At 49.1% G+C, this 144,179-nt stretch overlaps 1 protein-coding gene across 1 annotated transcript; it reads left to right on the forward strand.

Annotated features, from left to right (window-relative positions):
* The first annotated feature begins 29,057 nt into the window (after positions 1-29,057).
* Positions 29,058-88,159, forward strand: LOC144821382 (uncharacterized). The gene is made up of 4 exons (XM_078678403.1): positions 29,058-29,091; positions 32,017-32,167; positions 56,039-57,762; positions 85,008-88,159. Exons 2-4 carry the CDS (start codon positions 32,079-32,081, stop codon positions 86,453-86,455), a joined length of 3,261 nt encoding a protein of 1,086 aa, XP_078534529.1. The 5' UTR covers positions 29,058-29,091; positions 32,017-32,078; the 3' UTR covers positions 86,456-88,159.
* Positions 88,160-144,179: the final 56,020 nt, after the last annotated feature.

Raw genomic sequence — 144,179 nt, forward strand, 5'->3', positions numbered from 1 at the left:
GCCTACTCTAACCACAAAACTCAAGACCGTGGGGACGATTCAATAGACGACAGAACCTTGTAGGTTTCTCTGATACTTCAGCTGACTCCTCTGACGCATCAGACGCCAGTGAGGGCCCTAGTACCTCTAACAGAGGTAGAAATAATACTGGAAATTTTTTAGCCCGGGGCTAACAAGATACACCACGGGCGGGAGAGTCAAAAGGGCACAGCGATGGTACAACCAGCCAGGAGAACGACAAACACACCACAAGTTCTATCAGTGGTAGATACCAGAGTAGTGAATACCATATCCCCAGAGATTATCCCTATCTTCAACTTATCAAAACACCAACTCCTTGACCCTGAACTATCACTGCTCAAAAAAGGCCTATCCTTTGTACCCACCATTCCCCCAACTTTCTGGAACTGCAGACTGAGTTACTCCGGTTCTTCAGACTTATTCGGCTGCAAGCTTTCTTTCAACTCAATCCAACCCCCACACATTCATTTAACACCCCATTCCAACCTCCCTCTAAATTCTCACCAACTGCTGGAATGATCCCCACTGACGTTTTGACTTTTGAAAAGTTAATATTGAAAGACTTAGGCAATCTAGCCCAATCAAAACGCTTCATCTCTTACAATCTATCTCTTTAAGAGAAAAAGGCCATTGAGTCACTAAAAAGTAACTCCTCACTCGTCATCAAAAGTGCAGACAAGGGTGGCGGGATAGTGCTACAAGAGAGAGACACATAAAGAGGAAATCATACGACAACTATCTAATAGGGAACACTACCAAAGACTCCCCTCCAATCCCAGCAGAGAACTGCAGGGGCTAATATCTAAAATCACCACTGAAGAACTTAATGAAGGTTTCTTAAGTAAAAAAGAATTTGAATTCCTTAATGTAAAATATCCCCACACACCTGTTATATACACTCTCCCTAAAGTGCATAAAAATCCTGAAAATCCCCCAGGACGCCCTATAGTTTCTGCTTGCGGCTCTATCTTAGAACCTCTAGGGTCATACGTTGACTTCTTCATCAAGGAGTTTGTCCCCAAAACAACATGCTATATCCGTGACGCATGGGTATGATAAATCTTGTCAAACATCACCCCTTCAATCCTGCCATAGACACACTCTGCACCATGGACATTGAGTCCTTATACACAAACATTCCCCCAAACTGCTGCCTTATTGGTGATTCTAAGGATACGTGATTCCCACATACGCCCCCATGCCATCCCGACACTTTTTAAGCCTACTACTTAAAAATCAGTGCAATCAAGTCAACAGAATCTTACCAAAGACCTCCAGACGGAAGTCCTAAGACTTAAAACTCAAATATCCAATTATCTAATGAAAAGAAAAGAAAAGAAACCAACAACAGCACATTGTCAGCGACATGCTGTCCCACTTTAAATTAAATTATCAAACATCTATAGCATTTAGACAGCGTAAATCACTAAAGAATCCGCACTCACAGATGAAGTCAAGGTATCTACACCTAAATCGTCCTGAACATCGGAATCAGACTGCCACCCATACACAGGAGCTTTACACGTTACCTGTTAAATCAAAAACCTCACATTAGTGCCCAGCACAACTCGCTCTATGAAAGTACACTCATTAGACCCCAAACCATCGTTATAAAACTTGAGGTTAAGGACCGGCAATGTCACTTAGTTCGACTTCCGCGCCCAAGAAATGAATGCCGCCACTTCCCTGTATAAACGCTGAAGGCGTATGGCGTCATGCGTGTGTAAATAAAGCGCCATCTTAGTAAAGCTAGTAAAGTAAATTAAAGTCCTCTACGAGTGAAAAAACTTCACTCAAACCACCGGTCATGACCGATACTCTTAGCGTGCCAGAGATGAACACTACAGCACAGGACAAGGTAGTCAAAAAATGTCATAAAAAAATGTCAAAAAATGAATTGAATACTAACTTCATCATTTAGGCGGCCATCTTGGAACGGGTCCCCGTTCCCATAGATCTACATTCAAGCCACTGACTCAGACCTCAATGACTACAATTTTCTCTCGGAAAATATTGTATTATAGCCACGCTCTATAATTTATGACAGACAATCACAAGAACAGCCGAAAATCTAAAAGTTACCAAATCATAAGGTGGTTTTAAAACCACGGCAATGAGCGGCAAACGGGCGAGTGAAAGAATGTTTGTATAGGAATAGAACAAAAGGAGGCAATTTAGCATTGGCCAGGGCGGATAAAGAAAAAGAAAAAGAAAAAGAAAAAGCCAGCCGGGCATAGTGGGAAAGGCAGGAAAGCCGTGTTATAGGCCGTGATTGACAGGGGAGTGAGGCCGGTGCATAAGACCGTGAATTGAGTGGAAAAAATGAAGGCGCGCATACCTCTATGGGCACAATTGTTCAAGGCAAGGTTTGATGGAGTGACGATTCACTACAATTGGGAAGGAAACCGTGTTGCGTATTAGTGACAAAAAATTTCCAAAGAAATTAATTCATACAGGAAAAGAAATGCTAGGAAGGTCCACTCCCTACTTACAGAAAGACTTTTACAACAACAGAGCCTACTCTAACCACAAAACTCAAGACCGTGGGGACGATTCAATAGACGACAGAACCTTGTAGGTTTCTCTGATACTTCAGCTGACTCCTCTGACGCATCAGACGCCAGTGAGGGCCCTAGTACCTCTAACAGAGGTAGAAATAATACTGGACATTTTTTAGCCCGGGGCCAACAAGATACACCACGGGCGGGAGAGTCAAAAGGGCACAACGATGGTACAACCAGCCAGGAGAACGACAAACACGCCACAAGTTCTATCAGTGGTAGATACCAGAGTAGTGAATACCATATCCCCAGAGATTATCCCTATCTTCAACTTATCAAAACACCAACTCCTTGACCCTGAACTATCACTGCTCAAAAAAGGCCTATCCTTTGTACCCACCATTCCCCCAACTTTCTGGAACTGCAGACTGAGTTACTCCGGTTCTTCAGACTTATTCGGCTGCAAGCTTTCTTTCAACTCAATCCAAGCCCCACACATTCATTTAACACCCCATTCCAACCTCCCTCTAAATTCTCACCAACTGCTGGAATGATCCCCACTGACGTTTTGACTTTTGAAAAGTTAATATTGAAAGACTTAGGCAATCTAGCCCAATCAAAACGCTTCATCTCTTACAATCTATCTCTTTAAGAGAAAAAGGCCATTGAGTCACTAAAAAGTAACTCCTCACTCGTCATCAAAAGTGCAGACAAGGGTGGCGGGATAGTGCTACAAGAGAGAGACACATAAAGAGGAAATCATACGACAACTATCTAATAGGGAACACTACCAAAGACTCCCCTCCAATCCCAGCAGAGAACTGCAGGGGCTAATATCTAAAATCACCACTGAAGCACTTAATGAAGGTTTCTTAAGTAAAAAAGAATTTGAATTCCTTAATGTAAAATCTCCCCACACACCTGTTATATACACTCTCCCTAAAGTGCATAAAAATCCTGAAAATCCCCCAGGACGCCCTATAGTTTCTGCTTGCGGCTCTATCTTAGAACCTCTAGGGTCATACGTTGACTTCTTCATCAAGGAGTTTGTCCCCAAAACAACATGCTATATCCGTGACGCATGGGTATGATAAATCTTGTCAAACATCACCCCTTCAATCCTGCCATAGACAGACTCTGCACCATGGACATTGAGTCCTTATACACAAACATTCCCCAAACTGCTGCCTTATTGGTGATTCTAAGGATACGGGATTCCCACATATGCCCCCATGCCATCCCGACACTTTTTATTCTCCAGCTACTAGAACTGTTTTCCACAAGAAATTTCTTTGCATTCGAGGGTGACTATTACCAACAAATCCGGGGGACATCAATGGGAGCTATTTTTGCCCCAAACTTGGCTATCCTGTTTATGGACTCCCTAGAAATATCCTCTATTCTCACACAGATCAACCCATTCTTCTCAGGGATTGTCCTCTGGCGCCGATACATAGATGATATTTTTTTCATCTGGCGGGAGAGCATTGATTGCTTGTCACAGTTCCTCCACTGGCTGAACAATAATTGTGCCGGATTGACCTTTACCATTACCACTGACAACTCTGCTATTGCCTTTCTGGATCTCACTATTTTTCACTTACAGGGGGAACTGATCACCCGCCTTTATAGGAAACAAACCGAGCGCAATACTCTGCTGAGTTACACAAGCAATCACCCCAGGGCACTAAGAGACTCCCTTCCATACTCACAATTTTTAAGAATACGCCGCAACTGTTCTAATAAGGAAGATTACTTTAGGGAGGCAAACAACTTGTCCACCAAAACGAAAAAAAGCTACCCAAAACGAATTGTTAGGAATGCTTCAAAAAGAGCCTGGTACTGCCCTCGCGATATTCTTCTTAGCCCCAGCACCAAAAAAGAAACAGGAAGGATAACCTGTGTAACCACATTCTCACCTGTCTCAAACATTTTGCGCAAAACCATACTCCACCACTGGCCTACACTAAATGTTGGTAGCCTAAACATCGAGCGGCCGCTGTTTGCTTTCCGAAAAAGCCGTGACCTCAAGGATCATTTGGTCAGGGCCGCACTCCCAGCTCCCTCTGCTCCGTCCACATTAGACTCATTGTGGGGCTTAGCCCCCTTCACCGGACATACCAAATGTGGCAATTGCAATTTGTATGAATTTACTTTGGAAGGCAAATCCTTCACTTTTAACAATGTTACTGTAAATTTCCGTTCATTCTCTAATTGCAATACAGAAAATGTAATTTACTTGATTTACTGCCCATTTTTGAAAATATACATTGGACAGACCACCCAAAAAATCAAGACCCGGATCTGTCAGCACAGAAGCAGGGTACGCTGCAAGACATTGAATGCCCCACTGGTGGAAGACTTCACGCTGAAAAATCATAATGAAGATGACATAAAATGGACAATATTGAAAGTCTTGAAACTCCCCCACAGAGGTGGAAACACGAGCCAACTCTTGAACAGAGAAGAACTGAAATCTATAATTACCTTTGACTCTATTAGAAATGGGCTCAATAGAACTGTAGACTGGGCCACACTATTGTAAAAATGTCCAATGCAAGCCTCTGCATGTTCTGCTCAGTACTCCATTTCCTGCTCTTAAAGTATGAATCAAATTTCCTTTTGATAAGCCAACTTAATGGAAATTACATGCAGTTACTGTGCCCCATTGTTTTAACTGTTTTGAAATGTCGCTATAACAATCCTCCATAAGACTCTCCAAGGACTGTATAATTGTTGTGGTTTTACCATGTTTTACCATATTCTATGACCCTTAATCTCTCTTTCACACAAATCCTTATTTTTCCTATTTGCCTCCAACCCTTGCGCAATCAGCGTCACTAACTCTCGGCCTCGATTTAGTTTTTATAACCACCATTCGCGTTAATTCACTTTAGTCTTTCTATAGTGTTCATCCTCACACCCAAGATAGCGGCCCACCTCCTAAATACACCTGGGTGAAACACCACTTTAGTTCCTGCCATCGTGCACTCGAACTATACACAACTCCGTGCTACCGGCCATTGAGGTAAGCCACCACCCCTCCCAGCTTGTTACGCATTCCCTTAAGGGTCACTCGCCTCCCCATGCTTACACGCCTCTCCATCCCATTGTTTTCCCAGCCCCAACGAGCACCTGATGGAACTCCATTAGCTCGACAAACGCCTCCACAACCACGGAACAGACATTAGAGGCTCTGTGTCTTGGACCTATTCTGAAACTAATCACTTGGTTGACAGGTATTTTGCTGCACCACACCACAATTTCATTTTAGCATTTCACCATTGTTCCGGTTAAATTGCGGCTCACTAATACGCAACACGGTTTCCTTCCCAATTGTAGTGAATCGTCACTCCATCAAACCTTGCCTCGAACAATTGTGCCCATAGAGGTATGCGCGCCTTCATTTTTTCCGCTCAATTCACAGCCTTATGCACCGGCCTCACTCCCCTGTCAATCGCTGCCTATAACACGGCTTTCCTGCCTCTCCCGCTACGCCCGGCTGGCTTTTTCTTTTTCTTTTTCTTTATCCACCCTGGCCAATGCTAAATGGCCTCCTTTTGTTCTATTCCTATACAAACATTCTTTCACTCGTCCGTTTGCCGCTCATTGCCGTGGTTTTAAAACAGTCACTCCTTTACAACATTAGCTTGAACTTTCATAGTCTATACCAACGAGAATCTTCACAGAGAGTTTATTGATGTCATTTAAGCACATGATGCATGTTTTTGCTCAATCATGCGAGCCAATTCGTCTGTTTTATTTACTAAATAAGTCATTGTTTTGCAATTCGTGTGTCACAACACCAAAATGCATGTTGAACCGGGTATCTGCATGTCCCTTTTGAGTAATATATATGTTTACTCTTATTGTTAGTACATACTATGACAAAATACCTTGTTCCCCCCCCCCCCGTATTCTTCCCTCATAGGCATTATTCTTAAAACATCAGGCACTGTATTTTCTTAGTCCTGATGATGATCCCTTTAATATAAGAGCCTGGGATCGAAACGCCGTCGACACTGTTCAGTACCACTTCTGCCTACATTTTTATTAAGTGGTGGTTACTCTTGATGGTTAGCTTGCCACACTCTATGATTCTACCAAGCGACCATTGCTCCTTTTTGTTGCCTGTTCAAACTCTGTATATGTATGTTTTTGTATTCATTATGTTGTTTATGTAACCCTCCTCTTCTCCCAAATTGGATGCAGGATTGTGTCCATTGTCATCAAATCTGTCTCAGTGTATGTGTTCATATACTCCTTACATATATAGCTTAATAAAATTCTTTGTCCGGCTGGACATTGAAAAATTTATAGTACCCATCAAGGTCTATATGTTATCTTTTTCTATATATAAATCAGTCCAGGACCAGTGTTCCTGAAAGTAGTTGTTAGACATGCGGCACTCTCCACACTCAATGCACGGCTGAGAAATTGAGATAGATTAGTACGCTGGAGTCACTTAACGCTCTTTCACACCCTTAAGCGCTTCGGTTACGCACGATCCCAGTGCGCCGTCACTTCAAAGAAAATATTGTATCCAGGCAGACAAACACGAGAGCGACGCGTTGGGGGTTCACTTCAGGCGTCTTTTCACCCTGCACCACTTGACGCTCTTTCACACCTCTCAGCACTTCACTTACTCATGGTCCCAGTACGCCGTTACTTCATAGAAGGTGTTCTCTCCAGGCAGACGTACACGAGAGCGACGAGTTGGGGTTTCACTTCAGGCGTCGTCTCACCCCGCAGTGTAGTCCTCTCACACAGAGTGCCTCACACCTTTCCACAAATTACATCTGATCAGCGCACAGCACGCGTAGATTCACTGCTGTATGCTATGTGCTCCACTGACTGAAGCTCGCCGCCATAAACATGTTGTAATCACAACACGACACAAAGCCAGACTGTTGATTTGACAAGTTTATTTCTATTAGCACATAGCATTAGCACTCCTCATCCTACAGCCAGTAGCCGCGCAACTGACAGGACCAACTACATTAGAATATTGGAACAATCGACATTCTACAGAGGCGAGCGACGCGCATCCTCAATGACAGGAAGATCATAACAGTACTCCGCTATCACCGTAAGCTGGTGAAACAGGCAATATTTCCAAAAGTCCTTGGCGATCTCTGCCTCCAGTTTTTTGATGTATTTCACAGCTGATATGTTTTCCATTCTGAGAAGGATGCAACAAGATACCTTCTTGAAAAAGAGGGTTTGGATCGCAAGGGATCCCATCAAGAGCTCTACGCAATTGATATGTAGTGCCAACTCCTTGAGAGACCATCTGTCTCCTGTTGTTACCTCCCTGCATAGCGCCCCCCAACCCTACCTGCTGGCATCTGATTCTATCACTACTTCAGGGCGAGAGCCGAATATGGCTCAGTCATTCCAGGCATCCATATGGGCTAGCCACCACTTGAGCTCTTCCCTGGCCTCCAGAAGGGGAACCTTATCGGAGTATGAGAGTCCCTTCTGAGTATGCTGTATCTTTAACCGCTGAAGGGCCTGGTAATGTAGAGGGCCTGGAAAAATTGCCTGTTTTGATGAGGCTAGAAGCCCTACCAGGTGCGAGATAGCTCTCAAAGACATGACTTGCTTGTTCAATGTCACCTTCAACTCTTTCTTCAGATCTCTCAATTTGGATTTGGACAATTGACGCTGGGCTGTCTGAGAATTGATCACAAAACCCAGAAACTCTATCGACTGACTCGAGCATAGGATTGATTTGGACGTGTTGATCACAAAGCCTAGAATCTCCAAAAGCTGAATTGCCGTCTATCGATGTTGGGCTGCTAATTAGGGAGTTGCTGCCATGATGAGTTTGTCATCTAGGTAAATTATCAGACGCACGCCCTGTTTCCGGAGGTGGGCGGTCACTGGCTTCATCAACTTGGTGAAACATCAAGGAGCTGAAGAAAGACTGAAAGGTAGGACCAAATACTCCAGCCACCTGTCCTGCCACCGGAACTGCAAAAAGCGTCGGTGGGGAGGAAAGATCGGCACAGTTAAATAGACGGACCATCCAATCCCCTTGTCTCAGAATGTCTGTCAATAAATGGATACTCTCCATTTTAAAATGTCTGTATTGGACAAATAGGTTGAACTCCTTTAGATTTAAAACCAACCTGTGTCCACCTCCTCTTTTTTGCACCAGGAAGACATTGCTGCAGAAACCCACAGGACTGCTGTTGCAGTACACCACTGCAGGTTTCTCCAGCAAGTCTGCAATTTTGTGCTCTAAAAAGGCTCTGCTTGCTGGGAAAAAAACAACTGCTGTGGGATGAACTCTTGTGCTGGGGTCTGGAAAAACTCTATGTGAAAACCCCGGGCGGTTTGTAAGACCCATGCATCCCGTATATGCGCTGACCCATTGTGTAGAAACAAACGGATACGACCTCCCCAGAGGGTAGGATTCTAGACCAAGCACGCTTACCTGAGGTAATTAAGGCTGGATGTTGCCCCGCTGGCCTCCTCTTTGATAGCGGCGATGGGAGAATCTTCTGGTCGGGTAGAGTACCGCCCCTAGTGGAATCATTCCAGTATCCTCTACCATGACCGTAATGGCCTCTGGGAAGGCCTTGATGGTATTGAAGGGTATACTCAGATGTGAGTCCCTTGCTCATTGCACCATCAGGATTCAAGCAAGCCGGGCCGAAGAGGCTGAAATGCCAGAAACCGGTCCCCGGTAGCTTGTTTCCTTCCCAGTGTAAGAATTGGCTTTTGTAGTTTGGTTTGCCCTGTTCCCATCATGCACTGGGACAGGAACAGACTAATTTGCATACAGTCAGGTTCTGAAACTGGGATGGTGCAGTGAGCTAAAAAACGGTGTTGGATCTAGCCCTGATCTCTTGACTGGGTGAGAGTACTCTGTTTAATTCAGAGACTCTGTCCCTCACCACCCCTTGATGTAAATATTTTTGTCCACCCTAAGCGTGGAAGGGTATACTCAGATGTGAGTCCCTTGCTCATTGCACCATCAGGATTCAAGCAAGCCGGGCCGAAGAGGCTGAAATGCCAGAAACCGGTCCCCGGTAGCTTGTTTCCTTCCCAGTGTAAGAATTGGCTTTTGTAGTTTGGTTTGCCCTGTTCCCATCATGCACTGGGACAGGAACAGACTAATTTGCATACAGTCAGGTTCTGAAACTGGGATGGTGCAGTGAGCTAAAAAACGGTGTTGGATCTAGCCCTGATCTCTTGACTGGGTGAGAGTATTCTGTTTAATTCAGAGACTCTGTCCCTCACCACCCCTTGATGTAAATATTTTTGTCCACCCTAAGCGTGGAAGGGTATACTCAGATGTGAGTCCCTTGCTCATTGCACCATCAGGATTCAAGCAAGCCGGGCCGAAGAGGCTGAAATGCCAGAAACCGGTCCCCGGTAGCTTGTTTCCTTCCCAGTGTAAGAATTGGCTTTTGTAGTTTGGTTTGCCCTGTTCCCATCATGCACTGGGACAGGAACAGACTAATTTGCATACAGTCAGGTTCTGAAACTGGGATGGTGCAGTGAGCTAAAAAACGGTGTTGGATCTAACCCTGATCTCTTGACTGGGTGAGAGTACTCTGTTTAATTCAGAGACTCTGTCCCTCACCACCCCTTGATGTAAATATTTTTGTCCACCCTAAGCGTGGAAGGGTATACTCAGATGTGAGTCCCTTGCTCATTGCACCATCAGGATTCAAGCAAGCCGGGCCGAAGAGGCTGAAATGCCAGAAACCGGTCCCCGGTAGCTTGTTTCCTTCCCAGTGTAAGAATTGGCTTTTGTAGTTTGGTTTGCCCTGTTCCCATCATGCACTGGGACAGGAACAGACTAATTTGCATACAGTCAGGTTCTGAAACTGGGATGGTGCAGTGAGCTAAAAAACGGTGTTGGATCTAGCCCTGATCTCTTGACTGGGTGAGAGTATTCTGTTTAATTCAGAGACTCTGTCCCTCACCACCCCTTGATGTAAATATTTTTGTCCACCCTAAGCGTGGAAGGGTATACTCAGATGTGAGTCCCTTGCTCATTGCACCATCAGGATTCAAGCAAGCCGGGCCGAAGAGGCTGAAATGCCAGAAACCGGTCCCCGGTAGCTTGTTTCCTTCCCAGTGTAAGAATTGGCTTTTGTAGTTTGGTTTGCCCTGTTCCCATCATGCACTGGGACAGGAACAGACTAATTTGCATACAGTCAGGTTCTGAAACTGGGATGGTGCAGTGAGCTAAAAAACGGTGTTGGATCTAGCCCTGATCTCTTGACTGGGTGAGAGTATTCTGTTTAATTCAGAGACTCTGTCCCTCACCACCCCTTGATGTAAATATTGATGGTATTGGTGGCCTGGCGAGCAGCCCCTGCCTCGCCTGTCCAAAAATCCCAACCTGGAAGACCCTTTTAATGTCCGTCTGGGCCTTGTCCAACGAGATGAAGGTACCCATGTATCTTGTTGCATCCTTTACAAATTGTTCCCCAAACAGCAGGCATTCCACCAATGGCCCGCCTCCGTGGAGGCCAACTCCATCAGGTTGGTGTCCATCCGGGAAACAACGATTTGTGCCGCTCAGCTCAGATGGCTCAATTCGCATTGCCCACAAAACAAATTGCTCTGTGTCCATCCCGCCAAAATATCGGGATCCACTGGGACTCTGGTCTCCTTGGCCACTAACGCCATCTCCAGAATCTTGGCCAGGGGCCCTGTCACATCAAGCTGTTTGTCCTGGTAGACCCGCCAGGTGTGATCTATCCCTTTTTGCGGGTCTTTTGTGAATTTCTTTAAGAACACCAGCATGCCGGGGTCAATATCTGGCGTGTCAACCACCTTATTCGGTATGTCGGGCGGAGACACTCGGACCGCAATCTACTACGTACCTCCTTATCAAAATGTTTGCGGAGATTTTGGTGGAAATATTCTGAGACCTCTGGAGCTGGACCCCAGTCCGAGACTGCGGATGGACAATGTCAGGGGATTAAAATCGAAAAGACTCCCCGTTTGGAATGAGGCGGGATCAGGGGGGATTACATGCACTCTCTTGGCCTTCTTCTTCTTAGGGGGGGACATGTGGGCCGAGGAATCCATGTCTGTACCTGCATCTGTATCTTGGGGTTAAGTGGGCGTGGACGGCGCTGATGCTGGCACAGAATATAGGCAATCCGTTATTGAGATCTGGGGATGGAAGGCCAAGGCCTGTGCATGAGGCCATGAAGGAGCTTTGGCCTTACCCATACCGCCCAATTATTTATGCGACGGGCCTGCAGTATAGGGGCCTGGAAACCGTGCCGTTCTACGAATTTTTCCATCTGAGCAGTGATGGGTTTAAGGGTCGCTGCTAACGCCTGGTTCACTGTTTGAGGGACTGCAGTCTCAATAGCTCGGTTCACGGACTGCTGCACTGATGCGTCGAGGGCATCCACCAACCTGTCATCAAAAAGGGACCCTGCTCCTCCTCATAGTATGAATAATATTAATCTTCAAAGGCGATCCAGTCATCCATAATGGAGTTTTTCATTGAGGAAGCGAAGTTAAAATGCCAAGAACGCAATTAATCAAATAAATTCCAAAGAATTACACGGGGAACCCCCTACCGTGCACAACTTCACAGGCTCCTCAGCCCAGATGTAGTCAAGTATTAATCCAGCCTGGCAGGGCATAAGCGAGACCCAAACTTGCTATATCTGGAATACTTGGCCTGCACCCGGCCTGGGCCTTCCACTTTATTTCAGCCAAGGAGGGGCGTAAGTCCTGACAGAAAAAAAAGCACTGCCTGGACAACTCTGCGGTTTTGAGAAGCTATTTGAACTTCACAGCGTTTATTTTGGGCGTCGCGTAGCCCATACTAGCCTAAAAGTAGACCAAATGGGCTACGCGATGACTGGCTCTCTCGTAGATGCAGGCCTGAGAAGGGAGGGACACCATTTCTATATTAATCCCTTGGCCGTGGCGGTAATTCCGCTACGGCGCTGGGGGGATGGAGGGGGGTCGAGCGGCGCCGCCATGCTTGTGACGGAACCACTCCGTCACGAGCCACGGGCGCGCTGTGCTCATAATGGAGTGGTTCCATCACGGCCCCACCCACTCATTAATTCCGCCGCGCAGACGCGGAATTGCTGCAGTGTGGGCGGGGCGGCCGCGGCGCGATGGAACCACTCCGTCATTAGCACAGAGCGCCCGTGGCTCGTGACGGAGTGGTTCCGTCACGAGCACGGAACGGGTTAAATGGAGGTGCACCTCCTGAGGTAAATTTTAGCAGACAAGTTGCGGCGAGCCAGAAGGTGTACCGGAGCTGCCCCCGCTCATGCTGCAAGCCGACTACTTGACAGACAAGCAGAGGATCCGCGCAGGTATGCAGGAGCGCACGCGGGTCCTCTTGCAAGAAACGTTTAGTCGTTTCACTAAAGATATACAGCATACAGTAATGCAATAATGTTGGCAACGCGCCTATTTACTATGATAATACCAATAAGCAAGAAAGTAGGAAACAAAGATGGAGCACTTATTGAAGGGTGTCTTATACAGGGACAGTCTCTATGGTCGTTGGTGGTACTACTGAGCAATGAGGGAAATGTAGGGGCATATTATCAAGCCTGTGCGCTAAAATTATCGCCGCTTTATCGGCCGAAAACGGCCGATAAAGCGGCGATAATGGGCTTGATAATATGCTCTATCGAATTCCAATCGAAGCACATGTTAGATGTGAAGACATCTAACATGGGCTTCGATTGGAATTCCACAGAGCATATTATCAAGCCCATTATCGCCGCTTTATCGGCCGTTTTCGGCCGATAAAGCGGCGATAATTTTAGCGCACAGGCTTGATAATATGCCCCGTAGTGTATTGTATTTGAAACGTTTTTTCATTGGCTGCTGTTAAAATTCTGTAAAAAAAGAGAAAGCATAATCCGAAGCCTCCGGTCCTGTAATAGAATTGGTCTATCGGTTCCCATGGTTGCTCCCCAAGGTTCATGGGCGGTGTAGTTTTGTGCAAGTGTTTTTTATTTTTTGCCTTTGGACCTGCTAATTAATAAAAGTGAAGAAAGGACTGCGTAATTCTCGCCTCCGTGTCCTTAATAGAATTGAAACCTTCCTTCATGTTAACTAGGACGTTTTTCAATCTGCATGTGAGCCTCTTCTGGTCTCTGCTGCACCTGTGCCTTCCTCTTGATGGAGCTGGGTTTTGCAAAGAGAAAACCTGCTCAAATTGATAACCCCATAACTCTTACTAACAGCGTGCAGTGAAATATTTACATGCAAAACACATGAACACGAGGTAACCGCTTTGCACATTTGTGCACTGATATGAACTAATTCATGATAGAACTAGGCAGCATTTCGCATTTTGGTTCTTGCTTTAAAATTAATAATAAATAATGCCGCTTTTGCTCTAAGCTTATGCTAGGAAAATATTAATAAGGGCTAGTGCAAAGGTGGGTGGTAAACAGTGACAAGTGCATTTTCAAGTAATTAGTGAATGTATTTGTTTCATTCGCTATAGTGAGCTGAACGGGCCTGCAATTTCTTTCGTTGTCCGGATAGATGAGGGGCTGGAAGGCGAGCAAGGCTGACCTAACAGACAGTGCTGAACGCTGCAAAGAAAAAATAAAAGTACAAGGTCGTACAGCTTAGAGATTATTGTTCGCCTGCAAAAGATGAGACTGCCCGTGGGACCCAAGACTTCTTCCGGGGACGTGGCTGAGAATTATATGTGAAAATGTTGAAATGTAACAGACACTACATTGAATAAACTGGTCAAATATTATGCATTGAGAATGTACAAATTGTGGATGCAGTCACAGTGGTGTGATACACCACCTCCCAAACTGACCAATAGAATGTTGAATCCTGTGAATTGTTTCAACCAATGTGGGTTGGACATGTAGGTTTTAGGGTATAATTAGGGTGCCTTTGGGAGTGTGGTTTTAGATTGCTGCGTAGCAGATCTCAGATCGGGTGCAGAGGAGAGAGGGTAGTTGCGCGCTGTCTGTTGGTTTGCAGAGAGGCCTAGCTGTTCCTGTCCCTGTCCCATTTCTGATTCTTGGAAACTTTGTTCCCTGACTCTATTTTGGGTGACCCCACCATCTCCTTGGCCCAGGGGGTGGTATTTCCCGCATCCTTTGGGGTTGTATTATTTCCTTTTTCATACTTTGCATAATCATTTACAAATGTATTTTTGTCTCTGAAACTTTTGTCTCTTCATCTATCCAATCCTACATATGCATATCGTAAATTGATGATGAGTTTGACACTGCATTTGCTGATTTTTTTCTCTCCCTCTTGTCAGAATTAATTGATTGCATTTGTAACCTGTATGCAATGAGCATTAATTATTCACAAACATTTGAGATAAACTTTATAAACTTGACCGAGAGTCTGTGATTATTTAGCTAGTTAGATAGTATTATTATTACCATCAACTACTCAACTAATTGCTCCATCGACCAAGAGGAGAGTGCTAATATAAACATTTTGTTATGTATTTAGAAATGATAAACATGAATCTGTTAATGAAACTATTTTCACGTCTTCAAAACTTGACCTCCGGTGCAATAGGGATTTATGAGCTAGGTGAATGTGCATGGGCCATTTTGTAAGAATTATTAGTAGGTATCGACCCCTGATAAAGTGTAGAGCTGGATCACTCCCTATAACTGAGAATAAACGGCATCAAGCGGCACCTCTTCGGATCGGAGGCCCTGGAGGCAGGGTTGGATTGGAAAGCCGGGCACTCGGGGAATGGCTATGGGGCTGGTATCTGTTTTTTTGGGGCGATGTCTGTGTTGTTGGGACGCCGCCAGTGGCACAGTGGGGCCTTGAGTGGCCTCTCTGGAGGCCGATGGGCGTCCATGACCTCCCTCTTGTCAACGGGCAGTTGTAAGAAAGGGATCCAACTTTCCATCCCACTTAAACCTATCAGTTTCCAAAGTCAGCCTCAGTATTGAGTATCAGGTGTGGCGCAGCATCCAGAGGAGCTGACTCAGAGCACCGGGCTCCGGGGACAGTTGTGGCACAGCGGCCAGAGCAGCCAACTCTGGAGCACAAGGTTCCGGAGACAGATGTGGTGCAGCGGCCAGAGCTGCTGACTCTGGAGCACAGGGCTCCTGGGACAGGTGTGGCACAGCGGCCAGAGCAGCGGACTCTGGCGCACCGGGCTCCGGGGACAGGTGTGGCACAGTGGCCAGAGCAGCCAACTCTGGAACACAGGGCTCCGGAGACAGGTGTGGAGCAGCGGCCAGAGCTGCTGACTCTGGAGCACGGGGCTCCGGGGACAGGTGTGGTGCAGCGGCCAGAGCAGCTGACTCTGGCGCACAGGGCTCCGGGGACAGGTGTGGCGCAGCGGCCAGAGCAGCTGACTCCGGTGCACAGGGCTCCGGGGACAGGTGTGGTGCAGCGGCCAGAGCAGCTGACTCCGGAGCACAGGGCTCCAGGGACAGGTGTGGCATAGCTGCCGGAGCAGCTGAGTATGGCGCACAGGGCTCGGGGGACAGGTGTGGTGCAGCGGCCAGAGCAGCTGACTCCGGGACACAGGGCTCCGGAAACAGGTGTGGCGCAGCGCCCAGAGCAGCTGACTCCGGCGCACAGGGCTCACTGCTCGAGCCCCAGCATTGGCCGCAGCTCAGCATCATGTGACTCTGGGCAACAGCTCACTTCATCTCTTCAACGGCCCCAGCGCCTGGATACCCTTAGCAGCCCTGCCAAGTATCACGCATCAGGCGTGACGCCAGGGCATTGCAGTGCTGGTGTCCGCATTACCGTACTAAATGCATTAGTCACGCATAATTAGGGAGTCCCGACCACCCCCAGGCATGCTGTAACAAGGAGTGCAAAAAAACGATGGATTTAGGCCCAGATCCTTGTACTGGGGTGAATGTATGACATTGTTCTACATTCTGTCCATCAACTGTGTTTTTTGCAATTTTCACTCCGATTGTGCTGGGTATACTCAGACGTGAGTCCCAGGCTCTCCACACCACTGGAGTCAAGCTATCCAGTCTGAAGAAGGCTGATAGCCAGAAACCGGTCCTTGGATGCTTGATTCCGGTCTGGGAAATACATGGCTTGGTAGTTCGGACTGGACTGTTCCCATGAGGCACAGGGTCAGAGCTGATTTGCATATAGCCAGTGTCTAACCCAGGGTGGTGTGGAGTGCAAATAAACGATGGATTTAGGCCCAGATCCTTGTACTGGGGTGAATGTATGACATTGTTCTACATTCTGTCCATCAACTGTGTTTTTTGCAATTTTCACCCCGAGTGTGCTGGGTATACTCAGACGTGAGTCCCAGGCTCTCCACACCACTGGAGTCAAGCTATCCAGGCTGAAGAAGGCTGATAGCCAGAAACCGGTCCTTGGATGCTTGATTCCGGTCTGGGAAAGACATGGCTTGGTAGCTCGGACTGGACTGTTCCCATGAGGCACAGGGTCAGAGCTGATTTGCATATAGCCAGTGTCTAACCCAGGGTGGTGTGGAGTGCGAAAAAACGATGGATTTAGGCCCAGATCCTTGTACTGGGGTGAATGTATGACATTGTTCTACATTCTGTCCATCAACTGTGTTTTTTGCAATTTTCACCCCGAGTGTGCTGGGTATAATCAGACGTGAGTCCTAGGCTCTCCACACCACTGGAGTCAAGCTATCCAGGCTGAAGAAGGCTGATAGCCAGAAACCGGTCCTTGGATGCTTGATTCCGGTCTGGGAAAGACATGGCTTGGTAGTTCGGACTATACTGTTCCCATGAGGCACAGGGTCAGAGCTGATTTGCATGTAGCCAGTGTCTAACCCAGGGTGGTGTGGAGTGCAAAAAAACGATGGATTTAGGCCCAGATCCTTGTACTGGGGTGAATGTATGACATTGTTCTACATTCTGTCCATCAACTGTGTTTCTTGTAACAAGGAGTTGCAACAGCGAGCTGACTGTGCTATAGAAAGCATGCCGGTGTCTGACTGTGAATAGATGGAGAAGTGGAGCGCAGCGAAGCCTGGTGAATGAATGAATCATCAACAGCAAATCCAAGCGAGGCTGTCTTTTGCGGCTTGTCGTCGTTGTGTTTTCAAGGCGCGCTGCCCTGTGTGTGATTGCTGCATGCAGGGTAGTGGCCTCCTAGGAGGCGGGCGGCCGGTCTCTGGCCTCCAGGGGGTATGCTGGGGTCTCGTTCCTGAAATTCGTACCTTCGAGCATGTAAGAAAAGAATTTGGGGAAAAATTTAGTGTATTCGGCCTTTGACTCTCATTCATTCTTATTCTGTCCCGCCTGGTTATGTAGCACCCTGAGCATTTTAACTATCAGTTACATATTACGAAACAACAGATGCCTCCTGGAAAAATCGAGTTGTATTCTGTGCATAAGCAGGAGTCACCTTTATACAACAGTGTTGGACCCGTCTGCTTCTGAGAGTCCCCTCACCACTATGATTTATTTTGTTCTCCTGTACCTCCAAAAATTTGTCGCTTTTTATTTTTGTCTACCAGGACTTTTTGTGTGATTGACTCATGGGGCTAGATGTTCCTTGACACTCAGTTACTCACGAGGTTTCTGGCACCTATGTACAAGGCACCTGGCGAAACCTGTGAGCCTGGAAACTGAGGTTGACAACCTGTGTGTGTGTTCAAACTTAAAATGGTGGACACATAATTCCCTCATGTGAGTGACTCCCATTGGAGCCTACATGAACGCTGGCCTTTTGAGGTTTTGGCGCCCTTTTGCTTGGCGCGCATTCCTGACAGGAATTCCTTTAGTTTCCTCAGGAACACAAAATGGCTGCTCCAGAACCCCAGGATGGTGGCTCTGAAGGACCAGAAAGTACCTCAAAAGTGCCATGTCATGGGCCTACCCAGAGAAGGTTCTAGAACCTCCTGGCTCGTGCTAGCACCCCAGGGCACTGGCTATATAAGGTCCAGTCCCTGGCGGCCATTTTAGTTGATTCCTGATTCCTGATTTGACCTCGACAAGGAAGGAGTTCTAGACTGACACCAGATTGACACCTGCCCTGTTGACCCCTAAGGCGGCTGGTGACAAAGGCAATAGTGCAGCTAAGGTTGCTGGCATTGGATGTGACTGGCGTTCCAGTCAACAGCGTGGGCGGTGACCTAGCGCCTGTAGCGCCTGCCCAGCGACCGCCTTGAATTCCCCAAAAGACTGTGGCCAAGTTCGAGTGCCTCTCCCCCCCCTCCGGTGGCTGAAGCGGCTGTGGAAGCGAGTCGCTAGGCGAAGAGTGACGTCGCCGCGATCGTGATCCCCCCTGAAGTGCCCCCTTCGTGAATAGCGCCTACCGCGAGGAGCTCGGACGTCTCCGAGCCCCATCTGCGAAGAGCGCCTCCTGCGTGGACCGAAGGTGAGGTGGTGCGCCGGGGCGGGGAAGGCCAGCCTGCATTGGGCGGGACTAGCGAGTCAGCCCCTCCTTGTTGACCCGGGAGCTGAAGCTGTGGGCGGGAACCACCCCGAAGAAGGAAGTCGGAGGGAGGTCTGTGGAGCCCCTGCGAGCCCCGTTGCTGGCTAGAGAAGTACTGTGCTTGACTGCATCGTCCGCTACAACTGATGTGAGGTGGGCCGTGTGTTCCGCTAAAAGACTGCGGTGTGTGAGAGCTAAACAGCGGCATTACTTTGACTGAACTGTGGAGTTTTTGCGACCTCCCCGGCAGCCCGTTCGTCGTCTTAAGACTCTGAACTGGTGCCGCCAGGGTTCTGAGGGTGAACCAGCCCTGTAGGCGAATATTGACCCCCAGCGCCAAGTATAGGTCCTCTCCCGGTGGCAGCCGAGTGTGAATGAACTGCTAAATGTATTTCCTTGCTTTCTAGATACACGCGTGTGCATCGAGCGGTTACAAAAGAGTCCCAAAAGTAGTTCTGTATCCCGAGAAGCCTGAAAGCCTGTCGGGCTGTCCAACTAACTGTAAGAGTAATCTCTCCTTTCTCCACACTGGAAAAGTGACTGTATTTAGAAGTGATTAATTGGTGGCAGCGATACCAGTCATTGGTGATAACTAAAGTGATATTTAGGCCAGTCATTATTGTGCTAGACATTGCTGATATTTATTGTGGTATTTATTCTGGTCATTGATAGTATTTATTCTATTTATTCCAGTCATTATTCCAGTCATTGCTAAATTAATATTTATTCTACTGTATTCCTATCTGCTATTTATCCAGTGTATTTATTCCTTAGAGACCAACTATCTATTTATTTATGAGAAACCAGTATTCCATTGAACAAATGCTTACCAGAACTGTAACTGTGAAACCCTAAGTGAATTTGCTACAAACCCAGAGAACTTTTATATAAATGAATCGTATTTTTCCATAACAGTGGTGTGGTGTCCTTCTATTTGTGTGGTGTACAGGGGGTTATTATCGGGTCCAAGCTGGCTTAACACTATAGCCTTCACCTGCCTAGCCACTCGAGTCAAGCTACCTCCCCCTTTATGCTGGGCTTGCCTGCGCAGGTCCAACATAAAATTGGTGGTTCAGCGGTGGGATTGCGAGCCGTGCTTGTTGTGAACCCCATAATAATTCAGTGTGCCCCACAGGTACACACCCGGAGTTTTCTCCCAGCGGCCCTCTAAATTATCGTTTTGTTTTTTCTAAATTCTTGTCTGGTGGTGGGTGGAAGTGACCCTCAGTTGTCCTTACCTTACAACCTACTTCGTGGTAGTGGTCCACACTTTTCGCTGACGAGATGGAATTCAATATGTCAGAGTTGGAGACCTATACTGTGGCGCAACTCAAGGATTTCTGTCAGGAAAGAGGTGTGTTCGTCAGGCGAGGGGCCAAAAGAGAGGAGCTCCGTACTAGTCTGCGAGCCTGGGTGGAGGCACACACGGAGGGAACGGTGGAGGAGGAGGAATTTGACAGAGATACTGTTGTTGAGGTAGTGACTGCAGGTCCCCCGGGGGTGGGTGAAATGTCAATTAGCCCCAAGGAAACTTCACGGGAGGGCAGCAGTGTATCCTCTAGAGGGTTGTCTGAAACTGAATTGGCCGACAGGAGGGAAGAAAGACATCTGAGGTTAGAGTTGGCTAGGTTGGAGCTGGAAGGGAGGAGGATGGAACACGAGTTCAGGCTAAAGGAACTCGACCTCAAGTCCCGTAACAACACTCCAGGGGGTGTCGAGTCTCAGGAATTTGCCAGGGAGCCCAGACCTCATTTACCTAAGGACGTGGTCGCCAGCTACACTGCTGGAGACGACATTGCTAAATGGCTGACAGCCTATGAGGTCTCCTTAAGAGCCCATGGGATCCATGAGAAGCATTGGGGTGGTGGATTGTACCGGTACATGCCTCCGACAGGGAGGGATGCCTTATTGGCCCTCGACCGGGAGGAACAGGTAAATTACCCCGCCATGAAGGTGGCGCTCATCAGGAAGTTTGGGTTGACCCCCGAGAAATACCGGCAAAGGTTCAGGGGCAGCCACAAGCTGAGCTCACAAAATTGGGTTGACTTCCTGGATTATGCCAAGAAAGCCCTGGAAGGGTGGGTCCAAGGTAGTGAGGTGGAGGACTATCACGGGTTGTATGACTTGATACTCAAGGAACATCTACTCGAGAAATGTCTTCCCGAGCTGAGGCAACACCTGGTAGACAGCAAACTTACTTGCCCCCGTAAGCTTGCTGAGGAGGCGGACGTCTGGGTAAGTACCAGAGTGTCCACGAGGGGGACGGGAGGAGAAACTCAGAAGTCCGGACAGGGCGCTCCCCAGAGGAAAGAGGGGGGAGATAACAAGAAGCGGGAGTTCTCCAAAGGCCCCCAAAATAGCTTTAAGGGGAAAAACACCTTCTCCAACCCTAAGGCTAACCCGCAGAAGAACCCTAATCCTGGCCAGAGTCAGCAGCCAAGGGTTGTCCATTGCTTTGAGTGCGGTGGTATTGGACATTATAAGGGAGACGTGAAATGCCCAAAGAGACCACCCCCTCCCACTGGAGGAAAGGCCCCGGGAGTCGCTAGTGTAGCGCTTGGGGAGGAGATGTCCTTGAGTAAGGGAAGGGAGTGGGCGGGAGTCACCTTAGTGTCCCTGGGTGATCGGGCGATGGTTCCAAAGATCCAGGTGCCCGCGAATACTGCCAAGTATGGGCAATGGGTCACCATCAATGGCCATAGAGGGGAGGCTCTGAGAGATACAGGAGCCAGTGTGACTATAGTTAGGAGTCATCTGGTATCCTCAGAGCAGGTGATTCCAGGCGTACTTCATCCGGCCGCGATGGCTGACGGCCGAACGAGCCACTATCCTGTGGCCGAGGTTCCCTTTGAGTGGGGAGGGGTTGCAGGTTCACTTCGAGTTGCCGTAAGCCCCGCCGTGCCAGTCGATTGTTTGCTGGGCAATGATATGGAGCACAATGCTTGGAAGGAGGTGGAATACCGGACTCATTCTGAGATGCTGGGTACACCTGAATGGGCCTGTGTGAGTACCAGGTCGGCGGCTGCTCAGAAGGAGAAGTCGCGTGGGTTGGAGCCTGGAACAATGGCCCACCCAGCTGCCGAAGAGGGAGCATCTCGAGGACAGGAGGAGCCTGCCTCGGTGTCCGTGCCCCGTGAGACGGATAGGTCACCGGAGGAGGTGGACCCGGAGTCCGCGGAGGAGGACATGGTTCCGTTGGAGGACCTGCCTATCCCCGCCGAGTGGCGAGTGGAAGGAGGACCGTCCAGGGAGGAACTGAGCAAGGGACAGAGGGAATGTCCCACCCTCGAGGGTCTGAGGCAACAGGCTGAAGCCCAGGCAGCAGGTAACCAGTCTGGGAACTATCGTGTTTACTGGGAGGATGGTCTCCTCTACAGTGAACCCAGGGCGCCAGTGCACGGATTGTCACGGGCCCTGGTAGTCCCACAGTGTTACCGAGCCTTCTTGCTAGAGTTGGCTCATGAGATTCCATTGGCAGGACACTTGGGTCAGGACAAGACCTTTGCCCGGCTTGTCCCCCACTTTTATTGGCCTCGAATGAGGGTGGCGTCCGACACATACTGTCGGACGTGTGTGTCATGCCAAGCCAGTGGGAAAACAGGGATGAAGCTAAAGGCTCCCCTGGAACCACTTCCCGTCGTTGGCACCCCCTTCGAAAGGGTGGGCATCGACATTGCTGGGCCCCTTGATCCACCGACATCATCCGGTCACAGGTTTATCCTGGTACTGGTGGATCATGCCACAAGGTATCCAGAGGCCATACCTCTGAGAACCATCACTGCACCGGTGGTGGCGAAGGCCCTGATGGGGATCTTTACCCGAGTGGGTTTCCCCAAAGAAGTTGTGTCTGACAGGGGGACCAACTTCATGTCAGCATACATGCGGGCAATGTGGAAGGAGTGTGGAGTGACCTACCGGTTCACCACTCCTTATCACCCACAGGCCAATGGCCTCGTGGAGAGATTCAACAAGACGTTGAAGGGTATGATCAGAAGTCTACCCGAAAGCCTGCGGAGGAAATGGGACGTCCTCCTACCCTGTTTGCTCTTTTCCTACAGGGAAGTGCCACAGAAGGGAGTGGGTTTCAGCCCCTTCGAGCTTCTGTACGGGCACCCTGTACGTGGACCTCTCAGCCTGGTGCGAGACTCCTGGGAAAAGTCTCCCCGGAAAGTCCCCCAGGATGTGGTGAGCTACATGCTGGCCTTCCGAAGCCAAATGGCTAAGTTGTGGAAGCAGGCTTCTGACAACTTGGAAGCCAGCCAGTCTGTGATGAAAGCGTGGTATGACCACAATGCTCACCCGGTGGAGTTGGAGCCTGGCCAGAAGGTGTGGGTGATGGAGCCTGGAGAGCTGAGTGCCCTCCAGGATCGGTGGACAGGCCCCTTTGAGGTGTTGGAAAAGATGGGCAAGGCCACCTATTTGGTGGACGTGAAAACCCCTCGGCATCCGCATCGGGTGTTACATGCCAACCGCCTCAAACCCCACTACGAGAGGCCCGAAGTCACGTTAATCATGGTGACTGATGGATCGGAGGAAGAGGACACTGAGCCTCTCCCCGACCTATTTGCGTCTCAAGAGAAGGATGGGTCAGTGGAGGGAGTGAAACTCTCACCATCTTTGACTCCTGAGCAGCAGGAGGAATGTCGCCAGGTCTTGGGGTCATTCGCTCCTCTGTTCTCCCTTGTTCCGGGTAAGACCCACCTGTGTACCCATGATGTGGACACAGGAGACAGCCCACCTGTGAAGTCCAAGTCTTACCGGCTGTCTGACAAGGTGAAGGCCAGCATCCGAAGCGAGGTAGCCAAGATGCTGGAGCTAGGAGTCATCGAACCCTCAAGTAGCCCTTGGTCTAGCCCGGTGGTTTTGGTTCCCAAACCTGCGCCACCTGGCACCACGCCCGAATTGCGATTCTGCGTGGACTACCGAGGACTCAATTCGGTCACAAAGACCGATGCTCATCCGATCCCTAGGGCGGATGAACTGATTGACCGGTTGGGAGCTGCCCAATATCTCAGTACCCTTGACCTCACCGCAGGGTATTGGCAGATTCCCATGACTGATGGAGCCAAGGACAGGTCAGCCTTCTCCACACCTGATGGACACTACCAGTTCTGTATGATGCCCTTTGGGCTCAAGAACGCTCCTGCAACATTCCAGCGACTGGTGAACATGATCCTCACCGGAATGGAGTCCTTCTCAACTGCTTACTTAGATGACATCGCTGTCTTCAGTAATAGTTGGGAGGATCACTTGCAGCATTTGCAAACTGTTCTCCAGGCCCTGGAACGGGCTGGCTTGACGATCAAGGCCAGCAAATGTCAGATTGGGCAGGGGTCGGTGGTGTACTTAGGTCACTTGGTGGGCAGGGGAGCGGTGCAACCCCTTCAGGCAAAGATTGAGGCAATCATGGCCTGGAAACCCCCCAAGACCCAGACTGAGGTCCGAGCCTTCCTGGGCCTCACAGGTTACTACAGACGGTTCGTGAAAGGGTATGGCACTATCGTGGCACCCCTTACAGAACTCACGTCCAAGAAGCAACCCAGGAGAGTCATTTGGACGGAGGCTTGCCAGCGAGCCTTCGACACTCTGAAACAAGCATTGTGTAAAGCTCCAGTCCTGAAGGCTCCAGATTTCACGAGAGAGTTCATTGTCCAGACAGATGCATCCGACATTGGCATTGGGGCGGTGTTATCGCAACTCAATGAAGAGGGTCTGGATCAACCCGTGGTCTTTCTGTCACGAAGACTGCTTCCCCGGGAACAGAAATGGAGTACCATTGAGCGGGAAGCCTTTGCGGTGGTCTGGGCACTGAAGAAGCTGCGACCATACTTGTTTGGCTCGCACTTCCTGGTTCAGACAGACCACCGACCCCTTCGTTGGCTCATGCAAATGAAGGGGGAAAACCCCAAACTGTTGAGGTGGTCTATCTCCCTACAGGGAATGGACTTTCGGGTGGAACACCGACCCGGAGTTGACCACGCCAATGCAGACGGTCTCTCTAGGTATTTCCGCCTTAGTGTTGAGAACTCCCAAGGGGTTGGGTAGCTCTCCCCACTTTCAGCTGGGGGGGACGCGTGTTGGACCCGTCTGCTTCTGAGAGTCCCCTCACCACTATGATTTATTTTGTTCTCCTGTACCTCCAAAAATTTGTCGCTTTTTATTTTTGTCTACCAGGACTTTTTGTGTGATTGACTCATGGGGCTAGATGTTCCTTGACACTCAGTTACTCACGAGGTTTCTGGCACCTATGTACAAGGCACCTGGCGAAACCTGTGAGCCTGGAAACTGAGGTTGACAACCTGTGTGTGTGTTCAAACTTAAAATGGTGGACACATAATTCCCTCATGTGAGTGACTCCCATTGGAGCCTACATGAACGCTGGCCTTTTGAGGTTTTGGCGCCCTTTTGCTTGGCGCGCATTCCTGACAGGAATTCCTTTAGTTTCCTCAGGAACACAAAATGGCTGCTCCAGAACCCCAGGATGGTGGCTCTGAAGGACCAGAAAGTACCTCAAAAGTGCCATGTCATGGGCCTACCCAGAGAAGGTTCTAGAACCTCCTGGCTCGTGCTAGCACCCCAGGGCACTGGCTATATAAGGTCCAGTCCCTGGCGGCCATTTTAGTTGATTCCTGATTCCTGATTTGACCTCGACAAGGAAGGAGTTCTAGACTGACACCAGATTGACACCTGCCCTGTTGACCCCTAAGGCGGCTGGTGACAAAGGCAATAGTGCAGCTAAGGTTGCTGGCGTTGGATGTGACTGGCGTTCCAGTCAACAGCGTGGGCGGTGACCTAGCGCCTGTAGCGCCTGCCCAGCGACCGCCTTGAATTCCCCAAAAGACTGTGGCCAAGTTCGAGTGCCTCTCCCCCCCCTCCGGTGGCTGAAGCGGCTGTGGAAGCGAGTCGCTAGGCGAAGAGTGACGTCGCCGCGATCGTGATCCCCCCTGAAGTGCCCCCTTCGTGAATAGCGCCTACCGCGAGGAGCTCGGACGTCTCCGAGCCCCATCTGCGAAGAGCGCCTCCTGCGTGGACCGAAGGTGAGGTGGTGCGCCGGGGCGGGGAAGGCCAGCCTGCATTGGGCGGGACTAGCGAGTCAGCCCCTCCTTGTTGACCCGGGAGCTGAAGCTGTGGGCGGGAACCACCCCGAAGAAGGAAGTCGGAGGGAGGTCTGTGGAGCCCCTGCGAGCCCCGTTGCTGGCTAGAGAAGTACTGTGCTTGACTGCATCGTCCGCTACAACTGATGTGAGGTGGGCCGTGTGTTCCGCTAAAAGACTGCGGTGTGTGAGAGCTAAACAGCGGCATTACTTTGACTGAACTGTGGAGTTTTTGCGACCTCCCCGGCAGCCCGTTCGTCGTCTTAAGACTCTGAACTGGTGCCGCCAGGGTTCTGAGGGTGAACCAGCCCTGTAGGCGAATATTGACCCCCAGCGCCAAGTATAGGTCCTCTCCCGGTGGCAGCCGAGTGTGAATGAACTGCTAAATGTATTTCCTTGCTTTCTAGATACACGCGTGTGCATCGAGCGGTTACAAAAGAGTCCCAAAAGTAGTTCTGTATCCCGAGAAGCCTGAAAGCCTGTCGGGCTGTCCAACTAACTGTAAGAGTAATCTCTCCTTTCTCCACACTGGAAAAGTGACTGTATTTAGAAGTGATTAATTGGTGGCAGCGATACCAGTCATTGGTGATAACTAAAGTGATATTTAGGCCAGTCATTATTGTGCTAGACATTGCTGATATTTATTGTGGTATTTATTCTGGTCATTGATAGTATTTATTCTATTTATTCCAGTCATTATTCCAGTCATTGCTAAATTAATATTTATTCTACTGTATTCCTATCTGCTATTTATCCAGTGTATTTATTCCTTAGAGACCAACTATCTATTTATTTATGAGAAACCAGTATTCCATTGAACAAATGCTTACCAGAACTGTAACTGTGAAACCCTAAGTGAATTTGCTACAAACCCAGAGAACTTTTATATAAATGAATCGTATTTTTCCATAACAGTGGTGTGGTGTCCTTCTTTTTGTGTGGTGTACAGGGGGTTATTATCGGGTCCAAGCTGGCTTAACACTATAGCCTTCACCTGCCTAGCCACTCGAGTCAAGCTACCTCCCCCTTTATGCTGGGCTTGCCTGCGCAGGTCCAACAAACAGCAAATGGTGAATAATTATGCATGGGGCATTGTTTCATTTTTCTATTTCCTTTTGTTTTCAGCAAAAGGGTGCATTTAAACATTTGTGTCTGACGCACTACCAAAGTCTTTTCATCATTTATCTGTTGAATTGAGATTGAGGGTTCTGCATCATCTGGTTTAGGATTATACTTTATTGTTAATTTAGGCAGCAATTGCTGCATTGTGGGCTTTCGACAATTGTTGTGATTATCACTTTTCCTTTGCATTGTGCTTGGTCTCATTTTCACGTAGTAAACATAGTGAATCAGCAGAGTATAACTGCAGAGTCACGTATTTCTCTTATTTGTTGGCTCAGCTTGCAGTCACGTGTTTCTAGATTAACTCCGCTGCATGTTTAAAATGATTGTTTCCACCTGTGTTGTTTATGAGGAGTTTGCTGACTATCACTTTGTTTAGAGGATAACTTTCTTTGTATTAGGGATGGTATAATGGGCGGCTAAGTTGCTGACATTTTCCTGAATATGCTGATTTCCACTCTGGCTCTTCTCTCTACACATATTGTAAGTCGAACATTTGCTTAAGTTTGGCTTATTTTTAGTTTTCATGGATGCTTTTACTCAGGCCACCGCTCAGCACAGGCGCGTTGATTGGCAGAGCAGTTCGCCGTCGCTTTTTGCATCCTAAGTTAGGGCACTTTACTTCAATTACTTCTTAGAGTTTCTTGTTGCTCAAATAGGTGTAATTTCTGATATTTATATGTTTCATGGCTTGATTTTTGCTCGCGAAAAAGTGTCACTCATATTCGTTGAAATGTCACTCACAATTAGAATGAAATTATTCAAATGTCACACATGGCAATCTGAAACCTTGGCAGCTATGCAGAAAGGCAGACTCTCTGATCCCTCGAAGATAAGTGGAAGAAGCCATCAGCACCCACCCCTATAAAGTACAACAGCCAAGGGAAAAGAAACACCAGTAACAATAAATACAGAAGCTGTTTCCCTCAAGATTAAAAATAAGCACTTAAAAGTGATTGAATTCAGCAAACTCCTCCTTTACTCTAGCATGTCCCTAAATTGCAGATTTGTAAAGTGTAACTTATCCCCCCAAAAGGGTATCCAGGCGCTGGGGCCGTCGGGGAGATTAAGTGAACTGTTGCCCAGAGTCACATGATGCTGAGCTGCGGCCAATGCTGGGGCTCGAGCAGTGAGCCCTGTGCGCCAGAGTCAGGTGCTCTGGCCGCTGCGCCACACCTGTCCCCGGAGCCCTGTGCGCCAGAGTCAGCTGCTCTGGCCGCTGCGCCACAACTGCCCCCGAAGCCCTGTGCTCCGGAGTCAGCTGCTCTGGTCGCAGCGCCACACCTGTCCCCGGAGCCCTGTGCGCCGGAGTCAGCTGCTCTGCCCGCTGCACCACACCTGTCCCCTGAGCCCTGTGCCCCTGAGTCAGCTGCTCTGGCCGCTGCGCCACACTGTCCCCGGAGCCCTGTGCTCCGGAGTCAGCTGCTCTGGCCGCTGCGCCACACCTGATACTCAATACTGAGGCTGACTTGGAAACTGACAGGTTTATTAAGTGTGATGGAACGTTGGATCCTTTCTTACAACTGTGGCTGTCACTCCTCATATTAACATTTATAAATGAACTGACGCTCTTTGGTTTCTCTTGCTCTTTTTCTTGTCTGGGGTGAAATGTTTAAACATTTAATACAAAGATACATTTAAAAACCTCTGCTTTGGAGTCAGTGGAGGCTGGGCCTGGCAGGAATCACTGCTGGTGCTGACTCTGCCACCAATGACCCGAAGACTATTCACACTCACAGGAAGAGAAGAGCTCCGCAGCCTCCGCTGCTTGTGGTGTCGCTGACCCGGACGTTATTACTTACAAAGGCTAGTGAGAAGCCCAGTAAGCTGCTGGCGCTGACTCTGACCCCGGTGACCCGGAAGTGAAACTGACTCTGCCGTCATTACTCTCACAGGCCAGGGAGAAACGGCACGTGCTGACCCAGAAGTGAAACTGCTCATCAGTCTCTTACAGTGAAGGAGAAGGGAGCTTCGAGGTAGGAGAGAGGGTGAGTCTGAGAGGGGGTAGAGGAGGAGGGGGGGCGACGGGAGGGGGTAGAGGAGGAGGGGGGGCGACGGGAGAGGGCAGAGGAGGGGGATGAGGAGGGGGCAGAGGAGTGGGGAGGGCAAAGGAGGGGGGAGAGGAGGGGGGAGAGGGGAGAAGAGGGGGGAAGGGGGGAAGAGGGGGGGGGGAAGGGGGAGAGGAAGGGGGAGAGGAGGGGGGAGAGGGCAGAGGAGGGGGAAGAGGAGTGGGGGGGGAGAGGAGGGGGCAGAGGAGGGGGCAGAGGAGGGGGGAGAGGAGGGAGGAGGGGGGAGAGGAGGGAGGAGGGGGGAGAGGAGGGGGGGAGAGGGGAGAGGAGGGGGGATAGGGGAGAGGAGGGGGGAAGGGGGTGAAGGGGGGAGAGGAGGGGGGAGGGGAGGGGAGGGGGCAGAGGAGGAGGGGAGGAGATGGGGCAGAGGAGGTGGGAGGGGACGGGGAGGGGGCGGGGGAGGAGTAGGGGGCAGAGGAGGGGGCAGAGGAGGGGGGAGGAGGGGGCAGAGGAGGGTGGAGGAGGAGGGGGCAGAGGAGGGGGGAGAGGGGGAGGGGAGGGGAGGGGGCAGAGGAGAGGGGAGGGGGCAGAGGGGGGAGGGGAGGGGGAGAGGAAGGGGGAGAGGAGGGGGGAGAGGGGAGAAGAGGGGGGAAGGGGGGAAGAGGGGGGGGAAGGGGGAGGGGGAAGGGGGGAAGAGGGGGGGGGAAGGGGGAGAGGAAGGGGGAGAGGAGGGGGGAGAGGGCAGAGGAGGGGGAAGAGGAGTGGGGGGGGAGAGGAGGGGGCAGAGGAGGGGGCAGAGGAGGGGGGAGAGGAGGGAGGAGGGGGGAGAGGAGGGGGGGAGAGGGGAGAGGAGGGGGGATAGGGGAGAGGAGGGGGGAAGGGGGTGAAGGGGGGAGAGGAGGGGGGAGGGGAGGGGAGGGGGCAGAGGAGGAGGGGAGGAGATGGGGCAGAGGAGGTGGGAGGGGACGGGGAGGGGGCGGGGGAGGAGTAGGGGGCAGAGGAGGGGGGAGGAGGGGGCAGAGGAGGGGGCAGAGGAGGGGGCAGAGGAGGGGGGAGAGGGGGAGGGGAGGAGAGGGGGCAGAGAGGAGGGGAGGGGGCAGAGGAGAGGGGAGGGGGCAGAGGGGGGAGGGGAGGGGGCAGAGGAGGGGAGGAGGGGATGGGAGGGGAGGGGGCAGAGGAGGGGAGGAGGGGATAGGAGGGGAGGAGGGGAGGGGCAGAGGAGGAAGGAGCAGGGAGGGAGGAGGTGGCGGGTAGGGAGGGAGGAGGTGGCGGGGAGGGAGGGGGAGGAGGACAGGGGGGGCAGGGAGGGGGAGGAGAGGGAAGAGATGGGGAGGGGACAGAGGAGGGGGAGGAGAGGGAAGAGATGGGGTGGGGACAGAGGAGGGGGGAGGGGGCAGAGGAGGGGGAGGGGGCAGAGGAGGGCAAGGGGGCAGAGGAGGGGGGAGGAGGGGAGGGGCAGGGGAGGGAGGCAGAGGAGGGGGGGAGAGGAGGGGAGGCAGAGGATGGTGGGCAAGGAGGGGGGCAGAGGAAGGGGGCAGAGGAGGAGGGGGCAGAGGAGGAGTGGGCGAGGAGGGGGGCAGAGGAGGGGGGAAGAGGAGGGGTGGGGAGAGGGGGGAGAGGAGGGGGGCAGAGAAGGGGGGGCAGAGGAAAGAGCGAGGAGGGGGCAGAGCAGGGGGAAGGAAGGAGGGGGGTGAGGGGGCAGAGGAGGGGGAGGGGTGGCGGAGGAGGGTAAGGGGCAGAGGTGGCAGGGAGGGCCCACAGCAGAGGGGGCGAAGGAGGGGGGAGAAGAAGGAGAGAGGGTGAGTCTGAGACGTGCCGCAAAGCCTTGGCCTCCATTGTCACCTGGAGCCCTGACTCTGCAGGCCTCCTGCCTCCTTCTTGCTCTCTTCCATCACTTCTCTTGGCCTCTCTGCTCACACCTGGGCCCTCCCTTGTTGCATTTGTCTCTCTAGTGTCTCTTCCATCGCTTCTCTCTGCCTCTCTGCTCATAGCTGGGCCCTCCCTTGTTGCATTTCTCTCTCTAGTGTCTCTTCCATCTCTTCTCTTTGCCTCTCTGCTCACAGCTGGGCCCTCCCTTGTTGCAATTGTCTCTCTAGTGTCTCTTCCTCTCATTCTTCTCTTGGCCTCTCTGCTCATGGCTGGGCCTCCCTTGTTGCATTTGTCTCTAGTGTCTCTTCCTCCCATGCTTCTCTTCGTCTCTCTGCTCACGGCTGGGCCTCCCTTGTATCATTTGTTTCTAGTGTCTCTTCCTTCCACGCTTCTCTTCGCCTTCGCCTCTCTGCTCACGGCTGGGCCTCCCTTGTTGCATTTGTCTCTCTGGTGTCTCTGCCTCTCTGGTAGTATTAATACAGATATTAATCCTAGGCCACAAACACTCCTGTCTAAAATCAGGATAACCATAAAGAATGATGAGCAGCCTCCTCAAAGTATATGACCACCAATACAAATACAAATAGACACAATTTATTCAATTTGTTACAGAAAATCACATGAAAACCACAAAAAATTATTAAAAAATAGACAATATTGATCTCAGCCTCTCTGCTCACAGCTGGGCCCTCCCTTCTTGCATTTGTCTCTCTAGTGTCTGTTCCTCCCATGCTTCTCTGGCCCTCTCTGCTCACAGCTGGGCCCTCCCTTGTTGCATTTATCTCTCTAGTGTCTGTTCCTCCCATGCTTCTCTGGGCCTCTCCGCTCATGGCTGGGCCCTCCCTTGTTGCATTTGTCTCTCTAGTATCTGTTCCTCCCTTGTTGCATTGATCTCTCTAGTGTCTGTTCCTCCCATGCTTCTCTGGGCCTCTCCCCTCACGGCTGGGCCCTCCCTTGTTGCATTTGTCTCACTAGTGTCTGTTCCTCCCATGCTTCTCACCTGGTGATTTGATCAGAATCCATTTATGCTTTCAGGAGGATGTGAGAAGGGATGGCTGGGCCAAGTCACCTGAAATGTGTCTTTGTGGAAGCAGTTAATGACAGGGTCGAAGGCTTCACCTTTCTGCACAACTCTCTGTGCCAGTCATGGTGTACGAGCTCTACCTCCTCGAAGCAGCTCTCCCAGGTTAGGATTTATGGGGGGGCTGCTCTCACTGTATGTCCTATCAAGTGTGATTGGAGCTGTAAGTTCAGTTTGATGCACCTGGAAACTTCACAACCCTAGAACAGTTGTACAATCCTTGGAACAAGCATTGCTGTTATCCTTGGAGTCGCACACATCGGGAAGTACTGCAAGCTGACAGAAATATATTGGATTCAACCCAGATCTGTGACTGGGAGTGAGTGTCTGAAAAGTTTCAGCGCTCAGTCCATCATCTCTTTGTGTTTTATTAGTTCGACCTAAGTTGGCAGGGTATGCTCAGACGTGGGTCCCTTGCTCACTTTGCCACTGGATTCAAGCTAGCCTGGCTGATCAATGGTGATACCCAGAAAGTGGTCCCAGGATGCTTGTTTCCGGTTCATGGAAGACCAGGCTTGGCAGTTCGGTCTGGACTGTTCCCATGAGGCTAAAGGTAGCACTGCTCGTATAGTGAGAAGTGCCCCCCGGGCTCCTTAATAGTCCTTGTATGAAGGTTTCACCAATATAAACAATTTGAGAATTGTGCTTAGGAAATGCTTGTTTGTTTTATTATTATTATTCCATCTTGTTTTATTCACAAGAAAATCTTTTGTTCACATGAATCTTTCATTTTTGCAAAATGCACTCATATAAATCCCAATGCATTTCGGCATAACGTGAAGGCCTTCTTCCAGGGGATAAATATCTGTCAATGAAGAGGAAAACGGGGTGTGTGTAAGAAAACGATACTCGGTATCTGGTACATTACAGTAAAGTGATTGAAAAATGGAAAATCGGTGAGGGAGTGCTGGTGAAAGAATATCAGTGAAAAGATGGTGCAAAGTTCAATTTAAAAACACGGGTGCCTGATGATCAGTGAACGGGTTCGTGACTATGTTAAAGTACGAATGTGAAATGATAGCCGTTAGGTGACGTAAACGCGGGTGAAATATGCGGGTGAAAAATGAGGTCTAAACTAACTGGGACACAGAAAAGACAGCATGCCGCTATTACGTGGTATAAAGTAAACGAGTAGGAGTTAATGAGAAGCTTACCGTGGCGTGCACGGACAGGATTCACAAAGATACCGCAGTTATCTGCCAGGTCAGGGCGTTAGCTAAATCTCGGAAGTGGTTTAAGGGTTGTGGTTGCTAGGTTACGGGTAACTAAAGGTGGAGCTGACGTTAATGCGGTGAGGTGGAGGCTTCTCAGAAAGGGAAAAATGACTCAGTGAAAGATATAAGACACTGTGCACGATGTGTAACGAAGAAATGGACATGTTAAAAAGGGAAAATATCAGGAAACCAAGTAACACTACATAGTAACAATCGTGAGTAGCAGGCGTGAAAACACTACTACATATGATATAAAGAGAATGATGAAAACAATATGACATATAATGTGAAGTGAATGATAATAAAAAATATATAAAACAATGCGTGTGTGAACCTTGTTACTGCACAAAATCGGAAGAAATTAATAAAAGTAAAATGCACAGGGCTAGCCATTGGACGCATTCAGGAAGTACCTATGTCCTCAAACGGGGTTTACAAATAACAAGAATATTCCACTCGATCATTGAGTCTGTGTGGTTTCATGCTGGACAATGTGAAAATCCAATAATTTTCACGTCTCAAAAGTTCATTGTGATTGTCTTTGCCTGGTTCCTTTGTGACGGTTTCCAATGCGCAATAGCACAATTGGCTGATGCCATGACCTGCTTCAAGAAAACGTTGTGCTACTGCTGATTTAGCTTGTTTAGTTCTTATGTTAGACTTGTGTTCCGTGAGTCTTATTTTGAGTTTTCTCTCGGTTTGTCCAACATAAATTTTGCCGCATGGGCACTTCAACATATAAATTACGTTGGATGTGTCACACGTAGCCGTGGCTCTGGTCTTTATTTGATGCCCTTTCATGGGATGATTAACACTTGTGCCTTTTATGACACTGTTACAGTGATTGCAATTCCAACATGGAAGAGTTCCTTTGAATGTTTGGGACGTGGCTTTAGGATGTTTAATAAGTTCCCCCAAATTTTTGGCTCGGGTGTAAGCAAAGATAGGTTCTGTCTCAAAGATTTTGTTGAAGTCAGGTTCAACTCTGAGAATATCCCAATGTTTTTTGATGATTTGTTTAAACTTATGGCTGGCTGTAGAGTATTTGGAAACCATAGTGATCAGTTTTGGTCGTTGTTGTAATGCTCAGTAGATCGTCTCTGGATTTGGTTGCACACCGTTGTTTGGCCTGCTCAAGGATCTGGTTCGGATATCCTCGGGCTTTAAAGCGTGATGTTATAATGTTTTGCCTCTTCGTTGAACTTGTTTAAATCAGAAGTTATTCTTTTGGCTCGAAAGAGTTGACTATATGGTAGATGATTTTTGAGTGGTTGAGGGTGAAAGCTCGAGTAATGTACAGTGTTATTCCTGTCAGTTTTTTTGCGAAACAAGCTTGTTTCGAACCCTGTGTTAGTGTTGGTGATCTTGACGTCAAGATATGTTATAGAGTGTACTTGTATTTCATGGGTGAATTGTAACCGTGGATCAATAGAATTAAGCTGGATAAGTTCCTTGAGCAAAATGTCTTCTGGACCTTGCCATATTAGAAAAATGTTGTCAATAAATCTGACGAACATTTTCAGATGATCTTTCCATGTGGTTTTACAAAGAATATGATCCTGTTCAAATCTGTGCATGAAAATATTTGCATAGGCAGGGGCTGCCGAATTGCCCATTGAAGTACCAGTCAGTTGTTGAGACCATTCATCTTTCCATATGAAATAACTGTGGAGTAGGGTGAATTCTAGTAACTCCATCAAGAAGAGTTTCAGGTCTGGTTCAATTCAGTCCTCAATAAACTGTGTTCTATTGCTTCTATGCCCATTGAGTGGGGAATGGACGTGTATAAAGATGTAACGTCTACTGTACATAGAATTAAGTTGCTGAAATCTTCTATTTCCACTGTGCTAAGTTTATTGAGAAAATCTTTTGTGTCTCTCAGAAAAGTAGGTGTGGAAGTGACGATTGCCCACAGGATCGTGGATGCTTCCGCATGTAGAAACTATGGGCCTGCATGGAGGTGCTCGGAGATTCTTGTGAATTTTAGGAACCCAAAAATATTTTGGACTTTTAGGATGTTGTGTTGTAAGATATCTGGTGGTTTTAATGGTTATGACTTCATTCTCTTGTGCCATACTTATGATTGTATCAAGTCTTTCCTTGTATGCTGTGGTGGGATCATTAGGTAATTTAAGGTAAGTGTTGGTATCCAAGAGGTGGAGGGATGCCTGATCTTCATAGTAAGAAGTGTTTAGGATAACGATAGCACCGCCCTTATCAGCTTTGACGCAAGTCACTTCTTTATTGGATGCGATGGATTTGAGGGTGTAGTTCTTATTCTTGGATTTGAGTTGACAATTGAGTTTGGATAAATCGTTCTTCATAAGGGTCTCGAAGGTATCTAGACTTTTGTGTGAGACGGGTGCTAGAAAAGTGCTTCTCGGACGTAGGCCCATTAGTTGATCTGGCTCTGTGTCATCCGCTGTTTGAATGACATTTTGGAAAAAGTGTCTTAAACGCAGTTTTCTCGTCAGCTTAAAGAAGGAAACTTCCAATTCCAGTCTATTAGTGTTGGACGTCGGGATAAATGAGGTACCTTTTTGCAAAGTTCTGATTTGGGTAGTGTCAAAATGGTAATCTGAGATGTTAATGACGTCACTGGTTTCCCCTTCAATTTGTCCTTCTTGCTGGTCACTGTTCAGGTTTGTGGAGGTTCTTTGGTTTTTTCTTTTTGCCCTCCTGGGTCTTCTTGTTCTTGGCCTACCTCTAAAAAAGGCTCAGTAGAAGTGGATGGAATTTCAGAACTCGCAGGGATGTTTTGAATGTTAGTTGTTGCTTTCTGAGGGGGAAATCGTCCTCTTCTCCCTTGTGAATTAAGTGTATCATCCTCTGATGATGATGTTTCAGTATTAGCGGAATATGGTCTATTCTGACGTCGTTTAGCATAGATCTCTGCCCACGTATAGACTTCTCCCATCTTGTAGTCGATGGTGTCTCTCCTTAGTTTCCTCACTTTGCGTTCGCTCACTTCAGTTGTGTGTCTAGATAATTGTTGATTGATGTCTTCAATAATTTTAGTTAATTCCTCAGTTGTGTAACTATTTTCCAATTCAGATTTTACTTGAGATATTTCCTTGGATACTTCTTCCAGGATGTTGGATAATTCCTCAATGATTAACAATATTAAATCCAAGCTGCATTTGTTAAGGATGGCGTACCATCTGTCTTTAAACTTCTGGACGTTCTTACATAGCGAAGTTTTAAGAGGTATCCTGAGACCCCTTGCAATTCTTTGTGCCCTATGGTACTTGACCAGTGTGCTGGCATGCAGGCGTTGGTTTATTTCCTTTTTGGAAAGATATAACAGTTGTCTTAAGTTTTGTTTTTTTGTGTAATTGGTGGATAGCTCTGTGGTTTCTTCATTGATGAGTGCGTACATTCTGGCAGCTTCCTCATTTGTATAAGCAAAGGTTTCTGCTCTAGAGTCTGTTAAACGTATTATTTCATCCATATTTCTAGGCATGCTGGTCCAAAATGAGTTATGCCGAAATGCATTGGGATTTATATGAGTGCATTTTGCAAAAATGAAAGATTCATGTGAACAAAAGATTTTCTTGTGAATAAAACAAGATGGAATAATAATAATAAAAAAACAAGCATTTCCAAAGCACAATTCTCATATTGTTTATATTGGTGAAACCTTCATACAAGGACTATTAAGGAGCCCGGGGGACACTTCTCACTATACGAGCAGTGCTACCTTTAGCATTTAACACGCTCCCCGTCGGAGGGCGATACTCCGGAGCACCTCACAAACTTTAAAACCATTAACAACAACGCTGTGCGTCCATTAATACCCCATTGATACTGTTCCCATGAGGCACATGGTCAAGACTGATTTGCATATATCTGGGTCTGAACTGAGGTGGCGAAGTGAGCTAAAGATTGATGTTGGATTCAACCCAGATCTCCGACTGGGGGTGAGTGTCTGAAAAGTTTACTCTTTAACCATGCGCACGTGCATCCGCTTTGTGTGTGGCAGAAATTAAATGGCAATCTGCACCATTTTGGTCTTGATTAAATTAATTGCTGTCCTTACTCAGAGCCCAAGGGAGTGGCAGACAGAGCCCTATTGTGAGTGGAGGACAATTGTCATTTTGTGCCAACTCACTTGGTTGTGTGATGTTTAATAATTGTTATATATGTTTTATATGACTCCCTTCATTTAGCCATAGGTCATTATATAACAGCAAATTGTATTATGATATTTTTGCACCCATACTAACAGTGCTTAAACCCAAACTACACGTCCCATAATGCTATGTTTCCTTGCTGAACTGTAGGACTTTACAGTGCACTGTGCAATGGGGTCACTTTGTGACCTTGTTATAGTACATCAAAGATTCAATCTGGTCTCAGTGTGTGGGTTTAAACTCCTTTATATTGGGAAAGGATCCAGAATTAGCCCATTTGCGGTTCTTACTTGTTTTCACAAATACATGTTCAGACCTTGTACTTCGATTCTTTTTTTTAATTTGGGGGAGATTATCACTTTAATGGATTAACAGTTGTGCTAGAAGGAAACAACAGCGTATTTTTACACAAAAATATTGGTTTCATCTTTTTAAATACATTTCTAAGCACTTTTGCCCACAGTTCCATACATTGAAATCTTTGATATCCAACCTTTGTTCTCCAAAGTATTGTGAGGGTTTTATCAAAGCAGATTCATAAAGCACAGCTAATTTCCCACTAGGGTATCCAGGCACGGGTAGCCATGCTGCTTGGGTGAATCAGTTCAACATCCAGGTCTTGAGTCACTCCTTAAATGGAGGTTGAGGCCGGAGGTGGAGGGGGAGGCTGTTCCAGGGCTTCGCTGCGAGGTAGGAGAAGGAGCGTCCTCTATTGTTTCTTCGGCGGATGCGGAGTGGTGTGAGACAGGGAGGTGGAGCGCAGATGTCTGAAGGGTTGGTGGAACCTTAGGTGGTGGTTGATATAAGCTAGTCCTTGGTTTTGCACAGCTTTGTAGTTGGGGGTCAGCGTCCTGAATTGACACCTTTTTTGGACGAGGAGCCAGTGGAGTTTCTTGAGGTGTGGGGTGATGTGGGTATGTCTCGGGAGGTAGACGCTGAGCTTGGCCGCTGAGTTCTGTATGGTCTGCAGTCTCTTCAGGGTGTTTGTGGTAATTCATGCATAGGGTGTTGCCGTAGTCCAGGCGGCTAGTAACGAGGGCTTGAGTGATAGTGCGTCTGGTGCTGATTGGGAGACATTTGAAGATCTTTCAGAGCATGCAAAGAGTGACGTAGCAGGCGGAGGATACAGCGTTGATGTGTTTTTTTTTTTGGGTGAGTTTGTCCAGGAGGATGTAGAGGTTCCGGGCATGGTCTCTAGGAGTGGGTGAGGGTCCTAGTTCAGCAAACCACCCAAGAGTCGTTCCACGAGTGGGTGTTGTTCTCGAAGATCAGTTCTTCTGTTTTTTCTGTGTTGAGTTTGAGGCAGTTGTTTTGCATTCAGTTGTCGACGTTATAATATAGCTTTTCTGCTGTTGCTCACTGCCCCGGCACAAGTACACAGTCTACCTAGTGCCACACAAAACCTTTACACCATAGGACAGAGGTGTGTGTGATGTCTAGCATAGGATTCCTACTGGAAACAAACCATTCCAGTATAAACTCCTATACATAGAGTAATCCTTAAACACTCCAGAGTTTGTGTTTGTGCTGTAAAGTGCTGCACAGGTTGTGTTTGTGCTGTAAAGTGCTGCACAGGTTGTGTTTGTGCTGTAAAGTGCTGCACAGGTTGTGTTTGTGCTGTAAAGTGCAGGGTAGGTTGTGTTTGTGCTGTAAGGTGCTGCACATGTTGTGTTTGTGCTGTGTAGTGCAGGGCAGGTTGTGATTGTGCTGTGGAGTGCAGGTTAGGTGCAATGTGTGGAGTGTTTGAAAAAGTGACAATGTTTCTCCGTGTTATCACCTACTTCAGTGGCTTTTTTAACATAATATTAACAGATCCTCAGTACTCTCGCAATGTGATATTGAAGCCTTGTATATTTTTCCATATTTCCGCGCGGCGCTAATATATGACGTATCACGTGTCCATGGTGGTGATAGAAAGGAGGAGTTTATTTCTTACTGAATGCTCCGCCCACAGATCTGCTTCCTCCTCGGATACTGACACCTTCCAACTCCCTCAACAGCATTCCACATGCAGTGTTGCCTCAGGGACTCTGGGATGTCACAGCTCGGTTGAAGAGACTGCAAGACCTTTGTGTGAAGAGTGAGCCATGATTATTTGAGGTGTTACATGTGATTGTGCAGATCTGTGCCCACCCTGTGCCCGCCCTGTGTGTAGGTCTCTGGGAGTAGGTGATGGCTGTAAATGGTCTGGACGAAGCCTAATCTTTCACTACAAAATGTATGGAAGTGATTTGTGTGTGCGAGACAGTGTGTATGTGCTTGTTTGTGATTGGTCCTCTTGGGAGGTGTTAGAATTGGGGGGTCTCTGGTTGGCGCAGGTATGTACTTGCGACAAGCAGGGTCCCTCTCCTCTAAGTCAGGGCAAAGGATTACTCCCAGAAATAACCCCTGCTCACCCTCTAGGTAGCGTGGCGCAAGCAGTCTAGGCTAAACTCTGAAGTACATAGGGTTAAACATTTGCTGCATCACACACAATAATCATCAACCCACCACACAATGACACTAGACTGTATTCTTGCAAAAATATCTTCTTTATATATATTTAAAGCAGGCTTGTAAATACGGTCTTGGTACAAAAAATGGTTCCAGTTACTTGTAATTAGGTTGCCACAGTTCTTTGTTCAGGGTTTCAAAATAGTCTTTAAAATGTGTTCTTAGGGGCCTTCTGCCCAGTTTCCACCAAGTACAGGGCTCCTTAGCGCTTTTGTGTGCTTCCCAGCTCCTCTGTGCACCTCTTGCAAGAAAATCGGGCCCGGCCTGCCAAAGCTCACGCTTCTGGCGTGAGTGGCGAAGGGCACGACCGGGTCTGGCTCTCAGTATGAGTCACACGGCTGTGTGGGACTCGATGCGGAGGGGGCGCCGGCCACGGGGAGTGTCAGGGGGGGCCTCGGGGGGCCAGGAGCGGTGCGAGCCTCGCTGGAGGGGGGCGGCTCGTACCGCGGTGCAGGTTGCAGCTGTGAGGCTCCCGGGGGCACAGAAGGTCACAGAGCGGTGCGAGCCTCGCTGGAGTGGTGGCCCGTACCGCGGCTCTAGTTCACACGCTGCGGGGCTCCCGGGGACAACAGAGGGACACAGAGAGGTGCAAGCTTTTAAGGCAGGACGTTCGCCCCGCGGCTGGGGAACAGTACCTTTGAGATCTTGTCGAGGGGGTCGAGGCAGCAATGCAGGGTCAGCTGGTGGTCCCGCGTCGCGGTGTCTTCCTGGGCTGATGAGAGCGACGGCTCGGCTCGGGTCAGGAGGTCGACGTTGCAGTGCGGGTCGGGTCAGCAGGGCACAGCGCCTCGGATCCTAGGAAGAGGGGGCGGCGCCCCTGGCAGCAGAGTGAGGGATTATAGAGTGTAATAATTCCAGCAGCCCATCTTGGCCTAAGAACAGGTAGCCTTGCAATAGTGAAAATCGAATTTGGCTGTAATTCCCTATTAGGACATGCCACACACATCAGGGCTTGTCCTACCTTACACTTACAATGCACCCTGCCCTAGGGCCTACCATAGGGGTGACTAATATGAAGTTAAGGGAAGGTTTAGGGGCTGGCAAGTGTGTGCACTTGCCCAGCCAGCATGACAGTACCAGACTGCACGCAGGTTCTGCAATGGCAGACCTCAGACACATTTTGCTAGGCCGCTTCTGTGGGTGGCACAACCAGTGCTGCAAGCCCACTAGCGGCATTTGTATTTACAAGCCCTGGCACCCCTGGTGCACTCGACTAGGGACTGACAGTAAACCAAATAAGCCAAACATGGACACCAATCAATGTAACAATTCACAACAGGGAGAGCATATGCACTTTAGCACGGGTCAGCCGTGGTAAAGTGCCCAGAGTCCTAGACCAAGAAAAACAGGTCAGAGGAAATATAGGAGGAAAAAGGCAAAAAGTTTAGGGATGACCCAGCAGGAAGGGCCAAGTCCAACAAGAGGATTGAATCTATAGGAGTGTGTAAGCGACTGATCCGCCTGATTACTTTATTGGCAGTGTGTAGGTCTTTGTGCCTGGAGATCAATTGTGTTTCACGTGTGTGTGTGTGTGTGTGTGTGTGTGCACGGCAGAGCACAATGCCTGTGTCATTGTGCAGCATTGAAGATGTGGTTAAGAGATATCTAGTTTGTTACATTAATCCATTTATAAATTAGGTGTGAGGCTGTACAAGTGAGAGTTGGAGTTGTGTCACATCTGAGTACACAATTGAATGGACTTTTTAAAGAGCCATTTTTTAGGTGTGCTTGTTTGTTGCAAACATTTTGCGTGTGTGTTGCAAACATTTTGCCAAAGACAAGCCTGTCTGCTGCCAGGCACACCTGGCTGCATCCGCTGGGACCAGGAATCCCGTAGTATACTCAATATTTGTCATCTTCAGCATAAGATCTATTGTCTTTCAGGTACACAGATTTTAGTATCTCCCGCATGCTTGTCTCGACTTTAGAAGCAAATGGCAAGTATGCTAGCTACACATATCGAATAATCTGGTACTCAACAGCCCTCACTCCCGACCAACAAACAATAAGACTCTTCTACATCCTCAGATTGAGGAATCGTTAAAAGCGGCTTTACTAAACCCACCCTCCCTAGGCAAAGATAAGGTGGAAACACTCAAATTATTAGAATCTTCTAAACCAGATATCCTGTTCTTAACTGAAACCTGGTTGTCAGAGGAATCTACTCCAGATCTCCAGAAGCCATACCCGAAGATAACCAAAAGAGAACAAGCTCAGAGGAAGGAGTGAGATAGCAGCAATTATTCTCCTGTGGACCCACACTTCTCTTTTACAAGTTACTCAAACTGAGGTGTAGATCTGCTTCCCTTTCTCAATTTTGGAATTGATGACGACAACTCGGACCCTAAAGATAATGAATTTGCTGAGTTAATGGCGTTGTTGAGTTTACACCAACACATTATATGCTCAGGTCACATAAAACGAAATCCCTTAGATCTGATCTAGGCGTATGATTTGAATCGACCCAATATAATCATCCCTCCTTGCTTACAGTCCGGTCAGTATTTGATCAGCGTTGTATTCCAGTAGTTTTTTCTAACATGATCCAGAAGCAGCAAATGAAACCATACACACATGGCGACACATTAATACAGAGCCAGTGTTATCAACACTCTCACAATCCCACCCCCGCTCCACTTACCATCAATTGAAGACCTTCTCTCCAAAGAAAAATAATCCACTCTGTGGCTCAGACATGCTAGTGTCCCACACCCCCGCAAATCCAACAGCGTGTTATAAACCGCACCAGACCAGTACCCTGGTACAAGCCAGAGTTAAAGGAGGCAAAACCTGCATTGCGTCGACACTGGCGGGAAAGGGATGATGAAGAGAGCAAAATCAAATTTAAAATTGAGCTTGATGAATATAAAGGCAAAACCGCTCATGCAAAGTCCTCTTAATAGGCAAATGATAAAAATACTTTCTTTATATCCTGAATGATTTGTCGCCCCCAGATGAAATGAGAACTTCCCTGAATCTATCGAGACAATCTAAATACTTAACAAAAAAGTTGATTAAAGATAGTATAAACAAACCGTGGCCGGGTAGTAGGAAGGGACCGGAGACTGGACCAAGGTAAATATGGCTTTATTTTTATAAAGGTTTTCTTTTTCTTTGCAGTAAGTCTTTCCCGGGAAATTCTAGCTGGGTCCGTTGTTGCAGCTGTACCCGGGGGTCTTCTCCAGAAGATATTTTCCTTGTGGGGCCCACTCCTGTCTGCTTTGTCTGGGTTTCTCCACGTAGGACATGCAGGAGAGAAAGGAGCGACTGCAGAACCTGTGTTCAGGCCTGGTCGCCCCCACGCTCCTGTGCTGCTCCTGCCTTTGCCTTGCTGCCGCTTCCTGCTCTCAGTTCGTGATCGGGCGACCATGCCGCCGCTGAGCCGCCCACCCGCACCAGCTTCTTCCTGCCGCTGCCTCCCTGCGGCCCGCCCCCCGCCAGCCCATTCGCCGCCCCGCTCCCGCAAACCAGCTGATCCGCCCACCCGGCTCCCTACTTATGCTGCCCTCACGTACGCGCAGCGTTGACGCGCAGCGGGCGCGCCGATTGTGCGCCGAAGGCGTGCCAAAGGCAAGCCCGTCTGCACCCGTCTGCGCCTGGACCGCGCCAGGACCCCTGGACCCCGAGAACACCAGCCTACACGACGGACTTACAACCCTCAACGCACTCAACGCCGGCCGGAACCCCACCTGCTACCGAGCCACCCCGAGACGCACCCACGGACCCTTCACCTGCAAAGCTTGTCGATTCACCTGCCTCCGGACCTGCACCACCCCGGCCAAGTCGAGCACCAGCAGCAACCACCTGAAGTGCATCCTCCTCAACACCCGCTCCATCCACAGGCACACCATGGAACTCTGGGACCTGCTCGGCACAACTGCACCAGACGTCGCCTTCCTCACCGAAACCTGGATGAACGCCTCCTCAGCGCCCGACATCGCCATAGCCATCCCGGACGGATACAAGATCACCCGGAAGGACCGCGTCAACCAGACGGGAGGAGGCATCGCCATCGTACACAAGAACACCATCCGCATCTCGACTAACTCCGACGACACCTTCAGTGCCACCGAACACCTCCACTTCCAGATACACACCGAACCCAAGACCACCCTCCGAGGCACCCTCATCTACAGACCCCCGGGACCATGCACACAATTCAGCGAAGACATCGCCGACTTCATCAGCCCGCACGCCCTCCCCTCCGCCGACTACATCCTCCTAGGAGACCTCAATTTCCACCTGGAGAACAACAATGACAGAAACACCACCGCCCTGCTGGACAACCTCGCCAACCTCGGACTCAAGCAACTGGTGAACACCCCCACCCACTACGCCGGCCACACACTTGACCCCGTCTTCTCATCCAGCAAGCACATCTCCTTCAGCCACTCCACCGGACTCCACTGGACCGACCACAGCTGCGTCCACTTCAGCTTCAGCAGAACTACGACCCACCACCACCCGCAACGGGTTCCCCGCCGGAGCTGGAGCAAGATCACCGCCGAGCAGCTCACCACCTCCCTCAGCCAGAACACTCCCACCAGCACAACGGACCCCAACGAAGCAGCCAGCAACCTCACCAAGTGGCTGACCGCCTGCGCCGATGACCTCGCACCACTAAAGAACCCTCCCAGCAGACCCGGCAGCAAGAAAACCCCTTGGTTCACCGATGAACTCAAGGAATCCAAGAAGAACTGCCACACCCGCGAGAAAGCCTGGCGGCTCGACCAGACCACAGACAACAGGACCGCCCTCTAGCACGCCACCCGCAAACACCATCAGCTGATCCGCGCCACCAAGAAGTCAGCACTCCAAGAACGACTGGACAACAACGCCCACGATAGCAAGGAACTCTTCAGCATCGTCAAAGAGTTCTCCAACCCCAGCGCCGGAAACAACGACATCACTCCCTCGCAAGACCTCTGCAACTCACTCGCCTCGTTCTTCCACCGCAAGATCGCTGACGTAGACAACAGCTTTGACGCACAGTCCACGCACCCTCCCGCCGAACCAACGCCCGCCACCACCACCCTCTGCAACTGGACCCCGATCAGCACCGAAGACACCACCCGCACGATGAACTCCATCCACTCCGGATCACCAACCGACCCCTGCCCCCACCACGTCTTCAACAAGGCCGATTCCGTCATCGCACCCCGTCTCCGGGACATCATCAACTCCTCCTTCCACACCGCTACCTTCCCGGAGAGCTGGAAGCACGCCGAGCTTACCGCCCTCCTGAAGAAACCAACGGCAGACCCCACCGACCTCAAGAACTACCATCCCATCTCGCTCCTTCCTTTTCCGGCCAAAGTTATCGAGAAGACCGTCAACAGACAGCTCGCCGCCTTCCTCGAGACGAACGGATCCCTCGATCCCTCACAGTCCTGGTTTCGGGCCAACCACAGCACCGAGACCGCCCAATCAAAGCCACCGACGACATCAGAACCCTGATCGACAACGGGGAAACAGTGGCCCTCATCCTCCTGGACCTCTCTGCGGCGTTCGATACTGTCTGCCACCGCACCCTAGTGAAACGCCTCAACAACATCGGAATCCGAGAGAAAGCACTAGAGTGGATCATCTCGTTCCTCGCCGGAAGAACCCAGAGTGTCCGCCTCCCCCCGTTCAGATCCGAAGTCATCTGCGGCGTACCACAAGGATCTTCACTCAGCCCAACCCTCTTCAACGTCTACATGAGCCCCCTCGCTGCTATCGCACGCCAACACAACCTCAACATCATCTCATACGCCGACGACACCCAGCTGATCCTCTCCCTAACCAACGACCCCACCACCGCCAGAGCCGGCCTACACGAAGGGATGAAAGACGTCGCCGACTGGATGAAGAACAGCCGCCTTAAACTGAACTCAGACAAGACGGAAGTCCTCATCCTGGGGTCATCACCCTCCGCCTGGGACGACTCCTGGTGGCCCCCGGCCACGCACGGAACCTGGGCTTCATCCTGGACTCCTCCCTGTCGATGACCAGACAAGTCAACGCCGTCTCGTCATCGTGCTTCAACACCCTGCGCATGCTCCGCAAGATCTTCAGATGGATCCCCACTGAAACCAGGAATACCGTCACCCAGGCACTCGTCACCAGCCGATTGGACTACGGAAACACCCTCTACGCCGGAACCACAGCCAAACTTCAAAAAAGACTCCAACACATCCAGAACGCCTCCGCATGACTCATCCTGAACATTCCCCGACACAGCCACATCACCGGACACCTGAGAGACCTGCACTGGCTCCCCTTCAGCAAGAGAATCACGTTGAGACTCCTCACCCACGCACACAAGGCCCTTCACGACCTGTGCCCCAAGTACCTCAACGACCGCATGACCTTCTACACGCCCACCCGCCAGCTACAATCGACCAGCCACGCCCTCGCCACCGTGCCACGCATCCGCAGAGCCACCGCCGGAGGAAGATCCTTCTCCTACCTGGCAGCCAAGACTTGGTACTCCCTCCCCACCCACCTTCGGCGAACCCAGGACCATCTCTCCTTCAGGAAGCAGCTCAAGACCTGGCTGTTCGAGCAGTAACTTACCCCCTCCCCCAGCGCCTTGAGACCCTCCCGGGTGAGTAGCGCGCTATACAAATGCCGTGATTGATTGATTGATGAGGGGCAGTCAGGCAACAGTCCTCTATGTACAATGCCCAAGGGGGGGAACCAAGGAGTGAGGGATCACCGCTGTTCAAGTGTATATACAATGGGTCTTTACACAATGGATGTCGGTGAATGACAGTGAGGAAAGTGTGATATAGGTAGTGGGGGGGGGGAGAATTCAAAGGGAGTGACGCGCAGTATTTACAATTAGTGGCCCACAGGCGCTGGTTCTTCAAACAAATGAACTAGCTGTTAGCGGAGTCTCCCCGCCTCCCCACCCAGCTCGAGACATGCTGCCGTACCTGACTGAGCCACACCCCTCCGGGAGTGTGGCTGGGCGACTCGTGGGGATGGTGGCCTCCTGGCGCCTCAACTCCTCCCACTCTTCTCACCCCGGTCTCCGTTTCTCTGTTAGCTCCCTCTCCGCTCCTCTCTCGTTCCCCAAACACCACATGAACTTCCTCCTCTGTGTCGTCACACCCCGAGTCTCATCCTTCTTCCTTGTTGTCCAACCTGGTTGGGCCTGCGTCATCCAGGGACGGAGCTTCGAACTCCGAGTATGCCCAGTTAAAGGAGCCGTCTCCTTCCGTGTAGCTTTGTGTTTTCCAGAGCAGTTCTGTGTCCGTGTTCCCCTCGCTCTGGGGTAAGTAAAGAGAGGGGAGATTTGTAGAGTCAGCGACCCACCATTCAGTTGTTGGGGGGGGGGGGGGTCTATGAGTCTGGCCCCCTGCTACACACCTCCCCCCCCTGGTTTCTCCCACTCGGGGAGAGAACAAAATCTGGACAGGAAATCTGCATTACAATTTTCTTTGCCTTTCTTGTGCCTAACGCTAAAGGAGAAGGGCTGTAAAAACAAGAACCACCTGAGTATTCTGGGATTTTGTGATTTATTCTTGTACATCCACTGTAGTGGAGCATGGTCAGTATAGAGGACAAAGGGTTGCCCTTCCAAATAATACTTTAGCTTGTCCACAGCCCATCGTATGGCCAGACATTCTCTTTCTATAGTAGGGTACTTGATTTCCCGTGGGTGCAACTTCCTACTAATGTAGAGAATGGGGTGTTTTAATTTGTCGGGTCATATCTGAGTGAGCACGGCCCCTATACCTGTATTGGAGGCATCAGTGGCCAAGAAGAACGGTTTGTCAAAGTTAGGGGATATGAGTACAGGACTAGTGGTTATGGCCTTTTTTTAGGTCTTTGAATTCCTGTCTGGCAGTCTCAGTGGGGAGTTAGAGTTCAGCGTGGTGTGTGTCTTTATCAGTGAGAGGACTAGCCGTTTCAGCAAAGTTAGGCAGAAATCTTCTATATTATCCAATCCACCCCAAAAAGGCTCTTAATTCCCTTTTGGAGGATGGGAAAGGGGTTTTTACTATTGCCTTGACCTTTTCTTCTTAAGGCGCAATGACTCCCAACATAAATCCAAGGTATTTCACCTTGGAGAAGGCTGCCCTTGACTTCTTGGATTTTATATGCAGTGTTAGAAATGGCGATTTCTGGTTGGCTAAGGCTTGCGCCAAAGCCAGGCAGAAACCACCATTCTAAGTCAGGGCAAGGAAGTCACCCGCCAAGATAACCCCTGCTCACCCTCTTGGTAGCTTGGCACGAGCAGTCAGGCTTATCTCAGAGGCGATGTGTAAAGCATTTGCACACGCACCCACCAGCAACAACATCCCAGGCCCCCCACAAAAGGAACTCCACACAAGGTATATGTAAAAATAGCCTTTGTATTACAAAGCACATTAGATAAAAACACACACTTTACAATGTGCCAACAGGCATGGGCAGATTTTACAGGGGATATGTACAGGACAGGGCCACATGGACCACTGTCAGGAATATGCACTTTTTGAACTAGAATACTTGTTTAGAAATAGCACTTTGTAGAACATAGAATGATGATCACTGTAGCACAAAAATAGAAAATAGAGCACACAACCAGTAATCACTGCTAACAGGTAAGTACCACCTACGCAACCCTAACAACCTTAGGAGAATATTACGCAGGTAACCTGGACTTCTTTAGCAACACCTGTACTAGAAAGAACAACCACCTAAGTATCACCATACATTTAGGGGTATAGGCAAGAACACATTACACATGATGCATCACAACATTCAGAGGTGTAGGGAAGGGAAACACATGATGCATAAACATACATTCAGTGGTCTAGGAAAAAGCACATGACGCATAAAAACACATTCAGAGGTGCAGCACAGAATATTTTGCAGAAATTACATAAGCCACAACCTCTTACTTGTCCCCAGGCCACCTGGCCTCTCTGGGGCTAGGACGCCCTGTGTCCCAAATGTCAGGGCAGCCAAACAAGAATGCAGGGGGCCTAAACGGAGCAGCTGCCCACTAAGTGCAGGGCAACTGGGGGGATAATGTGGCCAACACGGTGGAGCCTCGCAGGCTCTGGCCAAAACACGTGTGTCCTTTAGGGGCCTCGTTGGCTCGAGAATAACTGGGGGACAAGTGGGAGCGGCCTGCTGCCTTCCGGGGCCGCTCTCACTCGAAGAACAATGCCCCCTTCTCCGTTGGAGTCCCTCTCGGGGGACTCGAGAACAAATGGCCACCAGGAGCCTCTCAGGCTCGTAAATCAGATAGGCCGCCTGGAGTCTCTCCGGGCTCAGTACCTTAAGTAATGCCGCCTGAGCCTCTCTGGGCTCTTAAACAAAATGCGCCTGTTGGAGTCCCGCTCGGGGGACTCAGACTCAAGGGAGGCCCCACGGGCCTCTCAACACTGCGGGACTCGCACTGGAGGAGAGGGGCGGGCAACGGCAATGTGCCCCGACGCCCCCTCTCCTTCAAGGAACTCACCGGGTCTCGCGGCGGCTGTCTGGAGAGCTCCCGCTCCTCAGGACTCTCTAATGTCGTGGCCTCCTCTCGCTTCTCCGGGGCTCTCCCTCGCTCTTGGGCGCCCCGGGGGGAGGGGGGGGGGGGTGGATGGCGACGGTGATCTTGGGCAGGGCAGGAGCGCGGAGTAGGCTCCCGCCGCTTCCTGCTTCTTCGGCTCCTCCCCCGATCCCAGCGCGGCCTTTGGTTGATGCCAGTGGCTTCCCTCACACAGGCAATATTCCCCGGGCAGACGAGGGGTGGGCACCCTCAGAAAATACACAGATATGGGCCAAACCTGCAGGGTGGGCTCCTGCGAGGGTAACACGAAAGCGCTACCAAGCGCTTAGGGACAAAATAAAGCACTCTCAAGCGCTAGGGGCCAAATAAAGCGCTCCCAGGCGCGGGTGGCCCAAAAGTCCAGCAACAAAGTCCTTCAGGAGGTGGGGGGCAAGGCTGGGTCCAGACCCAGCTCACAGGGGCCTCCTAGGCAGGGAGGCAATCCCCAGTGGTGGTCCTCCTGGTGCCCAGCAGCAGCAGCCCCCCTCAGGAAAAGGATCAAGGAAGAGAACAGTCCACCAGGCCTCCAGGATATCCAGGGGCTGGGCAGGGCCCAGGGAGGCAAGCCTTTCCCTGGGCCCCAGCAGCAGCACGCCCCTGGTAGATTCCAGTCAGAAACAAGAACATTTTACAAGCGGTCATAGCCTCTTTTTATACAGTGAATCCCTTTGTCTCAGGGTGCAGGGTGGGGGAAAAACCAGTCGCAGCTGGTTTTGGAGCACTTTGTTTTCCTCAGCCACCCTTTCCATTCAGTAGGCAGGCTAGGGTCATTAGAGGCACCACAGGGGGCGGAGCCAGCATTGTGTGGGGAAAGCCCAGCCCTATTCAGGTCCCAGGTGTACTCCTCCCTCACATCACTCATGCCAATCTCAACACTCACCACCAGGGTAGACTCATCATGATTCATGGAGCCAGGCTCACCAGCCAGCTCCAGCCAATCACAAGCCAGACACAAATTACACAAACATGCCAACTTCTAGAAGTGGCACTTCCACACTCGACACAATCACGCCGCATACATCATTGCGCAGCATTTAATTACACGAGTCTGCACATACCAAACTTGCATCTGCACTCTCCACGCATCAGGAACTACCAGGGACACACACATTCCCCATGCATTCCTATGGAAGGGCAGGCAAATCTCACACACGCACTCAGAGCGCACACACTTTACACTGCGCCACAGTGCTAAAGTGCGCCAAGACCAGAAATCATTATAATTATTTCAGAGTTCAAATGCAAAAAGTTCAGGGGTGAACCTGCCAGAAGGGCCAAGTCCAACATGCAGGCCTGCTGTTGTCAGAGCTGTTAAGATGGCTTGGAAATGGGTTAGGTGTTCGGACCATGAGGTGCTAAAAATGACTATATCATCAAGATATACTGAACAGAACATTGTGTAAGGCCGGAGTATTTCATTCATCAATCTCTGGAAGGTTGCCGGGGCCCCATGGAGACCGAATGGCCGGACGTTAAACTCCAAGAGTCCCTCGTCGGTGGCAAAGGCTCTTACATTTGTCCTCTTACCTGAGGGGCACTTGCCAGTAACCCTTCATTAGGTCCAGCGTAGTGATAAAACGAGCCTCTCCAATTCTCTCCATCAATTCGTCCACCCTGGGTATTGGGTATGCATCACAAGAGGATATTGCATTTAGAGACAATCGGTGACGACCAACTACTTCGGGATGGGCGTATCACACCTAGCTTTAACATGTCTTGCACCTCTCATCTGATGTCTTGCCTTCTTGCTGCGGGTATTCTGTATGGTCTCATTTTGACATGTTTTCCTTCTTCTGTCTCTATTCTATGTGCGATGAGGTTGGTACGCCCAGGCCTGTCCGAGAACATGGGAGCGAAGAGCTGTAGGGCCGTAAGTAGCTCCTCTTTCATCTTAGGTGATAAGTCCTCATTCATGGGTAACTGTCCTAACGTAGAGGTACTGGTTGTGACGGGTAATCCAAACTGGGAAGTTTTTGGTACTGCACCCACCCATTTTTTTTAGGAGATTTATGTGAAAACATTGTTTTCTCCACGGGAGATTTGTAACCGGCAGGTGGTATTGCCCAATGTTACTATGAGCGGGTAGGGTCCCATACATTCGCTCTGGAACTGTCTGGTGGATGATGGTGAAAGAAGCAAAGCCCGATCACCTACTGACAGTCTTCTCTATTTCTTTCCACGGTCATAATATTGTTTTTGCCGCTGTTGGCTTTTCTCGATGTTTGAATAAGCCAAGTCCCTCAATTTTCCCAACTTGCTCTTTAACTGTTGCGTGTAGTCCAATATCAACCTATGTTCGTCCTTTTCTTCCCTTTCCCAAGCTTCTTTTGTTATCTCTAGTAGAGATCGGGGCTGTCGCCCCTACAGCATCTCGAAAGCGGAATACCCTGTACTACTTTGAGTCTGCGTTCTAAGTACATAAAGGGCGAAAGGCAAAAGTAGATCCCAATCTTTGTTTTCTACTGACAGCATTTTTCGTAAGGTACTTTTTAGGGAGCGATTATACCTTTCCACCAGACCGTCGGTCTGGGAATGGTATGCGAGGTTCGTATCTGTTTTAGGTTTAACAGTTTCTCTCATGAGTCGAGACCTGAATGGGGTTCCCTGGTCGGTTAGTATTTCCTTGGGGAACCCCTCTCTCGAGAACAGTTCTAAGAATTTCTCAGCTATGTTCTTTGTTGTAGGGGCACGCAGCGCAAAGGCCTCAGGAAAGTGTGTGGTATAGTCCACTATTACCAACGCGCATGTGTTGCCCTTGGCTGTCCTGGGAAGGGGCCCGATAATTTCCATACCCACTCTTTCAAAAGGAGTCCCTATGATGGGAGTGGCTGTAAAGGTACTGCTGGGGGTTTACAGAGATTCCTTTTTTGACACACCTCGCATGTTTTATAGTACTCAGAGACCTCCTTATAAATGCCTGGCCAGTAAAAACTTTTTTAAATACTCAGTAGGTTTTTTTCCGATCCCGTATGTCCTGCCGTTAAGTGGGTATGGGCATAGAAGAGGATTTGCTTCCTGAAGGCCTTTGGTACCAGTAACTGGCAGAGTTCACCAGCTTTTCCCTCCCTATACAATAAGTCGTTCTCTATGATCAACTATGAGAACGGTGTATTGGGGTTGGTCTGGGCTACAGGGGCCATTTCCCAGGCGTTAAATAGGGTGGCATCGTTAGCTTGTGCAAATCTAAAGTTGCGATCTAATACCCAGTGTTCTGAAGCAATCAGCGCCGATGCTCGGCTCTCCTTTACTTTTGTGACCTCCCTTACCTCTGTTTGAAATAGGGACAAAAAACGGGATTATCAACCCCTATGATGAGGTCCTCAGGTAGGGACCCTATTACTCCTACCTTCACTGTACAAGGGGGCCTTCCCATGGGATGGAGGGTTACTTGTGCTAGGGATAAGGATTCACATCACCATGAACACATCTGATGTGTACTAGCTTGTCTGGGAGAACCTGTTCTGGAAGTACTAGTGCTTTTTGTACTACTGATTGCCAGCACCCTGAGTCGAGCAGAGCCCTTATACTTATGCAATTGATAGTGACTTGTACATAAAATGATGGCCCCATCTCTGCGGTGTACATCACGGCTCTCGGGACGTATCCCACCTCCATGGGTACTTTGGGTGCTTTTCTCCTGGGGCAGAGGCGTGCAATATGGCCCCATTCCCCACAATCAAAACATTGTGGTCCTTTCATTAGAGGAATTTCCATCTTGATGGGTCTGGGTCTAAGGGATCCAGCCCCAGTTTGGTTTTTTTTTAATCTTTGGTGCCTGTGAAGTTTTCGATGTCTTTTCAGCGTCCGCGTCCCAAGGAAGAGTTCGGGATTGGGCCCTGGAATAATTGGCGGCCATTTCGATGGCTTGGGCTGGTGTTAATCCGGAATGTTGTCTCAGCCACCTTTGTGTTCCATATGGGAGTGCTTCCATGAATTGCTCCAAATATATACTATCCATGATTTCCTCCTTGCTTCTTCTTTCTGGTCGTAGCCATGTGTCGGCTGCAGCTTTTAGCCTAAAAAACAGGGTCTTGGGGTTTTCTCCCTGGACCCCCTTCTCTTTCCTGAACCGGACTCTATAGGCTTCCTCGTCTAGCCCGAGGTGGTCCAGTATTATGGTTTTTATGTCTTTGTAGGGTGTGTCCCCGGTAGGGTTTGCTACTTGGTATGCCTCCTGGGCAGCTCCTGACAACAAAGGGGCTAAGAAAAAGGGCCATTTATCTTTGGGCCATCCACAGGCCCTCGCGGCTCTTTCGAAATTGGTGAGAAAGGCATCAGGATCACCTCCTGCCACGTACTTCTGTAATGCCATGCCTGACAGTTCCCATGGATCTGACTCATCCTGCCCTGATGAGAGTCCTGTGAATCAGACAGTGGGACTTGAAACGCGTCGGCATTTATCCATTTAAGACATTCAATGCCAGCGACATTCGCATGTTATACGGCATCTATTCCCTGATTAAAATAAGAATAGAGTGATACTGTATCAGGAACTGGGGTGGTATTCAAAAAGCTCTTTTTTCGCCCCACAGGATTTGCACTGACGATTCAGTTTTGGATTACTGGTTTTTGGCAACTGTTCATTGATGTATTCTTGGAAACTATGAGCACATTGTTCTTGTATTTATAATCACATGTTCACTGTTATGTTTTTTCATTGTAAATGTTCATGATTTGTTTTTCACCGTGTTGTAAATTGTATGGCAATACATGAAGTTGACGACGGTCTTGTTCTGTCTTGATATAAAAAGAATTTGATAATTAATTAAAAAGAAAACTGACATAAATCAATGTCAGGATAAACCAATAAAGTTTTGTTTATCCTTATTTAGGCATTCATTGTTTGAATCAACATCAGAGGCTTAGGTAAACTCCCTTGTTCTTCAGTATTCAGTGGCCCGACCTACCCTCTTTCCCACTGGGCCCAACCCCCCCTTCTTTTTTCAATGCCTGACGGGTGGGGCAGGGGAGACCGTCGCTCTACCACAGGAGTTGCCCCTGATTCTTGTATTGCCTTTTGTAATCCTTCTATCTGGGCAGCCATGGCATTTTGGACACTTCTCTGTCAGCTTGGGCCGAAGACATTTGGCGCTCAATGGCCCATTCCAGCTTCTCCTGTCCCTTTATTTAGTGTTGAATGAGTTGATCCATCTCAGGTGATGGGATGGAAGGGGGAGATCCCACTTCTGATACCAGTTGTGGCGGGGTAGTAGGAAGGGACCAGAGACTGGACCAAGGTAAATATGGCTTTATTTTTATAAAGGTTTTCTTTTTCTTTGAAGTAAGCCGTTCCGGGGAAATTCTAGCTGGGTCCGTTGTTGCAGCTGTACCCGGGGGTCTTATCTAGAAGATATTTTCCTCGTGGGGCCCACTCCTGTCTGCTTTGTCTGGGTTTCTCCACGTAGGACATGCAGGAGAGCAAGGATAAGGGTCAGTCAGGCAACAGCCCTCTATGTACAATGCCCAAGGGGGGGAACCAAGGAGTGAGGGATCCCCGCTGTTCAAGTGTATATACAATGGGTCTTTACACAATGGACGTCGGTGAATGACAGTGAGGGAAGTGTGATATAGGTAGGGGGGGGGGAGAATTCATACGGAGTGAAGCGCAGTATTTACAATTAGTGGCCCACAGGCGCTGGTTCTTCAAAAAAACGAACTAGCTGTTAACGGTGTCTCCCCGCCGCCCCGCCCAGCTCGACACACCTGCCATACCTGACTGAGCCACACCCCTCCGGGAGTGTGGCTGGCCGACTCGTGGGGACGGTGGCCTCCTGGCGCCTCAACTCCTCCCGCTCTTCTCACTCTGGTCTCCGTTTCTCGGTCAGCTCCCTCTCCGCTCCTCTCTCGTTCCCCAAACACCACACAAACTTCTTCCTCGGTGTCATCACACCCCGACTCTCGTCTTTCATCCTGCGTCCTGCGTCATCCAGGGGCGGGGCTTCGAACTCCGAGTATGCCCAGTTAAAGGAGCCGTCTCCTTCCGTGTAGCTTTGGGTGGAAGCAGCTTTGGTACAAGCTCCTTCCATTCGGATCTCTCTCCCGGTGAAAACCATTTTGTTTTTTCAGAAATCTCATTAAAAAAAAAACCTACTCATCCTACATTCTTCCCTGGTCTGATTCATTGTCTCCACTTTTATGTATTTCTGATTCAGATCCAAGAAACCTCAGATTGAGCATACGCTCTACATATGCAATAACATAACAAGCATTTTGTAGATCCTGTATAGGTTTGGTATGTTGGCGCGTGCTTCAGTCACTGAACTGAATATTGCAAGAGAGAGGTGTACAGTGCAAGTGAGGATGATAGCGCAGTCTTGTCTGCTAGGGTACTACAAACCTTTCATTGCTGCAAGGCTGTTACAGTATTCTATTTTTTTTTCATAAAAGTGTGCAATTTGAGCAGACCAAGGAACAGACATACGTTGAAAACAAATGTCAAATTAATGCCTTTCATAATATATTAACTATGTTATGAATATTGTTAAATTTTAATGAAATTTTTTCTGGTTTTAGAAATTCACAATTTCCTCTGATCACACTGGGGTTGGTGAGACAGGAAGGAGTATTTTGACAGAGTTGTCCTGTGATAACGTGTTGTCTTTTCTCTTTTCCTCTGCAGACACTTGAGACTCGAACATCAATTAACCAGAATGGGGAGAAGACGGGCTCCAGGAAAGAATGCGAAAGCGCAGTGTTCACAAGAATCCGTAAGAGCCACAGTCCCATCTTTACCTCTTCATGACGTCTCTGCTTCAAGATCGCAAAATGATACTCGGAGGGACCAGGAGCTGAAATCTCTTTCGGATGACCTGCCCCAAATTATCCTTTTATCCATGTTGGAGGAGTTGGAAGCCAAACTGGATAACTTGATGAATACTGTGGAGGACGTACCGTCTAGAGTCGCTGGGCTGATTAAGAAAATCTGGATAGAAAAGGATCAAGGCTCCCTAGATAATGCTGGAGTGTCTTTGGAGATGGTCTGTCTTGCGAGCATTAGAGAATGTGCTGTTAGCCGGTCTCCTGCGACACCTCAACTGGACAGGCCAGGTGGACCGAGCTTGTGCCTTCAGCAGGTGTTCTCTGATGGGCATGCACCACAGCATGACTGTACACTCTCTTCTCCGACCAATGTTCAAGGGCGACCAGAGGAGCCAAACCTTTGTCTACAGCCAATGTTTCTACATCGATGTGACCCACAGCAGGACCAGTGCGTGCAACCTGGGTTTCCAGATGTAAACGAGTTGCAGGCGGACGAGTGCATGCAGCTTGGTATTCCAGATGTACACGAGTTGAAGCAAGACCGGTGCATGCAAACTGGTTTTCCTGATGGAAATGGAGTACAGCAGGATTGTACTTTATCCAGGTGCCCTCAGACAGATTCTCCAGTCAGATCACTGGAGGTAAGGCGGTGTCTTCACTCAGAATTTGTTGATGGACAGAGACCAGAGCAAGACCACCGCATACAATTGGCGTTCCCAGAAAAGAGGGAACCCGATGAGCCCCTGAAGCAAGAACCATCCCCATTGTCTGATAATAGCTGGGATCAGCAACATAACCTCTGCCCACACCCACTATTTCCTGAAGGACACGAACCACAGCAAAACCACCGTATACAACCCGCGTTACCAGATGGGAAGGAACCTAATGATCCCTTGGAGGAAGAATTGATGTGTTTTGATTTCCAAGATCCACAGGAGAACAGCAGCCTACAGCCCGTGTCACCTGATGGGATGTCATCACACGAACACTTAGAGTCTGGGCTGTTGTCCTTTGATGAGTTGAGGTCACAAAACACCCAGTGCCTACAGCAACACTTATGCTTGAAGCAGAAGCTTCCTTATGCGCAGGATCCAAAAGTGAACTACGAGCTAGATTCAACGTTCCCTGAAGCACAGGAACCAGAGCAGAAAGTCAAGCTAGAACAGACCTGGGCAGATGCACCGGGGTCAGATCAAAAGTACAAACTAGAACCACTACACACTGCGGCACAGGATCAAGAGCTGGAGTCAAAGCGCCCTGAAGCACAGAAACCAGATCAGAACGACACGGTGGAACCACTGCACCCTGAGGCGCAGGATTCAAATCTGAAGTACAAGCTAGAACCAGCCTGTACTGATGCAGAGGGCTCAGATCAGAGCTACATACTCGAACCTCTGCATCCTGAATCACAGCATCAACATCAGAACTGCAAGGCAGAACTGCTCTGTCCTGAAGAGCGGGGTCAGTCTGTGCCCCCATCATGCCTAGAACTGGACACAATTACTGCAGATGAAGACGCCCCCTCAGACTCGATGGTGACAGGACCAACGCAGACACATTTATTGCCGCCCAAAGCCACTCCAGGTATGTGTTTCGCTATACATAGAAACTCGGAGTACATAATAACACAGGTAACCTCTTCAAAATGCATATGTGCAGATTTTAGAAAGTCTCTGAGGGGATTAATATGGTTTGGGTGGAACCCACTGAGCGATACTGACCTCCAGAGTATGAGTACACAGGGTGCAGATGTGTCCCTGCGTTCTCTGCCTCCGTTTCCACACAGGACTGCATCCTTCCTGTGCAGAAACAGGCCTGTTTATGGGACTCTCCATGAGAGAAAAAAGTCAGTAGCTCTCGTCTTCCCTTGTCCGTCCCCATTCAAGGCTGAGGAACTGGAAATGGAGCTATTCATGGGAAGAGTTACTGGCCGGAATCAAACTTAATAGTCGGATGCAAGTGATGTGGTGTTCATTGAGAATAGCAGACATGTGCAGTCTAGAGAGGGAAGTGTTTCCTGTTGCACAGTTACATTGGGTAAGACGCAGTCATCTCCAGTTCCTGTTATAAAAATCCTAGTCTGTATTCAGCCTCAACAGCCGGGACGACCAGGGATGTTGTTGTCACTTCAGGGTTCTCCACGAGTGCACACCACCTCATGATAGGCAGATACACAAAGTGATTTGTTATGTGACTTGTGAGTTCACCCACCCGCCTTCTAGCTCAGTCCCAAGTGTGCTATGAATGGGTTTAAAGGAAGATTAAAGTAGCGATGATCTCCCTACAGCAGCATCCTGCCTTTAGTAAACTCTTTAAGTATGTAAAATGTCATCGCATCATCTCATGTAAAATGCTAAGTTAGGGTTTGCACACCGTGGTGCGAGTTATGGATTGTGGTTCTAACTATAGCTTGCATATTGCAGTGGTTTGATCAGTTTTAAGTTTTTACTCTAAATGCACTTTACCCTTGTTTTTTAAGCAAATTTTCTAGTTGTTTTTTTAACCCCTTCACTGCGGCGGCTATTCTGGCGCAGTGCTAAGGGGGCGAAGGGGCCGCGCGGCGGGCGCATGCTGGTGACGGAACGCTCCGTCACCAGCCGCGGTTGCGCTGTGCTCATGACGGAGCGGTTCAGTCACGGCCCGCCCAGTCAATGGAACGCTCAGCGCAGGCGCGGAATCCGAGCCGCGCAGGCGTTCCGAGCGGGCCGTGACGGAACCGCTCCGTCATCAGCACAGCGCGACCGCGGCTGATGACTGAGTGGTTCCGTCACCAGCAGGGGAGGGCTTAAAGATCCATTCACTTTAACCTTATTCAGTGAAAATATATTAGCGATAAATTACCTCCCGTCACATATTATAAGGATATTACATGTCAGCGAGGAGTTCCATAACTATATAGAGGAGCGAGGGGAAGGTAGAGTTACTTTATAAGGTTATGGGACCCTGAGGTGACTTGCAGTAATCCTATAATGTGTGCCAGGTGGCACTTTATCTCATATAATACATGTTCACACCATCGTATGAAAGAGCAAACATGTTTGCAAACATGAAGAATGAAAAAAAATGCCTTTAGTGCAGAATAAGTGCAAAGGGGGTGGTGATGGACGTTCATCACCACCCCCCCTTTTGTACCGCTTTTGGCCGCCATAAGTATGGCAGGGTATGCTCAGACGTGAGTCCCTTGCTCAGTGGAGAGTCCCTTGCTCAGTGGAGAAGTGTGGCTCACTGGTTAGAGCAGGCAGACCCTGAAGCAGAGGTCAGTCCCGGGACCAGGGTTCGATTCCCGACGCGGCAGGGTGTTGAGCTCAAATGTCCACGGACTCGATAATTCTCGCTTCGGTGCCTGACCTAATCATGGGTTCACACTCTGCAACTCTGGGCAATAAGCTTGCTTAATCTCCACAATGGCCCCCCGCGGCGGGATGCCTGGCTTTCACCTTGGGGATGCCCTGTAGGGGCTATCTCACAGGGAAAAACCAGGACGGGTTCCCAAGGCAAGCGCGGAGATACCCCTTCGGGGGTCGATTCTGGCGCTATATAAGAAACATAATAATAATAACTTTGCCACTGGATTCAAGAAAGCCGGGCTGAAGACGGCTGGAATGCCAGAAACCGGTCCTCGGAAGCTTGTTTCCGGTCCAGGGAAGACATGGCTTGTCAGTTAGGGCTGGACTGTTCCCATGAGGCACAGGGTCAGACTGATTTGCATATAGCCATGTCTGAACTGGGGTGGCAGAGTGGGCTAAAGAACGGTGATGGATTAAACCCAAAACTTTTTTGCCTGGGTGTGAGTGTTTGATTGATTCAGATGCTCCGTCCCTTTCGTACCTCTAGTGCAGAATTAAGCACATCAAAAACCTGTGGGATATTAGAAAGTCCTAAAAAAAAGCTGCTGTACCTCGGAACATGTAGAAACATGCAGAAAGATTCCACGATTCCACCTTTCCTCTATCTAAGGAGTTGAATACATAAGCATGTTCTCTCTGCTTGTCACAGTAAGCTAGCAAAATAGAGCAGAATAAAGAAAATCAAAATTCCATTTATTGGTTTAAGCAGCTGCTTCAATTATGTTTTGTTAGACCTGGTGTGAGAACTTAGCCTGGCATATGATGTCCACTAGTTCTAGTGGGCACCTTGCACCAGTCGAATCGACCCTTATTGATGGTGGGTGTAAAGTCAACCTTATAGAAAGCTATCCAAATGGTAGCATGGACCAGCAGTAATAGGCTTAGACTTCAGAGAGCATGTGAAGCAAGCTGTTTTACCAATTATAATCCCTTGAGTACCAAATGAAAGGACACCACACAAGGTATATATCAAATATATATGTATGTATTCTAAACACAACCCCTCTGCACTCTTTATGAGTTCAGAGGTAAAAGTACATCACAAGTTACTTAATTAGCATACGATAAGTTGCACAAATACAGTTTTGCCCTAGGGGCCTCACAAACCATATACTAAAATAGTGGTATAAGAACCACGACAGAAATAGTAAGTAGACCTAGGGCCTAGGGAATCGCTGGGGCTACATTAAACAACCAAAGGTTAGGAAGTAGGAGACCCACAGGAGATGCGTGCAGTGTCTAAACCCAGTCACGAGTTACCATTGACTTATAATGGGAAACGTAAAAGTTACAAAGTTACTATTTAAGGGCACTTCCGGATGGACTACGACAAAGCCCCTTTAGACTAGGACACTTCGAGAGTCAAGACCCACTGGAGCACCGAAGTACTCGTGTTACCTCACCCAGGAAAGCCGGGTGCATAGGTGCCTTTTGGTGTCAGGTTTCGTCAATGTTTTCTATGGAGATCTGCAAAGAAGTGCTAAAGGCGACCCAACAAGCCACGGCAAACGCAACCCACGCAGGAAGTGAAGATTGGCTTTGGTGCAGACCAGCAAGGTCTGGGGAGCTTCTCCTTTGCAGGGAAGCTGGAGCAAGCCTGGAGCAACCAGGAAAGCAGTTTGGTTTCAAAAGAAAGTCTTCAGGGGGCTCACCAGCCAACGGACTAGGAACCGGGAAGACCTGTCGAGCTGAAATGCAAGAGCAGGCCCCACGCTGCACTCGTGGCTTCGGTGCAAATGATGCTCAGGTCTGGGGCTACTCGTACCCCAATGCACAACTTCGAGTTACCTCAGAAGTCGATGCAGTTAGCAAAATGCAGGATGTCCAGGGTGTCCTGTCCCACGTCTCTCGTGTCCGCCACGGGTCTCAGCTTTTCTGTGGATGTGGGTCGGAGTCAGAGAAGTATGGAAATCCAGTTTCTGTGTAGCTAAGTCTTCGGGTTCCGGCGGGAGCATCGACAAAGCAGACCGGCAAGTTACTGGTGGTGCCTGTTTGCACAGGGTGGTCACTCCTTGACCACAAGGGAGATGTCTTCAGTCTTCTAGTCAGAATAGAATGTCGAAGGTCCAAGAGTTCTGTATCAAAGTTTCGTTCCAGGATAATCTAAAGTCCTGGGGACACAGCTCCTATACTTATACTGAGTTAAGGGGCTGGATTACCTGTTAGGTCCCTCCTATGGGTGGACCTGGGAAGGGGGTAGTTACACCCCTTTCCCTTTGTCCAGTTTCGCGCCACAGCGGGGATGGTGTGCCCCAGCAACTGGTTTTAACCGGGCTATGCTTGGAGCACCTTGTGTGCCCCAGGCAGTGTCTGGAAAAGCATCTGCTGATGCAGCCCTCCCTGCCCCAATACACAAAACCCTGTCTGGGGTGGTGCTAGTACCTCCCTTGACAGGAAACCTACTGTCCAGGCCTCCCCTGCTGGAGTTTCATCCAGCAGCAGGAGGTCAGACTCGTGTCTGTGGCAGCAGCATCCATTTTGTGATGCTGAGGCTCTGTTTTACTTTAACCAGGGTTAGCAGTAACTATATGTCTTCTCCCTCTAGAAGAGTGGAATACTACCCCCACCACCAGAACTGGTAGTATTCCAAAGTGTTTGACACCTTACACGACATGTTTTGATAAAGCCAAACCAAAGTTAGCATTAACCGCGAGGATTATAATGCACTTAAGAGTATATGGTATGGCTATATCTTAGAACAGCTATAAGGAGATGGTTCTGAAAGCTGCAGAGGGGCTCAGCTCATGCTAGGGCACCCTCTCACGTAAAACCAAGCACTCTGCCTCAAGGATCGATAAGGCGTGACTTATAGGTGCACATGTGTCTATATATAGGGTAGATATAGATATACTATATCTAAGTAAGGGGTGATTACACCACCTTACCCAAGCCGAGTGATCATCCTGTGGTGTCAGTTTGTAGGGCCAGCCAGGGGTGGCATAGTGCATGCTGCAGCCCCTGGTAGGCCTTGGATGCACCTCTGCCCTGGGTACCTATGGTACACTATACAGGGGCTCACAAGGGTGACCCAGTAACCAATCTGGTATGTACCTAAAGTACATGGAGTCCATTTTATAGGGAGAGCAGATAGCCTGGGGCCCTGAATAGCAGGATCCCAGACAAACTAAGTCGAAAACCAGCAAAACACTAGGCAAAAAGTTGGGGTAACCATATAGTCAGATATCCACCTTCCTACAACCCCCCCACCCCCCCCAAAAACAAAGAGGGTAAGGCTATCCGTGTCCAGGTAAGCCTATATTGCCTAAGTGGCCATATAAGGAAGTACCTGCACTAGCATGGTTTCCCCCTGTTTCATGGACTACTAAGCAATCCCTCACCCTAAGGGTATCAGAGGGTCTCCACCATAGGTAATCTCTACCTGTGGTTTGTTTTGGCAAAGTAAAAGGCTGGTGCTGGGATGGAGTAGTGAAGTGAGGCTCCACTAATGTTGGGCTCAGCTTTCTCCAATCACTATCCACCATGTATGCCTTTCTTTCCATTACTGAGTTGCACTGTACTCTAAGGGTCAACCTCTGGCTGCCTACAGCTGGAGGCTGGGTCCCTTTGTTGGACCACTGGAGGGACAGGTCAGGTTTGGGGCCACTGGTTCACAGGTATCTTTTATGTTGGCTGGATTTAGATGACAGTCCCGACTAACAGAGCGCGTTACAAATCAATATATAACATAACATAACACTGGGCGCCGTGCCACTGCTAATCAGTGCCACAGCACGAATGCTCCCCTTGCAAAGATGACTGTACGAATTAGGATAACCATAATGCCTAAGTCTGTATAGCATGTTCTAATAGCAAGTTGCCTTCCATTTCACTGTTACTATTGTGAAGCTATCTGTTCTGATAGGCCAGAATGGGCAGGTTGACAATTACCTTCTATAATCCTATCAAACCACCAGAACCTGATAGTAACTTCAAATTTGAAATGTTTATGCTCAGGACAGTGAGATACACTTTTTAGTAAGAACCATTTATATATCCCATGTTCGAAAATGGATCTTCTGGAAACGCTGTATTTCCTTGCCTGATCTTTCCTGTAGGCTTTGCTAGTATGTGTATTGGCCGTCTGGTTTTGGAGCAGCTGGGCCAGCTGGGTCAGACCTGGCTGGAGAGAGAGATCGGTATTCAGAGTATGGGGAGGGGTGACTCTTTGATCTGAGCAAGGCCGTGCCTGGCAAGGTGAATGATGGCTCCACCCCCCCACTTGGCGTCTGATAGCAGACACCCGCATTCTGAAAGGGCAGGATGTCGCCTCATGAACCAAGTGCTCCCCGACCCCACCATACTGATTCTGACTGGATTGAGTGATTTGTGGCTTTAGAGAACAAAGACTTTTGAGGTATAAAACGCTGCGCTGGAACCTTGTCCAGGTGTTTTCCTTCTGGATTTCAAGACGAAACTCTTTCCGAGTGAACAGAGGAAAGGACTTTTGAAACTTTCACCAAGCTTGCTGAAGAAACTACCTGAGGGCCTGAAACGAGAGCGCCTCCTGCTGAAATCACAGGGACATTAGACTTCACCCCGTCAGCTGTCGGAATCCCTGTTCGAGGAATTCTGCTTGCAGGTGAGGCCTCCGTCGAGCAATGCGGAGCCTCTAGTTCTACTGTGAGGAACGCGGACTGGGAACCTTCACTGAATCTGTGTGGGCCACTGCAGCTAAGAGAGAGCTGCCGTCGCTCAGAGCCCGTCTGAATTTGAACCTTCAGAACATTCGCTGAATCTGTGTGGCCCCCTGCTGCTAAGAGAGAACTGTAGCCACTGAGTGCCCACCATTGTGCCAGCCTGGTCGAGACCATCCTTCATGCTGTGGGCCGCCGTAGCTAAGAAAGAGCTGCTGCAGCTGAGTGCCCGCACCTTTGCCAACTTTGTATCATCGTGATTCGTCTTGTGGGCTGCCGCAACTAAGCGAGAGCTGCTGCCGCTGAGTGCCCGCACCTTTGCATTACCGTGATCTGTCCTGTGGGCCACCACAGCTAAGAGAGAGCTGCTGCCGCTGAGCGCCCGCACCTTTGCCAATGTTGCCTCATCGTGGTTTGTCCTGTGGGCTGTCGCAGCTAAGAAAGAACTGCTGCCGCTGAGCACCCGCACCTTTGCCAATGTTGCCTCATCGTGATTTGTCCTGTGGGCTGTCGCAGCTAAGGGAGAGCTGCCGCCGTTGTGTGCCCGCATCTTGTTCACCATTGTCAAGGATTGTCGTATCGTTGTGCTGCGCTTTAATTCAAAACTGCATCATAATTATTGCCTGCAGTCTGCCTTGGTTGCCGCTTTGCTTTGTATGCATTTTTGAATTGCCATTGTAACTTTCACTCTGATTGCGCGTTATCCCCAAGCGCTCTGCTGTGCTCACCCCTCCGCTGCCATTTTGTTTGTTGTTGTCGTCCTCTGTAGCCCGCCCCGCCTCCCAGCTGAGCCGCCCTCCCACAGACTACATACAGCGCTCCCTTACCTGGAAGCGCTGTGACTCTCTCTTCGCTTTTGGGCTGAGTGGTCGCTCCCCAGTGTCCCTGGCGACATCTGGTATCGTTGTGCTGCGCTTTAATTCAAAACTGCCTCATAATTATTGCCTGCAGTCTGCCTTGGTTGCCGCTTTGCTTTGTATGCATTTTTGAATTGCCATTGTAACTTTCACTCTGATTGCGCGTTATCCCCAAGCGCTCTGCTGTGCTCACCCCTCCGCTGCCATTTTGTTTGTTGTTGTCGTCCTCTGTAGCTCGCCCCGCCTCCCAGCTGAGCCGCCCTCGCCCCTCCCCCTCCACTATCCATATATGACAGTTGCTCCCGCGCGCAGCGTTCACGCGCAGCGATCGCGCCCAATTCGCGCTGAAGGTGCGCCAAAGGTAAGCCCGTCTACGCCCGTCCGCGCCAGGACCGCGCCCAGCGCCAGAGCCCCTGGTCCTCGCATTGTCCACCCCTCCCGCATTACTTACGATGCCACCACCCTCCTAGCCCTTAACCCCGGCCGCCCCCCCAACTGCGTCCAAGCCGCTCCTGGACACACCCATGGACCCTTCTCCTGCAAGTTCGACGGCACCAAGAACAACTCCTCATCTACGAACACACAACAGATATCCGACCCCAACCACCTACAATGCATCCTGCTCAACACCCGCTCGGTCCACAGGCACGCCATTGACCTCTGGAATGTACTAGACTTCATCTCTCCGGACGTCGCCTTCCTAACAGAAACATGGATGAACGCCTCCTCAGCCCCAGACATCACCATTGCCATCCCGGAAGGCTATAAGATCATTCGCAAGGACCGTACCGGCCACACAGGAGGAGGCATCGCTATCGTCCATAAGAAATCCATCCGCATCTCTACCAGCTCAGACGTCAATCTCGCCAACTCTAAACACCTTCACTTCCAGATCCACATCGACCCCAAGACCACACTCAGAGGCACCCTCCTTTACAGGCCACCAGGACCCCGCGCACAATTTAGTGAAGACATCACGGACTTCATCACTCCACACGCGCTCCCCTCCGAGGACTACATCCTTTTGGGAGACCTCAACTTTCACCTTGAAAAGAACAACGACTGCAACACCACCACCCTATTGGACAACCTCGCAAACCTCGGACTTAAACAACTTGTCACCACCTCCACCCACATCGCAGGTCACACACTCGACCCTATCTTCACCTCCAGCAAACATGTCTCCTTTAGCCACACCACAGCTCTCCTTTGGACTGACCACAGCTGCGTTCACTTCACCTACAACAAGCCCGCATCCAACAACCACCCCCAACCCACTCTGCAAAGAAACTGGAACAAAATTACCATCGACCAGATCTCCTCATCGCTTCTTCAAAACCCCCCCGCCCACTCCTCAAACCCAGACCAAGCAGCCACCAACCTCACCCAATGGTTATCCAACAGCGCCGACATCCTAGCACCACTGAAAAAACGACCAATCAAACTAGGCAGCAAGAAGGCCTCCTGGTTCAACGATGATCTTAAGAAATCCAAGAAACTTTGTCGCTCCCTCGAGAAAGCCTGGAAAAAAGACCCAACCACCAGCACTAAGAACCCCTTCAAAAACGCCACCCGCATACACCACCAACTAATCCGAAATGCCAAGAAAGCCGCTTTCAAGGACCGTCTAGATAACAACGCCCACAGCAGCAAGGAACTATTCAACATCGTCAAGGAATTTACCAACCCCTCAGCCAACTCCAACGACATCACCCCCTCTCAAGCCCTCTGCGACTCCCTAGCCTCATTCTTCCACAACAAAATTGCAGACATCCACAACAGCTTCGACAACCAACCCGGAGACCAACCCACCCAATCCCCTGCAGGACCCCCACACCCCCTGAACATCCTCAATGACTGGAAGCCAATCTCCACTGAGGACCCCATCCGTCTGATGAACTCTATCCACTCAGGATCCCCCACAGACCCTTGCCCTCACCACATCTTTAACAAAGCAGACTTCATTATTGCACCACACCTCCGAGACGTCATCAACTGCTCCCTCAACTCCGCAACCTTCCCGGAAAGCTGGAAACATGCCGAACTCAGCGCCCTCCTGAAGAAACCCACAGCTGACCCCACCAAACTCAAAAACTATCGCCCTATCTCACTCCTTCCATTCCCGGCCAAAGTCATCGAGAAAGTGGTCAACAACCAGCTCGCCGCATTCCTCGAAACCAACAAATCCCTCGACTCCTCACAATCCGGCTTCCGAGCCAAGCACAGCACTGAAACCGCCCTCATCGCAGCAACAGACGACATTCGAACTCTACTGGACAATGGAGACACAGTCGCCCTCATCCTCCTCGACCTCTCCGCAGCCTTCGACACGGTCTGTCATAGCACCCTTCTACAACGCCTCAGAAACGTCGGAATCCAAGGAAAAGCACTGGAATGGATCACCTCGTTCCTCTCCGGAAGAACCCAGAGAGTCCGCCTTCCACCATTCAAGTCAGAGGCCACTGAAGTCATCTGCGGAGTACCACAAGGATCTTCACTCAGCCCCACCCTCTTCAACGTATACATGAGCCCCCTCGCGATCATCGCACGCCAATACAACCTCATCATCATCTCCTACGCCGACGACACTCAACTGATCCTATCACTCACCAGAGACCCTAACACGGCCAAAACCAACCTGCACGAAGGAATGAAAGAAGTAGCCGAATGGATGAAGCACAGCCGTCTGAAACTTAACTCAGACAAAACAGAAGTCCTCATCCTAGGCCCCTCCCCCTCCGCCTGGGATGACTCTTGGTGGCCAGAGGCCCTTGGAAAAGCACCCATCCCGATGGACCACGCACGGAACCTGGGCGTCATCCTGGATTCCTCACTCTCGATGAAACAGACAAGTCAACGCCGTTTCTTCATCTTGTTTCAACATTCTGCGCATGCTCAAAAAAACATTTCGCTGGATCCCTACCGAAACTAGAAAAACAGTCACCCACGCTCTGGTCACGAGCCGACTAGACTACGGAAACACCCTCTACGCCGGCACCACCGCAAAACTCCAGAAAAAACTACAACGCATCCAGAACGCCTCAGCCAGACTCATATTAGACATCCCGCGTAAAGAACACATCTCTGGTCACCTGAAAAACCTCCACTGGCTCCCCGTCAATAAAAGGATTACCTAACCCACGCACACAAAGCACTCTACGAAATCGGACCCGAATGCCTCAACACACGACTATCCTTCTACACCCCCTCCCGCCAGCTACGATCCTCCAACCAAGCCCTTGCCACTGTACCTCGCATCAACAAAACCACCATGGGAGGTAGATCCTTCTCCTACCTAGCAGCTAAAACTTGGAACTCACTTCCCACTCGCCTTCGCCTTACTCAGAACCACCTAGCATTCAGAAAGCAACTCAAAACGTGGATATTTGACAAGTAATTCCCCACCCTTCTTCAAGCGCCTTGAGACCCTCTGGGTATGTAGCGCGCTATATAAATCTATTGACTTGACTTGACTTGACTTGGGCCGCCGCAACTAAGAGAGAGCTGCTGCCGCTGTGTGCCCACCACGGAGCTGCAAGACGAGAGTCATTGCTATCACCAGCCCGGGCCGCCGCTGCTGCCACTGAGAGCCCGCCTGTGCCCGAATCACTGTGGGTGCACGCTGCGGACCCCTGCAGCCACGACTTGTGGTCGCTGGGAGTCCGCCTGTTACCGTCTCCGCTTCTTTGAGAAGCTGCGTGCTGTGTCCCCTTTCAACTGCAGGTATCTGGTGTGCAACGCGTCGCGCAGGCCCCGGCCTTGAACTCAGTCAGTGTCCTGTCTGGTGAATACGTTATTGCCTTTTCGAGTCCCTACTGGTTTACGTGCATTGTAGCTTGTTAAAACGCTTTGAGAGTCTTGAGTTAAACCGTAGATGCAGATAGTAGTTTTCTATACCTACTTGAGTTGTGTCCTTTTGTGGTGTTGTTACTGCCTTATTGTGCATGGTCATAAATACTTCACACACTGCCTCTGCGATAGGCCTAACTGCTTGTTGCACGTTACCACAGTGTCGAGCAGGGTTGTCAAAGGGGGTAGGCCCTGATTTAGGAAGAAGACTCCCTATTTGGACATTGGTGCCAGCCAGTGCCAACTAGAGACCCTCATTTCTAACATGTTTCATGAACTGACCTGCCATTCACCCTGGCTGCTGGCTCTTGCAGCAGGCATTGACCTCAGAACTCGATGGTAATCTATACTACTATAATAAAGAGAGAGCCCAAACCTTTGAGGCGAGTAATCTCAGGACCCACAGCACCAATCACAACACCCAATACAGCGTTGGAAAGGGCAGTTGCAGCAGAAGGACATAGGCTATGCAGACGCCCACCATATACATTTAAAAGGTAAAAGAACCGTGCCAGCAAAGTAGTCCCTTGTGGGCGTGTCTACGTTGTGCTGTGGGAGTGTGCTGGGGGTGTGACAAACGCTGGGGGCGTGTGGTACGTTCCGCCCTTCATGCCATGTCTCATATCGTGTGCTAATCCCACCCTGCTCCCTTTAAATACCCCTGCACCCCATATTCATAACCCACCCTTACTCCTTAAAATACCCCAACACCCTTAAACACTAACCCATCTTAACCCTATAAATATACCCTGTACCCCAAAACACAAACCTATCTCTAAACCCTAAAAATACCCCTGTACCCCAAAACCCAAACCTAGCCCTGAACCCTATAAATACCCCGTACCTCAAAACCCAAACCTACCCCTGAACCCTAAAAATACCCCTGTACCCCAAAACCCAAACCTAGCCCTGAACCCTAAAATACCCCTGTACCCCAAACCCCAAACCTACCCCTGAACCCTAAAATACCCCTGTACCCCAAAACCCAAACCTACCCCTGAACCCTAAAATACCCCTGTACCCCAAAACCCAAACCTAGCCCTGAACCCTATAAATACCCCGTACCTCAAAACCCAAACCTACCCCTGAACCCTAAAAATACCCCTGTACCCCAAAACCCAAACCTAGCCCTGAACCCTAAAATACCCCTGTACCCCAAACCTACCCCTGAACCCTAAAATACCCCTGTACCCCAAAACCCAAACCTACCCCTGAACCCTAAAATACCCCTGTACCCCAAAACCCAAACCTACCCCTGAACCCTAAAAATACCCCTGTAACCCAAACCTAGCCCTGAACCCTAAAAATAACCCTGTACCCCAAAACACAAACCTAGCCCTGAACCCTAAAAATAACCCTGTACCCCAAAACCCAAACCTACCCCTGAACCCTAAAATCCCTTTGTAACCCAAAACCCAAACCTAGCCCTGAACCCTAAAAATACCCCTGTACCCCCAAACCCAAACCTAGCCCTGAACCCTTAAAATACCCCTGTACCCCATAACCCAAAACTATATCTGAACCCTTAAAATACCCAAACACCCCAAAACATATACCTCAGTACCCCAAAACATATACCCCTATACCCATACTTACCTTATCCAAACATTAAAAAAAAACATACTTTTACCATTCATGCATTTACAACGAATTTTGTTGTAAATGTATGCGTGGTAAAAGCATATAAAATGTAATGCCATGCGTTATATTGGCATTGCAGAATCATGGTACTTTCGTAATGAAAGTATGCGGAGTGATGGTACGCGGAAAGGAAGTTGCGGAATAATGGGTGTTTACCCTCCCCCGGTAAGTACATTGGTGGCACGGCGGCACACATCTTCAACAACATACTCATATTTTTTCACCACCCATTTGAAAAATGCACAGGTCTCTCTCATTGATGGCCAGCACCGACATTTTAGACACACCTCCCACCACAAGTTCTAGAATTGCGAACTTTAGAGCTGGGGAGCTATGTTCGAATCTCGGCATCAGCTCAACATCCTGTGATTCCAGGCAAATTGCTTTGTCTCCCCCTGCCTACCACAAATGAATGTGTTCTTCTGTAATGTAAACTGTGCTCATGCCATGTTGTCGAGTTCAAGCTATATAATATTTCAAGGAAAAATAAAGTAGGGAAACTCGAGTTCACACACTACTGAATGCGCACTCTTAAGTGCATCAGCAGTGCACGGTGAATCGGAGCGTTTCACAGGCCTGTCACAGATAAGAAATGCTATCAAAACAAAATCCAACAAAACAATATACTACTGGCCAGCAGCAATTCATACCCGCACAACGTCGGGACGGGCTGCTAGTAACTTATAATAGTCGAGTTCTGATGTCTTTTCTTTTTAATCAGCGACTCGCTGCGTTAAAGTTGCTGATTATAAAGAAATTAGGGCCAGGTGTAACGACCATTGGTTTGGCCCTGAACTCCTTAAACTGAAGCAGGGCTGCAAAAGAGAGGAAAGACAATGGAGGAAAGACTATAGTTCGGGAAAAAAAAACAAATACAAGGCCTCTATCAACATCTATAAATCTGCTCTGAAGGCAGCTAAGACTGCTTTCAATGCAGAGAAAATCATCTCCTCCCCTAACGTGTGGCATATTGGATGGAGTAAATTTAAATAGGGTAATTTGGGGTGGAGTGGGGTAGGGTAGATTATAGTGGGGTGGAATGGGTTATATTGGACTGGAGTGGAGTAGACTTGGGTAGAGTGAAGTGGGGTAGATTGGAGTGGGGTAAATTGGATGGAGTAGATTGGAATAGGATAGTTTGGGGTAGAGTGAGATAGGGTAGATTGGATTGGAGTGGAGAGGGGTGGAGTGGGTTAGATCGGACTGGAGTGGGGTAGATTTGGGTAGAGTGAAGTGGGGTAGATTGGAGTGAGGTGGAGTGGAGTGGATTTGGATGCAGTGGAGTGGAGGGGTGTGGGGAAGATTAGTGTGGAGTGGGGTAGGTAAGGTGGAGTGTAGTTGGATGGAGTGGGATAGATTGGGTGAAGTGGAATGGGGTAGATTACAGTGGAGTGGGGTAGATTGGAGTGGGATAGGGTCTGATAGATTAGATTGGGGTAGATTGTGGTTGAAGTGGGGAAGAATTGGATATATTGAGAGCTCCCATTTTTTGGGGGGGAAACCATGCCTGGCTCACTCCCTGCTGGAAGAGCACCCTCTGAGATCTCTGGAATTGAAGATGTAGATTGGGAACACAGAGGACTGGAGGGCTACACAGTAGAGCAATTAAGAGGCTACTGCCAAAAGTTCAGAGTTGCAAAAGTGGGGAAGAATTGGATATATTGCAGTGGGGTAAATTGGAATGGATTGGACTGAAGTATAGTGGGACAGAGTTGAGTAGATTGGAGCAGAGTGGGGTAGATTGGGGTGGAGTGAGGTAGATTGTTTCAAGTTTAAGTTTATTGCATAGTTAATAAAAACCAGTGCATTACAATCAAGCAACTTTAAAACCATAGATAGGGGGGCGTGGTTAAGATGACGACTGAGTAGAACATGCCAGCTTGTTGTTCCTGCTTGCCGACAAGGCCCATCCGCCCATGCCTTGATTTGCTGGAGCAGAGGGTCTTCATAACGCGGCACCTGACTTGATTAGCCGACCAAGACACCCAGACATTGTCCAAGACAGCAGATGGACTGAGGAGACAGCAGATTGACTGGGGCATACGAACCCCAGGCTGGGTGTGGCTTCAGTGCCGAAGCGGGTGAGGCTGTGTCGGTTCGTGCTTGCCTGCCGGCCGTTTTCCAAGAGGCCCCTGCCTACCTACGAGGCGGTATGAGGGTGCTGGCAGACTAGCGTTGCTCCCACTGCCCCTGCGACAGGGACTCTGCTGCTGGGGCCGACCTGAGGTGAGCTGAAAGGGGGCTGGCTGAGCCTGTGGTCCCAGACTTCCTCGAAGAGGGTCTGCACACGCTTGAGGGGGCTCTGGCTTGTGTCGCGTCCCTGGGTAGGCCGGCTGGGCTGTGGTGTCCCCTTGCTGACGAAGGATCCTGATTTTGCTATAGCGGATGGAGCGCCCTTCCACAACGGTCTTCATTCCCCGCCCTCTTTGTTTATGCGACAGCTTGTCCCCGGAGGCTGCTACCCCTACAGACTCTGCTGGGTGTCCGAGGGGCCATGCTGCTGAGAAGGTTAGCGCAATTGACAACCGGACCTGGGGCCCTCATCTCTTCACCTCTAGCCTGACACTCACGCAAATGGCTCTGCTCTCCGTGCTGGGGCTGCAACGCATTGGACCCGGAGCCTGCAACCGCTGCTGGGCTCTGAGGACCTGCCGGGCTGCTGGGGCCCATGCTGCTAAGGAGCGGAGCACAGTCGAACACCGGGCCCCGGGGCTTGCACCACATGCTAACGGCCCGACATGCTTGTGCCCACATTCATTTCATCAGAGGGAGCGACCTGCCTCTTGGGAGGACACACTGCTGTGCTCCATGCTGCCCCCCTCGCCCCCTTGTCACCTGGAAGAGGCACCAGACTTGCATCCCTTGCCCTTGTGCACCTTTGGGGTGGACCCTTCCTGACCTGGGGACGCTGGGGCCAGTCTATGAGCATGACATTGCTCGCCTGAGCTGCTGGGGTCTGGAGGCCCCCCACCACCGATCATCTACGCCGTGCTGTTCCTTTGGACTACTGTATACCTGAGAGCCCTCCCTGTATCTGGACGACAAGAGGTCCCCACTTATTGATGGAGGTAAGCCCCTGCAAGGTGCATAACCAGGGCCTATCAGCTGCCACTGCCTTCAGCGAGGCCCCGTTGGTTGCACAACACTTGCTTACCTGACTGCCGGGGGTGTTGACTTTTCAACGGAGCCGAGGCGCACCCTTTGCACTGCCTCACTCTACACTCCTCTCACATGCTGGCTAGCAAGGGAAAGAAGAACTGCTCAGCGAAGGGCTTGCTCCTCAAGGCCTCCAGCTCTCATGTCGAGGGCTCCATGCCAGCCCCTGATCCGTCTGTGTCCACGGATGCCAGTGACGCTGAGGCCCCGCTTACTCGTTCCTTTATAGAAATGCTTTTCGTCCTCCTCCGTGAGGACCTAAAAGCCATGAGGAAGGAGCTCTCTCAGGATCCCAGAGAAGTGAGGCGAGATATGGATGTGCTGGGGACAGGGCAGATCGAACAATTCCAGCAGGAGATAATCTGCCTTCGAGACTTCCACCTGGACCTTCAGGTGCATGCCAAAGCTTTGGAGAATCGCTCCGAAGTAATAACATTCGCATCAGGGGATCACGAACGGAGCAGAGGGTATGAAGAACACCTTTTGTGAGTGACCTCTTCCGGGCGGTTTATAGAGGCCCCTTGCAACTTTGAGATTGAGCTTGACTGCACTCACTGCATTAGTCGAAAAAGACCCACCCAGCACCCCCTGCCGACATCCTCACCTGTGTCCATGATTTCCAGCTGAAAGAGCGCATTCTTAAAAAGGTCACGGACAGTAGCTGGGTACAGTTTGAAGGACCCAAACCTACTTTGTACCAAGACCTCACATAGGCCACTCTTCAAACAAGCATTGACATAGCCCATAGGTCTCGCCTTTGGGACCTTATAAGTGTTTAGCCATGCAACACTTGATGTTGTTGCAGCAAGGATATTGTGCTGCATAACTAAAAACTTATAAATTCCCAAAGGCGAGACCTATTGGCTATGCCACTGCTTGTTTATAAGTATATCTCAACATGTAGTTTCCAGGACACTGATTCATGCACCTAAACTCACTGAGCAAGGTAACCACCGTTCCTGTCCTTAGCCCATAGGTTTGCTGCGCCACAAAGAACTCATGAGGATGGAAAGATTTTTATAGACGTCCTGCATGATGGCCATGCCAGAAATAGGTTACACGGATAATTTGGGGTTGTTGATTCCACCACAACAAAAAGAAGTGGAAGGCTCCAGCGAGCCCTCCTGTCCATAACCTTACTAGGTCTCTGTGATAAGACATACACATAGAGTAAGGAATGACAGTCTGAGTCTATAAGGGAGGAAGCTCATAGTCTGGATGTGAGTTGTCACTGAACTCCTACCATTAATGAAGAAAGGGATTCACAAGAACAAACACGTTTTCTTTAAGGGAACCTTTAGCGTACATTTAGAAGCTTGCCATGAGCAGCAAGGGAACCTTTCTGGGAAATATGTGTGACATAAACCAACCGAACAACAATGAAGGTCCAGAAATAAAGAACACAACGTCCAAATGAATAGAAATAAAAGACGAGGCTTGAATAAGCAAAATAGCCTCATAATGAACACATTTCTCAAGGTTTTCGTAAAATATGAATTCTTGAAAAATGTTAATGTGACTCATGAAAGTTTCAATGGTAACTAGAGATCGAGATCAGGGTATGCCAACCTTTGAGGGCACACTTTGAGCTTGTATTCATGGCTTATGGTCATCAAGTGTTTCCCCTTCGGGCTTGAAAGGTTCATCTGGAAAAAATTCTCTTCAGTAGTTGCAATCAAGAGAATGCATCAGCTGAGGCTGCTTTGAAGACTGTTGCACAAGATTCATAGACTCAAGATAAACTATTTTCACAAGGACTATGGTATCTTTCAATTGGCATGACTCGGTGCGAGATCACTGGGTGTGATTCAGGCCTCTTAATGTTCTATTCTCCTTTTAAGAGTTATGTTCAAAACATTAATTGAGCAGTTTTGGGCATGTCGTTTAGACAGAGATTCATTAGGGACTAGGACGGATTTACCTTTATTTTCATCAACTAGCGAAGTAGTGAATCTTTTGACTTTTACCGCGTTAAGGCGTCACTTGAGTGCCATTGTTTCCAACAAAGATTTTTAAAGCAGATGGGTGATGACGTTAATTGCTTACCTGACTGCCGGCTGCCATCAGCTCCATATACAGGGCGAAGAGGAGGAGAAACAGCAGACAGCCCTGTCTCATATCTCTATGGATTGGGAGGGGGGCAGAGGTATAACCATTCACTCGCCATGTTGCAGAGGGCTGTGTGCAACTGCTCAAGACCCACGGAGTAAACCGATTAGGAAATCCAAAGTGGCGAAGGGTTTCTCTCAGGTAGGGCCAATGAACCCCATTAAAAGCCTTTTATGCGTCAATAGATAAAAGCATGCATTCTATATCAAAGCGTTGTGCCTTATCGATAATATGGAGTAGCCTCTTCATATTGTCGCCACATTTGTGATTAAGGACAAACCCCGCTTGGTCTGGATCTATCAAGCCAGGCAGAAGAGGGGTCCATCTTGAGACCAAGATCCCCGTGAACAGTTTAAGGTCAACGTTCAATAAGGAAATCGGCCTATAAGAGGCAAAGTGGCGTTTGTCCTTGCCAGTCTTAGGTATGATGACGATAGAAGCCCCCCGTATGGAACAAACCCCACCAGCATTGTAGACTCTGGTGAGTATGGGAGTCAGGATGGCACAAAGGGTCTTATAAGAAAGCGTGGAGAACCCGTCTGGCCCTGAGGATTTAAGCAGCTTTTGCTGGAAGATAGCAGACACCACTTCCTCAACTCGTATATGGGAGTCCAGAGTCACAGCCTGATCGAGTGCTAGTCTGGTGGTTGCGGCTTCCCGGTGGTAACAGGTAAGGGCATCCTGGGAATGAGTGCCTGCGCCTCATAGAGGACTGCGTAGTATTGTGGAAATGTTTCAGCTATATACAGGTCCTCAGTCTGCTCCGTCTCAGTCGAACTGACCACCGAGACTCTGGATGACTGCCCTTGGGCAATATATAGCCTTTTAGCTTGCAGCCTCCCATATCTATTACCCAGGACATGAAAGGTGTGTCGCATTCAGAGCGCCGCGTGTTCTGCTCTGTCTAAGTCAATGCCCGATAGCTGAGTGTGCGCAGCCTCGAGCTTTTGCCAGATCCGGGGGGCATCAGTCCATTCAGGGATATGCTTCAGTTCTTGGACCTGTTGTGAGAGTTGGCCCGCTTGTCCCTGCTTATCTTATTATCAGCTGAGGTAAGCGCGATAAACCGCCCCACCCCCTGACAATCACTGCCTTCAGGGTTTCCCAGAGAGTGGTGATTGAGGTCCGGGATTATCATTCGTTTCAAGGAAGTCCCTGAGCGCCGTGGTAATCTGCTGGACTACAGCAGGGTGATGCAAGAGCGTGTCCCCGAGATGCCAAGTCTTGGGTGGAAGGCGGGTGGGTGGAAGAGAAAGCATGAGAACAACCGCTGCATGGTCAGACAGTGAACGGGGCAAATTTTTGTCAATTTAGGTATGGGATACGAAACCAGAATGGTCCAGGAAGTAATCTATCCTCGCATACGTATTATGGGAGTGGGAGTAAATATGTAATTCCGAGTGGTGGAGTGTATGGCCTTCCAGATGTCTATCAGGCCCATCTCTTCCAGCTTTTGTGTCCGTTCTTGTGAGAAAGCCCCAGACTGTCCCTGACGTTGACCCGAGCAGTCCATTGCGTTGTCAATGGCTATGTTACGGTCGCCCTCCATCAGCAACAGTCGATGTGTCAACCTAGTCAACTCGGCCACCGTCCAGCGCAAAAAGCTCTCCTGACGATCATTTGGGGCAAACAGTGAGCCCACTGTAGGGGTGTGTTATCCCAGTGTTATCCCAGCGAAAATGAGTAGGCTAATAACCTGCCCCAGATTTCTGCCTGTTTTGGACCAATCTTCCAGGGAAGGCGGAGGACGCTAGCTTGGAAGAAGCAAATGTGGGCCTCGGAATGCTCCAGGTAAAAGAGGATGGCGCGCCTATTGAGATGGTTGTTGAGACCCTCACATTTAGTGTGATGATCTGAAGATCCGGGGCCATCGAAGGGACTATAAAGTGAATCTAGAGGCAATTGTAATCTGGGGTGAGGGGGAGTGTGGTAGCCCGTGAAGCAAGTGGCACCGAGGTGTAGCTGTTGGGGACCTGCCCCGGGGGAACCCAGGAGTGGAGGGAGACCAAACATCCCAATGCAAACCTAACAAATGTTCAACACAACGAAGTAAACCTTATCAATGTCCTGGGCAAAAAGCACCATGAGAGAGAGGTGAAAGAGGCACTGACACCGCACCTCGCACCCCCAACCCGCCAGGGCCCACCACCCATTCAGAAAGATAAAGAGAGAAGGCCGGAAGGAGAGCAGGCTCATATCAAAAACAGTGATCAGGAAATGTGACAAGAATCAGGGCTATGCTCGGTTAGAGGAATCCTCACCGAGGGATGCCAACACCGCCCGGTGCTCTCTGCCATTGACGGACCCGAGCAGGGGAGCGACCCAAGGTCTTCTAGTCTCCCCACCCCTCACCAGAGGGGACCGCTCTGGGTATTCAGCCGGAATGTCCAACAGCTGGCAGGCCTCCTTGGGTGAGCAAAGGTGGTGGATCATTCCATGTAAGCAGATGATCAAGTGGATGTGATGACCCCAGGAGTAGGGAACTCCGATGGAGCGGAGATGGAACGTAATCGTCCGAAATGCCCTCCTTTTCAGGTGTCGCCTGAGCCAGCGCATGCGCGGCACTGACAAGACATTTAGTGTGTGGGCTTTAAAAAGCAGACCACAGCTTTTTGTCTGGCATAGAGCGTGCAGTTACGCACACAGTTACGAGCAGAGGCGCAATCTGGCTTTCCTCTCTCGTCATGGTGCGCGCACATCGCACACCACTCGCCAGCCTGTTTTCACTTTTGACGTTGCGCGCGCGCACCACTCGCATGGTTTTTTATTTTATTTTAGCGTACGCACGCGCACACAACTCCCGGCCATGTTTTCGAGCACCCATGCACCATTCGTGTGCTTGTTTCCCCGATGCTCTGTTCCGCTGTGCCCTTTTCAAGAGCGTCTCTCCTTGTTTGGCAGTGTAATCACCTGGTGTCAGGACTCGAGTAGTGTCTCCTCTAATGACTGATGCCCCGGCTGACTCTCTCCTTGTGATGTCATAAGTTTCTGTCTCCTCCCTGGCCGTCTCTCTGACGTGGTCATTTGCCTCTCTGGTGCTGTTGTATTTTTTTATTGTTTCTGCATCCCTGGCTGTCTCGCTCCTTTCGGGTATATATATGCTCTCCGTCTTTCCTCCTTCTGTCTCTTCTTCTGCTGCCCTGTCTCTCTCTCTTTCTTCTTTGTTAACCCGTATCATAGAGGGTGTTGGTGGGTCATTCAGCAGTCTGAAAAATGTAGGTCTATAGGTATAGTGGTGACTTGTTTGCCGGCTTATCCGCAGAAGCTGTGACCGTAAGAGACAAATTATTCTCTTCTTAGATGAATAAAGAGAACTGCGTTCTTTCAACATTTTTTTAAAAAGTATTGGGTTAGGAGTTGATATCCTGCCTTCTAAGCCACTCCTGGGACATTATACTAGGTGAATCCCTACAATACGGGCAGTTGAATTATTTGAAATTAGGTGCGCATAAGAATTCATATACCTGAAGTTGTTCCCTCATGTATTTTGCCTTTGATTGGATAGAACGTCTGCTGGCATAAAACATTCCACATGCTGCTAAATTCTGGACTGGTAGTGACTGCAGAGGTCCGTTATTTTAGAATCTTTTCAAATTTGGGGTCCAAACTCTGAATTCAGATGTTAATGATTTTATTCTGATAAAAGGGTTATGAGATGTATATTGTTTAATATTGTATTTAAAGATTGAGAGCCTTATGACACCTCTATGCTCACAGAGATCAATTTAGGAAACCTAATTGGTCAGCTAGTGACCCGTTTTCTTCCCCAGCATCAAAAGGTTCCTGTACAGTAGAGGAATTAAATGGGAGGAGATTTCATCAGCAGAAACTAACTTTTCCCTCATTGCTCACATAGCACTAGTTGGGTATTGTATTTCATGAACCCCAGGAGACATCTTGTTTGTTCAGCAGAGATGTGTGTAACTTATATGAGGTACAGAAAGGTGGGTTCATTGTCTAATAGGGGCCTTGATCTGAGAAGGAGGTCACTGCCACCTTGTTTAGACTGCACATGATGATTAAAACTGTCACAGCCGGAAGACGTGGATGGCATCACAATTTTGGAAAGGGGGAGTGTGTCACTCACAAGGACCATCTAGGGATTATTTTAGGAGTTTCTATAAAGTGTCGGTCATGAGCACGAAAAGTAAGCCAGGTACAAGGCAGAGGGACACAATGTCCTGTCTCCACATAAAAAGAAAACGTGTTACAGACATGGACTGTCATTTCCACACAAAGGTAAATGTCCCGCCATTGGACAGATATGCATAGACTGTGGTAAAGCGAATCATTTTGTGACGACTTCCAACGCGAAGGTAAAAGTAAGTGGGTTGCAGCGTGAAGACAAAATGGCTGACCAAACGCTACATCAGTGACATTCGACGTACTCCCGGTCACACCAATTGAGGCAAATCGGCGCAAAAAGAAGTTGATCATCGTCTAAATCATCGAGAAAGAATTCCTCTGTGTCTGTTTACAATGAAAGGGACAATGACAATTGTACAACATTGATGTTTACTTCAAAAAGGCATGCACATATGGGGCTAGTCGAATGTGAGAATAAATCCAAAGTGTGGGCATTTCAACATGAAGACAGCTGTGCGTCGATAAATATTATGCCGCTGGAGATGTATCGCAAATTATCTCCGGTACCACAACTTACGAATTCAAAGACTAAAGTATACTCATGGGCTGCCTCAACGCCCTTCAAAAGTCAAATAAAAAATGTGTAACCACAATGAAACTTAAGAAAACTGTGGTGAATGCGCCTATTCATGTACTTCAAGGAACAGCTTCAAGTGTTTGTTTGCTGAGTTTCCATAGTGCTGCTGATATGGGACTGATATCAGTGAACTACACTATGAATGCTCATCGTGAAATTGTAAGTCAATTTCCTTCATTATTTCATGGGTCGGGAAAACTCAAACAATGAAAGTAAGGTTACACATAAATGAGAATTTTAATCAAAAACATAGACTAGTTGTGTTTCACTTACAAGAAGCTGTTGAAAAGGAACTTCATTTTTTACTTATACATGACATCATTGAACGCTCCAGTGGTACGACACCATGGCTTTCTCCCATTGTAAGAGTGCCTAAAAGAGACAGCGAAGGAGCTGTATGCATTAGTGTTGACATGCGCCAGGCCAACGAGGCAACTGAGCAAGAGGAAAAACCTCACAGTCAATTGAATGGCGCAGAGTTCTTCTCTCGACTCAACCTAAATAAAGGATCTTACCAATTGGAACTTGAAGAAAAATCCAGATACGGTGCAACTTTTCTACGCATATTGGTTTGTTTTGCTACAAGCAATTGAGTTTTGGTATATCCTCTGCTGCAGAACTTTTCCAAGACGTCATTTGACTTATCATATAGCCTGTAGTAAATGCATTTAACTGTAGTGATATATTGGTATTGTGGGGCTGCACAGAAAGAGCATTACAAAACTGTTATGCAAGTATGTTGTTTGCTGAATGATGCAGCCTCAACTCTGAATGCTGACAAATGTGAATTCCACAACAAAAGCTTTAAATTCTTCATCCATGTCTTTTGTGATGGAGGTATGAAACCTGATCCAGCTAGAGTACAAGCATTGTCTACTGCAAATCCCCCACAAGGCATTTCTATGATACGGTAATTTCTTGGAACGGTCAATTACTGTTCTAGAGACATACAAGACTTTGCTATGGTCATTGCACCATAACTAACCAAAAAGTATGTGTCTTTTCATTGGTCACATGAGTGCGAGAAGAGTATCCAAAAAATCAAGCAAGCCATTGAGAGCGCCATTGAAATGCCCGACTTTGATCCCAAACTCCGTACAGAGGTTGTAGTTGATGCTAGCCCTGTCGGGTTAGGCACAATCCTTGCACAGCACAACGGACAGCCAAATGCCTGGAGACATATCGTGGTACATGCCAATAAGAGCCAGTCACAAACTGAACGTGCTTACTCGCACCCTGAGAAAGAAAGTGTGGCACTGGTTTGGGCTTGTGAATAATTTCCATGTATTTGTGTATGGAAAGCCCTTCACATTAGTGGCTGATCCCCAAGCATTGTACATGGTATTTGGCAATCCCACAGCAAAAATGCCTCCTAGAATTGAGCATTGGGGTTTGAGGTCACAAGAATTATAACTACACGATTCTTCATCGTCCAGAGAAAGATCAGAAACTGGCTGATTATGCCCTGGTACCCCATCTAAGACAGTGGAGGATTACATCAAATTTATTGTGAAATAGAGTGCACCAACTGCCATGTCTTTAGAGCAAATTGCCACTGCCACGAGCCAAGGTAGTGACATGTCAAGATTAAAAGTTGTGGAACCAGTATTCTAGACCGTCACTAATGACAGCGAGTATATGAAGTTCAGAAATGTAAGAGATGAACTTTCAGTAACGCAGGAAGGCCTCATTCTGCAAGGTACACAGATTGTTATTCACCAAAGTCTCTGACAACAAGTAGTTGAATTTGCCCAAGAAGGAGATAGAGGAATAGTTGCTACTAAGAGAGCTCTCCGTGATCGAGTCCGGCTTCCGAATCTTGTCGAAAGGGTTGAAAAATAATTGAAGACTTGCCACATATGCAACTGTCTTTCATCTCAAGTTAGTCAGCAACCTTTGATTATGTCAGAATTGCCACATCATGCTTGGGAGAGAATTGCTATTGATTTTTGTATGGCCCTCTGGATAATTGACATCATCTTCTAGTTATTGTTGATCAATACTCCCATTTCCCATTGGTAGAAGACCTTTCATCCACTACATATGAGCAGGGTTATTCAAAACCTAGATGGCATCTTTGTGTAATGACTTGTACCTGCAATCTTAAAATCTGACAACGACCCACCTTTTATTAGTCAAGAATTCAAAAACGTTCTCAATCATCTCAATATAAAGCATCAAAAAGCACTCCCCTTTGACCCCAGGCCAATGGTCTGGTAGAACGCCTCAGGAGTACTCCGCATTCTGCATTGGGGAAGCTCGACCTCGAAGGTGTTTAGAACACTATTCTATGAGATTACTGTTTGACCCCCTCACTCAACCTCAGAGGAAACCCATGCAACTATCATGTTTGAGCGGCATTTCTTGTTCAGCATTGTCTCTGCTCTGGAGATGACCGCAAGAATGGCGCAGGCCGTCCATAGAGGAGAACTGCTGGAACACTCCAGCTCAATTACTGTTTGGCGTTTAGTAGGTGCTCCTGCACCGTACGTTTGGTTTCTAAATGCAATCACGTCAACAACGTTCACTACAGTTACCGTATGAAGTGTAATAGGAGCGCAGGTGCGCTGTGACCTATGTTTTCATAGTAATTTGTGTTTTTCTCTGTCAAACCTGCATTATTTGCGCGAACAGTGTGATTTAAGTCATTTTGGTCTTGTTTGATGTACAATATAGAATCTATTTTTACATAATCCTGTGTGGATTTCCTTTTGTGGTTTACTCACTGTGTTGCTGCTCTAGTGTGTTGCACAAATGCTCTGCACATTGCCTCTTTAAACTAGCCTGACTGCTCTGCGCCAAGCTACCAGAGGGTGAGCGCAGGTTATCTCAGGTGTGTGTCTGGCTTACCTTGACTAGAGTGGTCGATTCTGCCTGGCTTAGGTGCCTACCCTAGCCAACCAGAAACCCCATGTCCAACAGGGATCTATGACAGAATTTCGACAGACAGAATTTCGACCTACACAAATATCGTCCGTAATTATATCGATAGCAAAAATATCGACGCCCTATGTACAACATGGTAAGTACCAAAATATCAAAAAAATAATATTGATGTTAAAAATATCGTTGTCAAATATATCGATTTTTTTTTTAAATTTAAAATAACATAAAAAATACTGTAAATAATACTTATTTATTACTTAAACATATTTAAATATATGTAATAATGGTAAAAAAAATAATACATATTTAATTTAAAAAATAATAATTAAAAATCATATATAATATATACTTACTTAACAATAATTATTATTCCCACTCCAGTGGGTGCAACAGTAGGGAAAACTGACCCTGAACCCTAAAAATACCCCTTTACCCAAAAACCTAAAACTGACCCTGAACCCTAAAAATACCACTTTACCCAAAAACTGAAAACTGACCCTGAACCCAAAAAATACCCCTTTACCCAAAAACTGAAAACTGACCCTGAACCCTAAAAATACCCCTTTACCCAAAAACTGACCCTGAACCCTAAAAATACCCCTTTACCCAAAAACCGAAAACTGACCCTGAACCCTAAAAATACCCCTTTACCCAAAAACTAAAAACTGACCCTGAACCCAAAAAATACCCATTTACCCAAAAACTGAAAACTGACCCTGAACCCTAAAAATACCCCTTTACCCAAAAACTGAAAACTGACCCTGAACCCTAAAAATACCCCTTTACCCAAAAACTGAAAACTGACCCTGAACCCTAAAAATACCCCTTTACCCAAAATTAATTAATATTACAATTAAATTACTTCCCACCCTATTCCCCTATAAACTCACAACCCGCTCCAGTAGTAAAACATATGATTTACTTAAAAATATACATAAATGATCAATTAATTAATCAATTAATGAATTAAAATAATTCATTGCCAATTAATATTTAATTGCAAAATAAATTAATCATTAAAAAATAATTATTTAATTACAAATAAATTACTTCCCACCCTATTCCCCTAAAAACCCACAACCCGCTCTGGTAGTAAAACATGATATTTACTTTTATATATTTATTATTTATAAAAACATATTAAACACATATTATAACAATTAATTTAAATACTTAACTAAAATTTCTAACACATATTAGTAAATCGAAATTACTTACATCGATATATATGCTATCGATATAAGTAATTTCGATATTACTTACCTTAGGGTCGATATTCTGGCCATCGATATTCTGGACATCGATATTCTGTCCCATCGATATTAGCAACTTGATATTAGTGTAAGTCGAAATTAAAAATTCGATATTTTGACTGTTTACCGTCCAACAGTGGTTCTTGTGAATCACTTGATTTCCCAGCATGCTCTTGCTGCAGGACTAGGTCACCGCAATTTGTGTAGGAGGACTAGCCACCATTTGTGTCTCAAAGGGACGTATGACTCTTTTTCCTAGAACATACATTTTTTTCCCCTGAATTGTAACTGTTCACTTCTCCATATTATATCAATGCAGTTTTTTCAAGAAATATTTTCTTCATGTAATTTTCAATGGTTTTTCTATTTTGCAGAACAACAATCACATCTAGAAAATATGAATGGGAAAGAAAGCCATAAAGGTTCTGGAGGGGAGATGAATTTTACTCAAAATATCTACTTAAAGAAACGGCACAGAATGCACATGAGGGAGAGACGCTTTGCTTGTAATGTGTGTGAGAAAGGATTTATCAATGAGACACTTCTTGTGAGGCACAAAAAAGGACACACCAGCCTCAGGCCATATCCCTGCGAAACATGTAAAAAGTGTTTCACTCAAAAGGGAACTTTTTTACAGCATCAAAGAACACACACCGGAGAGAGGCCTTATCACTGCACCATGTGTGAGAAGAGCTTCAGTCAAAAGGCAAATCTTCTTCAGCACCAAAGAAAACACACAGGGGAGAAACCTTATCATTGCACTGTGTGTTCCAAAACCTTTTCTCAAAAGGCGACCCTTGTACTGCATCAAAGAACTCACACAGGAGAGAAGCTTTATCACTGCACTCTGTGTTCCAAGCGCTTTTCTCGTAAGTCAACCCTTGTACAGCATCAAAGTGTACACACAGGAGAGTGGCCTTATCACTGCACAGTGTGTTCCAAGCACTTTGCTCATAAGAGAGGCCTTGTACGACATCAAAGCGTACACACAGGAGAGAGGCCTCATCAAAGCGTACACACAGGAGAGAGGCCTCATCAAAGCGTACACACAGGAGAGGGGCCTCATCAAAGCGTACACACAGGAGAGGGGCCTCATCAAAGCGTACACACAGGAGAGAGGCCTCATCAAAGCGTACACACAGGAGAGAGGCCTCATCAAAGCGTACACACAGGAGAAAAGCCTTATCACTACACCATGTGTGAGAAGAGCTTCAGTCAAAAGTCAACTCTACTACAGCACCAAAGAAAACACACAGGGGAGACACCTTATCATTGTACTGTGTGTTCAAAGCGCTTTTCTCAGAAGGCGACCCTTGTACTGCATCAAAGAACACACACAGGAGAGAGACTTCATCATTGCACTGTGTGTTCAAAGCGCTTTTCTCAAAAGGGAGGCCTAGTACAGCATCAAAGAGTACACAGTGGAGAGAGGCCTTATCACTGCTCTGTATGTGCAAAGAGCTTCACTCAAAAGCATCATCTCCATGACCATCAACGCATACACACAGGAGAAAAGCATTATCACTGCACCTTGTGTGAGAAGAGCTTCAATCAAAAGGCAAATCTACTAAAGCACGAACTAATACACACAGGAGAAAAGCCTTTTCACTGCACTGTGTGCGAGAAGAGCTTCAATCAAAAGGGAAATCTACGAACGCACCAACTAATACACACAGGAGAGAGGCCTCATGAAAGCGTACACACAGGAGAGAGGCCTCATCAAAGCGTACACACAGGAGAGAGGCCTCATCACTGCACAGTGTGTTCCAAGTGCTTTGCTGATAAGGGATCCCTTGTACGGCATAAAAGCGTACACACATGAGAGAAGCCTTTTCACTGCACTGTGTGCAAGAGGAGCTTAAATCAAAAGTCAAGTCTTGTAACACCAAACACACTGGAGAGAAACCTTATCACTGCAAAGTGTCTTCCAAGCACTTTTCTCAGAAAGAAAGGCCATGTACGGCATCAAAGTGCACCCACAGGAGAGCTGCCTTATCCCTGCACTGTGTGTGAGAAGAGCTTTACTGGTAAGGCACATCTTCTACGGCTCCGAAGTTTACACTCCAGTGAGAGGCCTCATCGCTGCACTGTGTGTGGGAAGAGCTTTACTCGAAAGGCACAAATGCAACTGCACCAAATAATACACACTAAACGGAACCCTATCACTGCACAGTTTATGCCAGGTACTTCACTCAAAACGAACGTTTCTACAACCCCAATTAATACAAACAAGATGGATCCATTTTCACTGTAACAATCTTATGTCCTGCTTACCCCAAAGTAAGTTTTACTGGAATGTTGTAACTTAGCGAGGGCTTATAGTCATAAATGCCTAATGGCCAGTGTTCCTTGTAGGGAGCGTGCATTTAGTGTAATAACCCTGAGTGTGCAAACTCCGTTGCGAAGCGCATACACTTCACACATCACTGCGGCACCATTTGCAGCTCTTGCTTTTAAAAAGCGAGCAGCGTGGAAAAAAAGATCTCTGTCGTGAAGGAGCACAGAGAGCATATCTTGGGCCTAGCAACATTCCACTGTGTAAGAGGGGAGAACGTTGCAGCGTGCCACTTAATCGGCAAGTATCGGTTTGCCGAGGGTCACAAGTTGTGCTTCATCTTTCTTCTTCGCATGCCATTTGCTGCACTAGTTTCAGAGAGAGGCTGCAGGGCTTTACAGGCAGCAGTTGCTCTCCGGGCATGATCCGCACCTTGCAGATTAATTTATTTTAAAAGTCCATGCACTAATTAGCATTGTTCGGTATTTAAGGGCATGATGTGCGGCATACTGATGTTTAAGTCCCAGCTAAAAGTGTTCAAAAGGCAAGCACTCCGTTCATAATGATATGCCTGTGCTAAATTCATTTAGAGAAGTCATTTCTGACCCTGCCGCAAGCATGCTAAGGCATATGTGCCCCCAGTGAGGCAGCATCATTAAGATGAGTCATTTTCCTGGCCTAGACCTGGGCTCTGTAATTGCAGCTCCGATCACCTGTGAAGCATGATTGTGAGCAGCCGTACAAGAATGCAAGGAGATATGACGGGTAACCAATCGCATCCTCGTGTTATTTCTTTATAAATGTGCTGAGTATTTCTCACTGCTAGTTGATTCTATTGTACCAACCGAATATAGGATTCATTTACCACCTCTCTGATGCATTACATGAGGGCCGGGCCCAACTCTCTCACACTGTCTTACAAAACACACACTAAACTACTACTTACACAACAACTTTTAGCTCACAGCTAGGGCTCTCAGCACAGCCCCCTGTTCACAGATGCCAAAGTACCAACAAATCGAAGCTCGTAGTCCCTCTGCAGCGCACAGAAGTACTCGCCTCGTGGAACGGACTTGCGTCCATCTTCAGCCCAGGTGCTGCTCGCTCTTTGTGGTGTGTGATTACCGTTGGAGCTGCAGAAAGAAACGTGGGCTCTTTTCCCTTCCCATCATACCTTTTACCACATATGTTTAAGAGTTAGTAGTTGAACTGTGGTTATTGCAGATGCATGTAGACATCTTTTCCTAAATAAATCCTGCTGTATCTTTCATTTCAATGGGTTTGAGTCAGCATTTGGTGCATTTAAGATACCCTCCTTTAGGGCTCACATTTATTTTTTGGTCACTCTGTAAGCTCTGCAGCGCTCAGGCTTCGGTAGTGAAGAGTGCTGCCGCAACCAACTGCAAAGCAGCTAACCCACTGAGCAGCCCCTTATCTATGAGTGCCGCCAGGTATAACTTGATTTACCTCTTGTAAGGAGTAAGTACTGTGTCCAGACTGATTTTTTTAAATTTATTTTTTTCATCCCAGCCCTTTTTTGCTTTCCTCATTCGAAGAATGAGAAATACAACAAGACTTAGGGCAGGATGTACTAGCATCAGGAATTGATACCGATTTCCTATTTGCCATTCTCTATGAGTCGCAATTTGGAAATCGGAATTCATAATGTATGAAACTCTTTTGAGTTTCATTAACGATTGCTAGCAAGTGACAAATAGACCTACCACATGCATATTAGTGAGGTAGGTCGCAATTTGAAACCCATTAGGAATCACAGCCATCACAGAGATGGCAACCTGCTGAGGTCAGCAGACCACAACGTCTATGATTGTTTTTAATAAAGCAGTTGATTTTTTTTTTTTTTTTAATGCAGCCCATTTTCCTTAAAGGATAATGGGAGTAGACAGTGGGGTCCGTGGGAAAACTGCCTGCTCTTTATTCTTCAAAGGACCCCTACCTATTTGCAAATGGGTTACCACCTACTTCAGGGAGTCAGTAAAATTTGGCCTTAATTCGATCGCAAAACTTTCATGCAGTCCATTCAGATTCAGTAATTTGAAGAAATGCCGTAAACACACCCCTTTTAAATAGCAAATCTTAAACGCAAATTGCGAGTAGGTAGCATGTTACTGAATCACAATTTTGTATTTGGTACATTTGTAAAAGCATTTTTGCGTTTGGACGTTTCCAACTGGAAAGATGCTTCATACAAGTGGCCCCTAATGATTTACTCCCCCAGCAGGAGAACTAGCCAATAGGGCACTTCACTAATAGTGCAGCGCCAGCTTTGCACGTGTGCAGCAACAGCAGTGGCAGGAGCACCGGCACTATAGTTTTTTTATAAACAAATTATTCACTGCAAGCATTCATTTATTTGTGCTCCTCAGGATTGAAAATGTCTCTTTCAGTCTTAGGCTTGGAGATAATATTTTGTTTGAAGTCCATGTTTGTGTTTTCTCAGCGGACGGCAGATGCTCCTGCTGTTCTTGGTCCATTCTTGCAAGAAAAAGGAGTTAGGTCCCTGAGAGGTGGGGAAGGCTGGACCTTATTATTACTTTGACACAAAAAATTGCCGCCCCACTTATTCCATTAGCCCTTGGTTATAGGCAACACATCAACTTGGATTAGATATGTTAGGTATTTTATTTACCTTTGTTTTCAATTCTTTTTTAGAAAAAATCAGAACATCTCATGACAGAGAAATAACACTGCACGTGTAACATATAAATACATCAACTGTAATACAACATTAACCAAATGAAAAAATCACAAAGTGAGACATACAAAACAACTGTACCAATTCTGGACTGTTCAAAAACAGGCAAGTTAAACTTTACAAGCCTCAATGACCAACAATGGACGAATTCTTAAGAACAGTATTAGACAAAATCACATTAGCAGGAGATATCACAGTGCACAAATGACAGGAGTATAAAGCTTTCAATGATCACGAATTGCATCTCCTTTCATGCCGACGCGTTTCGAACTCCAAACAGTAGTTATGGGTTCTCTTCAGGGCTTTGTCATTTTCTGTCTTGTTTGTAGCTGTGGTTATCCTATGGGAGTTTGTGCGTCTTTGAAGCTGTCATCTTTCACTATTTGTTAGTCCGTATCTGGGCCGTCCCTATGGTGCGGTGAAGTTTTTCAAACCTTGTTCGCGTTCACCGGGAGCTTCGGGAGCCGCCGGCTCCGTTCTCAAACGTTTGCCCTCGAGTTCTATATTATTTGGACGGGTCCCGTATCAAATCCCGTGTTGTCCTCTCGGGTAGCGCACTTGTTAGCCGCGACTTGCTCTCGAACGGAGTGTCTGTGAGAGCAAGTCGCGGCTAACAAGTGCGCTACCCGAGAGGACAACACGGGATTTGATACGGGACCCGTCCAAATAATATAGAACTCGAGGGCAAACGTTTGAGAACGGAGCCGGCGGCTCCCGAAGCTCGCGGTGAACGCGAACAAGGTTTGAAAAACTTCACCGCACCATAGGGACGGCCCAGATACGGACTAACAAATAGTGAAAGATGACAGCTTCAAAGACGCACAAACTCCCATAGGATAACCACAGCTACAAACAAGACAGAAAATGACAAAGCCCTGAAGAGAACCCATAACTACTGTTTGGAGTTCGAAACGCGTCGGCATGAAAGGAGATGCAATTCGTGATCATTGAAAGCTTTATACTCCTGTCATTTGTGCACTGTGATATCTCCTGCTAATGTGATTTTGTCTAATACTGTTCTTAAGAATTCGTCCATTGTTGGTCATTGAGGCTTGTAAAGTTTAACTTGCCTGTTTTTGAACAGTCCAGAATTGGTACAGTTGTTTTGTATGTCTCACTTTGTGATTTTTTCATTTGGTTAATGTTGTATTACAGTTGATGTATTTATATGTTACACGTGCAGTGTTATTTCTCTGTCATGAGATGTTCTGATTTTTTCTAAAAAAGAATTGAAAACAAAGGTAAATAAAATACCTAACATATCTAATCCAAGTTGATGTGTTGCCTATAACCAAGGGCTAATGGAATAAGTGGGGCGGCAATTTTTTGTGTTCTTGGTCCATTCATCACACACTCCTGCTGGTGCTTGCTTACTCTTCATTCTTCTGTGCACTTTAATATTAATAATAATAAAGGGGTTTATAAAGCGCCTGGTGGCGCCCTCCCGGCGTGTCCCCGCGCTGTGGACAGAGAGTCAAAAAAGGTGAAAGGAAGGCTGGGGACTAAAGGGAGAATAGGTAGGTCTTTAAGAGTTTTCAGAATTTGGTTTCAGTGTCCGCTAGCCTTTACCATTGGTGCAGCAGGTGCAGTGGCACGGGGACCAGGACTGTGAGGGGCCTGTTGAACCTTGTAAATTACAGTATATTAGCAGCCCAACAACAGTCAAATTGGTGATGTCCTTTGCTTGCACCTGAGCTCATGGCATCCTGGTCTTTCCACAAATATGCATAAACCCGGAAGGAGAGTCGATCTCTCAGGACTATGCTCAGATAAAATGATCATTATTACGAGTCACTGCAGTGCCGACGCCTGAGCAGCAGGAACCCTTCATCTACCTCTTCTTGGTTCATGCGGGACTTCATTCTACCTAAAATAAGTTTTCTGTATGTTTTATTTAACAACACAGTTTGCTTCCTAAATGCAACGGCAAAGTTAGATTTTAGTGCACTACCTTACATGCTTACTAAGACACAGGAACAACGGTGTATGTGTGTAAATTTTAACTGAGGCTCAACAAACGTTTTGGTTAAAGAGGAGCACCTAAACCTTTTTGTTTAGTAGCTACGAGCACTTTCTTTCTTTAGCACTTTGCATTTCATGTGCTGCGGTTCACCATTACCTGTCCAAGAAAATACACTGGATGCGTGACACGTTATTTCATTCTGCTTTACTTAGATGGTTTGTGTTTCCAAATGTTGTGTAGTAGTTTAGTATGCAACACATGGCACGTGTGCAGTGTATACTGTAAACTGTGCTGCATCCAGGTGTGTTATTGAGTAGAAATTGTGGGCGTGTGATTATGATGGGATGTGATTGACCGCTCTGGATTTTCTCAGGGATATTCCTCCGATTCCCAACCTTTACTTTGTGAAAAAGATCTCCCATCTTTGTTACCCCTTGCGTTTGCAGAGCAGTTCTCATATTTGTTACCAGTACTAACGAGAGCCAGGTGCACCGCTCTATTTTAACGTGGGAATACAAGAATGTGCGTTTTGTTTATCTCACAAGCTCCACCGTGCATGTGATGTAGTGTTCAGTAGATCCAAGACTCCAATTTGGCTGGTTGGAGCCTTGAAAGTTTCTGTGGGAGTGTGTGGGGGTGTGCGCCATCTCTCTCCAGGCACTGATTAGGCAGATCGTGTGGGCCATGAATCCAGTAGTAGGCGAAGCTGCTTTCCCGCCCATGCCAATTTTGTCAGAAAACTACAGAATATCGCAAACATCGCTTTAGGCAGGAGAATAGGTATGCTCAGAAACAGAACTCTAGGGAGGACTACCATTTCCATAAGAGCTATGCGCCCAATGAGAGAGAGTGGTAGTTTGACCCAGCGGTTCACATCTTTTTCTAATATTTGTATTACTTTACCGTGGTTCTCAAGTATGACTATTGCTGGATCTGTATGAATCTGTATTCCCAAATACCGTACTGCCTCTGTCGTCTATCGTAAGAGGGATTACAATACTGGTGGCGACGTGGATGGGGTAAGTGGAAAAATGATGGACTTATCCCAGTTAACCTTTAGCCCTGAAAGACCCCAAAGTCGTACCACTTCTCTTAACATAGGCGTAAGATCATTTCCTGGTTCCCGAACATACAGCAAAATGTTGTCAGCGTATGCTGATATGACTAGTCTGTAGCTCGGGGATCGCTGCCCTCTGTGACCATGATATTCTTGGAGCACGCACACCAGCAGCTCCACTATGAGAGCGTATAGCAGGGGCGATAGTGTGCAGCCCTAACGGGTGCCCCTTGTAATCGGACTTTGGGACGTGGTTATTGCACAAATACGAATACGTGCCACTGGTATGTTGTACAGTGTCCTAACCAATTGTTGAAATACTTCTCCCACTCCAATCCATCTTAAGTTTGCTCTCATGAATACCCACTCGACTGAGTCAAACGCCTTTTCGGCGCCCAGAAAGACTGCTGCCACTTCTGTTTCAGGATCCAGGAGCTGTACTGCATCCAGCAACGTCCTAAGATTAGTATTCAGACTCCGACCCGGGACAAATCACGACTGCACTGGCCCCACCACCCCTGGTCATATCAACGCCAGCCCGTTGACAAGTACTTTAGCATATATTTTCACGTCAACATTTAATAACGATAAAGGCCCACAGGAGGAGCAGGCATTGGGAGGTTTGCCTGGTTTAGGTATTGCAACTATGAGGGCCTTGCGCATCAAAGGGGGCATTATTCCGGTCTGTACCATTTCTTCATGGAGCGTTACTAAGTGTGGTATCAGGACATCTTGATATGCTTTATAAAAAGCCACAGTTAGACCATCCATTCCCGGTGCTTTCCCAGGTTGCATACCCGCCAGTACTGCACGGATCTCCTCCGGATCCAGCGGAGCCATCAGATGCTCCCACGCCATTTTAATGTGCCCCAAATAGTCATTCATGGCTACCTCAAGCGGGGTTATTCAAGACCTATATAAGCGGTTTGATCCCTGCAGCTGGTTGGGGAGAGCGACGGATATCGAAGACTGGATTTCCCCAGAAAAACATCCAGAACCGGTGTTTTTTGACCGTGCTGCACCAGCCTCAACCCTTTTATACAGAATGGCGGTTGGACCGCTGACTGCATGCTTCCTTGAATGATCGCGGAGACAAAGGCTGCTGCTGATGGGGGTGAGTTGCGCAACTGCCCTGGTAAGGCTCCCCCGTCACTGTGAGGCGAATGGTGAGGTTTTTGGGAGAAGGGCAGCCGGTGGCGGTGAGAGAGCGGAGGAACAGTGATTGTGGCGGGCAGCTTGTGAGGAGCCACTCCGGTGTGATTCATGGCTGGAAACCGGAGCCTGCAGTGAGTGCTGGCGGTACCGCGATTTAGCCCTGGGCTTGCCTCACTGCCCCCAAACAGTGGCCTAAGGGTTGAGGAGACCCGTGAGGCGTGCTGGGGCTGACGGCTGGGTGCACCCAGGAGTGAGGTCGTTTGTAGCTGGGATGGCCACCTGGGTTTGGGACCCATTTCCCGCCGATGCGTTAAATGGATGGGGATTTGCGAGTGAGGAGCAAAAGAAGCACTGGGGAGCAGCTGCACATTGGAGCTAGTAGCATAAGAGGACGGGCCTGAGACTAGGATGGACTGTGAAACTACTCACTTTGGTCCTCTTTTATTTGCAGACAGCCGAGTGCTCTGCTTACAAGATGGCAACCAACACATGTTGAGTTGGTTTTTTTTTGTTGTTGTTTGTTTTATTTTGCTACGATAGCACTTCCGACCGCATCTGAGGCATTCCACTGGGTACTTGCTTGGTTGAGGTAGTGGCTGATCCGAGGCTAGAATCTGATCTGCTTCTTAGCCCCCTGTTTCTACTCCCATCCCCTCCCCCTCCCTATTTACACTGCTTCGGACTTGTTCATCTATGTTTACTATCCAACTGTATCTAATGTAACTATGCATAATCTGTCACTCTTGTTATGTCTGACCGTTGAGACCTGAGCAACGTGGCTGATGCCCGGTGGTGCTGCTTGACAGCTAAAGAGGATATCGACCCTGGTTCACCCCTTCGGCATCACCTACCCAGCCGGACATTGGACACAGTTCCTCCTTGTCTTCTCGCGGTGTCTCCTTTTCTTCCTTCCTTCCCCTCCCTCTGACGAATCACCGTGGCTTATGATCTTGTAATGAATGTAATTTGTAACTCCATTATCCTCATGTAAAGCGCTCTGATACCTCCGGGTCTAGTCAGTGCTATATACAACTCTTCAAATTAATAAAAATAAACTGAGCATAGTATTTGCGAAATCTCTTGGCTATATGGTGCGGCTCATGTAGGAGTTTGTCATCTTCATCTAACTCTTCTAACAGAGTCTCTACATCTCTCCTAGGGCGCACCAATGCCCCTAGCGTTGCCCCTGGGTGTTCCCCTTCTCGGTATGCTCTGGCTACCACATACTGGCTACCACATACTCACTCTACGCTTTGGCCGGAGTGGTCGCTCCCAGCGCCCCCAGCTCCTCTTTGGTATCGTTTACAGCGCTCTTACAGATTTGCAGATTTGTGCTTTATAATTTCAGCCTCAACTGTGCCTGGCTGCCGCCTGCCGTGTGTGCGCCTTAACGTGATACTTTTAATACTGCTTTAGCGTTCTGTGCCTGGCTGCCGCCTGCCGTGTATGAGCCTTAACGTGATACTTTTAATACTGCTTTAGCGTTCTGTGCCTGGCTGCCGTTTTCTTCAGTAGGCGCTTTAACCTTAACGTGATTTATTGTTTACTGCTCTCAGCGCGTTCTCCCCAAGCGCTCTGTTGTGCTCCCCCCTCCTCCATTTTGTTTGTTGTTGTCGTAAGCAGCCCGCCCCGCCTCCCAGCTGAGCCGACCTCGCCCCTCCCCCCTTCACTATCCACTTATGACAGTGGCTTCTGCGCGCAGCGTCCACGCGCAGCGACCGCGCCCAATCCGCGCCGAAGGTGCGCCAAAGGTAAGCCCGTCTACGCCCGTCCGCGCCTGGACCGCGCCCAGCGCCAGACCCCCTGCCCCTCGCGCTACCCAGCCCCCCCGCGTTACCTACGATGCCGCCACCCTCCTAGCCCTTAACCCCGGTCGCGCTCCCAACTGCGTCCAAGCCGCTCCTGGTCGCACCCATGGACCGTTCTCCTGCTTCTCCTGCAAATTCATCGGCACCGACAACATCTCCGCTACAACCTCACCACAGATACCCGACCCCAACCACCTACATTGCATCCTTCTCAACACCCGATCAGTCCACAGACACGCCATCGACCTATGGAACCTACTAGACACCACCTCTCCGGACATCGCCTTCCTTACGGAAACATGGATGAATGCCTCCTCAGCACCAGACATCACCATTGCCATCCCTGAAGACTATAAGATCACTCGCAAGGACCGTACCGGCACAGGAGGAGGAATCGCTATCGTCCATAAGAAATCTATCCGCATCTCAACCAGCTCTGACGCCAACCTCGCCAATTCCGAACACCTTCACTTCCAGATCCACATCGACCCCAAGACCACACTTAGAGGCACCCTCCTCTACAGACCACCAGGACCCCGCGCAAAATTCAGTGAAGACATCACGGACTTCATCACTCCTCACGCGCTCCCCTCCAAAGACTACATCCTTCTGGGAGACCTCAACTTTCACCTCGATAAGATCAACGACCGCAACACCGCCACCCTCGTGGACAACCTCACCAACCTCGGACTTAAACAACTGGCCACTTCCCCCACCCACATCGCAGGTCACACACTCGACCCCATCTTCACCTCCAGCAACCATGTCTCCTTCAGCCACACCACGGACCTCATCTGGACTGACCACAAATGCGTTCACTTCACCTACAACAAACCAAAACCCAGCATCCACCTCCAACCTACCTTGAAAAGGAACTGGAACAAAATCACCACGGACCAAATCTCCGCATCGCTCCTTCAACACACCCCAGCCCCCTCCTCTAACGCTAACGAAGCCGCCACTAATCTCACCCTATGGCTATCCAACACCGCTGACACCTTAGCACCTCTGAAAAAACGTCAAAACAAACCTGGCAGCAAGAAGGCCTCATGGTTCAACGATGATCTCAAGAAGTCCAAGAAACTCTGCCGCTCCCTTGAAAAGACCTGGAAAAAAGACCCAACCACCAGCACCAAGGTCGCCTTCAAAAACGCCACCCGCACTCACCACCAACTAATCCGAAAAGCCAAGAAAGCAGCATTCAAGGATCGACTCGACAACAACGCTCACAACAGCAAGGAACTTTTCAACATCGTCAAGGAATTTTCCAATCCCTCGGCCAACTCCACGACATCACCCCCTCTCAAACCCTCTGCGACTCCCTAGCCTCTTTTTTCCACAACAAGATTGCAGACATCCACAACAGCTTTGACAACCAACCCGGAAACCAACCCACCCTGCCGTCTGCTGTCCACCCCCCCCCCCATGAACACCCTTAACGACTGGAAGCCAATCTCCACTGAGGACACCATCCGCCTGATGAACTCCATCCACTCAGGATCCCCCACAGACCCATGTCCTCACCACATCTTCAACAAAGCAGACTCCGTCATAGCACCGCACCTTCGAGACGTCATCAACTGCTCCTTCAACTCCGCTACCTTCCCTGAAGACTGGAAACACGCTGAACTCACCGCCCTTCTGAAAAAAACCAACAGCGGACCCCACCGAACTCAAAAATTACCGCCCCATCTCGCTTCTTCCATTCCCGGCCAAAGTCATCGAGAAAGCCGTCAACTGCCAGCTCGCCGCCTTCCTCGAAGCCAACAAATCCCTCGACCCCTCACAATCTGGCTTCCGAGCAAAACATAGTACTGAGACCGCCCTCATCGCAGCAACAGATGACATTCGAACTCTACTGGACAAGGGAGACACTGTCGCCCTCATCCTCCTCGACCTCTCTGCAGCATTCGATACAGTCTGCCACAGCACCCTTCTACAACGCCTCAGAAACATCGGAATCCAAGGAAAAGCACTGGAATGGATCACCTCGTTCCTCACCGGAAGAACCCAGAGAGTCCGCCTTCCTCCATTCAAATCCGAGGCCTCTGAAGTCATCTGCGGCGTACCTCAAGGATCCTCACTCAGTCCCACCCTCTTCAACGTATACATGAGCCCCCTCGCGGCCATCGCACGCCAACACAACCTCAACATCATCTCTTACGCGGACGACACTCAACTGATCCTTTCTCTCACCAATGACCCCGGCGCCGCCAAAACTAACCTGCACGAAGGAATGAAAGAAGTCGCCGAATGGATGAAACACAGCCGTCTGAAACTGAACTCAGACAAAACAGAAGTCCTCATCCTAGGCACATCCCCCTCTGCTTGGGACGACTCCTGGTGGCCGGAAGCCCTCGGAAAAGCACCCATCCCGACAGACCACGCACGAAACCTGGGCGTCATCCTGGACTCTTCACTCTCAATGAACAAACAAGTCAGCGCCGTATCCTCTTCCTGCTTCAACATTCTTCGCATGCTCAGAAAAATATTTCGCTGGATCCCCTCCGAAACAAGGAAAACAGTCACCCACGCCCTGGTCACGAGCCGACTGGACTACGGAAACACCCTCTACGCAGGTACCACCGCTAAACTCCAGAAGAAACTCCAACGAATCCAAAACGCCTCAGCCAGGCTCATATTAGACATCCCACGCAACGAACACATCTCTGGTCACCTTAAAGACCTCCACTGGCTACCCGTCAATAAGAGGATCACTTTCCGACTGCTCACCCACGCACACAAATCACTTTACGACATCGGACCAGACTGCCTCAACTCTCGACTATCCTTCTACACCCCCTCCCGCCAACTACGCTCTTCCGACCAAGCCCTCGCCACTATACCTCGCATCAACAAGACCACCATGGGAGGCAGATCCTTTTCTTACCTGGCTGCTAAAACATGGAACTCACTCCCCGCTTACCTCCGCCTCACCCAGAACCACCTAGAGTTTAGAAAGCAGCTTAAAACGTGGATATTTGACAAATAATCCTCCTCCTCTTCCTAAGCGCCTTGAAACCCTCTGGGTATGTAGTGCGCTATACAAATTTTATGACTTGACTTGACTACTGTCCCATATGCTGAAACTCCTGGGCTGCTATTTCATTGTCCTCTTCTAGTCTAACCTGGATGTACCTTAATGTTTGTTTATCTCCCAACCGTTGATGTTCCGTTTCTAGCTCTGATATTTCCTTTTCTAGGAGTGTTCACCTACTCCGGAGGGATTTCAGTACCCCTGAGTGCTTTGATATAACCACCCCCCCAATATAAACTTTGAATGTTTCCCAGACCGTAGCAAATGTATCTACCGAGCCTACATTGTCTGAGAAAATCTCACTTATTAGCTGGCTCAATTCCACTTTAAAGGTGGAGTCTAGGAGAGAGTACGGTGGGAATCGCCAAGTAAAGGTAGAGGTCTGGCATTGTCAGAGCTCCAAGGTCAATATCACTGGCGAGTGATCCGAATATGAACGGGGGAAAGGTTCACGTTGGGTAACCCTAGGCACTAGGCTCTTAAAGATTAACCAATAATCCATCCTAGTGGGTATGCCATGTACGGTGGAATAGTGCATATACCCGCCCCCCCGTATTTGAGCAATGTCTGTGATGGCTTTTGCAGCCGCTGCCGGTCTGCGGGTCGGGTCCCTCGATCTATCCTTAGCAGGTTCCAGGAGGCAATTAAAGTCGCCCCTCCAAATCTGAGGTAGGCCATCGTCCTGGTGCAGATAGGTGTCGAGTGTGTGGTAAAACTGCGGCTCATCATAGTTAGGACTGTAGAGTACAACCAATAGGACTGCTACATCTTCCTTATAACAACGGGCCACAACAAATCCACCGCTTGGGTCAATGCGTACATTTTTTATCGTTACACCTGCCTTATTGTCAGCCCAGATAAGGACCCCTCTAGCACGTGAGGTAAATCCAGACGCAATAAATTAACATGTTGCCATTTCGCCCCCTTTCTCATTGGCTCAAAGTCCGGTTGAACAAGGGTACCGCCCTAAATAGAGAGAGCCTAAGGGATTGTAGGGCTCTGGACCATGCCTACTACATTCCTTGGTTAAAATACATCTGGAATGTATATAGGACTCTTAGTAGGGCGGATCTCTATAGTAATCCGAATTCAAAGAAAGAAAAGATCTTCTTTGGGCCAAGGAGACTTTTTTTAGACAGCGGCTGGTGAATAGGGAAGAGCGTGAGTTAATGAAGCCCAGTGTACGTAAATATATTATTCTTAAGACGTCCCCACAATAGAACCGTACCTCCCAGGGCTTCCCAAAACGCAAGACGTTTTTTATTAACCGCTTAACCGCGGCGTCAATTCTGCCGAGGTGCGGCGGTTTAGCACAGTGGGCGGGGCTGCGGCGGCCAATGGACGTGTGCAGCACTAAGAAGGTAGTGCGTGCGACGGCCGTTGGCCTATGCTAGCAGCAAAGGGGTTAACAAGATTACGTTTTGATTGATTTCACCTTCTCCTCGCCCACCCGCGGGAGAGTAGAAAAGGCGAGACTCTGTTGTTATGTGGTTGCAATGGCAAATCCCCTCAGGATATGACTCATTAGGTCTTGCCTAGCATCGCGCATGCGCTGCATAGGAAAAGACCTATAGCCATTGCTTAGGCTTTCCAGCCCAAAACGTCCATTGCCTTCAATGAGAACGCATGCATGTGAGGCGATTCCCTTTCGTGAGCGAGCTTTTGACACCATATGTTTGTAATTAAGTTGCAAACTTATGGTGTCTCTGCTCGTTCCCGGAAGGGAAACCGGCGCAGGCCCCCTCCTGTCTTCCCTCCCACCTCCGTCTTTAGCGCGAATCGTGAGGGCGTTTGTTTTCTTTCACTGATTCACCTCAAATACACGTCACTCAAGAAGCAGCTGCTGGGTTGGATTTGCACTGTCATGAAATGCCTTGTGTTGTACTAAAACTGAGTCTTCAGGGCATGCACAGTGAATGACATCATCACAATGCGACGCTAGCTAAATTGGACTTTGTACTCTTATATATATATATATTTGCGCAATACTGGACTGCTGATTTTAACGCAGCATTGCCGCAATGTTAGCCAATCAGAGATTCTGGGCCTTTTGTCTTATTATGAGCATACCTTTTCAAGTTGGTATAATGCACAGTGCACAGATGCCAGCCGTGTAAGGCGCGCAAATCTCTGCTCTTACTTTGTATGCCAAATGAGTGCAATGTTTGACTCGAACACTAAACTCCTGGGACTGAACGGCATTCGCGGGCAGCCATTGTCTTCAACCTAATTAAAATCACTGCCTATTCTTTGGCAATCATGCTGATTGCATGCTGTAGGGCTGTGCTCGTTTGTAATGGAAACCCGTAAAGAAATGGTTGCGAACAACCATGTATGTCCTTTAAATAACCAAAAGAGCTGCACACTTGGCCTGGCGGATGAACCAGCTCCGAGTTTTGCTCATGGAGTGCTTTTCAGCACAAGGTTCCATCCGACAGCGTAGCAGCGCATAACGGGTTTCACTTTTATTTAATAAATATTACAAACGGAACCAACCTGCGCTGGGCTCCTGTAAGCAGGCCGAATTCCCTCTTTTAAGAAGCCCTTGTAGGGCAGAGGTTGGGCCAAAGAGGCCGTCCTTCATGGTTATTGAGCTTGAAAGGTCTGGCTGCTGGCACGCCATCACCTTTGCAAGTGTGGTAGCTCATGCGAGGCTACTAAACATGTCACTGGACTTCATTGTGTGATTATGTGGCAGTTTTGCCACATACAGTGGTGCGAGCATAAGTGTGAGGCGGAACATTAAACGACCATTTGCAGATATCGGTCACATAAACCCGGATAATGTTAGAATTTTTTCTGCAGTACATTCATGCTTTGCGGACGGACCACAGCTGCATCCACTTCACCTTCAGAAGAACCACGGTCCACCACCACCAGCAACAGGCTGCACGAAGAAGCTGGAACAAGATCACAGCCGACCAACTCGCCGCATCCCTGAGCCAGCACCCTCCCGCCAGCTCAGCGAACCCCAGCCAAGCCGTCGACAACCTCATGAAATGGATCTGCACCTGCGCGGACGAACTCGCCCCTCTGAGGACCCCGCCCAGCAGACCCGGAAGCAAGAAGGCCCCGTGGTTCACCGACGAACTCAAGAGCTCCAAGAAGAACTGCCGTGCCCTCGAGAAAGCCTGGAGAAGAGACCCAACACCGGACAACATGACCACCCTCAAGCTCGCCACCCGAAAGCACCATCAACTGATCCACGCCACCAAGAAAACAGCATTCAAGGACCGGCTGGACAACAACGCACACAACAGCAAGGAACTCTTCAACATCGTGAGAGAGCTCTCCAACCCCAACGCCGGAACCAAAGGCATCACCCCATCGCAAGACCTCTGCAACTCCCTCGCCTCCTACTTCCACAACAAGATCGCTGACATACACAACAGCTTCAGCACACAAACAACGCTCCCCACGACCACACCAACGCCCCCCACCACCACCCTCAACGCCTGGACACCGATCAACCTCGAAGACACCATCCGCATGATGAACTCCATCCACTCCGGATCTCCAACCGACCCCTGCCCTCACCACGTCTTCAACAAGGCCGACGCTGTCATCACACCCCACCTGCGGGACATCATCAACACCTCCTTCGACACCTCCACCTTCCCTGAGAGCTGGAAGCACGCCGAACTCAGCGCTCTACTAAAGAAACCAACGGCGGACCCCACCGAACTCAAGAACTACCGCCCCATCTCGCTCCTCCCGTTTCCAGCCGAAGTCATCGAGAAGACCGTCAACAAGCAACTGGCAGTCTTCCTCGAGACGACTGGATCCCTCGACCCATCTCAGTCAGGCTTCCGGGCCAACCACAGCACCGAGACCGCCCTCATCGCTGCCACCGACGACATCCGAACCCTGCTGGAAAACGGAGAAACAGCGGCCCTCATCCTCCTGGACCTCTCCGCGGTATTCGACACTGTCTGCCACCGCACCCTAGTGCAGGGCCTCAGCAACGTCGGAATTGAGGAGAAAGCACTGGAATGGATCATCTCCTTCCTCGCTGGAAGGACACAGAGGGTCCGCCTGCCCCCTTTCAGATCAGAAGCCACGGAAGTCATCTGCGGCGTCCCTCAGGGATCCTCGCTCAGCCCCACCCTCTTCAATGTCTACATGAGCCCCCTTGCAGCCATCGCACGCCAACACAACCTGAACATCATCTCCTACGCCGATGACACCCAGCTGATCCTCTCCCTGACCAACGACCCCGCCACCGCCAGAGCCAACCTACACGAAGGGATGAAAGACGTGGCCGAGTGGATGACGACCAGCCGCCTGAAACTGAACACAGACAAGACGGAAGTCCTCATCCTGGGCTCCTCACCCTCCGCCTGGGACGACTCCTGGTGGCCCCCCGCCCTGGGCAACGCACCCAAACCGACAGGCCACGCACGCAACCTGGGCTTCATCCTGGACTCCTCCCTCTCCATGACCAGACAAGTCAACGCCGTCTCCTCGTCCTGTTTCAACATCCTGCGCATGCTACGCAAGATCTTCCGGTGGATCCCCACCGAGACCAGGAAGACGGTCACCCAGGCCCTCGTCACCAGCCGACTGGACTACGGCAACGTCCTCTACGCCGGAACCACCGCCAAGCTGCAGAAGAGACTCCAGCGGATCCAGAACGCCTCGGCGAGACTCATCCTCGACGTCCCCAGACGAAGCCACATCTCCAGACACCTGAGAGACCTGCACTGGCTCCCGATCAACAAAAGAATCACCTTCCGGCTCCTCACCCACGCACACAAAGCCCTACACAACCAAGGCCCGACCTACCTCAACAGCCGCCTCAACTTCTACGCTCCCAAACGCCACCTCCGCTCGACCAGTCACGCCCTCGCCGCCGTCCCCCGCATCCGCAGAGCGACAACAGGAGGAAGGTCCTTCTCCCACCTGGCCGCCAAGACTTGGAACTCCCTTCCTCCCGACCTACGCCTGACCCAAGACCACCTCTCCTTCAGGAAGAAGCTCAAGACCTGGCTGTCGAGCAGTAGCGGACCCCCCCCCCCCCCAAGCGCCTTGAGACCCTCCGGGTGAGTAGTGCGCTGTATAAATGCCTATGATAAATGCCTTTACATTCACTGTGCACCAGGATGCGTAGTTGGTTTGTGGCCCACCCATAATCAGCATGAGACCTGCTTGACTGCCCTATTCGCCCACCCATTCTTAATTGATCACCAGCGGTGAAGTACTGAGGCAGTCTGCCAATAGAAAGTGATCATCAGAGCAGCAGGTGTGTCCTTCCAGTTCTTATCATTCTGAGCATGTGGCCACCGTGAGGTGGCATTTCCTCTTCTACAGCCATCCCTAGTAAAGCACAGGCTGGAGGGAGCTCAGCAGGGTTTTCATTGGCTCCCTCTCTTGCTTACATTGAGCGAGCCACTACAAACCATAACATTCTGCTCTGAAGAATCCCTGGTGCATGCGCAGCGCGCTGAAAGGGATGCTAGAACAGAACGGAGTGAATGCTGCATTATGCAGTTCACCACCATCAGTGCCTTAAATGGGTTTCAGTTCAAAGTGCTGATCTATTTATGGATTCCCAATAGCATTAAGAAGCCTAACGCAGCCTTGAAATCTCTCTTCGACGGAGGCTGGGAGGGATATATCCAAGGACACTGCTGTAGATGACATTTCAATCCAAAAGGCCAGTTACTCGTTGTCACCTTTGCTGCAGGGTGATTGGCATTAAATGCCACATGCATGCACCGTGCCATTATCAATTAGACCAGCGTGAAAGTGCCTTAACGACACAGCCTCTCCTATGCATGTGTGGCTTTGTAGGATGCCACTCAGAGGAACACATTGAAGGCTTTTCTCCCCAACATTACTTACCCACACATCTTTAAAATCCCCAGTTCTTGCCCCTACACACTCCTCCTTCCCGATGCCAAGTCTCCCACACTCCGCGCACCCATCAATCCTGTGCCATCCACCACACCCGCCCTCCCTGCCCCTCCTGCACACATCATTCATCCCACCCAGCAGGAAGCAGCACTAGCACCTCTCAGGCAGCTCGGGACCCCTCTGCAAACCCACCAGCAGAGGAATTATGTACCTCTCTGCACTGCCCCAAACTATAGAAGTAACAGACAACATATAGTCTCTCACATAGCACCGTGTTGCCTCAGGTTTCCTAACAGCAACAAAAAGGCTGTGGCGGTGTGCTACTCGCCAGAATAGCGCTTCAACACCCATCAGGGGTAACAAGTGCTATATGAATGCAAATCTTTCTTTCCCTTTTATCCCTCCGCTATCCTTCTCACTCCAAGTAACAGACTAATATCCATCACTGAAATTACCTCATATTGCACCATATTAATTCACCACTAATCCTTTATAGGCTTCCTGAATAGCGTTCGTCAACAAGCGATAAATAAATACAAACCTTTGTCCTCCTCTATCCTTCTGCTATCATTCCAAATCCAAATAATAGACTAACCTATCTACAGTAAGCCAACTGATAAAAACACTGTCCTGCATTATGGGAGCTTTCATCCCAAAGCCCAAAGGGATAATATTCCCTTTGGCAATTTCTTAGATTAAGACGTAACTGGTCTTCCATATACGACTTCAACAAACACTCAGAATTTTTAAAGCGGAAATTGATGGACAGGGGATATCCACGGAAACTTATTAAACAGTCCTACAAAAGAGCAAAATACTATGATAGGCAGTACATGCTGGATCAAAATAGAGTTAGAAATGATGACCAAAAAGTGGAAAAAATTGTCTTTGGGAGTCAATTTAGTGAGAGAAGTAACCAAATAAAGAATATTCTTAATTATACCTGGAAAATACTAAATGATGGTCAAGAAGTAAAACTAGAAAGGCGTCTTTTGGCATACATAAAAAATAGAAACATTAGAAATAGTCTGGTCAGTACCTATAGAGAAACGAATGCCATAACACAAAGCACTCGATATAATACAAAAGCAATTGGAAATAATAAATGTGGCACATGCTCAATATGTGAACACTGTAGAGTTGCTAAGAGTATTACCCTCAATGGATAAGAAGTTAAAAGTAAGAGCCTAAATAATTGTCGGAGTAAAAATCTCATTTACCTCCTATCTGCCCATGTGTACTTGGTTATGTGGGGGAAACGAGTAGGGAACTAAGACTTAGGGTCTTGGAACATAAATCCGCATTAAGAACAGGGAAGGAAAACGCCCCTTTGACTGAACATTTCAAGAAATCAAAACATGGTTGTGATGATTTGAAATGCTTCATTTTAGAGAAGATCACGGGGAGTATGAGAGGAGGAGATTTAGAGAAAAAAGAAAGCTGAGAGAACAGTGGTACATTTGTAGGTTTAATACAGTTAGCAAAGATTTAAATACCAGAGAGGACTGGATGTCCATTATTACTTAATTTTAAGAAAAATAAATGTATTGACAAAAATGTTTCTTCACTGACCATTAAAACCATTAGTTGAACAGGCAAACAATGGGAGATATATGGTGATTGGATGTGGCTGTAACAGGTATTTAAACAATATGTAGCGATACTTGGAATATTATTTGTATTAGAAAACACATACAAAAGAATTCTTTATAAAGAATGAGGAACCACATTATATGTAGATTTCATTCCCGTTGCTACATGTTTAGGGAGATCCTGTTGTGAGAAAAGTTCCCCCTCGTTTACTTCAATAAAGTTTTAAAGAGGAAAAAAAGAGAGCCCCTAGACAGGGAAATAACAAAGCGGCATGTTGCCTAGGGAACAATATATGCAGAGGAACGTAATAGCGTGCTTCTTACGCATTACACAAAGTCGTGTGACTAGTTGCAAGGAGGAACACTCCGGCGTTTAAAAGGCGTCCCTTGCACGAACGAAGTTTAGACGTGTCACACGAGTTCACGGGGACGCCATGTTGCTTGGAGGTAAGCGTAGAGGGTAACCGGTTAATGAACAGCAGGCAGAGCTGATATCTAAATGCCTAATGCTCTGCAGGATTCTAGTTAAGACTTACTTAGAGTTTTAGCAAATATCGACTGTAATGTGTATGTCTGTACTATCTTTATGTACTTTAAGAACCCGGAAGTAAAAGAAAGGGTATCTCGATATCGAAGAGTGTGCGAAACAGCCACTATTTAAATTTTGACTACGGAACAGTTACGGACCACATTTAAATATCCGAGCTGTTTTTTTAATGAAGGTAGGCATGATTAGTTTGGGTTATGTAGAGATACGGCAATAATACAAATATATAGGGAACTGATGTGATGCATTTTAAATCTTTACAGCGAACAAAGGCAGTTTTCCAATGGACACGAGTGCTGTACTAGTCGAACATGTTTTCCTGAGCCGGGGACACACGTCACTATCGAACCTAGTAAGTAGGAGTAATAGACAGAAGAGCTACAAATAAGTTGAGGTCAGAGATAGGATTAATATAAATCAGCATGTCGATCTGTCCCTACAGAACAGAATTATCTTGAGAAGAGGAACCTTGAAAAAAAGTTGGGCAGAGTGGGCCACACAGAGATTATTCAAAGTAAGTGTGAGACCGTAGATCGATAAAGTGAACTTGACCAGATGGTTAATTTAACACTGGTATTACACCTATGGAATTTTTACCCAAGGGGAGTTAGAGTTAAAACTAAGAAAAGAGAAGGCAAAGAAATAATAAAAGAGACAAGCCTCAGAAGCAATCCACCGAGGAGTCCTAAAATCTCCCTTTGGATTTCAGTCTATGATTTATACATTGGAATGGTAATAATTTGTTTAAATTAAATACGATTTAGGATAATAGTTCAAGGAATGTGATGGTGAAGTGGTATGAGTGAGAAGAGGGATCAGTAGGAGAGATATTGGCACAGTATATCGGTAGAGAAAGGTTTTAAATGTATCAAAGCAGATGTGTATTGAGAAAATCTTATGTTTAAAACAAGAGGGAGTAAACGAAAGTATATTTAGAAGTAAAATATATGTGAATTGTAATGTAATTGCATTTATTTGTATTTTTAGATTGTGCAAAAACGAGAGTAAAAATCACAGTCTTGAAAAAGAAGGTGCTATAAGAATATAACCTTCGGGGGCGTGGCCAAGATGGCGTCGGAGTAGGATGCTTCTTCGAGCCTCTCCGACGCCAGATCCACATAGCACCGGATAGCGGGGTCCCGGGGGTGCTGCCCGGAGTTTCTTCGACGGCGGAGACCGCAGGCATCTGGCGGAGTGCTCCGGTGCCAACTACGGGGTGAACCGGAGTCTGTAGCGGCCAGTGCAGAGGAGCCGAGTCGCGGCCTGCGCAGCAGCGGACTTGCGTGGCTGGGGAACCGGACCGGGACGGGGCGACCTCCGGACTCAAAGGACACCGCGAGTGCCTTGTGTCAGCGCATCGCGCCCAGCGGAGGCGGAGAGCAGGCTTCCCCGGCGGTACAGCTGCCGACGGGAGAGCCCAGGAGGAGGCGTCAGCGGCACAGGTCAGGGGGGATTGGGAGCCCCCGGACCCGTCCGGAGTGGAGCCGGCGGAGGCCTTTGGCGGCGGAAGTCCTGGGTGTCTGGGGCCGGGCCCGGACTGGAGGGCGTCCGGCCAGCGAGGGGGTGACGGCTGGAGCGCCTGGCCTGCGGGAGAGCAGACCGAGGGGCAGATCGGCAGCAGGAATCCGGCCGAGATAGCTGGAGGTAGCAGAGCACGCGTGGGCCGGGCCCGGCAGGACCATATTGGCTGGGAGCCCGTGGGGTCACTGTTCCCGCGCTGCGGGTCGCAGAGTGTGCTAGGACGGCTGGAGAGGGAGCAGACCCTGCAGTGTCAGTAGAGCGGGTCGCGGTGTGTGCTGGCACGTTCTGGTAGCGGGTCTGCCCTAGACTTTGTTGGCGAACTGGCCTACGGCTCCCAGGGGACTTTGTAGGCTACCCTGCTTCTCTGGAACCGTCATTGGCACCTACGAGGCGGTGGATTGGCACAGCGGAGGTACAGAGGCGAGGCTCAGTGAGCTGGACGCTGCCGCTGCTGGAGAGAGGGACACGACCGCGCCATTTTGGAGAGGCCTTCTTCGTGGAATTCGGCGGCCCGGCCCTGCTTGCCCCTGGGATTGGCTGATGGTGGTGGCCCTGGCCTGAGGCTCTCGAGCAGCGCAGGGGGGGGAAGACGCTGAAGGATGGGACCTCCAAGTCATCGCAGCAGCCAGCGTCGCCGGGGGCCAGTGGATCCTCAAAACAATCGGACGATGAAGCGCCTGCGACTAAAGCGTTCATGACGGAGCTCTTCGCCTCTATAAAAGATGACATCTCCGAACTCCGTTCGCAGCTGGCCTCGGACCTCCGGGAGGTGCGGAGGGACGTGGATGGGATTGGTGAGAGGGTGGCGACGCTAGAGGACCACGACCTCAGCATGGCGAATGATGTACACCAGCTCCAACAGGACATCCTACGCCTCACGGAGCAGAATTTTGATCTGCAGACCCACGCAGAGGACTTGGAGAACCGCTCCAGGAGAAATAACATTCGTATCAAGGCGGTGCCGTGGGACGGAGAGGCGGGAGACCTGCGTGGGTACGTTCAGGCTTTGTTTGTCCAGATCCTGGAGGATGAGGAGGTACGGGACGTTCAGATGGACAGAGTGCATAGAGTGGGGTTGCCCAGAAGGGGCGGGGGCCCGCCACGAGATATCCTCGTCCGTGTGCATGACTTTCAGGTGAAGGAAAAGATCTTAAGGAAGGCTAGGACCATCGACTCGTTGCAGTTTAGAGGCCACCGCCCGCAGCTGTATCAGGACCTGGCAGCGACAACCTTGCAGAAGCGGAGGGACTTCAGGCCGGTGACCGCCTTCCTCCGTGAGCGCGGGGTCTCCTACTCCTGGGGCCACCCCTTCCGGCTTATATTCCACTGGGAGAATAGGCTGAGGCAGATCAATTCCCTGCAAGTCGCGAAGGATCTCCTGGGCATCGAGGAAACAGACCCATCTCAGGAAGCACGCAGCTCACCATTTCGGAGGCGACGTCGCTGGTCTTCCTGGCAGAGGGTAGGCCCATCCCCGGAACAGCGTCGACCGGACCCTACGACTAGTGAGCAGGAGAGGGGAGCAGCAGTGGCATCGGTGGCCTCCGCCACCATGACGGATTCCCAGACGAGTTCTGGAGCAGCATGACCCCGGCCTCATTGAATGGCGTCGGAGGGGCTCTTGGCCATAGGGCTCCGGGGTATATTGGTACTTTTGGAGAAGACACCCCGGTCCTTGGCTCTGGGGGTCACCAGGTTGACACCCCCGCCCCGATTCCAGGCCAGTAGGGGACTTCCGAACCGTGACCTGCTGGACCTGAGGACTACGAGGTTCAGGTTCAGTACATTGAGTTGCATTCTGTTGTGCTTTGTTCTTTGGGAGGGGGGGGCTGTTGGGGGGGTTGGGTGTTGAGGGGGGTCTTGGGGGGGATTGACAGGGGGGGGGAAGGGTTGGGGGGGGTCCATGGTGGTGATGAGTGGGGTGTTTGGTCAAGGGGTGATTTGGTAGGGCGAGGATGGGGAGAGGGGATCTGCGATGCCAGTTAGCATAGGGACATGGAACGTGAAAGGGCTTAACTCGCCGCAGAAGCGACAAAAAGTGTGGAAGTATCTGGTGGACCATCAGCTGGACGTGGTGGGCATTCAGGAGACTCATCTGGCTCGGAAAGATGAACTGCGCCTTAAGCATAGGGCTTACCCAATCATTTACAGGGCCTCTGCATCCACAAAACACCGAGGGGTGGCACTCCTCTTCCGCGCGGCGCTACACTTCCAGCCAGTTGAGGTGCGGACTGACAGGGATGGCAGGTGGTTGATGGTGAAGGGGATGGTTCAGGGTCGCATGTGTACCTTTGTTGTGCTGTATCTTCGTAACGCGGGCCAGAATAAATTCCTACAGGCGTTATTGCAGAAGGTGGGGGACTTTGCTGAGGGGAGCCTGTTTCTTCTGGGTGATTTTAATTTGGTGTGGGATAAGGATGTGGATAGCTCTAGGGCGCACAGGGCAGATGCGGGGGTGTTCTCAGCTACAACACAGAGGATGGTGGGGGAGCTGGGTCTTGCTGATGGCTGGCGATTCTATCACCCCACTTCCCGGGATTACACGTTCTTTTCACAAGTGCATCAGTCCTACTCCCGATTAGATTATGTTTTCATCAGTCAGGCGCTTAAGGGGGATGTCCAAGATGCTGCCATTCTCCCGCTTTCGGTATCCGACCACAGTTTACTGGTGCTCACCCTCCGTTGGTCGCCGTCTGGTGACGGGCAGCGGAAGTGGTACTTCCCTGCCTCGGTGGTCAGAGATGATGCTTCTAACCGGGCGCTACGGGAGGCCATTAGGGAGTTTATTGCCCTCAACCCCACGTCGGATACGTCAGTGGCCAATACTTGGGACGCCCTTAAGGCTTCTGTAAGGGGTACCTGTCTATCACTTAATGCCAAACGTAACAAGTTGCGGAGGACAGAGCGGGAGGAATTGGAGGCTGAACTGTCTAGGCTAGAGCGGGAGCACCAACTTAATCCGTCCAGGGCGACCTTGCGACCGCTGACGGCGGTTCGGGGGAAATTGAGAGCCCATTATAATAACAGAGCCGAACTCACGATGCTGCGATTGGGGCGACACTCCTATTCCTCTGGGAATAAAGTGGGGAGACACCTGGCATGTCAGCTACGAGAGAGGAGGGAGCGGGAATATATCGGAGGAATGATGGATGATACGGGCGTGCTACGGCATAGGGACGAGGTGAAGGCGAACATCTTTGGCCACTTTTATGCGGACCTATACGCAGGGGACGATCTCGACGCGGAAGCACAGAGTGAGTATTTGCAGTGGATGCCACTCCCCCAGGTGTCGAAGGAGTGGAATGAGCTGCTGGAGGCCCCGATCACCAGGGAAGAGGTCATTGAGGTCATCGATAACCTGAAATTGCACAAGGCGCCCGGTCCGGATGGCTACACAGCCATTTTCTACAAGTCGTATGCTTCCGACCTCTGCGACTTTCTGGTGGCCCTGTTTAACGACATGGTCACTTCTGGTTCGGCAACTGGGACACTGGCGGAGGCGGTGATCACGATCCTGCCCAAGCCGGGGAAGGACCCTGCCCAGTGTGCTTCCTATCGCCCCATAGCGCTCCTGAACTTAGATTCTAAGTTGTATTCAGCGATCCTGGCACGTAGGTTGCAGGACTTGATGCCGGCGATTATTCACCCAGACCAGTCCGGTTTTATTAAAGGGCGCCAAACCCATGATAACACGCGGAGGGTAGTGCATCTTATTGAAAAAGCCAACAGGTTTCGGATCCCGGCGGTCCTTGTGGGGCTGGATGCCGAAAAGGCCTTCGATCGCGTAGATTGGGGCTTCCTCTTCGCCACTATGTCGGCATTTGGATTTTCGGACGGATTTATCAATATGGTGAAGGCCAATTATAGCAATCCCAGGTCACGAGTGATGGTGAACGGACACAAATCGGCGTACTTCCCTCACTCCAGGGGTACCAGGCAGGGCTGTCCTCTTTCGCCCCTACTGTTTGCGCTTAGCATCGAACCTTTGGCGCAGGCAGTTCGGATGTGTGAGGGGATACGAGGCATCCCGTTTACAGGAGAGCAACATAAAATCACGCTCTTCGCGGATGACATTCTGTTCTCGGTGGTAGACCCGGAGCGTTCCTTACCTTGCATTAGGGAGGCTCTGTTGCAGTTTGAAGCGGTGGCCGGCTTTAGGGTTAACTATGGTAAGTCCTACGTCCTGAACCTTACTCTGTCGCAGGCGGAGGTGGAAAGGGTGCGGCCGCTGACGCCCCTGGCTTGGGCCGTCAACTCGATAGTCTACCTAGGGGTCCATCTGACCCCGACGGTGGGCAAATTGTTTTCGGCCAATTTCCCCCCGCTCTTGGCTAAAACACGGGCAGAATTGGATAGGTGGAAACCTAAATTTCTGTCCTGGCTGGGGTGAATCCACTCAGTGAAGATGGTTCTCCTTCCTAAGTTTCTGTACTTGTTTCAGGCGCTGACCATACCACTGGACAACGACTTTTTTCGGCGCCTCAAGACGCAAATAATGCGGTTTATATGGCAAGGGGCACGGGCTCGTCTCTCTTTTGCGGTTTTGCGACGGCCGCGGACGGAAGGAGGAGTGGGCCTCCCAGACCTGCAACTCTATTACAAAGCGGCTCAGTTGAGGGTGTTGGTGGAGTGGTCGCAGCAAACATCTGAAAAGCACTGGCTCCATATGGACCGGAGTGTGGCTGGCTGGTCGGTATGGGACCTAGCGTGGAAGCCTAAGAGGGACAGACCTCTCAACGCGTATATCAGCACTCCGACAGGTACAACGCTGAAGGTGTGGGACACGCTCGCCTCGGATGACCGCTGGACGACCTTCCCCTCTCCCTTTACGCCCATCCATTTTAATCCTGCCTTTGCTCCGGCGCTCCAAGATGGAGCCTTTGACGCCTGGAGGGAGGGGGGTTGCAGGGCATTGACACACCTGTTTCATGGGCAAGACCCCCTCTCCTTTGCCAACTGCATGAGGGACTATGGAGTTTCGCAAGCTGAGCGATTTCGCCACCTTCAGATGCTCCACTGGGCCACATCGCCTGGGGTGCGTGACGCGGCTACGAGACCCCCCTCGCCATTCGAGGCCTTTCTCTCCCGGACGGCCACCATGAAGGGGATTATCTCCTTTTTATACCGCCTCCTGCTCCAATCTGCTGTAGCCCCGAGGCCGCGGTATATGGGACAATGGGAAGATATGGTGGGGAGAGAAATCTCCGATACCGAATGGACGGCATTATGGAGGGATGTCACTACATTTAACCACTCCCTGCAGTTACGGGAGGCACACCTTAAGACCCTAACGCTTTGGTATCCCTGCCCGGCTAGACTCCATCGCATATACCCGGCTACATCCAACAGGTGTTGGAGAGGTTGTGGACTCCTGGGTGACTTTCGCCACATCTGGTGGGACTGCCCAGTGATTCGGCCCTATTGGGAGGAAATCCTCTCGCATATCAGGGACATTCTGAGTTATCCCATTGAGGATTCCATCGCCTCCGTTTTGTTAGGCCTGCGGGATCCCGACTTGAACTATCAAACCCGGGCGGATAAGAGGATCTTGTGGCTCTGCCTGGGAGCTGCCAAGCTTACTCTGGCTGCTGCTTGGAAGCAGAGGGGAGCCCCGGCGATCTCTTTGTGGCACGCTCGACTGTGGAGATATCTGAGTCTAGAGAGAATGGCTGACATCTACTTGGGTAACTTCAAGAACTTTCGTTATCGATGGGGTCCCCTAGTAGAGTTTCTGTCTAAAGGTTTGCCCTCGGCCGTATGCCCGGCCTCTATTCGGTCACTTCACCTCTTTCAAGTCTAGAGTGAATGTCGGCGGACCAGCCGGAGTGTTTGTTGGCTCGCCACCATGGGGGTGGGAAGGGGTTGTGGGAAGGGGGGGGGGGGTTTTGGTTCCTTCTGTTTCGGGTTCAGGGGCCCCCTGAGGAGCGCATTGCTGGGCCGGTTGCCCTCATACTGAATAGGCGCATGACCTTCCGGAGGCTTCACACTGTGCTCTCATGCTCTCCTTATGGAACATTGAAGACTTTTATTGTAATACACTCGCTGAGCCAGCATCTATCGCTCTGGACTTGGGGTACGATTGTCGGTATGCTGTATGCTCTGTTGCTTCTTACTGCGCCCCGTGTGCAGGGGTACTGCTGGCGCCTTGGGGCCCTAGTCCTGTTTGTTTTCATGTGTAACTCAAAAATAAAATACAAATTTTACAAAAAAAAGAATATAACCTTCGAAACACGTCGACGCAACCAATTGGTCCACAAATGTAATTGCTGTACTATCACTTTAGATGGTCACAAATATGTGGTAACTAGTGGGGCGTATAGGTTATAAAATTGCATAGCAGCATCTAATTGTGGCATCTAATGACAAAGAGTATTGTCTGTATAAACTCAAGTAGATATTTTGTTTATGTCCAAATGTGATTTTGTGTCACTGCCTAAGATTACGATGTGTTTTGAATATGCCAGAGTGATGTGTTTTTAAGATATAAAATTATCCATGAAGTTGGATACTCATAGAATGTTTTTATAAAATATTGTTTGTCTTAATAAATGTTATATTGTTTTGTATACATTTCTAGATATCTTGTGCCAATATTTGGGAGACCTTTGAGCGCCAGTGGGTGGAGGAGATCAGTGAGTGTGTCACATAATAAGTCGAATGAGTGTTGAGGAATTGAATTGTACTCAGAGGACATTTTTGATATAGTTCTTGTATGAACCCTAGTCCTTTGGGTTACCAAGGGTCCCTCTCTTTTTTTGATAAAATAGGTGTAGGGTGGCCATGTGCTTGGGTCGCAGACCAGCGCCCAGGTTCGCTCACTGGCTTGAGGACGCCTCAAGATGCCAGACCTTGCTATCGGAATTCTGGGACTTACTCCCTGTGAGGTCGCCCCCAATTGATATATGGGGACCTTTAATGACATACCTTCATTCCCGAATTCATTTGAGCCCTGCTTCCTCTCCCGCGCACCCCGCCAGCACCCTGCCCGCAGCGGCCGCCGGTGCTGGTCAGTAACTGACTCCCCTATCCCTCTGTCTTCCCTGTTCGCTGAACTCGTCACCATCACTGCAGCTGTGCCATGCCTCCTCCAGGGTGGGAATTATCATGTTAATTTTGGTACCATGGCAGTGCCTCATGGAATTTGTCTCCGGCATTTTGGGAATGTCTTTACATTATCGTTATTCGACTCAAAATGTGCTGTGTTTGTCGTTCTGATGCAAACTGTATTTTGACTGCATTGAACTTGTCAATAAAGGTTTTGAAAAAAAAAACTAGAAGTAACACCCATTTGAGCAACAAGAAACTCTAAAAATATCTGTAAACTGCTGGAAGGCACCAGAAAAGAAAGAGTGTTAGTGACCATGCAACTTGATTGTAGTTAAACAAATGTGTAATCATGCTATTAACAGACTGCAGGATTGGTGATGTGAACAGATCAGTAGGTTCGAATAATTTCTGGAAAATGCAAATATGAACTGCAGCATAAAGTACAAACAAAAGCTGCATTGCTGATTTTGATTACCTTCGGGAGCTGGGTGCACACATGTGAAGGTCAGGGAATTAGACCTGAGCTGATGGCTATAGAGCAACATTAAGTTGTGCCAACGCGGGTGAACTGCTTTCCAAAAGTAGCCTTGGAATGTGTTTCATTTTCAGCCATTTATGACATTTCTTATCCAATATAAAATTGCATTCTGGTGCATGTAGTATAACTTTTCATTGTACTGTTGACTAAAAAGCCAGACCTTCCTGAATATATTTGATACGACAGATTATGCAATGATAAATAAAAGTTTTTTTAAAGACATGGAATTTATTCCGTTATTGAAACATGATGCTCCGCATATTGTGTACTCATGAGAGAGCCCATTTGTATATGTTGCTGACACCACAGCATTGAGAAATGCAAGAAAAACGAACCTTTGGTTTGTACTTAACTAAATGGAGTCAGACATACTGACTAGGACAAGGCAATATGAGGGCAAAGCAAGTTTCTAGGAGGTCCTAGTTCATCACATCATAGTGAAATGGCAATGACTATCTAAAACACTTTCCATCTTTGTATATCCAGTTATAAGAGGTAAACAGATCCACCAGAAATGTAAGAAGTATAAACACAATTTATTAAAATACCTCCCTTTAGGGTTACAATCTAAAATAAAATACAATAAAAAGGATTTTCACATGAGTGAACAAATGTCTATTAAAAAGGTCAAAGGACAAAGGTCGACGCTGCGTTTCGGTGTTTGTCTGTAATATTCACACTTTCTTCAGGACACTTTGACAATTCACTGATAATCTAAAAATGTAAACAACATTATTTTAGATATATAGTCATGCGACACATAATCTTTAATACATACATAGTGTTTCTATCCATTCTGGTGTTCGTTTTGCCCTATATTTTCTTAAATATATTCCTAAACACGTTCCTGCATGGGGACCTCCCTCAGATCCCACCCTTGGGTGTTGTTGTATGCTGATAATAAAGCCCTATCTTTAAACTTTTGGAGAGTAAAGTAGAAATCTTCACCTTTTTAAAAAAAATTTTTTATTTAAATAAGAGTGGATACCTGGTATTTCGAAGTTTCTCTTTTTACAATTTAGAGGACTTCTAGAAGCAACCGGATGTCTGTATTGCATCTGTTCCTTATGGTTATATAATATAATATAATATAATACCTTAATGAAGAAAATTCACAAAATTTCAATGAGTATTGCATTAATCATCCTTCTTCTGATGCAGTGTAAATTACGTTCTTGTTAATTTACCTGTGAAGGATGATTAATGCAATACTCATTGACATTTTGTGAATTTCCTTCATTAAGGTATTATACTCCAAAAGTTTAAAGATAGGGCTTTATTATCAGCATACAACAACACCCAAGGGTGGGATCTGAGGGAGGTCCCCATGCAGGAACGTGTTTAGGAATATATTTAAGAAAATATAGGGCAAAACGAACACCAGAATGGATAGAAACACTATGTATGTATTAAAGATTATTTGTCGCATGACTATATATCTAAAATAATGTTGTTTACATTTTTAGATTATCATTGAATGGTCAAAGTGTCCTGAAGAAGGTGTGAATATTACAGACAAACACCGGAACGCAGCGTCGACCTTTGTCCTTTGACCTTTTTAATAGAGATTTGTTCACTCATGTGAAAATCCTTTTTATTGTATTATATTTTAGATTGTAACCCTAAAGGGAGGTATTTTAATAAATTGTGTTTATACTTCTTACATTTCTGGTGGATCTGTTTACCTCTTATAACTGGATATACAAAGATGGAAAGTGTTTTAGATATTCATTGCCATTTCACTATGATGTGATGAACTAGGACCTCCTAGAAACTTGCTTTGCCCTCATATTGCCTTGTCCTAGTCAGTATGTCTGACTCCATTTAGTTAAGTACAAACCACAGGTTCTTTTTTCTTGCATTTATCTCCCCCTACCTGTGTTTATAATCAGGGGAACCTTCCAATAACTTTGGTGACCACAGCATTGAGGCCACATCTTTGGTTCTTTAATGCATGCATATTCTTTGTTCTGAGGAAAAATTAACTCACCATGTTTTTGTTGCCTGTGCATGGCCCCTTATTACCTAATTATCTTCCACTAGGTCTCGCGGTTATTACTTAGAGTACGCCGTTCTCCCTTCCTGCACATATAACATCACAGACAGGTCACTGCCCTTATATATAGGTGCTACTGCTTGCAACCCTTGCAACATCTGTGGCATCTCTCACCTTTCTGGGTGTTGCAGAGGGATCCTCTTGTTGGGGGCATATGCATGTGTACGGACTGGCCCAGAGTTCTGCTGACAGCTTCGGTCAGGTGGAGCCAGTTGCGGGGGATCGATTGCTCCACTGTGGCGGTTCTCACCCCTCAGAGGCGAGCAAGGGTTCCTCTAGACCATCCAATGGCACCAGACTAGGCTGCAGGATCATGCACTCTGCCCCCGCAGTACCTACTCCAACAGAATGAGGAGGTGCTACATTACACCGGGGATTCAGAAACAGAGGTCGAGCACACTGCGCTCCCTCCCAAGGATCTCCTGTCACTGGCTCCTTCTTCTTCTGGGCTCACCCGAGGCCTCCGCAGTGTATGGTATCAACACAGTGACCAAAATTACATCAGAGAGCATTGCCAAAAGGAATTAGTAGCTTTATGAAAGACACAGGACCTTCTACCTTGATATCAGAGGAAAAGATATGAATTACAAAAGGAAGACATTACAGAAAGCTGCCAGGCTTTGAAGCTGTGAAAATCACATACCTGGGGCGAGGTTGCAGTGATAAGGCACCAGACCACCACTCCAGCAGCGGCCGCAAGAACGCTGGGAGGCAATCCGGGTGATCATTACCCTGAACAGTCCGGGTGATCATTAGAGCTGAACAGTGCGGGCGGACAACGCTACCTGGGCTGCTGGTTGCTGAGGACCCTCGCTGGTGCTGCTGAGGGGACGTGGGAGTGTACGACGCTGGTTTCCCCCTCTGCCCTGTGTGATCTTGGTGCGTGGCCGCAGAGAGGGGAAGCCTACACCCCCCAGGAGTCCTTGCGGCCGGACGCCGCAAACGCCCATTTTGCGCCCGCTGGCGCACAAAAGTCCGCCAAAACTCCCGCATTGCGGGACGCGCGCGCGGCGCCGGGCTAAGCCCGGGCAAAGTGCAGGACGTCTGTGGCCGTCCAGGGCAGACCGAGGCTGGGCTGGGCCTCCCACCTTTCATGTTCTGATCCTTGAGGGAGCGCTGAATCCTGTTGGTGCTGACCCCCTGACGGATGGTGCCTTCGACTGTGAGTGTCTAGGCGGAGTCGCCATTACACTGTTTCATATTAAATACTATTTTTGGGGGGGAGCCGGGTGGCACAAGACTTTGGTTACCAGGGTTGATTGCATCCAAGTCACAGAACAATTTTGGGGATTCGGACTTGTACTATCATAGTACCTGTGAACCTGGGATTCAAAGTGTTTGCTGTGCAACATAATGGCCAGTACTGTGCAAACAAGATCAGCCAAAAGATGTCATGATATCCCACCTAATCCCAGCTCGGCGACTAAAGATAAGAGAGCTCTCCCACCCACAACTATACAGCCCACTGCAATTGACCAAATGTTGCAAAGGGCGATTGGGGTGGTTTCAAATCACTAACCCCAAAAATCGACCTGACTGCAACGACCCAAGAATCTCACATTGATATTACGATTAATTCCCCACATAGTTTATTAGTCTGGCCATCTGTGGCTATTCCATGTGCCCAGAGGGTGAGCAATGCTGACTCTGTGAACGCCAAAGCTGGGAAAAAGGCATCTACCAGAAAGAACAAGCATTTGCAATGCAATAGGTCTCGCATTAGGAAAGTTTGAGCTATTGGTACTGTAAATGACACATTTTTTATTTATGTGTTGATTTTGAAAATAGCGAAATGAATAGCTTTGTCATTTACAATGCCAATAGTTTTAACTTTCGCAAATGTGACAACTATAGCATTTGTAATGCAATATGTGTTGTATTTGCGTGACCTAGATGTATTGATATTACAAATAAAAATGGCTTTTAATTTTTTTAAGAATTAATACTTAAATAAAAGTTATTGTAATTTATAATGGCAATAGCTTTTGTAAATATTTAAAGATTATGTTCATTGTATTTTAATGTGACGGAAATCCAAGAACAGAAGTGAAATATTAACATCTTTTTGTGACATTTGTAATAAAGCTTGAAACATTGAGAGAACATATTTGAACCAGTTGTTGTTGAATGGTTGCACATATTGATGCTGTGGTGGCGCTGAGTGATGTTGTGGTGGTGACGAGTGATGCTGTGGCGTTCAGTGATGCTCTGGTAGCACACAGTGATGTTGTGGTGCCCCTGAGTGATGCTGTGGTGGTGCTGAGTGATGCTGTAGTGATGCGATAGCTAGATAGAGTGAGTGCGATAGATAGAGTAAGTGCGATTGATAGATAGAGGGAGTGCGATAGATAGAGGGAGGGCGATCGATAGATAGATAGAGTGAGGGCGATAGAGTGAGTGCGATAGAGAGACAGATAGATAGAGTGAGGGCGATAGATAGATAGATAGACAGATAGATAAAGTGTATTTATGTTGCATTGAGTAGAGTGTAAGTATGAGGTGTGCAATTATGTTGCATATAATTATGTGGCACTGAGTGGTATTTGGAGTGTATGTTCCATTACAAAGTGTGTGAGGGTGCAGAGTGTGTGAGGGTGCAGAGTGTGTGAGGGTGCAGAGTGTGCGCAGGTGCAGTGTGTGCGCAGGTGCAGTGTGTGTGCAGGTGCAGTGTGTGTGCGGGTGCAGTGTGTGTGCGGGTGCAGTGTGTGTGCAGGTGCAGTGTGTGTGCAGGTGCAGTGTGTGTGTGGGTGCGGTATGTGTGTGTGTGTGTGTGTGCGGTGTGTGTGTGTGGGTGCGGTGTGTGTGTGTGTGGTGTGTGTGTGCAGTGTGTGAGGGTTCATTGTGTGTGAGGGTGCGATGTGTGAGGGTGCGGTATGTGAAGGTGCAGTGTGTGTGTGAGGGTGCAGTGTGTGCGTGAGGGAACAGTGTGTGCAAGGGTGCGGTGTGTGAGGGTGCAGTGTCTGTGAGGGTGCAATGTGTGTGAGGGTGCAGTGTGTGTAAGGTTGCGGTGTGTGAGGGTGCGGTGTGTGTGTGAGGGTGCAGTGTGGCTACAGACATGATCTATTAGCCATAAACAGGACCAGGCAGCTGTGTTCAGATCTTAAAGGGAGTAAACTTTCCAATGAATGAAGAAAATACCAGATAAGCTGTGTGTGAGGGTGCAGAGGGTGCAGAGTGTGTGTGTGAGGGTGCAGAGTGTGTGAGGGTGCAGAGTGTGTGTGTGAGGGTGCAGAGTGTGTGTGTGTGTGGGTGCGGTGTGTGTGTGGGTACAGTGTATGGGTGTGGGTGTGTGCGAGTGTGTGTGGGTGCGGTGTGTGAGGGTACAGTGTGTGAGGGTGCAGTGTGTGAGGGTGTGGTGTGTGAGGGTGCGATGTGTGTGTGAGGGTGCGGTGTGTGTGCGAGGGTGTGGTGTGTGTGAGGGTGCGGTTTGTGTGAGGGTGCGGTGTGTGTGAGGTTGCGGTGTGTGAGGGTGCGGTGTGTGAAGGTGCGGTGTGTGAGGGTGCGGTGTGTGAGGGTGCGGTGTGTGTGAGGGTGCAGTGTGTGTGAGGGTGCAGTGTATGAGGGTGCGGTGTGTGAGGGTGGACAGCATCAGGGGAGGTTCTCATCCTTTATGTCTCAGACGTGAACAACCACCTGGATAATTCAAGCAATTTCTGGTGCAACCCTGGCGTAGCACAGGTACATTCATTCCCAAATGGCAGAGTGGGTTCAATGAAGGTTCTTAATATCAAGGCACTATGGAACCCTCCTGCGGTTACCGTGGACAATACACTCATGTCTTTAGGATGTCCCCCTTATGAAAGTAATATTCAGGACAATATTTCCCCTGAACTGGGCTGACTGAAATGATTCTCAAACATATAAGGATGCCTGACCAGCTGAAGCCCCGTTCTGTGGTTTCCCTACATTTTGACTAAAAGTGTGATTTGTCACAGCAAGTAGGAAATGGGACTGGGAACCTATTATGATTCTGTTCTGCCTGCACCGGGCCGCTTAAACGGTAGCTTCCGCAGACTATCACATCATAGATCAAGTGATAAACGTACGAATGCGATTGCGTGTGAATGGGGGTTGAATCGTGCACTCTTAATGGGAGCGAACGTGTGAAGGGAAGATTTGAACACTGGGTGTGAAATAATAAATAAAATACACGTGCAACCAAGCGTACACATACAGACAGATGCGCGTGTGCGCGCGGAAACAGACACGAGAAAAACAGAGGATGCAGAAGCATAGTTTGCGGCAGGAGTGGACAACGGACTCAAAGAATAAAAAAAAAACAAGCAGACTGAACTCCTTTCGCCTGCATAGGGCATCATATTCAACAAAGGCCAAGGACTTAAAGGCCTTGCACACTGTATGCAGAGGCTAGTAACGGATTGTGCACGGAGCAAGGGTGGCCTCATCTTTCCAGCAGAGAGCCCACCCACTGAATGGACACGACTCCATCCTTGCAGCTAAAGAGACCAAGGGCTGAATGTACACTGGATTCCTTGCCGTGCAAGTAATCCCTTCAGAGATTTATACGCAGCCTGCCCGTCGCTAGTGTTGAATAAAATGTCATCTTATTATTTTTTATGAGAATACTAGACACCATTATTGCTGCATTCTCCCTCCTAAAAAAATGGTTACTGGATACTTGATAAATTTGACACCCACTCAATCGTTTTTAGCTGCGGGAGGTGAACCACCCATCAAGTGGGACTTTCATATCTACTCTGGAGGATGAGGAGGAGCTAAGTGCAGAAAGCAAGTACAAGATAATCATGCATTATCAAGGGGCAGCTGTCATTAACATTTTTAAAAGAATTAACAAGAAAGTAAGAGGAGTAGATGAGGGTGACATATTAAAAAATGCTGTTGATGATCTTAGCAATTATTATATGCCTACTGTTAGTGTGGGGTGGACAGGTATAAGTTCTTCCATAGAAAGCAAGGGCATGAGGAATCCATTGATGACTATGTGGCAGTGCTAAGAAATGTAGGGGTATATCATCGAGACACATATCGTCGCTTTTTTGGCATATAGCACAGAAAAAGAGGCGATTCTAAGATCGCACAATCATCAAGGCGGCACTAACATGCATTAGCGCATGATAGCTGCCTTTTTACGAATGCCTCGCCTTGCATCACTGATTAAATGCAAAGTATGCGTTCCTCACATAGAATCCATGTAGAACATCGCTGACACAGCATCGCAATATTTACAAGATTGCCCCAGAGCCATGAAGCGCCAATAATAGTTGCACTAATGCCCCTTAACGCTGGATCCTAACGTCTGGTATTTTCTTGACTACACTATGTGTACTATTGGAGGTGGATTCTAGGGTTGAAGACAAAATATGCGGCAAGTAGGGCACCATTCGCAAATTACACAAAGTCAGGAATATTCCTTTCTCTATCAGAGAGGAAGTAAAGTCCCATTTAGAAAAATTACTCACGGATGACATAATTGAGATGGTGGAGTCATCCGAGTGGGTCACCACTTTGGTTGTGGTTAAACTAACCAATGGGAAATTGAGATTATGTATAGATCTACACAATCTCAAGAAAATGTCCTTGTGGATCAATATACCCTACCACGCATCAATGAGATGTTGGCAAATACCAAGGGTGCTAGGTATTTTTTCACCATAGACATAAAGGCGGCGTACCATCAAGTTCCCTTACATCCTGAGAGCAAGAGCTTGACTACATTCATTACCACCTTTGGGGTTTTCCGCTTTAAAAGGGTTCCCTTTGACTTGGCATCAGCCGCTGCCATGTTCCAAAGGCTGGTCTCCAACTGTAGAACAGAGGCAGTTGTGTATTGAGCCTGGACGCGAAGAGGTGTATCACGCAAGGACCCCATTTGTTGTTGAGTTAGCGGACAATCCTGGGGTGAAGACGCCAGTCCCTGGATTCTCGAAGAAAACAAGAATTCCAATCCGCCACCACATTGGAGCTGCCCGGAATGTACTACGCTGTCACTGAAATGTGGTGGAGAAGGCAGTAATGCCAAAAATGCTTGGCTATTTCCACTAGTAGTCATGACCTGGTGCCCCTAGTCGATTGATATACCGTACTGTCGAGACATTGTCAATTCTCAAGAGAATGCAACAGCTCGCTTTCTGCGGGGACAGAGTCCTGATCGCAAAACAGCCCGCCAGCAGCTCCAGACAATTTATGTTGAGACGCAGCTCCTGCAGGGACCATCTGCCTCCCGTCTCCACTGAACCACACTCCGCAGCCCCATCTGCTGGCATCCGATTCTATCACCACTTCTGGGACTGACGCAAAAATGGCTTTGCCATTCCACGCATCCATGTGCTCCAACCACCAAGATATTTCTGTCCTGGCCTCGTGACTCAACAGAATCTGTTCCGTGTAACTCAGGCCCTTGCATAAGTGTAAGATCTTTAATCGTTGGAGTGCCCTGTAATGAAGGGGACCCAGGAAAGTGGCCTGGATTGACGAGGCTAACAGGCCCATCACCCTGGCTAAAGTCCGTAATGATATCATTTGAGAGGACAGCGCTCTCCTCAATTCTCTCTTGATAAATACCCGTTGCTTCATTGGAAGTAAAAGCTGTGTCGTCACCGAGTTCACTTGGAACCCCAAAAAACTCCATCGACTGAGCAGGAGTCATGATAGATTTGTCAGAATTGATGACAAACCCCAACTCTTGTAGGAGTTGTGTCGTCAATGCCAGATGTTGAGGAACTGTGCTCACACTCGGAGCCATTATCAGGATATCGTCTAAGTAGATGATAAGTAGATGATAAGCCTGACCCCTCGCTCCCTTAGGAATTGAATCACCGGTTTCAGGAGTTTGGTGAAATACCAAGGGGCTGACGATAGTCCGAATGGCAGAGCGGAAAATTCGTACCAATTATTTCCCATTGGAACTGAAGAAATCACCTGTGGGGAAGACATATAGGGACAGCTAAGTAAGCGTCTTTGAGGTCAAACCTTACCAACCAATCCCCTTCCAAGAGCAAGTCTCAGAGTAAGTGTATGCTCTCCATCTTGAAGAGGTGATACACTACCCAATAATTGAACTCTTTGAGATTTAATACCAGACGAAAGCCCTGATCTTTCTTCGGGACAAGAAACACTGTGCTGGTGAAACCCTGAGGGTGAAGTGTACTTTGTACAATTACCCCTCTCTGCATCAAAGATGCCAATTCGCTATCTATAAAAGACCTCTCTACTTGGGAAAAATGTAGTGGTTGTGGTCTGTATGTTTGTAAAGGTGTGGCATAAAAATCTATCTGAAAACTGACTACTGTCTGCAGTACCCAAGTGTCATACGTTAGGGTGCTCCATTTGTGTAGAAACAAAGCAATCCGACCCCCCACCTTGACACTCCCACACTGAGGCAGAATTACCTGAATAGGAGGATTCTCTGTTGCTACCCTGTCCTCAATAGCCTCCTTTCTGGAATCTGCTGTGACCCCCACGATTTCTGGTGGGTCAAAAGTTGGACATTTGGGTTCCTCTCTGCTCTGGACTTCTGGAGGCCTGATTGGTCCACGACCGGGCACTCGACCTCTGTAGCGACCGGCCCTGGTAAAAAGTCCAGCATTGAAAACCTTCTTAATATTGGCCTGGGCCTTATCCAATGCATATAAAGTGGTGATGTATTTACCTAGTTCCTTCACAAACTTGTCGCGAACAAAAGACCATTGGCCAAGGGACCAGCTTCCGTTGTGGCCATGTCTGCCAATGCGCATCAAGAATGACCACCTGCGCTCTGTTGAGATTGCGCAATTGGAATTACCCAAAAAACGCAGGGCCCTCTGTGCCCATTCCAAAATTTCCATCACATCTAGCGGTGTGTTAGTATCTTTGGTGTGCACCGCCGCATCCAGGATCTTAGTAATGGGCAAGAGATATCTAATAATTTATCCTGGCACCCTCTCCAGGCTCCATCCAAACCCTTCTTTGGATCCTTAGAACATTTCTTTAGGAAAGAGGCCATGTTCGGGTCCAACTCGGGTGTGTCGGCCACTTTACCCAACAAGGCTGGTCTAGGACATTTCGAGCGTAAAGTGGCACGCACGGCATTCTCAAACCCCTGGCAAAAGTTCTCCAGGACATAATGTGCTACTTTCACACAAGGTACCCAGTCTGTGGAACGCTGGTGGGTGATATTTTTCAGGTCAAAAAGGAGATTTTTGGTAGGTGGAGGTGCGTTGACGTGGTGAGTTTTGCATTTTTTTTGTGCTGGTTTTAGGCGGTTCTATCGTGTCCTTATCAGTGTCAGAGGTGTCTGGGGCAGGCGGAGATGACTCATCCATGTCCCCTGCAAACAGGGTGGAATTTTTGGCCGGGAAGGTTTCGCCGTAGGAACCATGATCAAGGACCGAAGACGCCACTTGTGCAAGGCTCCCCGCAGAGGAGTGTTGAGATGTGGTGCCTAAGGCCGCCTGCATCTGGCACTCTCCATAATTCTTCAGGGGTTCAGCATTTGGGTGTACAGCCTTAATTAACGCACTGTTCACAGAGCCCTGGACGTGGGTATCCAGGGCTTCGACCAACTGCTCCTCCAAATGGTGCCCTTGAGGCACCTCTTCATAGCCACCATAATCATAATAATCAGCCCACTAGTCAGTCTCCTCGGCGTAATATGTAATAGGAGATGTGGAGGAGCTTAAGGGGTTGGGAAGAACCCAGGGTGATCATTGGCAGGAAGATAAAGAATAAACTTGCAAGCCAAAACCCTGACTACACTGTCCCTCAAAGTGAAAGAACCACACACTGGCCTAAGTCTAAGTAAAAGTACCAAAACTGCCAAAAGGTCTTTTATATCTTCGTGGAGGGAGCCATCATTTACTTCCCCTAAGGCAGAGCCTTTTAAACGCTGTTGCGCCCTATTGGGCGTTCAGGAGGCTGAGGGCTGAGCAGCTGCACTTGTTGATGCGTGAGAAGACTATTGGGACTGAAATCTCCGATCCGGCATCTCGCGCATGCGCGAGCGTCGTTGCAATGAAAAGAGAACTGGATGCCCCTGCAGTGCGCATCGCGCGCATTGCGCGCATCACGCGTTACCACGCTCCCGCTCCTCTTCACAAACAAAAATGCCACACTGAGCGCCGTTGCGCTCCGATTACCATAAACACAGCACAATGCATGAACACACAGCGCGCGGACAAGGTACAAAGCGCAATTTAGAATGTTCTCCTTTCGCCCCCACACAGTACTCTGAGACTCAGGTTGTAGGGAACAGCTTTATTCCTCAATACAATTACAGCTGCATATAATTAGAGCGCCGAGCGTCTATCAGGAAAGGGCTCCGGTCGCTAACTGCCGACCGAGCGTTTCGCGCTCTTCGTTTTACCCCCTTGCGCATGCGCGCCAGTTCCGCTCTCGCCTACAGCGTGACGCGTCATCGCGTTCACGCTTATAGACTAGAGCACAACTCCACATATCTCCCCCTTTTTATATCAAAGAAGGATACAGTTATAGTCCATAATTAATGTCCACTCATCTCAAAGTCTCTGTATCTAGAAGGCAAAGTGACTGTTCGGCCCATGCGGGTGCACCTTACCGGTATGCTCTCTTCAGCTTCTTTCTCTCCACGAAACCTCTCACTGTCTCTCTGGTCCACTCTCTGCCCCTCACTGGCAGGGGTATGGTCTCTGCCTGTTGGCTCTGTGGTTCGTGTTTCTCCTTCCCCACCTTCTGCTCCGTCTTCAGAGTGTGCACTCATGTTTTCTCTTTCGGGGGGCATATCTTCTCCCGCCCCAATGGGCATTTCCTCCTCCTCTGACTTGGGCCACGTTACAATCCTGTTGACTCGTGCCATGCGGTCTTGGGACCACACTTTGCCGTCACTGAGGAGAGCAGCTCTGCCTCGCACTTCTTGGACTTGTAAAGGTTGGCTATACTTGCTCTCTCCCTTCTTTTGCATTGTTGGAAGCTTGACCCTGACCCATTCTCCTTCTTCCAGTTCTGTTTCCTTAGCGTTGCGCCTTCGGTTGTAATGGGCTGCATATATCCTTTGGGCCTTCTCTAGATTGTGCTGGACTACCGCTGGGGACCACTTGCTGGTTATGGTTTTTTTCTCTCCATACCACGTTGTCCCGGGTGAACGGGAGTCGGCCTCTCAACACTAGGAAGGGGCTGTACCCCACCACCGTGGTGGTGATCCTATACGCCCAAAGCATGCTCTGAACTTCGATCTCCCAGTCCTTTCCTTGCGAGATTGCTGCCTGTATGGAGCCCATTAGCACGCGGTTGAACCGCTCCACTTGGCCATTACACGCCGGGTGGTAGATAGCTGTGTGTTTCGATTCAATCCCATTTCTCTTCATGAACCGTGCCCATTTGTCGGAGACAAACTGGGGTCCGTTGTCACTAAGTATGGTTTTTGGAATCACTTCCCTTAAGAACAAAGATGTCAAGAACTTCAGCACCGTTTCCGTGTCCATCGATTCTTGTATGTCGACTTCCGGACATTTGGAATATTTATCCACGACTACACACAGAAATTTGTTTACTCCTCTATTATCCAGTATGGGTCCAAGTATATCAATAGCCAGGTTTTCCCAAGGGTTTTGCGGGTTCTCGAACTTCCCTAACGCTGGTCTGAGAGGTCGGAGTGTTTTGTCCGCTCCTTGGCATTGTTCACATTCTCTCACGTGCCTTTCTATTTGGACATCCATCCCGGGCCACCAATACATTAGCTTTACTCTCGCCTTGGTCTTTACTATGCCCAAATGTCCTTCATGCAGTTGTTTCAATAGCTTGGGTATCAAGGCTTCCGGTGGTACTACTCTTTCTCCTCTGTATAGAAAGACCCCTGAATCACTCAGGGACAGTTCTTCTCTCATTTCGTAGAACTTCCTTACTCCTTCTGTGAGCCTCCTTTTGTCAGGCCATCCTGAAGTGAGGTGTTGTTTGACCTCCGATTTCTCCGCATCCTGTTCATAGGCAGCCGCCCACTCTTGTCGGCTAATAGTCGTTTCATTGTCTTCCATGCTCGCCACCATCTCCTCATTGTCCGGCGCACTCTCAGGAGCCTCCTCCATGGCCGATGCCCTGCTGAGGTAATCAGCAACCCTGTTCTGAGTCCCCGGCAGGTATTCGACATCATACGTGTAGTCCAATAGCTTAAGTGTCATTTTTGCTATGCGTGGGGTCGCTGTGTCGTGACCAGAGGACGTCAAGACTTTGACCAGGGGTTTGTGATCCGTTTGGAGCTTGAACCTGGTGCCCCAGATGAACTGTCGGAACTTGCCCATCGCCCATGTGACCGCCAGCATTTCTTTTTCAATGACGCTGTATCTTTGTTCTGTCGGGGAGAGAGCACGTGAAGCGAAACTGATGGTTTCTACGGATCCGTCTTCCCTCTCCTGTGCTAACACCGCACCTAAGCCCTTGTCGCTTGCGTCGGTCGTCAATATGGTGTTGCCTGAGGGAACATAGCCTTGCAACGGGATCGCTTCGCTGCTGCAGCTTTTTACTGTTTCAAATTCGCTTTGTGCCTCCTTGTCCCACTCAAACTTCGCCTTATCTCTGATGAGCTGTCGCATCCTATATGTTTTGGTGGCAAAGTGTCTCACAAATTTACTATAATACTCGGCCATTCCAAGAAATGATCGTACCTCTTCCTTGGAACTCTGGGCCTTGGCTTCTTTGATCGCTCTCACGTTCTGTTCCTTGGGAGATATCCCATGTGTGCCGATCTCGTGTCCCAGGTACGTGACGGAGGACCTCCCTATTTTGCATTTACTCCATTCTGCTGTTAGACCCTTGTCTTGCAACACTTCGAGGACTCTGGTGAGCTTACTGTCATGGTCTCCTTTGGTGGATCCCATTACCAGTATGTCATCCTGGAAATACTGTACTCCGGGGATGTCCTTGAACAAACGATGCATCAACTTTTGAAAGACCGCCGCTGCCGATGCAAGACCAAAGGGCATGCGGCGAAATTGATAACACCCAAAGGGTGTGATGAAGGACGTGTACTTTCTGCTAGTCGGATGTAAATCGATTTGGTGGTACGCTGACGTGAGATCAATGGTGGAGAAATAACTGATCCCTTTGGTTCTCGTAAGCATTTCCTCGATTCTAGGCAGTGGAAACTTCTCTACGATGAGGCATTTGTTGAGTTCGCGAAGGTCCACACAGCGACGAACCTTCCCGTTGGGTTTCTTGGCTACAACTAAGGGGGACAGCCTTTCCGAACTGTCCACTGGTTCTATGATGCCTTGTTTTTCCAGTCTCTGAAGTTCCTTTTGTACTGCTTCACTGGTGGATATCGGGATGTTCCTGACTTTGTGCGTCACTGGTATAGCCCCCTCCTTGAGCGCCATTTTGTGGACAAACTTGTCCAGTTTCCCTACTGTTCCTCCGAACACTTTTGGGTAGGCTGATTTCCATTCTTCACCGTTGGTGATTGGCCATTCGTCCGTTAAAAGGATTTGTTCTTTGCCCCCTGGATTTAGTACAATTCCTAGGTCTCCTGCGTCCCTCCATCCGAGTACCGAAGGCCCCTTCTCTGCTACATACAATGTGCAGGTGGCTGATCTCCCTCTGAACTCGAACTTGAAGTCTCGACATCCCACCATGGGAATGGTGTTCTCGGTGTATGAGACTGCACGGATGTCCGGCGGCCGCAGATCAGGCCCTACCACAGGTGCGAAGTCCTCGTCCCATATGGATCTTTGCACTATCGTCCAAGGGGAGCCTGAATCAACTGCTACATGTACCTTCACTCCTCCGATGAGCATGTCCGTTCGAGGCTTATCCCTGCGTTTACCTGCCACGTCCAGAACTTGATCTTCAATGCACAGTACCATTTCGCCATCCTCCTGATCGTCTTCCTCACTGGGTTCAGACGTGGCGGATTCCACGCACTTAACCGTGGACTTCTTTCCCTTCTTGCGGCATACTTTTTCAAAATGGCCGACTAGGCCGCAGAACGCGCATCTGGCGCGAAACGCTGGGCAACGTTTGTCCTGAGCGGAGTGCGCTGAGCTGCCACATCTATAACATGAGAATTTGCTTTCAGCAGCAGGGCGCCCCGTTTGTTTGCCTGTCCCTTTAGTTTCCCGCCTCTGTTCTCCATATGAGCCTTTTTGTTTGTTGGCGGCCGAGGCCTCGTCGATCTTGTTCACCATTTGCTTCTGAGTGCCTTCTCGCTTGGCCGCATCTGCACAGCGTTTCGACATCTCAGCCTTTTTTACCATAGCTATGACTTCCTTGAGTGACGTTTCATTTTGTGCCCATAGTTTGTCCTGGACTGATCTGTTGGTGGTGTGCATAACTATTTGGTCTTTTATGTACTCGTCCTGCAGTGCCCCATATTGACACGTGATGGCTAGGCGTCGCAGTGCGGCCACATAGTCGTCTATGGATTCACCCGCTTCTTGCTTCCTTTGCTGGAAATTGTAACGGTCAATGGAAACACACACCGCCGGGCGGTAGTGGCTGTCCAGGTCTTCCAGTGCATTTTTGAAGACATCTGTCTCTGTCGCACCCCGTTCTTTGGGCACGATGTTTGCGAATACCCTCACCCCTTCAGGGCCTAGATTGTGGAGCAACAATCTCTTTTTCCTTGCTGGGGTGTATTCTTCTCCATTTTCGTCCTCTAGTGCTTCTATGTAGTTCCTGAAGTACTCCCTCCAATCCTCCCATTTCATCTGGGGTTCCCCATGTCTGGGTAGGAATGGGATGGGGGCCATCAGGGCTGAGGACTGGTTCGCCATCTTGGCTTCGCCCCTGGGAGCTTCTGCTTGGGCTCTGGGGTTGTTGGACACACTGGACGCTCCTGCCCTCTCTGCCGTGTCTCCTTGACTTCTGGGACTCCCTGGAGTGTTATCCCCTATGCCTTGTGTGGGGTTGGTGGATTGTACCCCCTCCTCTGGCTGTTGGCTGGTGCCTTTGGTTGCCAGCGTGCTGGGTGTTTTAAACTCCTAGTCCCTGGGACAGCACTGACCTGAGCCTTGCTTGAGGTGAGTTTCCTACCGAGTGGTGAAGTAGCGCTGCTGCCACGCTCTAATCTTCTGCTTGTTGCTGCTTGCTGCTCTGTTATCAGGACCTGAGAATTGCTGGTTCTAGGATCAGTGCCTGATTCGACTGTGGGTGGACGATGGGTGCTTCCCAGCCTCGTCGCCAATATAATGTTCTCCTTTCGCCCCCACACAGTACTCTGAGACTCAGGTTGTAGGGAACAGCTTTATTCCTCAATACAATTACAGCTGCATATAATTAGAGCGCTGAGCGTCTATCAGGAAAGGGCTCCGGTCGCTAACTGCCGACCGAGCGTTTCGCGCTCTTCGTTTTACCCCCTTGCGCATGCGCGCCAGTTCCGCTCTCGCCTACAGCGTGACGCGTCATCGCGTTCACGCTTATAGACTAGAGCGCAACTCCACACAATTAACCTCTTACAAGCGCGCGTGAATACATCTACCAGAAATGAAAGAACACATGCAAAACACTTAACTCGCTGCTACAGCAGCAAAGAAAGAGGAAGTGGTTTTGCATGACAAACTATATATACGCTATGGACTGATAATGACTGGTGCATACTATGGAGGGAGTTGTACTTCCAGGCGATGCTCAGTTTAAAGTGGTTCATTGGCTGCTGTTTGCCAGTAAAGTAAAGAGAAGCATAATCTGAGCCTCTGTGGACTGACATAGAATAGGCATAGACATCATGGGACCTGGTATGGATCATGGGTGGTTAAATTTCTTGATGAGGTTTTCATTAAGGAGGCGTTACCCAAATGTATTGTCAGTGACCACGGCCTCCAGTTTACCTCCTAGTTATTCCGCAACTACTTAGGATGGAACAATATAACACACAAAACCACGTCTGTGTATCGGCCTGACAGTAATGGGGCTGTTGAGCGCTTCAACAGGGTCCTTAAGGGCATTATAAAGCTATCCACATTTAACAATTTAGCATGGAAGAATGGAGTTTGCAAGACTTTATGGACATATCGCATTACACCATGCAACAGCACAGGACACGGCCCAGTCGAGCTCATGAGGGGCAGGACCCCCATGTCTAAAGACAATGTGGGCTGGCTAGCTGCCAACAAAAGAGTAGAATGGTCGCCTGAACAAGTAAGACCCTGTTTCGAAAAAACCCAAGAGAAATGCAAAGCACGTTATTACACCAAACATAGCTGCAAACCCGTGCATTTATGTGTGGATGACATGGTACGAGTGAAAGTGAGTGGGTTCACATCAAAGAGTCATAAGAGGTTTTCAAAACCTCTCAGGGTAGAAAAGGTGTTTTGCAACTCAGCCTTGAAGAGTGACGGTAGAGTTTGGCATTTCTCAAAGTTATCTGCATGCAATCCTGGTTACCAAGATGGACTAGAACCTAGGGACTCACAGTACGGTCAAACACACCGCAGCTCAAAGGGAGGAATGTGGATTTCTGGGAGGATGACGGAAATGTTGGCCAATCACAAGTCACCCAGCGAACAGCCTCTACGTGCTCAGAAAAGCGTTTGTCTGAAAATGGCATTGGTGGACCTTCAAGACCAGAGCTGGTCGACTCGTGGTTCCTCCAAGGAAACTCAATGAGTTTGTATGTGATTCGCATTGTCCTCTTGTTTTTGTTCAGAATAGAGGAAGGTGTGTAGTGTTCACCCTCTCCCTTTTGTCCCCTCTCGCCACCCTTCCCCACCCACCTCCCTGCCATCAGCTGAGCGTTCTGGAATGTTGCCAGACGACGGCTGATGATGACGGCAACAAGACGCGCCTCTCGGGTCTCTCCACGGACCCACTTTACACTGTGTTGGAAGTTATCAATAAACTATAGTTTGACTCCTTCCTCGAGTTGTCATCTTCACATTCTCTTTAAAATTAAACAGTTATTTCTTTAACATGCAATGGCGTTTAACCTGAATACATCAGATTATTTTTTCTTGTACAACACCCTGAACTCGTGTAACAGAAGTTGCTCTCATATCTGATATCTAAGAAAAAGAAAGCTCTCTAAAATGAAATATGTGCCTAGAATCACACAAATTAGTGAAGCAGGAAGCCAGGATGAGTCCCAGTTTTCTGGGCTCACATTATGAAATTCAGCAAATCCCTTTAACCAGCCTCTGCCATAAAGGTGACTCTGCCCCGGTGACCCGGACACGATCACACTCACAGGAAGAGAGGAGCTCAGTGTAACAATGAGCCTTTTACTTAAGTGTATCTAGTTGTCCCTTTAAGGGTTTTGATGATTGTTTAAGCAGCACCATGGCAATGGAATGTTTATGTGTGGGCAGCAGGTCAGTTGCACCTGACTAGATCAAGCTGATGGATGGGACATTTCCTTCTCCTGAATAAACTTATCTTTATTCATCCTTCTGGAGATTATTCTTGATTTTACTCTCAGCCTCCGCTGCTGACTCTGTCCCCGCTGACCCAGGTGCTATTACACTGACGGGACGAGAACAGCTGAGCAGCCACTGCTCTGACCCGGAAGTGAAGCTGTTCCTGAGCTCTGCACAGAAGGAGAAGCGGGAGCTTTGAAGGAGGAGAGAGGGTGAGACTGAGGGGGGACAGAGGGGGGAGGAGGAGGACGTTACGTTACGTTAAAAATATTTGTACCGCGCACATACACCGACGGAGGGGGAGGGGGAGGAAGGAGGAGAGGGGGAGGGGGAGGGGGAGGGGGAGGGGGAGGAGGGGAGGGGGAGGAGGGGGTAGGAGGAGGAGGGGGAGGGGGAGGGGTAGGGGAAGGGGGGAGGAGGAGGAGGGGGGAGGGGAGGGGTATGGGGAGGTGTAGGAGGAAGGGGAGGAGGAGAAGGAGGGAGAAGGAGGGTGATGGGGAGGCATAGGGGTGGGGGGAGGGGACATTTCCTTCTCCTGAATAACTTTATCTTTATTCATCCTTCTGGAGATTATTCTTGATTTTACACTCGGCCTCCGCTGCTGACTCTGCCCCCGCTGACCCAGGTGCTATTACACTGAGAGGACGAGAACAGCTGAGCAGCCGCTGCTCTGACCCGGAAGTGAAGCTGTTCCTGAGCTCTGCACAGAAGGAGAAGCGGGAGCTTTGAAGGAGGAGAGAGGGTGATGCTGAGGGGGGACAGAGGGGGGAGGAGGAGTAGGGGGGGAAGGAGGAGGAGGTGGAGGGGGGAAGGAGGAGGAGGGGGCAGAGAAGGAGGAGGAGGGGGAGACTGAGGGGGGACAGAGGGGGGAGGAGGAGGAGGAGGAGGGCAAGGAGGAGGAGGGGGAAGGAGGAGGAGGTGGAGGGGGGAAGGAGGAGGAAGGGGAGACTGAGGGGGACTAAGGGGGATGAGGAGGAGGGGGAGGAGGGAGGAGGAGGGGGAGGAGGGAGGAGGAGGAGGAGGGGAGGAGGGAGGAGGAGGAGGAGGAGGAGGAGGAGGAACAGAAGGGGGACTAAGGGGGGATGAAGAGGAGGGGGAGGAAGGGGGAAGGAGGAGGAGGGGGAGGGGGGAGGAGGAAGAGGAGGAGGAGGAGGGGGAGGGGTAGGGGAAGGGGGGAAGAAGGGAGGAGGAGGAGGGGGAGGGGGGAGGAGGCAGGAGGAGGAAGGGGAGGAGGAGGAGGAGGGGGAGGAGGAGGAACAGAAGGAGGAGGAGGGGAAGGGGGAGGCGGAGGAGAAGGGGGAGGTAGAGGGGGAGGTAGAAGCAGGGGATGGGGAGGGGTAGGAGGAGGGGGAGGAGGAGGGGGAGGAGGTGGAGGGGGAGGAGGAGGGGTGGGGTGAGGGAGGGGTGGAGGAGGGGGAGGGGGGAGGGAAGGGGGAAGGGGGAAGGAGGAGGAAGTGGAGGGAAGGGAATGGGCAGTGGAGGAGGAGGCAGTGGAGAGAGGAGGGGGAGGAGGGGGAGAGGGGAAGGAGGAGGAGGGGGAAGGGGAGGGGGAGGGGAGGTGGAGGGGCGGAGGAAGAGGGTGAGGGGGCAGAGGAGGAGGTGGGAGGAGCGGGAGGACGGGAGGGGCGGGCAGAGTTTGGGCAGAGGGGGAGGAGGGTCGAGGAGGGAGGGGCTGGGGCAGAGGGGGGAGGAGTGACTGGGGCAGAGGGGGGAGGAGGGGTCCTGGGTAGAGGAGGGAGGGGGAGGAGGAGCGAGGAGGGGCTGGGGCAGAGGGGGCAAGGAGGGACTGGGGCAGAGGGGGAAAGGAGCGGCTGGGACAGAGGAGGGGAGGAGGGGCCATGGGGGAGGAGGGGCTGGGGCAGAGGGGGAGAGGCTGCTTCCTGTTGTAGGTGCTCCTAGTTATGCTGTTCTCGCCGCTTTGGTGTCTCAGGGGGTATACGCTCACTGGGGATTATGGCCATAGGTAATGCGCAAGGGCTGATCATGGCTGCCATCGGGTGTTCGTGGCTCGCCTTGGCCCACCGCATATGTGTTCGTTACAATTACAATGATTGTGGGGGGTTTGCAGGGAGTCTTGTGTGTCAGGGCCATCCGGGTCCACTGTGCAGGCCTGACCGCCCGCTGCTCTGCTTGCCCATCATCGCCGCCCCTGGGCTGGGACGCGGTCCCAATGAGGCCTCTTCCATTGGTTGCCCCTGGGGGTGATTGTCAGACGCAGGGAGGCAGCACCAGAAGCCTCCGGTGAAGCAGGCCCTTCAGGACACTCACATCGGTCCGAGGCCCTGAAATGTATGAGCAGCCGGTGCCTCCATGTGGCTCGCGGGGGGACACCTCTTCTCTGCGGAGGCCGAGCTCCTCGTGGCTGGGCTGGGAGGCTCCAGATCAGCTGGGGCCTTCCTGAGCATGTGCAGGGCCCCCGAAGAGCTCCCCAGGCTCGTCACCTAGACTCACGCATCCCCAGTAAAGAAAGGCGGTTAGAGACAGAGGAATGGAATATATTCTTATATAGCTTAGATCAAAAAGAGGTTAGACCTGCCAGCAACTGGTTTCAGGCATTTAAAAGAAGGGGAGAGGATCAGACCCCAGGGAAGAGCCATGTTTTAATGTGATTCCTGAACTCGGGTAGAGAGTCCATTTGTCTAATATTCTGAGGAAGCTTGTTCCACAGGAGAGCGGTGGTCACTCTAAATGGCCTTCCTCCCATCCTAGAGCGCTTAAATCTGGGAGTAACCAGCAGCCTGGCACTTGAGGAACGAAGGTGTCTTGTGGGGTGGTACCAGAGGAGGGGGAGGAGGGCCCGGGGCAGATGGCGGGGGAGGAGGGGCCGGGGCAGAGGACGGGGAGGAGGGGCCGGGGCAGAAGAGGGGGGAGGAGGGGCCGGGGCAGAGGAGGAGGGCAGAGGAGGGGGAGGAGGGCCGGGGGAGAGGAGGGGCTGGGGCAGAGGGGAGAAGAGGGGCCGAGACAGAAGAGGGGGGCCAGGGCAGAGGAGGAGGGAGGAGGGGCCCGGGGAGATGGGGGAGGAGGGGCCGGGCAGAAGAGGGGGGCCGGGGCAGAGGAGGGGGGAGGAGAGGCCGGGGCAGAAGAGGGGGGAAGGGGGCTGGGGCAGAGGAGGGGGAGGGGGAAGAGGAGGGGGAGGAGGGCCCAGGGCAGATGACGGGGGAGGAGGGGCCGGGGCAGAAGAGAGGGGGGAGGGGGCCGGGGCAGAAGAGGGGGGAGGGGGCCAGGGCAGATGAGGAGGGCAGAGGAAGGGGGAGGAGGGCCCGGGGCAGAGGAAGGGGGAGGAGGGCCCGGGGCAGAGGACGGGGGAGGAGAGGCCGGGGCAGAAGAGGGGGGAGGGGGCCGGGGCAGAAGAGGGGGGAGGGGTCCAGGGCAGATGAGGAGGGCAGAGGAGGGGGAGGAGGGCCCGGGGCAGAGGAAGGGGGAGGAGGGGCCGAGGCAGAGGGGGGTGGCGGGGCCCGGACCAGAGGGGGAGGAGGGGCCTTTGGCAGAGGGGGGAGGAGGGGGCCAGCGCAGAGGGGGTAGGAGGGCCCAGGGCAGATGAGGGGCCCAGGGCAGAGGAAGGCGGAGGGGGAGGGCCTAGTTGGCACGATATAAAACTAAAAAACAAAAAACAGTGGGTGCAGAAAGTTGAGCAGCATTGCAGGGGGCAGCACCAAGCCTCCTGCAGTCCTTGTTTGCAGCAGTGGTAACACTGCATAGTGCAGCACATGAGCTCATACAGCTGTGCAGTGCATATGACTCGGGGTCAGATGCAGGGGGCAGCTCATGAGCTCATACAGATGTGCAGTGCTATGACTCGGGGTCAGATGCATGGTGCAGCACATGAGCTCATACAGATGTGAAGTGCATATGACTCGGGTTCAGATGCAGGGGGCAGCACATAATGCTCACACAGTCGTACGACCCAGAGTGGGGTAAGTTAGGCGTTGGATGCAGTGTGCATGCACGAGCCTCTCACACTCATCGTGCAATCTAGGAAGTGTGAATGCAGTTCATGTACTGCCAGCCTTCGTAGTGTCCCTCTCTGAAGGGGTCAGATGCAGGGGGCAGCTCATAATGCTAACACAGTTGTACGACCCAGTGTGGGGTAAGTTAGGCGTTGGATGCAGTGTGCATGCACGAGCCTCTCACACTCATCGTGCAATCTAGGAAGTGTGAACGCAGTTCATGTGGTGCCAGCTGTCGTAGTGTCCCTCTCTGAAGGGGTCAGATGCAGGGGGCAGCTCATAATGCTAACACAGTCGTACGACCCAGAGTGGGGTAAGTTAGGCGTTGGATGCAGTGTGCATGCACGAGCCTCTCACACTCATCGTGCAATCTAGGAAGTGTGAATGCAGTTCATGTACTGCCAGCTGTCGTAGTGTCCCTCTCTGAAGGGGTCAGATGCAGGGGGCAGCTCATAATGCTAACACAGTTGTACGACCCAGTGTGGGGTAAGTTAGGCGTTGGATGCAGTGTGCATGCACGAGCCTCTCACACTCATCGTGCAATCTAGGAAGTGTGAACGCAGTTCATGTGGTGCCAGCTGTCGTAGTGTCCCTCTCTGAAGGGGTCAGATGCAGGGGGCAGCTCATAATGCTAACACAGTCGTACGACCCTGAGTGGGGTAAGTTAGGCGTTGGATGCAGTGTGCATGCACGAGCCTCTCACACTCATCGTGCAATCTAGGAAGTGTGAACGCAGTTCATGTACTGCCAGCTGTCGTAGTGTCCCTCTCTGAAGGGGTCAGATGCAGGGGGCAGCTCATAATGCTAACACAGTCGTACGACCCAGAGTGGGGTAAGTTAGGCGTTGGATGCAGTGTGCAAGCACGAGCCTCTCACACTCATCGTGCAATCTAGGAAGTGTGAACGCAGTTCATGTACTGCCAGCTGTCGTAGTGTCCCTCTCTGAAGGGGTCAGATGCAGGGGGCAGCTCATAATGCTAACACAGTCGTACGACCCAGAGTGGGGTAAGTTAGGCGTTGGATGCAGTGTGCATGCACGAGCCTCTCACACTCATCGTGCAATCTAGGAAGTGTGAACGCAGTTCTTGTACTGCCAGCTGTTGTAGTATCCCTCTCTGAAGGGGTCAGATGCAGGGGGCAGCTCATAATGCTAACACAGTCGTACGACCCAGAGTGGGGTAAGTTAGGCGTTGGATGCAGTGTGCATGCACGAGCCTCTCACACTCATCGTGCAATCTATGAAGTGTGAACGCAGTTCATGTGGTGCCAGCTCTCATAGTATTCCTCTCTGAAGGGGTATTTACTGAGGGGCTATCGGCCCTTCAACTATCATGGGAGTCAAAGGCTCTCTGTCCCCCTCCTGCTGCCCCTCCCTCTGTTCATTTAGGGGTGTCTCACCCAAGGCTCGCTGATGGAGGCAGAACAGGCATCAGGGGGGCCACAGGTAACGAGAGTAGAGAGGGTGAAGTTTGTTACTGTAAATATAGCCCCTTTCACCATTGCATTCCTGCTACAGCAGCGAAAAATCAAAGCACTGCTCGGAGGATTTTCACAGTCCCATCTAATAACTCCCCTTTATTTCTCTTCCCCTGCCTTGTCCGTCTTCACTTCTATATATGTATAACCCTCTCCAGCTCGGCAGGTACCTGTGACCCTGCTGAGTAAGATAATGGGACCGGCCAGGTTACAGGAGATGCACTGAAACTTAAAGAGAAGAGTAGAGCGAGAGACATGAGGTGGAAGGGAGAGACGGAAATGATGTAGAAAGATATGTGAGTGGAAAGAGGAAAAGATATAGAAACATGTGAGGTGGCCGGATGGAAAGATGAAGAGTGGTAGATAGAGGAGGACGTGAAAGAGAAAGAGATTTCAAATTGATGACCTGAACTCTGGCCCTAGAGATTGTGAATTTGCCAAGTTAATGGTGTTGAATTGACACCAACTCAGCTCACTTGAAAGGAAATACCTCGGATCTGATCTGTGCCTATAATTTGCATCAACCAAATTTCATTCATCCTTGCATATGGTCCGATCATTATTTGATCAAGATTTGTATTCAGTAGATTTTCGTAACTTGATCCACAAGAGGAAATGTAAACATATGCAAATGGCGACAGATTAATACAGAGCCGGTGTTATCAACACTCTCGCAATCCCCCACTTCCCATTAATTGAAGACATTCTTTCCAAAGAAAAAGAATCCACTCTGTGGCTCAGACAGGCTAGTGACCCACACCCCTCAAATCCATCCGCGTGTTATTACCCTCTCCAAGCCAGTGCCCTGATTCAATCCAGAGTTAAATGAGGTGAAACCTGCCATGAGTGTGTGTCACAACTTATGGTTCACACACAAATCAGTTTAAACGCATCGTTTTGAAAAATTGGCACCTATTGGAAGACTTGCCAATTCCCCTAAAGAAACCCATTTTCGCCATGCGCAAAAATAAAAGCATTGGACAACAATTGATTAGAGCGGACAGCTACATTCCAAAACCAAAAAGTGATCTGATTTCGCAGTGGAACCTAAAACCTATAAGCGGGCATTATAAGTGTGGCAACTGTGTATCGTGTTCCACCACCTTGGAAGGACAAAGTGTACATAGGTAAAACTTGTCAATCTGTTAATTCACGCATCACACAACATCGATCCCGAATCAAGAAAAAAGTGTGTTCTGCACCCATGGTTGAGCATTTTACAAGTCATAACCATGGTGAAAATGATTTCAAATGGACTGTCCTTACATGGGCGGATCCTAAACAGTATGTACATGACATTGAGGCGGCATTACTACGCAAGGAGGCTTATCTCATTATGAAATTTAATACTGTGAACAATGGGCTAAATGTGCTCAGCGAAGTCACCAGAATATAAGTGGCCTCCCTCCCTTTGTTATAAATCGGTGTCCCCACAAACTACAAATCCCACAACCCCTAGCGAGAGGGCCCCACACGCTGATTGGCTTCCTGCGCCATGTGACCAGCATGCACAACTTAGTCCATTTCACTCGCGGCGGCGAGCTGTTGTGTTCATCCTGATTTTGAAAAGACAACGCGGTTATTCAATAACCTAAGGTAAGACCCGCTTCTTGGCCAGCGCACGCACACGCGCTTATACTCGGGCGCAACCGGGTAATAACCTGCTTGGTTTCCCCTCCCTCGTAGGATTCATTTTTGATCAAGACCTTTGCCCCTCAAGCACACGGGTGACTCGACGTCCCGAGGGTCACAATTCACGGTAAGACGCCCCACGGCGTAAAACCGATTTTGATTTCTCTTGTTTGGCAACAATATAGACAGGGCATTTATTAGCCTCCCGCCTGTCTTTTCTTTCACAGGATACGTTGAAGATACAATTCTTCGCCTAGTTCATGGATAAAAGTAAGCGACGCATGACATTCTACTTTCTTGGGGCAAAAATTATATCACCCGTCCTCGCTAAAACCACACAATCTTCTTGTGTTTTTAGATTTTTACAAAGGGATATAATATACTGAACTGAGAACTGCATCCTTTCCGGCCTCGACCTCTGAGCGGCTGCTTCAGACACAGAGGTAATTTCCTCGGCTACATAAATGTATGCACGTAGGAGCGCCAGCCTATATATCATAACACAAATACTCACCATGCCAATGTCACTCCATTGCAGGTTGACTCCCACGGCATATGATGACCATTTCCTAAAAGACTAAAACGACCGTAATTCATTGGTCGCACAAGGTATGCTGCATCGGACGATGCATTTAAATGGAAAAAGCTCCCTTATTTTAAATGTTCATCTTTCTAAATCCAATTCCCTTTTCTCTCTCCCCAAACAGTATCAGCGGATAAACTCCACGCCCTGATGAGAATCCGATGATTTGTACATTGGCATTCGAAACGCGTTGGCATTTAGCATCAATGTTTTGCCCAAAATAATTGGCATGTCCTAATTGATGTTGGGTTTCTCTTTTTCCTGTATTCACACAATTACAATACCATAATAAATAGTGTTACAGGAAGTTGGGCTGGTATTGAATAAGACGTACCTCCCAAACTGCTATTCTCTGATTGGACTTGATGAAAGTTTGCTTCTTACTGTTTTTGAGATAATTGCTCATCACTGTGTACAATGTATATGCACATTATGTTGATATGTTCACTATAATTTACACAATAACTGTTCACATGTCTGTTTTTCGTGCTTTTTCCCTTGCAAAAAATGTTTTGTTGTGTTCAATGTGAAGTTGACTATGTATTCTTTCTTGTCGCAAGTAACGGACAATTTATGAATTTCAAAAATAATTGACATAAATCAAGTGTCTGAGTTAACTAACAGTGTGGTTTTCTCTTTGATGAACATTAAATGTTGTAATTATGTACACAGAGGCATAGGTAAATCCCCTTTTTGGCATGAGTCGAGACTGGCAGAAATGAGATGATGAAGAGAGGATAAAACAAATTAAAAACGGAACTTACAGAACATAAAGGCAAAACCTCTACATGAACACTCCTCTTACTCGGCTATTAAAATCTTAGGAGCAAATAATAAACAAAAAGATTTTTGATATCCTGAATGATTTGTCGTCCCCAGATAAAATCAGAACTACCCTGTTTCCTATCGAAGCATTCTGTAACACTCAATCATTTTTTTATTAACAAAAAACAGTAGTAATTCTGAAGTTGAGTCTGAAAAGAACTCTCCTCTCCTTATCCTTGTTTGAAGAAATAAACAAGCTCCATGAAGTAGTGATCAAGGTCAAATCTGCTCACCAACTGACCCTTGCCCTCCAGGAGTCATGGAATCTCTGACCCCAGCAATCCCCTGCAGAGCGTTTTCAGCAAATCAATAACGGAAGCGATCGATTCAAGTGCGTTTCAAAATGCTGTAGTGCTTCTGTAACTGAAAAAGATGGGAGATGTCCCGGAGATACTCAAGAATCCCAAACCTAGAGCTAAAAGTCTGGAGGGATGGACGATAATAACTACCAGCAGTAGGCTCTCAATGCACATTTATACTGAAACTACTTAAGAAAATAACACCACCGCTCCCACTTACTTATTTATTTATTTGAAAGCATTTGTATAGCGCGGCTGTCACCTTGCAGGTATCCTGGCGCTGGAAATAACTCCTAAGGTGGAAGGCAGTGGGGGGACAAGAGTAGGGTACCCAGGGTTTAACATTTGGGGAAAAGCCAGGTTTTGATCCGTTTCCTGAAAGGGAGAAGATCAGTTGTTTGGCGAATATCAAGGGGCAGGCTATTCCAAAGTTTTGCGGCTGCAACTCTAAAAGATCCCCCCCCAGTCCTGACCTTGTTGAATCTTGGTACTGTGACAAGACAGGCTGTGGAGGAGCGGAGGGCTCTGGTTGGGATGTACCAGGTGAACATGGGTTGCAGGGAGCTAGGCCCGACTCCATGCAGTGCTTTAAAAACAAGACAGAGTGATTTAAAAGCCACTCGCTGTTTCATAGGGAGCCAGTGAAGCTCGGCCAAAGCCGCAGTGGCCGAAGATCTCCTAGTCCAGCCGAGGGCCAGTTTGGCAGCGGCAGTTTGAACTCTTTGGAGTCGGTCTAGCAGTACAGCTGGAGCCTCGTGCAGCAGCGCATTGCAATAGTCAAGGCGACTAAGAATAGTACACCTGACTATTAACGCCCGGGCCTGTGAGGGGAGAAGTGGCATGATCTTGCGTAGAGAGCGCAAGAGGGCCGAGCAGGTGGATACTGTTTTTGCAACCTGGGTTTCCATGCTGAGTTTGTTGTCCATCATGACACCCAGATTGCGGACGGTGGTAACCGGCTGTGGCTTTTTCGGGGCTTCAGGGGGCCAAAATTCGACTGGGAACAGTCGTGGGATCCGGCTTCCGGCACAGAACAGAACCTCGGTTTTGGAGGTGTTAAACTGTAGTGAGTTGTTGTGTAGCCAACCAGCTGTATCTCTCAGGCAGTCGTGAAACGATTCCAGAGGGATCGATTCTTCACCCTCCCAAGAGAGGATGAGCTGAGTGTCATCAGCATAGTTTATGGATTTTAGCCTATGGGATTTTATTAACGTGATCAAAGGTTTAAGGTAGACGTTAAATAAAATAGGGCTGATGGACGAGCCTTGAGGCACCCCATGGGGTACTGGGGAGAAGGCAGATTGAAACGGGGAAACGGACACAGCCTGATTCCTCTCCCGCA

The sequence above is a fragment of the Lissotriton helveticus genome, chromosome 1_1, assembly GCF_964261635.1.
Source record: "Lissotriton helveticus chromosome 1_1, aLisHel1.1, whole genome shotgun sequence".
In the NCBI taxonomy this organism is placed as follows: domain Eukaryota; kingdom Metazoa; phylum Chordata; class Amphibia; order Caudata; family Salamandridae; genus Lissotriton; species Lissotriton helveticus.

Excerpts from the sequence above, each read along its gene's own strand:
- LOC144821382 (XM_078678403.1), top strand. The coding sequence starts at position 32,079 with ATGACAGGGTCGAAGGCTTCACCTTTCTGCACAACTCTCTGTGCCAGT. Across the intron at positions 32,168-56,038 it reads CCTCGAAGCAGCTCTCCCAG|ACACTTGAGACTCGAACATC; the intron begins GTTAGGATTTAT and ends TTTCCTCTGCAG. Across the intron at positions 57,763-85,007 it reads GCCGCCCAAAGCCACTCCAG|AACAACAATCACATCTAGAA; the intron begins GTATGTGTTTCG and ends TCTATTTTGCAG.